This window comes from Grampus griseus (assembly GCF_964374135.1).
Source record: "Grampus griseus genome assembly, chromosome: 1".
In the NCBI taxonomy this organism is placed as follows: Eukaryota; Metazoa; Chordata; class Mammalia; order Artiodactyla; family Delphinidae; genus Grampus; species Grampus griseus.
Window position 1 is genome coordinate 80,347,126 of NC_139017.1, and position 117,929 is coordinate 80,465,054.

The 117,929-nt window shown below is 43.2% G+C and overlaps 3 protein-coding genes, 2 long non-coding RNA genes and 1 pseudogene across 6 annotated transcripts; 1 reads left to right on the forward strand and 5 right to left on the reverse strand.

Moving 5' to 3' along the window:
- Window positions 1–8,390: 8,390 nt before the first annotated feature.
- Window positions 8,391–13,555, reverse strand: LOC309826693. The gene is made up of 3 exons (XR_014297126.1): window positions 13,457–13,555; window positions 13,225–13,332; window positions 8,391–8,618 (listed from the first exon to the last, which is right to left on the reverse strand). It is a non-coding gene; the product is annotated as an uncharacterized lncRNA (long non-coding RNA).
- Window positions 13,556–17,095: 3,540 nt separating this feature from the next.
- Window positions 17,096–28,451, reverse strand: LOC309826700. Its single transcript, XR_014297127.1, has 3 exons — window positions 28,106–28,451; window positions 18,911–19,044; window positions 17,096–17,161 (listed from the first exon to the last, which is right to left on the reverse strand). It is a non-coding gene; the product is annotated as an uncharacterized lncRNA (long non-coding RNA).
- A 776-nt stretch (window positions 28,452–29,227) lies between these two features.
- TRIM45 (tripartite motif containing 45) lies at window positions 29,228–38,279 on the forward strand. The gene is made up of 6 exons (XM_082660327.1): window positions 29,228–30,009; window positions 31,659–32,392; window positions 33,612–33,741; window positions 34,572–34,686; window positions 36,993–37,119; window positions 38,006–38,279. The coding sequence occupies exons 1-6, from the start codon at window positions 29,522–29,524 to the stop codon at window positions 38,152–38,154; spliced, it is 1,743 nt and encodes a 580-aa protein (XP_082516453.1). The 5' UTR covers window positions 29,228–29,521; the 3' UTR covers window positions 38,155–38,279.
- A 9,140-nt stretch (window positions 38,280–47,419) lies between these two features.
- Window positions 47,420–89,997, reverse strand: TTF2 (transcription termination factor 2). Its single transcript, XM_082660315.1, has 23 exons — window positions 89,925–89,997; window positions 89,743–89,845; window positions 87,298–87,384; window positions 77,695–77,761; window positions 75,879–76,880; window positions 75,452–75,566; window positions 74,930–75,112; window positions 72,973–73,100; window positions 71,640–71,721; window positions 69,487–69,606; window positions 67,748–67,898; window positions 66,733–66,838; window positions 63,186–63,367; window positions 62,336–62,489; window positions 61,917–62,008; window positions 61,005–61,087; window positions 60,461–60,594; window positions 57,378–57,548; window positions 54,980–55,038; window positions 53,985–54,135; window positions 53,210–53,292; window positions 51,322–51,396; window positions 47,420–48,239 (listed from the first exon to the last, which is right to left on the reverse strand). The coding sequence occupies exons 1-23, from the start codon at window positions 89,950–89,952 to the stop codon at window positions 48,095–48,097; spliced, it is 3,501 nt and encodes a 1,166-aa protein (XP_082516441.1). The 5' UTR covers window positions 89,953–89,997; the 3' UTR covers window positions 47,420–48,094.
- An 8,966-nt stretch (window positions 89,998–98,963) lies between these two features.
- Window positions 98,964–100,052, reverse strand: LOC309822424 (WW domain binding protein 1-like; annotated as a pseudogene). Its single transcript has one exon. The product of its transcript is annotated as a WW domain binding protein 1-like (transcript).
- Window positions 100,053–102,572: 2,520 nt separating this feature from the next.
- LOC309829397 (PR domain zinc finger protein 4-like) lies at window positions 102,573–105,280 on the reverse strand (the record flags this gene model as incomplete). The annotated part of the gene is given in 3 exon segments (XM_082665271.1): window positions 102,573–103,410; window positions 103,413–105,214; window positions 105,216–105,280. Coding segments are annotated over 3 exon segments (2,457 nt in total). The 3' UTR covers window positions 102,573–102,820.
- Window positions 105,281–117,929: the final 12,649 nt, after the last annotated feature.

Sequence of the window (117,929 nt, forward strand, 5' to 3'; positions counted from 1 at the left end):
TGTCTTGGTGTATTCCTCTTTGGGTTAATCCTGGATGGGACTCCCTGCACTTTCTGGACTTGGATGTCTATTTCCTTTCCCAGGGTAGTGAAGTTTTCAGCTATTATGTCTTCAGATATGTTTTCAGTTCCTTTCTCTCTCTCTTTGCCTTGTGGGACCCCTATAATGTGAATATTAGTACACTTGATGTTGTCCCAGAGGTTTGTGTCCTCTTTTCATTCCTTTTTCTTGTGTTCAGCGTCAGTGATTTCCACTACTGTCTTCCAGTTCACTGATCCATCATTTAGTCTACTGTTGATTCCTTCTAGTATATTTTTCATTTCAGTTATTGTATTCTTCACCTCTGTTTGGTTGTTCTATCAATATGTATTTTCTAACTCTTTGTTAAAAACTTTTAACTTCTCACTCTTTGGATCCATTCTTCTCCCTAGTTCTCTGATCATGTTTACAATCACTACCCTGAAATCCTTCTCAGGTAGATTGCCTATCTCCACTTAGTTGTTCTTCTGGGGTTTTATCTTGTTCCTTCGTCTGGAACACGTTCCTCTGTCACCTCATTTTGCTACCTTGCTGTTTGTATTTTTATGTATCTGGTAGGTTGGTTACATTTTACGACCTTGGAGAAGTGATATTTTGTGGGAGACCTCCTATGCGTCCCAACAGCACACTCCTCTCTCGTCACTCAAGCTGTATGCCCTAGTTCTTCATATGAGGATTGCATGGGTCCTCCTGTTGTCGCAGGCTGACTATGTGGGAGGTCTAGTAAGCTTGGTTAGCCCTTGGTCCAACGTTGCCAGGCCCTGTCTCATGTGGAGGCTGCTGGCTGCAGAGGCAGCTGACTGCGGAACCCCACGGGGACCCAGGGATAGTGCTGGGTCATGAGTGGATGGAGTCAGGGTCCAGAAAACTCTGGTAATATTGTCCACTGACTGATGGGTGAAGCAAGGGTGTTAGTGCTGGTCTACTGGTGGGCAAAACCATGTCCTAGAGTCCAACTGCAGGGCCCAGGGGTCCCAGGGCTGGTCTTGGATTGCTGCGGGTCGGGGTGGGGGGGGGAGTGGGCGCGGTTCCTGACACAGTTGGGTCTGGGGTGTCTCAAAGTTTGCGTTGGCCTGCTAGTGGTTAGGGCTGGGGCCCAGCTGCTCCCCAGGGCAGGGTCTGGCCTACTGGTGGCAGGCTAGGTCTTCAGGCTCTGGGATTGTGGTTTTCTTGCATCTAGTGTCTGCCCCCCTTGTGGATGAAGCTGGCCCAGAGGCTAGAATAGGCTTCCTGGAGGGCAGCATCAGGGTCCAGGGGATTCTGGGGCTGGTACCTGCCCACTGGTGGGTGGAGCTGGGTCCTGGGCCATGTCCAGAGGCAGCTATGGGCTCAGGTGGTCTTAAGGCAGCCAGTCTGCTGATGGGTGGGGCTGTGTCCCTGCCCAGATAGCTGCTTGGCCTGAGGCATCCCAGCACTGTTGACTATAGGCTGTTGGGTGGGGCCAGGTGTTGGTGCTGATGAGCTAGAAGGAGAGTTTCACAATGGCATTTGCCAGTACCAGTGTCCACATGGTAGGAGCTCCCCAAAATGGCTGCCATCAGTGCTTGTGTTCCTAGGGTGATATGCAGTTGCCTCCTGCCTCTCTGGGAGACGTTCCAGGATCAGCAGGTATGTCTGACCCAGGCTCCTATCAGATTACTGCTTCTGCCCTGGGTTCCAGAGCATGTGAGATTTCGTGTGCACCCTTTAAGAGTGAAGTCTCTCTTCCTCCCGCCCTTTGGCTCTCCTAAAAGTAAGCCCCACTGGCCTTCAAAGCCAAATGTTCTGGGGGCTTGTCTTCCTGGTGCAGGACTCCTGGGCTGGGGAGCCTGATATGGGGCTCAGATCTCTCACTCCCTTGGGAGAACCTCTGCAATGTAATTATCCTCCAGTTTGTGGGTCACCCACCTGGGAGTATGAGACTTGACTCTATTGTTGAGTCTGCCTCTCCTACCTGTCTCACTGTAGTTCCTTCTTTATGTCTTTAGTTGTAGAAGATCTTTTCTGGTAGGCTCCGGTCTTTTTCATTGATGGTTTTTCTGCAAATGGTTGTGATTTTGGTGTGCCTGTGAAAGGTTAGCTCAGGGTATTTCTACTCCACCATCTTGGCTGGGGGTCTCTTCATCTGCTTTTCATTCTTTCTCCTGTTCTCCAAACACTATGGTGAAGTGCACAAAACAGATTCTTTGTAAGGAAATCTGCCAGTTTCCATCATTTCCGACCTCCATGGTTATCACTGGAGGGAGATTTCCCTAAGGAAACTATCCTTTGAGTATCTCATTAGTAGAAGGAGCCCTTTCTTCTTTCCTTGATTCCCACAAGGAAATGAGTTTTTAATATACTGTGACTAGATAATCTGACCTATAAATTATAGCTTATTCATCTTTATCTTGTATTCCCTTAGAGCAGTAAAATTTGCAGTCTTTTTTTTTTTAAATAAACCAAGACATACATGTTCACATGCAGTACACAAAGGGTTATATACTGTTACCTGGTTAGCTGCAGCTCCATCTCTTTCTCTCTAGAATTACAGAGGGATAACCTTAAATCAATTTTTAAAAAATAAATGAAGAGATCATTACTTGAGATACACATTATAACTGATCATGACACTTTAGGTCACACACATTGCCTGGTTGAGAACTCAGATAGAAGCCACCTTTCCACTTCTATCTAGGAGCCTGCCCATAGTTCCTCTCTCAGTTCCTGTTTGCTCTGAGGATGATCCCTTTCCTTAAGGGAAGATTCAAGCCATCTCCTTTCCCCTAGCAACCCATGATACCATGTGGCCTCAATAGAATATCATCAGAATACAGAAAAACAAGTGGAAGGGAGACTTTCCGTTCTTGATAAATGTTTGTTGAATGGCTATAATGGTATCCTATTGCTGTTATTTTCAGAATTACAGGAATCTGCAGAACTATTTCACCACAAGATATGACCTAGTTTTATAGTTCTGGGGAGAAATGAATTTATGTCTAAAACTCAGGAGTGAACAAATAACATCAAGAAGAAGAAGCCAAAAGCAACCCACAGAAGACTTCAATATGAAGAAGATAAATTTATCTTCAAAGACATATATGAAAAGTTGGGAAACAATTCATCTGAACTAGAGTAGTGTATTAGACTCTGAAGTAAAGTGAATGTAGAGACAAGTATATCCCCATATCTCAGGGACCTCCCCATCCCCATCCAGGGAGTGAGAGAATGGGCTACTGCATCTCATTTGTCTCAGAATCTTTAGCTATACTGCTGTAATGTTGCTCTGAGGAAGTTTCTAGGAAGTTTTGATTGCAATATATCCATATTTTATAATCCACAAATTACACTGGTGGATTCAGTAAGAAGCTGCTAATCAGCTGCCATTTCACAATTCAGAGGTAGCTGTATTTTAGTGATGGGTCAAATGATTCACTTTTCATTTACAGTGCGAAAGTGCCCTGGCATCTCCTCCCACCTGACACATGCTTAAGATATGTGGAAAATCATCGTAATTTTAACATAAAAAATGTAGTTGGGCAACACTGATTTTCTAAACTATGTGAACACCTGATTTTTAAAACAAACTAATGCTATTTTACTTCTCAGATGATGTTCATCCTTGAATGGTCCAGGAAAAGAAGACCTCTCATCTTCACTGTGTGTGATATCCTGCCATCACAGGGTTTGAGGCTTCTACTTCATATCCTGCATGGACAGTGACGACCTCAGCTTTCACCAGCATCTACAGCAGTGGGACACAACCAGGTGACTTTGCACCACCTCAGGGGACACTTGGAAATTCTGGAGACAATTTTATTGTCACAACTTGGAGGTGCTACTGGCATCTGGTGGATAGAACCCAGGGATGCTGCTCAACATCCTACAACATACAGGCCAGCCACCCACAACAAAGAATTATCCAGCCCCAAATGTCAATCGTGCTGAGATTAAGAAACCCTCATGTAGAGTAGAAAAGGATCTAGAAAACAGGGGAGCAAACAAACCTGTTTGCTTCCTAAAATTAGGCATTAGTTTCTCTCTTTGGCTGCTGCCTCAGCACAGAGAGCCAGAACTCAGTTTCAGGCAACCAGGAATTCCTGATGGATTATCTTCAGCTGGTTGAGCTTCTACGTTCCTTTCCTTTCTTTCTACTCTACAAATCAAGTCCTGTGAGAGAGCGGCCTGAGTTCCATCACAAGTTCTCTCAGTCTGAATTTAGATCTCAGCACTCTGCCTAGTCAAAATTCAAATTAAGGCAGCAAAAACATGTAACTTCCTTGAAACAGATTTCTGAAAGCAGGGGCAATGAACCTTTGAAATGAGGCCCTGAGGAATGAAACTTTGATGGAAAAGAATGTTTTCTTGCCAGGCCCCTTCCCACACTTTTTGCATGTTGACCACTGCCTCCCTGACACTTTGGACCTACTGTGCCTGTATTACATTTTGTTATAGAAAACTTGATTTTAGAGTTCTGACCATTCAAAAGAATGACTGAATATACATTTCCTATGCTGTTGTCTGCCTAGTTTGCCAAAGAATGCGAGTATAAGGGAAAATGGATAAAAAGCCATACATCAGGTTTTAAAGATTAGTACATAGCACATGACGGGCCTTCAATAAATGTTTGCTGAATGAACGGATGAATGAATGGATGAATGAATGGGAGGGAACGGCAGGAGCCTGTGGGTATGGGCAAGGTGGCTGGGTCTAGTTTCTTAAGGGAACTACATTAGGCTTTACCAGCCTGCCAAGTCTCCATCTGGGAAAATAAGTGGTGACAGTAGACTTGAGGCAGATGAATGTGGGAGAATACACACGGGTGGACAAACCCATTGCTCTAGTATCAAAACAATCTGATTCTTACTAGTCAGGAATTATCAAATTCTCAAAATCTTAGAGGTGGAAGGACCTCAAAATCCTCTTTCCTAGTCCTTTCACTTTTCAGGTGAAGACCCAGAGGCCCAGGGTGAAGTGTGGGTAACTGGCTATCCTCAGGCTATATAACTTGCTCAAAATCACACTGGTAGTTGGAATAAAGCCTGAAGATAATTTAATTGCTAAAGAGCAAATTCCCAGGGGACTTCTGAAATAACTGCTGCATTCCCAGCTTGTTCCCAAACGGCCTTTTGCAAGAAGAGAATAATGCTGAACCAAACTGAGAAAGTAAACTGTGACAGCATAACGACTCCCAACCCAGGTTAATTCTTTGGCCTTGTCCATGACCACACAGTGATACGTGCAGAGGCATTAGACACCAGATGCTATTAACTGAAGTACAAAGACGAGAATATGATGTACACCACAAACATCTAGGGAAGCTCAAATCCAGATGCCAAAAGCTAAAACATTTCAGAAGTATTAACAATTTGAGGGAACAAGTCAAACTTCAAGGAGAAGTACTGGCTACCAGCTATACCCAGATTTATTGGAAGTGTACAGTGACCGCAATCTGTGCATTGTCAATTGGGGGATGGGGCGTGCAGGGGGTCATTACTGCATAATAAGGCTTCTGCCTGATGGCATCTGTGATGTGCTTTGGTTCTATTAATGAAATTTGTAATTCCTAATCTCCCTCCTGCTGGTAAAGTCTCCATACATCCAACCAGCTGCTCTAATTCAGACTGTCTTACTACACGCCTGAGCACCTTGCTCCTTCTAACACTGTCTTATTTCCTCTTTCACATCAATCATCTCCAGGAGTTTCAGTATGGGAGCCATGAGTAAAAATTAACAGTCACAAAAACAGAACCTTAGAGATGCTCTCTTGTCTTTCTTTAAATTCTATCTCTCTCGAGCATAAATTCTTCTTTCCCATGAAGCTGTCTTGGAGTGGTCCTGTGCACTATGATTTTACTCTTCTCTAGTCTATACATAATTTAACACAAAATCGCACGTTGTTTTTGTCTATTGCTCCTCATTGCTGAGCACTTGGACAGTTTGAAGATGACGACAAAATAAGGACGGGGGCCTAGGCAGTCTTTGGAAACTTGCTCTTAAGAGGATCAAGCAGACATTCCCAGGAAGCTTTGTTTACTGATAGCATCTTCTGGGCCAAAGCAGTTAAGTCACAACTTAGAAGGGGGGTATCTGTAGTTACCACTATAGGAGCCTCTGTGTCTAATGAACGGCAAGGCTCCCCCAGATAATGATATGCCTCTCTCTTCTCAAAGTCATAATTTCACCTGCAGCATTATCTTATCTCTTCAGTTCAAATCTAATTGCCTGGCCTAAGAAGTATCCTTAGCATTTTCAATTATAAGGTCCCTTACCCAAAACTCTAAAGGATACTTCGAATAAGAACTTTATGGATAGCTTAGTCCTATATCCCTTCTTTACAATAAGCCAAAAGTGATGCTCACTTAATCTAGCCTGTAAGCAGTTCATAGCAAACTGAAACCATTTCCTTTCTCTCTTTGCCTTCCATATTTGCAGTTCCCAAAATTTATTTGTAACCATTATGTATCATTATAAGGAGAACTATTAGGCTTTGACAGATAAAATTCCAGGACCTTATGGTACTTAATATGACTTTGATGAGTCAGATAACCGTATACGACCCAAGTGGTAGGTCCAGGTCTCATACCTAGGGTAGGTGAGGCTGGAAATGTGACAAGTTTACAGCATAAAGACAGCAGTTCCTATTTAGAGGCAGTAGGTACCCCAGAAGAAGCCAAGTCACAGACTGCTAAATGAGGATCTATGAGAAAAATGACAACTGTCTTCAGTTCCTCTCACCTTCCCTTTTATCCATTTTCTCCCATACAGCCCAATCAACGGTCCTCTAGACCCTGAGTATTCTGTCTTTCCACCATTCTTTCCATCACAACTTCCCCACAGGCACCCCCTCACCCCAAGAAAACAATGCTCCCTGGCATCTAGCCACACATGAGAAGGTAATTTCTCGACTACCTTTTTCATTAGCTTAATGTACTGTCTTCCCACAGAGGTAAATAATCCTCACTTCACTGAAGTAAAGCAGGAGTAAAAATATCCAACTAGTGAGAGATCCTTGGGGTGTCAAGTGTAGACCAAGGACTCTCACTGAGGGTGCGGGGGTGCTCTTTAACAATACAGGCATCACCACGTCCACCCCCATTGCGGGAGTTAAGAATCACTGTGTAACGTGAGACATATTTGAATATGTTACCTTCATAAACATATAACTACTGTGGAAATGTGAGGTCTACTGACGCAAATAACCATCTTTAGAGAAAGGAAATCAAGTGCTTCCTAGGTCTCAAACATCATACTAGGTATTTGTCTCATTCAGTCCTTATCTTATAAGGTGGGTATCACCTTGACCCTAGTACCATCACCATCACCATTTTACAGAGGGGAAAACAGGTCCTGAGAGGTTAAGTAACTTACCAAAGATCATATAAGCCAACAGGTTGAAAAAGCATTCAAACTCAAATCTCTCATGACAACCCATACTATTTCTGAAAAAGTATGGTCATGTGTAAAAGTGCTATAAATATCTGTAACATTATATAAATATTGGCTATTGTGTTATTATATATATTAAACTATGAGGACTCATTGGGAGCTTTCAGCTTCATTGCTCATGAAGATCTGAAGCCATCTGTAAGGAAGACGGCCCTTCTCCCTGGAGGAGACTGCAATGATTCCTAAATTATACTTAGGCATTTCCACCAAAGCCCTTCCCTAACTCACAAAGGGGCTGGCAGTGAAATTGTAAGCCTCCTCCTAACTCACTCTAACGTCACCTTCATGTGTTCCCAAAAGTTCCTTGGGGACTGTCTCCAAGACTTCAGAAGATGGTTGTAATCTGCTATAATTATCTTTACCAGATGATCCAAAATGTCTCTTGAGACCAGTTTATATGTTCCATGTTGTTTGGCCTCCAATATACCTGGAAAGAACATGTTTAATTATTATAAGTTCTTCCTTGAATTCACAAATGTTGAGCACTGGACCACAAATGGTCCTGTCCACTCTGCCAGGACCAACCACACTTTTTATGCAATCAAATCTATCAATTTTTTCCATTTTTAAAAGTTTCTTCTTTTAGTACTTATGTTTACATATGTTTAAACATGGCTTCTGTACCCTGGATTACATTAAAATATTAATCTTTATATTTTAGTATTTCCATGTTTCTTTTTCAACATTTAAATCTTTATTCCATCCATTAATTTTTTGTCTAATCTGTGAGGTAAGGGAGTTAAATGTTGTTTTTTCAAGTGATTCTCCAATACTATTTCTTAATTAACTCATCCTTACCCCTACTGACTTTTTAAATATTTTACTATATTGCATGTTCTTATATGTATACTTATATCTGTTTCTGAACTTTTGATAACCTGTGAGACCTACAATTTTAACCAGTATATACAGGAAAGGAAAAAGAATAGATACTTGCAAATACATTCACCCAGCTATTCCCTGGAGATGGCGGTGGGTGGCTCAGACAACAGAAATTTATTTTCTCATAGTTCTAGGTGCTAGAAATCCAAGATCAAAGTGTCAGCAGGTTTGGTTCCTCCTAAGGCCTCTTTTCTTGGCCTGCAGATGGCCACCTTTTCAATGTGTCCTTACATGGTCTCTTCTCTGTGTACATGCATCCTTGGCGTCTGTTCCTCTTCTTATAAGGACACCTGTAATATCAGATTAAGGTCCACCCATATTACTCCATTTAACCTTAATCACCTCTTTAAAGGCCCTATCTCCAAATACAGTCACATTCTGAGGTACTGGGGGTAGGACTTCAACATATGAATGTGGGGGAACACAGTTCAGTCCGTAACACTGGCACAGAAGAAGCAACTAATAAAATTAGCTATTATTAAGTATTAAATATGGGTTGGGAAGGGCAACTGAATATCAAGGCAACCATAATAGGAAAGATGTGACCAACTTAGCTTTTTTCTCCCTGTTTGACCAAGAATAGATGTTTAATATTTGAACAGTTGGGACACAAGAGAAAGCCTTGTCCAAAGAGCTACTGCTTCAAACCAGGTCAGAGGACACTTGAAGACTAGAGCACAATGGCTCAGCAGGTGGATGCTGTTAAGGGAACTGAATTGGCTAATGGCCTCCGCAAACCACAGGTTACTATTTTAAATGTCACAAAAGACCACGGAGCATGAAAAGATGAAAAATAAAACCAGTGTGGGTCCAATCTTCAAACAAGTAGAATTGAGTGACAGGGCAGTTTGGCTCCATGTGACTAAACTAAATTGCTGAGAACTAAGGCTGTCTTTGGTCTAGATGTAGACTACAATCTTTTCTGTCCTGGGGCTCTGAGGATAGAAAACAGCTTTTTTCTTTTTTCTATCCTTCTCACTAAAATCCTTTTTGCAGTCCTTGTAGAGTGAAACATCTGTGTGTTGGTCAAAGTCATGCAAAAGGGACACTAACTCTAGCGCTACAGAATGTAAATATAAGAGGGCTTATTTGACACCACATACAAAAATAAACTCAAAATGGATTAAAGACCTAAATGTACTACCAAATATTATAAAGCTCCTAGAGGGAAACAGAGGCAGAACACTCTTTGACATAAATCACAGCAATATCTTTTTGGATCCATTTCCTAACGTAAAGGAAACAAAAGCAAAAATAAACAAATGGAACCTAATTAAACTAAAAAGCTTTTTTTTCTTTTTTTTCTTTTTTTGTGGTACTCGGGCCTCTCACTGTTGTGGCCTCTCCCGTTGCAGAGCACAGGCTCCGGACGCACAGGCTCAGCTGCCGTGGCCCACGGGCCCAGCCACTCCGCGGCATGTGGGATCTTCCCGGACCGGGGCACGAACCTGTGTCCCCTGCATTGGCAGGCGGACTCTCAACCACTGCGCCACCAGGGAACTTTTTGCACATCAAAGGAAACCATCAACAAAATGAAGCCAACCTACTGAATGGGAGAAAATATTTGCAAATGATATGACCAGTAAGGGATTAATATTAAACATATATAAACAGCTCATACGACTCAACATCAAAACACAAACCCAATTAAAAAATGCGCAGAAGAATTTGCAGCAACATGGATGGACCTAGAGATTATCATACTAAGTGAAGTAAGTCAGAAAGAGAAAGACAAATACCATATGATATCACTCATACATGGAATCTAAAACATGACACAAATGAACTTATTTACGAAACAATAGCAGACTCACAGACATAGAAAACAAACTTATGGTTACCAAAGGGGAAAGGGAGATGGGGGGAGAGGGATAAATTAGGAGTTTGGGATTAGCAGATACGAACTGCTATATATAAAATAGATAAACAACAAGGTCTTACTGTATAGCACAAGGTACTATATTCAATATCCTGTAATAAACCATCAGGGAAAAGAATATGAAAAAGAATATGTATATATATGTATAACTGAATCACTTTTCTGTACAGCAGAAACTAACAAAACATTGTAAATCAACTATACTTCAATTGAAAAAATGGTCAGAAGAACTAAATAGACATTCTTCCAAAAAGGAAATGCAGACGACCAACAAGCACATGAAAAGATGCTCAACATCGCTAATCATCAGGGAAATGCAAGTCAAAACCACAATGTGATATCACCTCACACCTGTCAGAGTGGCTATCAACAAAAAGAACACAAATAACAAACGTTGGAGAAGATGTGGAGAAAAGGCAACCCGTGTACACTGTTGGTGGGAAGGTAAATTGGTGCAGCCACTGTGGAAAACAGTATGGAGGTTTCTGAAAAAAACTAAAAATAGAACTACCATATGATCCGGCAATTCCACTCCTGGGTATGTACCCCAAAAAAACAAAAACACTAATTTGAAAAGATACATGCACCCCAATGTTCACAGCAGCATTATTTATAATTGCCAAGATATGGAAGTAACCTAAGTGTCCATCAATGGATGACTGGATAAAGAAGATGTGGTGTATATATATACAATAGAATGCTACTCAGTCATAAAAAAGAATAAAATTTTGCCATTTGCAGCAACATGGATGGACTTAGAGGACATTATGCTAAGTGAAATAAGTTGGAGAAAGACAAATACTATCACTTATATATGGAATCTAAAAAATACAACAAACTAGTGAATATATCATAAAAAGCAGCAGACTTACAGATATAAAGAACAAACTAGTGGGTACCAGTGGGGAGGGGGGAGGGGCAATATAAGGGTGGGGAAGTGGGAGGTACAAACAACTGGGTATAAGATAGGCTCAAGGATGTATTGTACATAAGGAACGTAGCCAATATTTTGCAATAACTGTAAATGCAAAGTAACCTTTAAAAATTGTATTAAATTTTTTTTAAATTTTTTGAATTAAGAAAAAAAGAGGGCTTATTTGGGGAACAAACTTCCAAGCAGATTTGAAGGAGCAGAGCAATCCTCTGAGCTGTTATTAGAGTAGAATGCTTAGGCTGGGCATAGCTGCACTGGACTCATCAGGGCCAAGCATTCAAGTAGAGAGTAGTCACCCAACTCCCATTACAGTACAGAGTGACACTTCTGCACACTAATGCTCTATATATTTGTAGGAAAAGAAAGAGCAGGCAACTATGATGCTATGGAAGACCCCTGAGGAAATGGCTTTGTTAGAAAGGGTATCCTCCAAAGCTCAGACGCTTATACTAGGTCATTCTCCTGTCAAGGGCTTCCAGGGCCCTCCAGAGGTACAGCCTGCTCAGTCAAGGAAAAAGAATAATCACATTACCTATCTATCAGCCATTGTTGGGAGGGTCAGGCAATCCTCAGTACGTATAAATGTCATTGGACTATTGGTCAGTTGAAATGGCAGCACAAAGGGTGACCAACTTTGTTTAAGAGCTTTCACACGGGTGTGGCCACACTGAGCCAGCTCCCTGCCAGGGGTGGAAAGAAGAGGCCTACAGGACTCTGCTCAGGTTTGTATTAGGACCCAAGCTGTGATTTAAAAACAAAAACAAAACAAACAAACAAAAAAAACCCCTCTGGAGTTAGACTGCCAGAAAGGGCCATGAAAGTGGATCTCTAAGTTCTCTTGTCATTTGAAGACCACCCACAGTCTCTTATTCCCAGAGCACAGATAGCTTCTGAGTTCACTAAATGATCAATTCCTTCCCTTTGACTTTCCTCTCTGCTTCAGATACTCAATTGCTCTCTGGGCAAATGATGGTCCAGAATCCTACCATTAACAGTATGAAAATAGTAAAGATGTCTCAAACATATATTATGGAGCAGATGTAATTTACACCAAAGGAAGAGGGTCATTTTAACTGAAAGATCACATACATTTTTGGTAGTTACCAAAAAAATCTGATAATTCTCAAAATTTTTTTTTTTTTAATTCTCAAATTTTTATCTCCAGTTTTCATCACCTTCTTTTGATACAGACATGTTCCAACTACTGACTGAGTACCTCCATCTGAAGTTATTTCATTCTAAACATATCCAAAACAAACTCATTTTTGTGAGTTGCAGTATCTACTTAAGTCATCCAAGCTAGAGGTCTCAGAGTCATCTCTGATCCCTAACACATCCTTATTAATTGGTCATCAATTCTTGTCAATTACACTCCCCAAATGCCTCTATAATCCATCTACTCCTCTTCATCCTTATTGTTCATGCCTAATTCAGCATCTTCTCTTACGTGAACAACTGCCCAGCCTCTAAACTAATCCTCTTGCCTCCAGTTTCATTTTAATTTTTGATTTTTGAACCACCCCTTTGAGGCATGGTAGAATTTAAGACTGACTTCTTCTGAACAAAGTAATTTGCTTCAGGAGGAGAAAAGCAAGAATTCATTAGGCCTGATTTGCAACAGAGGAACGACAGAGTTAAGAAATAGAGGAACAAGTCTTTCCGGGTCAATGTGGCATGATGCTGTGGTTTGATCCAATGATTCTGGCAGAGTACTATGCATGTTATTGAGAGGAGAGGGAGGGAGATTTCTTAATGGGAGATGGAAAGACAGAGGGAAAATGGCTGCTCAACGAGTGAGTTAAATTAGCTAAGAATCTAATAAGATTCAAAATGGGTGGCTATTAGCTTCCCTTAATGTGCAAAATAACTTGGGTACGTACCTACTCTAAATATTATATACAATTTTTAACTTATAGAGAAAAAATTACTCCTAAATCCACCACCCTAATAATGATTCCTATGTCTGTGCATGCCCTTTCCAGCCTCTGTCCACTGCACACAGAGCTGCAATCACAGCCTTCATCTTGGGTAAATATATAAAATTATATACCAAAAGATTTGATAAGTTAGAAAAACAACTGACCTTACTTAATCTCAAGCATTTCACTTGAGGAATTTTCAATCTGGAGTACATCATACATTAGAGAGTAGTTCCTGCTGCTGAAGAGTGAAGTTGCAGCTTGGGTTGTACCTACACAATGTTATACAAAAGAGAAGTGCAGAATTTGGTAAGGTGCTGTAGATCTAAAATTAGTGGACCCCAGATTTGGGGGAAATGCCTAAAGTCAAGAAAATAAAAAAAGAGACTCTCTTACCTTCATAACACATTCTGGCTTTTATTAGCAGCATCCTTAAAAAGGAGTTAATAATGTCTACTTCACAGGGCTTTTGTGAGGAGTAAGTGTACTGTAAACTATAAAAAATGATACAAATGTCAGGAAAAATGCTTAATATCATTCATAAGTCTCTCACCAAACTCCAAACTTCCTATCTTGGTATCTCCCCACCCCACCCCACCCCCAGAATGCTATAATACAGAGGCAGAAAGACAGTTCTGTTGAAGCTGAGAGAAATAACAAACCAATTTCTCCTGGGATTGTCAGGGACATTTCACCAAGAGTTTTACACGGGTAATAATGGGGATCTGGGAGCTACATTTAATATTTATAAAAATCTAACCTGAAATTATACTGTTATCAGCAGTAAAGCTTTACAAGATAAATAAAACATCAAGATTTTATTTCTTGTTTTTTTTCCTTTTAAATGGAATTATATAAAACAAGTATGCATCTCATAGAAAAATTAACTGTTGCTTTATTTAATAAATATTGTGTGAGGACAGAGGACAAAAAGATGAATAAAATAAGTCATAATCCTTGCCTTTAAGGAACTCACAGTGCAATGAAGACAGATTAAGTTTAATGCACAGGTATAATAATACATGGCAAGGGCAATAATAAGGACAATCACAACAAAGGGAATAAATGCAGGACTCTTAACCTAGGCTTGAGTGGTGCTGAGTAGTCAGGGAGGGCTTCCTGGAGGAAGTTAAACCTTAGAAGACTTCTGGGAGTTATCCAGGGAAAGGCTGTGTGTGAAGGAAGATGGGGAGGCCAGATGATATCTCCAAGCAGAGGGAGCAATGCATGCAAAAGACCAAAGGTGAGAGAAAACATGTTACCAAGAAACTGTGGTTCAATAGGGCCCCAATGTAGAATTAGGGTACAGGAGTGACAGAGATAGGATGTGGAGATGATAGCATTTAACCCCAACTTTTATTTCAAAAATGTTCACACCTAGAAAACACTTGAGAAAATAGTGCAATGTAGTGCAATGAGTGTCTATGTTCTGTTCACCTAGATAATATGGGTTGGGGTAGGGGAAGAGAGAATGAATGAATGAACTAATTAATTTGGCAAAATGTTAATAATCAATTAGTGGTAGAGAATTCTAACATTCTTGAGATGCTCCTTTTCCCCCAACCTATAAATGTACATCTTTCAGTTATCTTTCCTCTATTTTTTCCTCCTCTCCACTCTTTGGAAACTTTGGAGATTAATTGGTTATAAAAACATTCTGTTATGCATACTCTAGGAATACCTAGTCCAGTAAACCAGTGTGTCTCAAACTGTTTTTTGTGACCAACCCCCTAAGGAACATTTTCAGACATTTATTTTCTAATTGCCTCCCTCAGGAAATTTTAATATACAGATATACTATATATCTGGTCCCTCTTTCTCTCTCTCTCTTTATACATTAAAGAGTAAGTTTTTTTATACCCCAAGAATGAAAAAACCGCCCACTTACAGGCAATGTCACTACCACTGAGAACACAAAAGAGGAATAAATCAGATTATAAACTCCTATTTCAATTAGTTTTTAGAAACAATATTATCATATGAATCACTTATATAAATTACAGTAAGATAAACCCTAAGATTTCTAACAAAAAAGTTGTTAACTCCTAATGTTTTATTTCAGTTCTTCTAAGAAAATGTTTTTTTATTGTAAGCCACTTGGCCATAGACCCCGTATTTATATGCTCCAGAGAACCTAGTATGGTGGTAAAAGACCTAATAAGTCAATTATCATCTGGTCCTGACAAAATGAATTAAATAACATAAGTCCCTGTTGGGAGGGGTTAGGGGAGGAGCATTGCAATCCCAAGTCGTTTGGGGGCAACAGAAGGACCTAATCAAGGCAGGTGCTGGAGAAGGAGAATGCTCTTCGTAGGAGGCAGAGAAACTTAGGTGTTTGAATGAGAATGTTGTATTGAAGAAAAACTCTACCAGTAACACTGTTTTACCACAGTCTAGAGCAGTGCTGTCCAGCAGAAATTTAATGTGAGCAGTCTATGTAATTTTATTTTAGAAGGCAGATTTAAAAAGTGAAAAAGAAACAAGTGAAAATAAATTTAATAAAAGATTTTATTTAATGGATTTTAATTAAAATATTATCACTTTTAGATAAATGAACTATAGTACATTTCATACACTGGAATGGTATTCGGTGCTAAAAAGAAACGAGCTATCAAGCCATGAAGACATGGAAGAATCTTAAATGAATATTATTAAGTGAAAGAAGCCAATCTGAAAAGGCTATTCACTGTATGACTTTCTGGAAAGGGCAAGACTATAGACAAAAGTTGTCAGTGGTTTGGGGAGAAGAGATAAACAAGTGAAGCACAGTGAAACTATTCTGTACGATACTATAATAGTGGATACATGGCATTATACATTTGTCAAAACCTATAGAATGTACAACACCAAGAGTAAACCCTAATGTAAATATGGACTTTGGGTGATAATTTGTATCGATTATAACTAATCAGTTATAACAAGTGTAACTCCCTAGTGCACAGTGTTGATGGTGAGGGAGGCTGGCGGTGGGGGGGACATACAGAACTCTCCACATTTTTTGCTCAATTTTTCTGTGAATCTAAAACTGCTCTAAAAAATAGTCTATATTTAAAATATATATTATATAACATTTTAATGTGCAATCAAGATAAAATATTATTAAATGAGATATTTTACATTTTTTTCATAATAAATCTTTGAAAACCAGCACGTATTTTACACATACACCATTTCTAATTCATACTAACAACATTTCAAGTGCTCAAAAGCCACTTATAGTGAGTGGCTCCCATACTGGATAGCGTTAAGTCTAAAGCAGTGGCAGCACCAAGCCACACTGGATACATATATAAAGAAAAAGTGTTCTGCTCTGCAACTGCAGCTTCCAAACAACCCTTTGAATCTTCTTTCCACCCAGATTGCTGGCTCTCAGCTCCTCTCACATAGATATTCAGGAGCGTCTTGCCAGAGAGTCCCCTCCCCAGTCCAGCCCTCCAGACAGTATCACTCCAAAGACTTTCTCTTATGGGACTCTGTCTAAAAGAGAGGCACGGAACACTGACGAATAGAAGGAATTTATCACACCAGAGTTTCCTGAAAATACCTCATTAATATTAGGTGTACTCCTCATTAATAATGGGAGAAAAACTTTCAAGTCCTGTACACTGTGCAAGAAAATGTAGAATTTATTAAAATGCACAGCAGATTTAAATGCTACCTAGAAAATAGGTACGTAAAAAAAAGTAGTTTTTTTCATTATGGAAATAAATAACTAGGCTTTGCCTCAGTGGGGATTATTTGTATTTCCTTGCAACTAGAAACATTATTTATTTATATTTCCTAGCAACATTCCTGGAACTAATGTACAGACCTCTCTGTATGCCATGAAACATTATAATCTACTCATGCTCTACATGCTATTGCCAAGATGCGGTGCACTTTAGCTCAGAAAAGTTAGCTGTCATTTGAATTAGAAAAGGCACTATGTTAATCAGTCTGCCTTTTCATATTCATCATTTTCAAGTTCTATCACTCACAGAAATGAGGAAAAAAAAGCATTTATTTGCTTACCATTTCTAACAGCTCTTCCAAATGAAGGGAAAGGAAAAAACCAGAAAGTGGACCAATTATAACAAAATAAAAGGGCAGTCCCACAGAATCCTGCAAAGAAAAAAGAGCATGACATAAAGCAGAATGCACACATAGCATGTAAGCTTTATTTATACTTACAAAAATCATTATTAAATGTCTAACTCCCATCTGAGTCCTCTTTGAAATAAAGGAAGAAATTTAAAAATATATAAAATTGGTATTTAACTGTATATGGCATTTTTAAAACTAAAAAGTCTACATGAAAAGTCAAAAATTTTCCATCTGTATATCTAAATCTTTTCAAATAAGTATCTTAATTTAATAAAATGACATGATTACCTGGGATTTGATTTAAAATACTCCAACAAAGAAAAATGATAATAAAATTTGGAGAAATATGTAAGAATGACAGAATGCCATTAACTGATGAAGTTGAATGATGGTTACTTGGGGCTGTGTTATACTTTTCTCTCCACTTGTACACAGCTTATATCTAAAGTTGCCCAGATAAAAAAAGTTCAAAAATTGTTGGTGGTAAGTTTTAAAATATATGAGTATCTTTAACAACAGCAACAACAGAAAAGTTAATTGGTCGTCTCTGACTCAAGGCATGGCATGGGAGATTTACTATTTACTTACGCTTTCTTAATTGTTCACCTGTTTTTATCAAACATTATTTTATCAATGAAAAAAAGTCTATATACATACAATGCATATATGTATGTATGTAACACACATACACCCCCAGACAAGTACATACACGTGCATATATATGATACATATACATTTTTATATAATATATATGTAAAATATATAATTATATATATAATCACATTATATACACATGCGTGTGTGTGTCTTGTTAAGTATAGAGCATTGACCTCTTCCTGAAGATACTGCTATGCATTTAGCTCTGCACCTAGTCAGCTGTGGGTCCTTAGGCAAGTCACTTCTGAGTCTTCCTAAGGGCAACACATAAAAGAGAAAATACATTTGAAAATGCCTAGTGCAGCGTCTGGCACAATACAGGTATTCACTTAGTGCTGGTTTAAATGACATTTAATATGTGGGGAGAACCAGATTTATTATGGAGGTAGGCCTGCCCCTAACATTTGAGGGACCATGAGCAAGAGGAGAAACAGACGCAAACAGCCCATGATCTGTTCTTCTCCTTCCACCCAACAGAGGGGCCTCACACACATTTGTGTGGCTATCCCAACAAACTTGATCAAGCTCCACCACCCACAACAGCTGGCCTTTACCACTCCTGAGGCCTAGGTGTGGGCACACTTATCCTGTCTATAACCGAAGAAGAGCCAGCACAGGCCCTGGAAGTGGGCTTCCAGCTATCTGTCAGGGAATTTCAAGAATCCCTGGTAGCTAGAGTATCTTCTGGAATGTGTGTGTGTCAATGGGCGGTGGGGTGGAGTGGAGAGTAGTGGGGAGACGTACTCTTAGAATATCTTGGCCCCTGGGAAGGGATGTAACTGGAGAAGGGCCACAGTGGGTCCTTTCAAAGCAAAGGACCCAGGGCAGGGGACCCAGGGGCCTGGTTTAAAAGCAGCACCGATTAGAGAGGAGGTGTTGTATTGAATCACTCAACAGAATAGAGTCAGAAAACATGGATTCTTGCCCAGTTCTACCACTAACGTCTTGTGTGACCTTAAACCAATGTCTTTACCTAGCCATGCCTCAATTTTCTCATACATCCATTCAATAAATAATTATTGGGCTCCAACTATGGGACAGGCATGCATCTAGATACTGTGGATAGACATAGAATTTAATAGACAATAGTCCTTGCCCTCAAAGACTTACCATTTTGGTAGAGAATAAGCCATGAAGATATCTGGGGCAAACATATTCCAAACAAAGGGTCTCTTCCAAATCAAAATTTTCATGATTAATCTTGGAAGTTGACACGTTCCTTAAATATAAATCACAAAAGAATCCTAAAAGGAAAAAAAATAGCATATGTTAAATTATAATGCAACATTATAAAGAGTGCAAAGCATGACTTTTATGATCCATTCTCTAATATAACAGAATGAGCACTCCACAACTGCTGCTCTAATTTGAATCACGAGAATCATCACCAATCTCCAAATATGCCATTTTCTTTATATTATTACTGATTTAATTTAATCATGTATATTTTATATAGAAGATAAATTTATGAGATATGATCACAAAGTATTTATCCACATTAATTTAATATAATGTATCAGATGCGTTTTAAAAGGTTAGTGAATTTTAGTACATAATAAATACAGCAAAGGAATTTACACAAAGATATGAATAGAGTGTGCAACAATGTATAAATAGTCTAAGAATAGTTAATATTTATGCCAAACCAATTAAGATTGGGTGCAGCTTCCTGACTACAACAACTATAGAATGTCTGGGGTCATGGCAGAGAATTTGGTCAGATGATTAGGAGTCAAGTGAGAAGAGCCAGAAGATCTTGGATAAGACAGCGAAAAATTTTTTTTCTGAAAAGGTAGGTAGTTAAGTAATAATGGAACTTAGTTCTTGTTTACTTCCAGTCTGACCTAAAAGCAGTTACACAAGGAGAGCCTCAAAGCTCAGATCATTCTAGCCATTGCATCGTACACCTCAAAGTTGAGGAGTTTCCCATTTATCAGAAAATATCCATTATAAGGGAGTATTTATACTTGCTAGATCTCACAATTAGAGTCATCTCAGGGTACAGTGAATTTCTAGATGTAAATCAAAGCGCCAATAATGCAATGAGACCAAGTTCTACCTTCTATGGCTCTGTTCAAAATAAACAAGATAGAACAGCGTGCACTGTCCAAGCTTTACCAGTAGCATAGCTTTTTATTGCAGCTACTTCCACTAGATGGCACTAAAGACTCAGGCTCTTGGAAAAAAAAAAATCAGAAAGCAAAAATGACCTACTGAAATAAACAATAAATTTCTCCAGTCATCTATCCTATCATTATGATCAGTTTCTTAGAAATTAAACATGAATCTAGGCCATTTATTCACGTATGGAACATTTATTAAACCATACTATGTTTGAGACATGTGCCCAATGTTGGGAATGCAGAAATAAAACACTGTTCCTTGTTCTTAGTGTGGGAGGGGTGGGGTGCAGTGAGGGCAGAAACAGACAAGCAAGTATAAAATTTAAATGCAGAATGTTAAAGACTTACTAGAGGTCATCACAGAGTACCAAGGGTAGCACATAGAGCAGCACGTAATGAAGACTTGATCAATGAAGGATTCCTAGAGAAGCTGACGTCTGAAAACTGAGCTTTGACCAATGGGTAGGAATTAACTAGGCAAGGAGAATGAGCAGGGTGTCCTAAGCAGAGCAAGTAGCTTGTACAATCATAAAAGAGGCAGAAGCTCAGGGTGCATGCTGAGGTCAGGGTGGGGCAGTGCGAGAAATGAACTTGGCTGGGTTGGCAGAGGTAGAGTCAAGCCCCTACTAGAAGATAATCTGCATGACAGCAGGGATTTTTGCTTGTTCTACACAATGATAAATCCTGGCACAGAGTCCAAAGTCCCTCCCTTCACAGAATTGATTATTCTAGTGGAGAGCAAGCCACGAAGGCATTTGGGGAAAACATTCCAGGTGCTTAAATGATATTTGATGAACAAATGAAGGTACTGAATAGCCACTGAAGATCATGATCAAAATGTAGTTTCAGAAAGATCTCTAACAGGATTATAGCGAATGGATTGGAAATAGGGACACATTCCTAATCCAAACAAAGTATGATAAGAATTTGAAGTAAAGCAGGAAGAGCAGGGAGGGAGCTGCTCCCTGCTGTGGGCTGGTGCTTTCACCTCCAATCCCACAACAACCAAGGGAGGATGAAACGTTTTTTGTTGTTTTTTAAAGGGTGGAGGGGGGCTAAAGGGCCCTGGGAAATAATAACGTTTAAAAGCCACATTGAGGAAGAAGTACACCGCAGGGAGAAAGAAAATGAGTGATTAGAGGGGCAGGAAGAGGAGAGAAGATCAAGAAGAGTGTTATAGCAACCGAACAGGGGAAAGTTTCAAGAAGAAATTGTCAATGTCAAAAGCTATAGCAAATTCTATAGATAATAACTGAAAAGTATCCACTGGATACAGCAAGTGGGAAGTTATCAGAGACTTTGGCAACAGCAATTTCAGGCAATGGTGAGAGGAAAAGCCAGACTGTACTCTGTTTAGGACTGAAATGTGAGGAGAAGAATTAGAGAAACAAGTGTAGACTATTCTTTTTAAGAGGCAGAGCAAAATCAGGAGCTCAAGACAGGTTGTAGGGTAGAAGAAGAGAGTGAAGCATGGGTATGAGCTGAAAGAAAAGCCACCAGAAAGTATGATAGCAATTACATGTGGAATCTGAAAAAGCCAAACTCATAGAAACAGACTAGAATGGTAGTTACTAGGGGTAGGTGGCAGGGGAAAATAGGAGATGGTGATCAAATGTACAAACTTCCAGTTATAAGAGGAATAAGTTCTGGGGATCTAATGTACAGCATGGTGATTACAGTTAACAATAGTGTGTTGTATACTTGAAAGTTGCTAAGAGAGTGGATCTCAAATGTTCTCACCACAAAAAGGAAATGGTAATTATGTGGTATGATGCAGGTGTTGGCTATGTTGGTGATCATTCTGTAATACATAAATGTATCAAATCAACAAGTTTGATTTGATAAGTTTGAATGAATAAGTTTGATACAAACGTATACAATATTATATGTCAAATATACCTCAATGAAGCTAGAAAATTAAATTTAATTAAAAAAAGAAAGTATGAAGAGAGAGGAGAAGGAGGAGGCAGATGAGACTGGGCTTCAGAACACAGATCTTAGGAGAAATGACTGTCCTTGCTCTGAAATAAGGAAGGAGGAAGGATGGTGAGTTGACAGAAACAGCTATAATGTTGAAAGATAAGCCTGACATGGCTCTCTGGTTCACTTTCTATACATTCACTCCATGGCTGGTGGTGATGATCAGGCATACTGTCTAATCCAGACCTGCCTGGTTTCCTGATGGGTCATCTTCCCTCCCTAGTCTTCTTGTCTTTCTTGGGCTACAGGAGTGGGCTGAAACTCCTTAGACACCTTGATGGACCTGGTCACTTACATCAGTCCTGTTCCTCTGATCCCATGACTCTGCACTTCCCTGTAACTATTTTCTGCCTGAGGTCCCCAGAAAGATGAAGCAGTATGTGAGCATGGAACAAAACACTAACTAATGCTGGGAAAGTAGAATCCTTAAATAATCCTCTCCCTGAATCTCACCTCATATCACTTATGGTCTGCATTATCCACAGAACTCTTAGTTGCAGGTCATCCCATTTGTTCTACTTTTTTTTTTTTAAATTAATTTATTTATGGCTGTGTTGGGTCTTCGTTTCTGTGCAAGGGCTTTCTCTAGTTGTGGCAAGTGGGGGCCATTCTTCATCGCTGTGCGCAGGCCTCTCACTATCGCTGCCTCTCTTGTTCTCTGTGGAGCACAGGCTCCAGACACACAGGCTCAGTAATTGCGGCTCACGGGCCCAGCTGCTCCGCGGCATGTGGGATCTTCCCAGACCAGGGCTCGAACCCGTGTCCCCTGCACTGGCAGGCAGATTCTCAACCACTGCACCACCAGGGAAGCCCTGTTCTACTTTGAGATCATTTATTTGCCTCATCACTAATAAGTCTATTAGATGTCTACTGTGTAGGCAAAGGATTGGTTGCCAAGGGTTTTTTATCTTAATAAACAAAGAATGTATGTGTGTATGTGTATATATATCATACATATATACATATATCAATACATGCATAATAAATAAAAACGTTTAATACCAGAATGAAGCAGTGAAAAGTATAGGCAGAAGAGCTATTGGAGTCAAATCTGGAGCTCTGAAATAACAGGGAAAGTTTCACAGAAGTAGTGTGAAACAGCATAACATAGAAGGAAGGGTATGTTTCAGAAATTGGTTGCATTTCTTTACACTAACAATGAAATATCAGAAAGGGAATGTAAAAAAACAATACCTTTTAAAATGGCACCAAAAACAAAATTAAATACTTAGGAATAAACCTGACCAAGGAAGTGAAAGACTTATATGCTGAGAACCATAAAATACTAATACAGGAAACTGAAAGATGATTCAAAGAAATGGAAAGATATCCCATGCTCTTGGATGGGAAGAATTAATATTGTTAAAACGGCCATACTAGCCAAAGCAGTCTACAGATTTAATGCAATCCCTATCAAATTACCCATGACATTTTTCACAGAACTAGAATAATCCTAAAATTTATGTGGAACCACAAAAGACCCAGAATTGCCAAAGCAATCCTAAGGAAAAAGAACAAAGCTGGAGGCATAACCCTCCCAGACTTCAGACCATACTACAAAGCTACAATAATCAAAACAGCATGGTACTGGCACAAAAACAGACATATGGATCAATGGAACAGAATAGAGAGCTCAGAAATAAACCCACACAACTACAGTCAATTAATCTTCAACAAAGGAGGCAAGAATACACAATGGAAAAAAGTCTCTTCAGCAAGTGGTGTTGGGAAAGTTGGACAGCCGCATGAAAATCAATGAAGTTAGAACATACTCACACCATATACAAAAATAAACTCAAAATGGCTTAAAGACTTAAAAATAAGATATGAAACCTTAAAACTCCTAGAAGAGATCATAGGCAAAATATTCTCCAACATAAATCATACCAACGTTTTCTTAGGTCAGTCTCCCAAGGCAATAGAAATAAAAACAAAAATAAACAAATGAGACCTAGTCAAACTTATAAGCTTCTGCACAGCAAAGGAAAACCATCAACAAAATGAAAAGACAACCTACGGAATGGGAGAAAATATTTGCAAATGATGCAACAGACAAGAGATTTCCAAATCTCTGTAATTTCCAAAGTATACAAACAGCTCATACAACTCAACAACAAAAAAAACCAAACAACCCAAACAAAAGATGGGCAGAAGACCTAAATAAACATTTCTCCAAAGAAGAAATACAAATGGCCAATAGGCACATGAAAAGATATTCAACACTGCTAATTATTAGAGAAATGCAAATCAAAACTACAATGAGGTACCACCTCACACTGGTCAGAATGGCCACTGTTAAAAAGTCTACAAATAACAAATGTTGAAGAGGGTGTGGAGAAAAGAGAATGCTCTTATACTGTTGGTGGAAATGTAAGTTGGTGCAGCCATTACAGAAAAACAGAATGGAGGTTCCTCAAAAAACTAAAAATAGAATTACCATATGATCCAGTAATCCTACTCCTGGGCATATATCCAGACAAAACTATAATGCAAAAAGATACACGCACCCCTATGTTCACAGCTGCACTATTCACAATAACCAAGCATGGAAACAACCTAAATGTCCACTGACAGATGAATGGATAAAGAAGATGCAGTACATATATATAATACAATGGAATACTACTCAGCCATAAAAAAGAATGAAATAATGCCATTTGCAGCAACACGGATGGAACTAGAGATTATCATACTAAGTGAAGTAAGTCAGAGAGAGAAAGACAAATACTATATGATATCACTTATATGTGTAATCTAAAATATGACACAAATGAAACCTATCTACGAAACACAAACAGACTCACAGACATAAAGAACAGACTTGTGGTTGCCAAGGGGGAGGATAGGTTGGGGAGGGATGGGGAGGGATGGAGTGGGAGGCTGAGGTTAGCAGATGTAAGCTATTATATATAGAATGGATAAACAACAAGGTCCTACTGTATAACACAGGGAACTATATTCAATATCCTGTGATAAACCATAATGGAAAAGAATGTATATACATGTATAACTGAATCACTTTGCTCTACAGCAGAAGTTAACACAACGTTGTAAAACAACTATACTTCAATAAAAAAAAAAAAAGTCAATTAAAAAAAAGAAGTGGGAGGAATTGGGAGATTGGGATTGACATATATACACTAATGATACTATGTATAAAATAGATAACTAATGAGAACCTACTGTATAGCACACGGAACTCTACTCGATGCTCCGTGGTGACCTAAATGGGAAAGCCGAAAAAGAGGGGACATACGTATAAGTATAGCTGATTCACTTTGCTGTACAGTAGAAACTAACACAACACTGTAAAGCAACTATACTCCAATAAAAATTAATTTAAAAAAAAGAAAAAGAGAAGGTGTGTTTAAATAATAAAGGTGGAAGAATTCTGAAGACAAAATTGGATAAGGCCAAGAAGTGTTCTTGGCAATGTTTAGGTAAACTAAAAGGCAAGTTTTATGGATCTATTCAGGAATCCAGATTTTATCCTATGGGGATTGGGAGCTACTGAAGCTTTTAGAATGAAGACTGATTTGTATCATATTTTTACAATTAATTTGGAAAAACTGTATAAATTCAACTGAGTAAAAGTGGAGGGCAGGAATAATTCAGAGACTAGTCTAATACTTGAAGTAAGGGTGATAATGTCCTTATCAGCAGAAAATTCTACACAGTAAGGTATTGGCAGTGGGGATGGAAAAGGTATCTGCCTGGATATGGAAAAAGAGAAAGGAGGCCAAGAGCACTATAAGGTTTCAAGCTGGAGGGAAGGGAGAAGGATGATATCCTTGAGAGAATAAAATAGGAAAATTCAAAGAGCACAGTTTGGTGAATAAAGAAGCTCAATGAAGTTTAAGCTATGCAGGGCTTAAGGTGATGGGGCCACATTTGAGCACAGGTTTATAACAGATGGCTGTGATCAAAGCTCAGGAGAGAGGTCAGTACTGAAAAGTGTGAATCTGAGGATCATCTGTATAAGAAGAAAAGGTAAAGTGGAGGAAGGGGAACTAGTGAGGAAGGAGAACGTGAGAAGCAGTCCAGGAGACAAGAAGGCCAGGAGAGTATTTCAGAAGGCAAGGGGGAAAGCAAGTTTTAAGGATGAAGAAGTACATAACAATGGTGAATACTAAAGAGACTGTAGTGAGAAAAGGCCAGTGACATGGTCACTTGTGATCCACAAGAGAAGTCTCAACAGGAAAGAGGAGTTAGCTTATTTGGGGGAGGAAAAAAATGGGTGGCGATGGTGATAATGAGAAGACCATGATGAAAGCAGAAAGTGAGATTACTCTTCTGAAATGTAGTGGTGAGAGTCACAAAGGTCAGTAAGTTGACAGGCAGCCTAGTCAAGGGAGGATTTGGTAGAAGAACACGCGAGTAAAGGACTGACTAAAAATGTAGGAATAGCAAGGTTTTGAGAAGGCAGGAAAGGTTGGAATCAAGAGCAAAAGTCCTGTGGGGTTAAACTTGGAAAAGAAGAAAAGCAGTCAGGAGAGGTCTGAAAAGAGGTGTGATGAATCATAGATTTTTTTAGTAAAAAGTGAGGGAAATGGAATATTACTCAGCCATAAAAAGAAACGAAATTGAGCTATTTGTAATGAGGTGGATAGACCTAGAGTCTGTCATACAGAGTGAAGTAAGTCAGAAAGAGAAAGACAAATACCGTATGCTAACACATATATATGGAATTTAAGAAAAAAAAATGTCATGAAGAACCTAGGGGTAAGACAGGAATAAAGACACAGACCTACTGGAGGATGGACTTGAGGATATGGGGAGGGGGAAGGGTGAGCTGTGACAAAGCGAGAGAGAGGCATGGACATATATACACTACCGAACGTAAGGTAGATAGCTGGTGGGAAGCAGCTGCATAGCACAGGGAGATCAGCTCGGTGCTTTGTGACCTCCTGGAGGGGTGGGATAGGGAGGGTGGGAGGGAGGGAGATGCAAGAGGGAAGAGATATGGGAACATATGTATATGTACAACTGATTCACTTTGTTATAAAGCAGAAACTAACACACCATTGTAAAGCAATTATACCCCAATAAAGATGTTAAAAAAAAGTGAGGGAGTTGCTTTTCTTACTCAATTAAAGGCAGTTACCTGCTGAGTATATAAAGGATTCAATGCTTAAAAAGCTGGGAAAGGGAAGGGTAAGAGAGGTGCTTGGGCTAGAATCTTAAACGTGGCGTCATGAGACAGAGTTCAAGTCTCAGATGTGTTACCGTGGGCTGGCCACCAAACTTGAGACTTTTCTCAGAGAGTCGTTAAAAGATTAAGTAAGATAATAAACATGTAAATTATAAAGCACTTCTTAAACAAGAGAAGCTTGGAACATCTACCATGGGAAATATGATAGAGCATAAATAAGAGATGAAGCAAAGCATGACCAGGCATCAGGGAGGGTTGAGATGGAGTTCAGAGCAAGAATATATAGCAAACCCAAGTCTGCACAGTTTTTGTGACTCACCCCAGCATACTGGAGAGGAGAAAGCAGATTCTGAGCCAGTAGGTATGGAGAAGGACAAGAAGCTGAAGAAATCTAGGTAAGGACTATTTTAAGACCTTTGTAGGCATGCGTACTTTGGGAAACAACATGTAATTTACATATAAAAGTGGCATTTGACTCACTGACATGTTATATTTTGGATATGGCCAAATATTTCAATTTTTATTTTATAGTTACTTTTCATATTTCAGAGACAAGTTTTTGTTCGTTTGTTTCAGATTCCATATTTCTTAAAGCTTAGGCTGCAGGCTCTGTGTCTACAGCACGAAATGGATAATGAAGACATCAATGAGACAGTTGCCCATTGGGTCCAAATCAAGTAGGGAAAGTCATTAACAAAGCAAGCAGTGAGACAGATAATCAGACATCCTACACGGGCTTAAGATAAGGAGAACAAGTGGAGGGTAAGGAGCCAGAGTGTTACCATTTCTGTAATTCTAGAGATACAGGTCCTAGATCCCAGGTGTTGCAAATCCCCCATAAGGCCAAATCAGGAGACTCCTCATAAGGACACTATAAGAAGACAAAGAAACTGTGAAGGAAAGAGTGCCTGGTGTGTTCATCTTCCCATTAGTTTGTGAGCCCACAAAGGACTTATCCCTCTTTGACATCTTCCGCTATCCCACTGTGACCGGTCACGGGCCGCCCCTGATTGATAAAAACAGCGGACAAACTTGCCCTGCTTCTCTTACACAAACTGTAGAATTCTGGACGAAAAACAACCCCTTAGTCATCTGCACCTCTGGCCCCGACGGACGAAACAACGGCTTCGCCAGCCCCAGGGAATCTGGAGTCGAGCTCCCGAGCGCTGGCCGAACGAAGGCAACGCTAGACCTGGGTCCAACGGTCTCCCTGACGCGTCCTCAGAACCAGTCTGGTCCGGAAAATGCCAGGAGCCGGCAAGCCGCTTCTAGAAGCTCTGGTAACCAGCACGCTAGGCCTCGAGGACTCCTTAACTAAAAGAAGCTGGGAGGCCCAGAGGGGAACTCGCAGGCTCTCAGCCGCGCCGAGGAAAAAACGCCAGTCTCGGGGCCCGAGGGCTCGGGAACCAGGAAATCTCCTCCTGCTTCAACTCCCAGCAAGCCCTAGGGCAGAGCTCGGGACCACCTGACAGCGCCACCCACCAATGAGAGGGCGCAGGCTGGGTTGGTGGGACCAATCCGAGGGCGCAAAGGAGGCCGTACCCATGGCACATCAGCGCGGCTTTTTAAGTGGTACTCTAGCCTCTCTGGTCGCCACAGCCGTAGAGAGGGAGACAGTCGCCGTGAAATGGTGACGCTGGCTATACTATGCCGCTCACTCTCAGCTTTACTCTTTTTCTCCTCCGAGCCCCAAGCCCTCAGGCCGCCCCGCCTCCCGCCCTTAGTTTGATCCCGCCCCTCCCCGGAGAGGACAGGCGAAGATGTGCAATTTCCAAAGCTTATTGGATGCAGATGGTGTTACTCTGGAGGGTGGCGGGGCCTGCAGCGGCAAGGGCCGCCCCTCTCGGACGGTGATTGGGCTCGCCTGAGTAGCCCCGGGCTGGGATTGGTGCGAGGAGGGGCCAGGGTCGTCGGGCAACTTGGACCTAGGGGTGGGGAGGCGGTGGCAACCGAGGAGCCGGTGGGGTCTTGTAGGTCCCTCGTCCGCCGCGTGCCTTCCGCGGAGGGCCCAGTCGAGGGAAGGAGTGGCAGGCGCCCCTCCCTCATCACGCGGGGGCGGGCGTGGCACTTGTCGTGGGGCGGGCGCGGGACCAGTGGGGCGGGCGGTGGGAGGGGGCTGGTAGTGGAGGGTGATGGAGGGGCAGGGGTTCAGGAGTCGACAGAAGGACTAGCTGGAGACCTAAATCTGTAAGCGCTTCCGGGGAGGAGGACTTGGGGAGACAGAGGAGGGCGTGGGCGTGTCTGGTATGGGATGCCTTGCAAAGGAGGGGGCCTTGCTGAGATCTGTGGGTGGTTCCTTTGAGGAATCCTTTTCTTCCTTTTTGCCCTTTGATTTGCCAAAGGGAGAGTCCCCGTGGTCTCTGTTCAAGTTTTGGAAACTTTCTCTTTGGGTGGGCCTAATCACATACTACTTCATTATAGAACTGCCCAGGGCCTTTTCTGATACTGAGCACAAACGTAGGGAATATGGCAGAAAAAAGGAAGCCGCTGCTGGGCTTCGTGAGCAAACTCCCCAGTGGGACCACACCTGGAAACTCAGGCAAGACTCGCTGCCCTTTGTGCATGGGGCTTTTCAAAGCCCCCAGGCTCTTGCCTTGTTTGCACACAGTTTGCACCACCTGTCTGGAGCAGCTGGAACCCTTCTCAGTAGTGGACATCCGAGGGGGAGACTCTGACACAAGCTCTGAGGGGTCAGTATTCCAGGAACTCAAGCCACGCACTCTGCAGCCGCAAATTGGCATCCTCTGTCCGGTATGTGATGCTCAGGTGGACCTGCCCATGGGTGGAGTGAAGGCTTTAACCATAGACCACCTGGCCATGAATGATGTGATGCTGGAGAGTCTGCGTGGGGAAGGCCAGGGCCTGGTGTGTGACCTGTGCAGCGACAGGGAAGTGGAGAAGAGGTGTCAGACCTGCAAAGCCAATCTCTGCCACTTCTGCTGCCAGGCTCATAGGTAAAGATGGGATACCCCACCTGGTGTGGCTTAAGAACGGAGTACAAAGAGGTGTCAAGACAGAGAAATAACCTTGGTGAGCAGATGGCAAGGAAAGCTTGAATTCCATGGAAGGTCAGAGAGCAATATACAGTGTGATTACAGATATTCCAGAACAGTAGTTAACTCCTGCAGCCTTTATATAATACCCATGATACTTATAGCATCAAAGGTTTGCAGAGTCCTTTTCAGTTTACAAAGCACATTTACACTTTCCTTGGATCATCAATCATTTGTATAGTGAATAATTGTACTGGGTGCTAGAGAAAGTGAATGAGTATAATGACAAAGCCCCTGCCCTTGATCTCATTGGATCCTTGCAACTCATAGAAAAGCAGGCAATGTTTTCATCCCTATTTATTATTTGAGGAAACTGAAGCTCAGTAGCATGTGATTTGCCAAGGTCCCATAGCTGGTAAGTAGTGTCTAACAGAACTGAATTTAAAATCCAGATCTTCTGACTGCCTTCTATGCTCTTGCTACTAATCTCTGCTGCCTTCCCAGTATAAGGTGCTGATTAGTGGGGCACAACCTCAGCCTTTGCCTTGTACCCTAGAGTTACTCTGGAACTTGGTGAGGTGGGCTGGTAGGTGCGTATTGGGGTGCAGATTATGTCTTTTAGGGTGTGTGGTGAACAGTTTGTCACATAAATCACTTTGTCCCCTTCAGACCGCCTTTCCCCATTCCAGAACATCACAGTGTAAGATGGCCAAGGTTTTAGGATTAGCCTACCGTGGTCTTTAAGTTCTGCCTTCCATGTGTTTTCTGGCCTCACCAACAGAACAAGTTAGTAGTCTTCGGTCTTTCTATTTTTAACTTGTATTTGGACTACTTTGCTGCCAGCTAAACAGCTGGCCCTATTTTGTCTACAACCACTCTTCTGGTGCCGGAATAGGCATGTAAGCTTGATGTTGCTATAATGCTAACGGGGAAAATCTGAACAGTTACCATGGTTTCTAGGGATTTCCCTGAATCTCTAGAGGGCTACAGAAAAGGGGAATTAGAGGTTTGATTTTACTGACCACTGACCACTCTCTCTAATAATGTTGATGACTCTTGTTAAGGAAAATTCTAGCTTGCTGCTTTGGGTGATGTAGGCGCTAGTCAAAGGAAATGCTTTACCAGAGTGTTAGGTGGAAGCTGAGGGAGACTGTCGTGGCCAGCCGGCTGCTTTTTAATTGCCTGAGGCTCATTTTGTGCCATCTGGCACAGGTCTGGTCTCTTGCTGCTGGGTCTCCACTGTGCTCTCCCCTCTAGCTTGCTGCAGGAGTAGGCTGAGGGTCTTGCCTAAACTTGACAAATTAATTCTTTGGGGAAAGTTCCAGGATGTAGCCTTAGCATTGCGACCTCTGGCAAAGTCAGGTGCCCAGTCAGAGAGCCCTAGCCTACTGTCATTTAATCCTATACAACAGCCCTTTCAGGTAGGTATTATCCCCACGGTACAGAAGAGGAACTGGAATCCTAGAGGGTCATGTGGTTAGTAAGAGGTTAGAATGAGGAACCGAACCCAGATTTGCTGGACTTCAGAGCCCGTGCTCTTAAAACTGCCGGACTGTTTCCCAAGTAGAGTTGTCCCCTCATTTCCTGTCCCCGACTCTGTTTGCCCCTAGGCGGCAGAAGAAGACGACTTACCACACCATGGTGGACCTGAAAGACTTGAAAGGCTACAGCCAGATTGGGAAGCCCATTCTGTGTCCCGCTCACCCTGTGGAGGAGCTGAGGCTGTTCTGTGAGCTCTGCGACCAGCCCGTGTGCCGGGAATGCATGGTAGGGGGGCACCGGGAGCACCCCTGCGACCTCGCCAGCAACGTTGTCCACAAGCACGGGGACTCCGTGCGGGAGCTCCTCAAAGGCACCCAGGCCCACGTGGAGGGCCTGGAGAAGGCGCTGGCACAGATCAACGGGACCAACCGCGCCCTGCAGGAACGGGTGGAGGCCGTGGCCGCCGACGTCCGCAGCTTCTCCGAGGGCTACATCAAGGCCATCGAGGAGCATCGGGACAAGCTGCTGAAGCAGCTGGAAGCCATCCGGATCCAGAAGGAGAACTCCCTGCAGCTGCAGAAGGCACAGCTGGAGCAGCTGCTGGCAGACATGCGGACCGGAGTGGAGTTCACCGAGCACTTGCTGACCAGTGGCTCTGACCTGGAGATCCTCATCACCAAAGGGGTGGTCCTGGAACGGCTCACAAAGTTGAACAAAGTGGCATACAGTGCCCGTCCTGGAGTGAACGAGAAGATCACCTTCTCTCCTAAGGAGAAAGCAGGCCTGTGCCGCGGCTATGAAGTTTATGGGGCCATCAATACCAAAGAGGTCGATCCAGCCAAATGTGTCCTTCAAGGGGAAGGTAGGAAGGCATTTCCCACTGGCGTTGAGAGGACAGTGCACAGGACATGGTGTTAAAGACATGTGGCTTTTCCAGCCATGGCCTTCATTTAGCTAGGGAGAGAGACATATGGATCCGATGGACGGTGACCCCACCCTTGTCCTTTTCTTTCTGATCTGTTCTGGTCAGGGTACAGTTAAGATCCCTACAGGGGTGAAGCTTGACCCTTTTCCAGTGGAGAAAAGTAGTAACTACCAAGGAACTCAAGGATCATGCTGTTTCTCTCAGATGACAGGACAGAGGCAGTGCCCATAGGAGATAACAGCATAGGCCTCAGGGCAGGGCAGAATCCTGCCTGTTCAGAGAGGATGGCTTGGACCAAGTTCTGAAGAGAGTTTCTGAGGAGTGAGGATGACAGGATTATGGTTTGCTTTCTTCTATGCCCTTTTTGGTTCATGTAAGCCACGTGTTGGCATTTGAAGGAAAACGGTAGGCATTTCAGTCAGCAGAGGGGAAAAACATTTTCTTTTGACCACATTGATCAAACATATATTTCACAGATCAGTCCTCACAGGAAGACTCTACTGTAGAGTCATCCTAACTGGCACAGGAATTCTTACCTGTTCGGGGGTCACAGATCCCTTTGAGAATGATCTCTCCCCAAGAAACACCCATTAATTTGGGCATACAATTTCAGGAGATTCTTAGACCCTTCATAAGGCCTCATAGTAGTTCACGAACCCCAGGTTAAGAAGCCTGTTTCATCTGACTTCCGGACCAGAGGCTGTAGCTATTGAATATGCCCCCAACACCATGGCACAGCTACCACGCTGTGGAGGACTTCACAGCATGAAGAGTCCCAGGTGGTCACCCTGTACCCCCTGCCTCTTCCAGCAGGATCTGCAGCTCAGAGAGGGTAGTTTGGGGTTACCAGCCTCTCTCACGGTGTCCAGAGGTTTTTTTCTCTGAATACATACATCAAACCTGAGTATTTTCAAAGCTTCCTTAAGGCTGAAATTAAGGTCCAGGATCCTATATGATCCAAGAGCAGCTGCTGGCTGAGACAGAAGCAGGCTCACCGGGAGCGACTCCCAAGAGGTATGCCTGGGAGAAAAGAAAGGGAGGAAACTGGAAACACAACCTTTTGTTCTAAAGAGAAAAGGCAAGATGGTGTCTGATCTGGGGATACAGTCACTGCAGTTGGCCTTTGAGGTGAGGATGGAGTGTTTATCTTCCGCAGATCTCCACAGAGCCCGCGAGAAACAGACAGTCTCTTTCACCGTCATTTGTAAGGATGCAGCAGGAGAGAGCATGGGCAGGGGAGGAGAGAACATTCAAGTCGCAGTAGTCCCTAAAGATAAGAAAGACAGGTTTGTATTATACACTCAGGCGTCACAGGTAATGAGCGGTGATGCGACTGGAAACCCGAGGTCCTTTGCAGTAGTGGGGCTGTAACTGCAGTAGTTCCAGCCTACCTCCCCATGATGCCATTGAAAAGTGCAATAGGACCAAGTGGACCAGATGTGTTTCCTTGTGTGGGTTTTAGGTCTGTATTCAATTCTCTCCCAAAGGTCTGATCTGCCCCTCAGACTGTCTTCATCCCAACCTTCAAATAGACTGAAAAATATTCCGTGTTAGACTGAATGGCGCCCTTCTCAAAATTCAGCCTCACTTTGCTACTAAACTGTTCTGGGAGCAAAGTTATACGTCTCTGGAATTAGAGGAGGGAGGAGGGAGGACGAAGGGCAGGAGGGTACAACAGAAGCTGAGGGGAGAGAACACAGTGACGCTTTCAAGGAATTCGTCAGAACATCAGATTAAATCAGCATTTATGTTGCTTACCTTCTGTTGTAAAATTAATTTCCGAGACAAGTAGAAGATACATCCTGCTTGGGGGACATTTAAAATTAATACTGGATTTATGGTGTAGAGCAGGGGTCTGCAGCCCTGTTAGGAACCGGGCCGCACAGCAGGAGGTGAGCGGCGGGTGAGCAAGTGAAGCTTCATCTGCTGCTCCCCAGCGCTCACATTACCGCCCGAACCATCCCCCCATCCGTGGAAAAATTGTCTTCCACGAAACCAGTCCCTGGTGCCAAAAAGGTTGGGGACCGCTGGTGCAGAGTTTACATCCTAAAATAGTGGGCAACTGAAGCAGGCTTGTGAGAATGAGTGATATTTTTGAACTCTCACCTCCATCCAGTCCAGTCAAAACGATGGTCCACGATAACAAGGATGGGACATACTACGTTTCCTATACCCCCAAGGAACCTGGCATCTATACTGTGTTCGTCTGTGTCAAGGAACAACACGTGCAGGTGAGTGAGACCTTACCTGTGCTTCCCTGACCTCCTTTCACCCTGGCCCCCCTGGGTTTTGTCATCTTAGGATGTGGAGACATTTCTCACAGGATCAGCTGTATAGAGGCCTTGAACAGGATTCTCTTCTTTCTTATTTCATCTCACTTTAGAAATGGCCCAGATTTTGCAGCTCTTATTCTTACGAGAGGATGCTGGTGACGATTAAGAACTCTCTATCCCTACTTTACCTCCTGGCTTGTATTTTATCATTCTCCCAGTGCTTGTATTCTATCATTCTCCCAGTTTGTTGGAATTCATAATTTGGGAAAGATGCCTTGATCAGAGGGGCCAATCTACCAGTGGGCAAGCATACACACGTTTGAGCAATATAATCTAGGTCAGGATATTCCAGCTTTTTCAGGCTATGACCAGACATGGACTTACTGGAACACCATTGGGAGAGTTATGCCTTCTCTTCTTGACTGACCAGTCATCTCCCTGCCTAACCATCTGCCCAGATAATTCTCTACTCTGTTTATACGTATATGCTTGTCTGTTACCTCCACAGATACATGTAACACTTTCTGGTGTAGAGATTATGAATTTTTAAAAAATGGGTAATACTCAACACGTCCAGCAGAATCTCTGCTGACATTCGAGCTGTCAGAGGTTTCCCCCAACCAGAAATCAACACTGACAAGGACAATAAAACACCATAGAGCATCATGATGTGTTAGGCTTGTGGTCTGTGCCACAGGAAGACTCATATTCAATAGCCACTTGCTGCTTTTGCCTAATTACAGGATGTCAGACGGGTTAGGTGGTTTTTTTTAATTTATTAATTATTTATTTGTAAATTTATTTATCTATTTATTTTGGCTGCATTGGGTCCTCATTGCTCCGCACGGTCTTTCTCTAGTTGTGGTGAGTGGGGGCTACTCCTCATGGTGGTACGCGGGCCTCTTATCGCAGTGGCTTCTCCCATTGCAGAGCATGGGCTCTAGGCACACGGGCTTTGATAGCCGTGGCGCGCAGGCTCAGTAGTTGTGGCGCATGGACTCAGTAGTTGCGGCACATGGGCCCAGCCGCTGCGCGGCATGTGAGATCCTCCCGGACCAGGGCTCGAACCCGTGTCACCTGCATTGGCAGGTAGACTTCCAACCACTGCGCCACCAGGGAAGCCTGGGTTAGGTGTTTTTACAAACATTATTTCACTTTTCCTCCAAATCACTGAGGCATAAGGATCATCATCCAACTGGACCGAGAAAACAAACTTGCCACAATACACAGTACCTGTGTGGAAAAATCATAATTTGAATCCATAGCTTTGAACTCCAGGTTGTTTTTAAAACAGATTGTAAACTCTTTAAAGGAAGAGAGATTTAACATTTGAAAGGCTTCTAAGGTGCCAGCCTCTCTGCTTTGTGCTTTTGCAGAACGTGTGGTTCTCATGCAGGGATAGGCACGTAACAACAGTTATTAAATATTTACTGTTTAACATAGGGTAGAAATTGGAGAATGGAAGTTATCCTTGAAGGAAAAGAGGCAGGAGAGTTTCTAATCTGAGATTTTTTTTTTTTTTTTTTTTTGCGGTATGCGGGCCTCTCACTGCCGTGGCCTCTCCTGTTGCGGAGCACAGGCTCTGGACGTGCAGGCCCAGCAGCCAGCCATGGCTCACGGGCCCAGCCGCTCCACGGCACGTGGGATCCTCCCGGACCGGGGCACAAACCCGCGTCCCCTGCATCAGCAGGCGGACTCCCAACCACTGTGCCACCAGGGAAGCCCAATCTGAGAATTATTAACCACAGGCTTTTAACCTTCCTCCCTTCCATCTATCGTCACCAACCCAGAGTAAAGGGGATGGATAAACAGTTGTGTCCAGGATGGAGGGATGGAAGGAGAGGAGCTGGCTCAGCATGTGAGGGGAGGGGGTGTGTGGCTGAGAAACTGGAGAAAGGACCACAGATGTCCTCACCTTGTGGTTGTGTGCTCTATAGTTACCCAAGCTTGCTCAGGAATGGAGGAGATAGAGACCAAGGTCAGTGACCTGAAAGCACAGTTGGGTTTCCTAGTGCATCAGGTGGTATGCATGCTGGGAGAGCAGCACGGATTCCTTAACTCCCCCCCTCACTGCATTTGTATCTGGCCCCATCCAGCTCAGCGCCCAGCTGGCTGCTGTCCCCCAGTCGCTGTTTCGCTCCTGCTGTCCTCGTCCCTCCAGGGACAGGCCCTGCGACTTACACTCCGTTTAGTATGTGTGACGCTCGGCACACCCCTGTTGACTCACAAGGTGCTGTTCTTTGCTCTTGGTCTGAACATTGAAGGGCTCACCATTCGCTGTGACCGTGAGGAAACGGCACCGCTCACACCCAGGCGTGTTTCACTGCTGCACGTTCTGCTCCAGCGGAGGCCAGAAGACTGCTCGCTGCGCATGTGGAGGCACCATGCCGGGTAAGGAGAACCAGTCGCTCCTGAAAGCCCTCGCTCTCCCTCTGCTGCTGTCTCCTGGCGGCGGGATCAACTACCACAGCGACCAGCTTCGGGGTGTTCAGACTTAGGCTTTGTTTCTAGGAATGCAGTCTGTGCGTATAAATATATCACAGTTCTAAAAGTTTCATTTAAAGCTTCTTGTTCTGGAAACTGAAATAGCAAGCTGCAAAGTTCTGAGTTTTTTAGTTTTGATACAGTTCACTAATCCTAGGAGCCCTGTGCTTCTCCCAGAATGCTCGATTTCAGCCTGTACCCTTTCCAACAACCTGAGCAGTGTCAAAGATGTAAACCCGCTCCGTTCCTTTTAAAACCTTAGAGAAATTTAAACAAGGCAGGGATGGGAGAACAGATGAATAAATTAACTGAACCAGGTCTGGCTCTTTTCTTGGGGGCAGGGTGGGTGGGCAAGAGGGTCAGCTCAGGCAAGAGATCTAATTATTTTCAGTATTCTGTGGTATCCTTACTCCAATGGTGGGCCTTAAGATAGGCTCTTGTAAACTCTCATATAAACACTTCAGGATCTATTTTGTTTATTTCCACCACTCTGCACTTCCCTTTCATCTAGATTATGTTACAGTTAAAATCCAAACCAGTTCTTCTCCTTGAGTTAGCAGTGTTAAAATAACACTCTTCTTAGAACTTCAGCTAACCTTAATTGATTTGCTGTCATCAGTCTTGAGAGTTCCCCTGACTACAGAGGCACCGAATAGCTTGTTCCTCTCTCTGGGTTTTTATTAGACATTTTCACGTCCATGAGTCTGAATGTCGCCAGAAGCATTAATTTCCGTGGTAACTGCTGGACTTTCCTCTAATGGTGGTTCTCCCCTCTTCTCTTTGAACCATGCAGGTGGGTACCTAGGCTGTGGCCACGGACACAAAGGCCACCCGGGGCGCCCCCACTGGTCGTGCTGTGGGAAGTTTACCGAGAAGTCAGAATGCGCATGGGCAGGTGGGCAGAGCGCAGCGAGGAGTGTACTGAGGACGGTGGCCCTCTGACGGCTTCCTGGGTCTGTGGTCGTAGCTGAGGCCAGCACGGCTTCAGATCACCAGAGAACCCCTGACCTTAATTCTGAAGAAACTGATGGAATTAAAAACAAAGTGCCTTATGTTATACCCTCGAGTCCAAGTACCTTTTTGTGAGTTACTCACTGATTGTACGTCCAGGTGGTCGAGCACCAGAGACCACGCTACGTTTCTCTTCTTTGTGGCCAAAGGTCTTTGGGGGAGGGGAGGCAGTCAGCTGTCTGGTTAAAGTTAATACCAGATGGTGCCCCTCATTAGTGTCCTTTTAAAACATATATACTGTAGTCCAGTAGGAGAGCGACTGTACAAAATGGCTAAAATAGATTCGAGAATCATACAGTGTCTATCTTAGTGCATCTTCAAAAGCAGACAGATCTTTGAAACTAGCAGTTGTTAATCAAAGCTGGCTTTATAGGAGGAGTATAATGTATGCATTACTGTTTTAAAACAGTGTCAGTGTGTGCATGTTTTTGTATGACTGAGCCCATTCATTGTAAGTCTAATAAACTTGTTAGAAAAACTGTACTCATGTAGACTAGCAATATAGTTTGTAGATGTGATCTCAGCTGTAAACAGAAAAATCTAATTGAATAAACTTTGTATCACCCCCTCAAAAAAAAAAAAAGTCCTTTCTGTACCAAGGAGGCTCCTTTCTGTTTTGTACAGACATGGAGGTACCCATGCCATTGGAATTTAGCGCTCACGGGGGTAATTTAGTTCCTCACTTTTTGATGTATAACGTTCTTATTTCTCCCTGAGCTACGTGTTAGATATTTCCCTCAGAGAATAAAAACCTCCTTTCCTCGTATCCACTTGTTGCTAGCACACTTTAAATGGATTATAATGTGATATTGCTGTTTAGGTGGAGGTCTGCCACTTCCCCTCTACACCACGTTCATCTCGTAACCCCAGAGCCTAGAAGATTACTGTGTGGTCAGGGGCAGACACGTAGTCAGTAAATAAAGGGGAATGCTGCTGAAATAGGACCTCATAAATTCCTTGCAGATGTACTCATGCCAGGCGATCCAGATACCTTCCTCGTCCTCACATCTCTCACCCTCTTTGTCTTTTAAAGAACCGTCTTCAGTTTTGTCTGTATACCTAGGAAGTTAACTAGAAGCTTTGACTCCTAGAGCATGCCTGCTTAACTGAAGAGGATTCTTGGGAGAGGAAGTACACAGCACTGGTGCCCCAGCCCTGCCGTGGTCTTCACTGTATATAGTTTGTGTGTTCTTCTGGGACACTTGGTTTCTTATATAGCAAAAACTCAGCATGTATTAAATATAATTATTGAAATCTGCAATGTAAGCTCCATTAAGAAGTAACTCATTGGAATGGTGAATTGGGTCAGGCAAAGGAAGTGAAATAATTAGACAAAACACACTGTCAGGTCATCCTGGAAACATTTCCTCCTTGAGGCTGATAGACGTGAGCTACATTGTAGCTGTAAATATGAAGATATTTACTTATATTTTCTGGAAAGATTCCCTTCAGCCCTCTCTCTGACCAAAATCTGATATTCCCAGAAGACCCTGATGGCCCTGTAACCCTCTGAAATTATTATTTGCTCTTCCTCACTCCTCATAATCACTGGGCCCAGAGGTCAGGTAGGAGTCCTTTAGCTCAGCACTGCTGCTTTAAGATCAGTGGTTATCAACTGATGTGAATTTGTCCCCCAAGATGTTTAGTAAAGTCTCAGGCATTTTTCCTTGCCACAGCTGGGGGCAGAGTGCCACTAGCATCTCTTGGGTAGAAGTCAGAAATGCTGCTTATGCTCAGTTCTGGCCAGCTTCCCACAATGAAGAATTATTCAGTGTGAAGTGTTAATAGCGCTGCTGTCGAGAAATCCCGTTCTAGACCATTATTCCGCCTCCTTTAAAAAAGGCCAGCCTTGAAGCTCAGGCCTTTATGCAAGCTGTTACCCCTACGTGGTTCAGCCGTCCACAGAGCCCCGAGTCATTCCCCCTTCTTCCTTGAAGATTTTAGCACCAAACTTGCTGCTACTCCAGTACTCCTCCTCATCAGTCTTAGAGTAATTCAATAGCCACGAAGACATCTTAACTCCATGACTCTAAGGTTCTTTTTTCCCTCACGCAGCAGTCAGACATACCCTAGACCTCGATTCCAGCTGATCCCTCTGCATAACCTCAATTTCAAGCATCCTGCAACCATGACCTCCCACCTTTCCAGCTCACCCACCTGACTCTACTAATTCTTCTACCTCCCTAGAATCCCCAGTGCAGTGACCACCTTCCCACTATTACCCTCCCCAGCCTCATGTCCTTTCCTTCATCCTCACTCAGTTTAGACTGTACAGAGCATCATCACACTCTTGCATGTAGTCTCTCCCTGTCCTTTTTGCTTGGCAAAACCCCAGATGAGATCCAGATCTCCATCTAACCCAACTGAATGATCCTGGAGAAGAACACGAATGTATGATGACTAGTCTCCCTTTAAATCTATGACCACTGATCTTGATGGGCTCTTAGCATTGCCCGGTAGTCTGACATGTCTCTAGTCCATTTATTCTCCACTCTTCTAGACAATTGTATTTCCTACTTTCTTCTCCTCAAATTGCAATTTGTACTGCACTTCCCCTCTCCACTTATGATCTTGCTTCCTATTTCACCAAGAAAACAGAAGAATTCAGAAGAGAATTTCCTGACCTTCCCACCATATCTACAAATCTACCTATATGCCTATCAAAAGCAAACTTTTATATGAGCTCTCATTCCATCTCTACAACCCAGGAACGTTGCTCCAGTAATTTCCCCCTCTACTGGATTGCTAATTTCAGAAAATAAACATGCTACAATATTCCCTATCTTAAAAAACAAATTTCCCTTGATTTTTATATGAGACTTCTAGGGCTGCCGTATAGAATACCACAGACTGGGTGGTTTGAACAACAGAAATTTCTTTTCTCACAGTTCTGGAGGCTGGAAGTCCAAGGTGCCAGCGGGGTTGGTTTCTCCTGAGGCCTCTCCCTGGCTTGCAGATGGCCACCTTCTCCTGTGTCATCACGTGGCCTTTTTTCTGCACATGCATCCCTGATGTCTCTCCCTCTTCTTATTGACACCAATCCTACTGAATTAGGGTTCACCCATATGATCTCATTTAACCTTAATTATCTCCTTAAAGGCCCTGTCTCCAAATACAGTCACAATGGGGGCTAGGACTTCAATCTATGAATTTGCAGGGAACACAGATCAGTCCATAAGAATTTTTTCATCCCCCTCTGACAGCTGCTCCGTTTTTCTGCTTCCCTTTAAAAAGACCTCAAAAAAAAAAAAAATTGTTTGCTATCTCTACTTCCCCTCCTTGAATTCCCTCTTGGATCTAACTCAGTCTTTAATCCTCACCACTCCACTGAAACAGCTCTTGTAAAGGTCACCTGTAATATCCATGTTACGGAATCCAATGGTCAGTTCTTGATCTTTATCCTCTTTGACCTATCAACAGCATTTAACACAGGTGATCACTTTCCCCTCCAAGAAAGATCTTCTTCACTTGGTTTATCTGGCATCACTCTTCTTCTTTTTAAAAAAATTTATTTATTTATCTATTTATTTATTTATTATTTATTTATGGCTGCCTTGGGTCTTTGTTGCTGTGCACGGGCTTTCTCTAGTTGTGCTGAGCGGGTCTACTCTTTGTTGCAGTGCGCGGGCTTCTCATTGCGGTGGCTTCTCTTGTTGTGGTTGTGGAGCACAGGTTCTAGGCGCGTGGGCTTCAGTAGTTGTGGCACAAGGGCTCAGTAGTTGTGGCTCGCGGGATCTAGAGCACATGCTCAGTAGTTGTGGTGCACGGGCTTAGTTGCTCCGTGGCATGTGGGATCTTCCCAGACCAGGGATTGAACCCGTGTCCGCTGCACTGGCAGGCAGATTCTTATGCACTGCATCACCAGGGAAGTCCCGCATCACTCTCCTTAATCACTTTTCTCATTGACTTCCTTTCTCTGGTTCCTCATCTCTCCAGTCTCTACACATTTAAGAGCTCCAAGGATTAGTTCCTGCATTTTTATCTTCCCCCCCACTTCCTAGGTGATTTCATCCTCTCATGAGTTTAAGTACCTTTTATATACCCATGACTCCTAGATTTATCTCCAGCTCCAAACTCCATATGGTTATATCCAAGAGCTTACTTAACATCTCCACTTGGATGTATCATAGGCACCTCATCTTTAAGATGTCCAAAACAGAACTCTCAATTTCTAATTCTCACTGCCCAACTGACCACCAGCACCAAAGTGTTTTTCCTGCAGTCTTCTCCATCTCTTTGAAAGGAATGTCCAAATCCACTCTTACAGGGGGTGGAGCCAGTCACCTTGGAAACATCCTTGACTCCCCTCTCAGGCATTACGTCCAATCCACTGGCAAATCCTATCTGCCATCCCTTCAAAATACATCTGCTGAGCACTGCTCTCTGCCTACACTGCTAACCACACCAGTCTGAGATACCATGATTTCTCACCTGGACTTTTGCAATGGCCTTCTAACTAGTCTCTCTGCTCTCACTCTCAACTGTCTACAGTCTATTCTCCACCCAACAGTCCTTTTAAAATACATCAGATCGTGTCACTCGTCTTGCTCAACAACCTCCAAAGGCCTCCCATCTTACTCAGAACAGCCTTTACATCAGCACGTAAGACCCTGCAGGACCTGGATCCTTGCTCTTCTCTTTCCTACCCATCCCCCCACCCCCATCACTCTATTCCAGCCAAACTGGACTGCCTGGGGCCCCTCAAACTCTGTCTTGAAGCCTTTACAATCACTGCCCCTCCACCTGGAATGCCCTTCTCACGGATACGTACATGATTCACTCTCATTTTCCTCAGGTTCCTGCTCCTTTGTCAAACACCATCTTATTGGAGAGGTCCCTAACTACCCTGTATAAAATAGCAACTCCCCACCCCAAGACTCCGTATCATCCTTAGTCTGCTTCATCACCATCTAACATATGTATATTCTATTTCTTTATTGTCTGTCCTCTTATCCTAGACCGTAAGGCCTATGAAGGCAGGGATTTGACATTTATTGACCACTATACTATCCCCATGGAAGACAGTTCCTGGCACATAGTAGAGGCTTAATCAATATTCTGTTGAATGAATAAAGATCTCATTGGTAGAATTTCGGGTTTGGATCTCCTTGGTATCTGTTTCTACAGGCCAGACTTCCCTTCCCTCAGACTGACATTTTTCCTTCAACCAAATACCACTTGGAAAAAAACCTCAGCCTTCTCTCAAAACTGTTGGATAAATTATATGCACCTTAGGGACCAGCCTTGAATTTTCCAGTTACCTCAGACATCTAGGGAATTGCTTGCCATGAAGAAGCTTGTTGTTTTACATCATTTTGCCCCATGTGTCTTTTAATGAATCAGATTTCGGAACTGAGGATAAAAAGCTTATCATTTATTTCAGTTGGAAAAAGCTTTTGGTAATTGGATAACTCTACTGTAGATGAAGTTCTAGTGCAACAGAAAATATCTATAAGATACCTAGGTTCTGGTAAATGCCCTAGTCTTTAAGCAATATTAATGGTAACAGTTCCACTACAGATATTTAAAGTTTGTGCGGGGGGTGGGGTGGGGCTGGTATTTGATCTGTGCTACAGTGGAGTGTAAACCTAGCTGAAAGACGTGGCAGAGCAAGACTGATCTGCAGAGCCCAATATTCCAAGGTGAGGACAAAAAGAAGTCTTAGGATTTAGGAACTGCCCCCAGCGTAACAAAGTGCTTCAGAAACCACCTTTGAGTTGTGAGCACTGAAGCATCAACAGGGTGCAGCAGCAGGACGTAAGCTATATCTCTGGTGTTACAGGGAGGAGAAAACGGGCCGCAAATTACAGCCTCCGTCCCCTGGGATGTTGTAACTGGATAAACACCTGGGCCGCCTTGGATAACAAACATACACACATACCTGCCAGCCCACCCATTCTCTAATCTCTAAAATGCAGCAGTCACTCAGCTTTACTCCAGAGGATGTATACCTATGTGTTAGGCTTTTCTCAATTAAGAGGTGGTTGGGTGAAGTGAATGCTAATTAAAAGCATAATATAGGAAGAGGTGTTTCACTCTTTGCCTTATTAGCTTCTACGTATTGATTTCAATTCCTTCAACACTTCCTCAGAGAAGTCCCCCTTAACTAGGTCAAATCCCTGTTCTAAGCCCTCCCAGCCACGCGGACACCCCCGCCACTGTAGCACTCATCACAATGGCCACTTCGCAGCCACACGTGATGATCTGATTAATGCCTGTCTCCCCTTCTAGGCTGGAAGCCTCAGGAGGACAGGGACTGTTTGGGGTTTTGCTTATCCTTACATTTTCAGTGCCCAGGAGTGCCCTGGCATGTTTAATATATGTTTTTAAATTAATGTATGAATAATTAAGCAGTAAAAGTATTCTTCCCATCCCTCCTTTCATATGTAATCTCTTCCTACACTCAGATTTAGCTAAGCATTCTGGTAAAAAGGACTCAAGCTAGCGAAGATATCATCTTCCCTGTTCCCTGCTAAGGGTTAGGCCGTTCTTTCATTTCCATCCCCGTCCCCTGGCTACTCACTCCAGTGGTACTTTGTACTATAACTGACACTAATTTCATTTTTACCTATGAAAACATTTTAATCGAGGTCATATGCCTACAAATTCTAAATTCTTATTGTAATTCTCTTTGTGCTTGAAGGAATGCCTTTTAATTCTTTCTGGCTTTCTCTAGGGCTAGATGCTACATAGCAAATAGCAGTACCATATCCCACTCTGTAAACCCAAATTCTCTCAAGGCATTATGGTAGATATCAAGATTTCAGAACACCAGAGGGGCCACACGGAGCACTGGCATTTCCATGACTATCTGTGCAGGATAATCTGGCCTCGTCTTTCAGCCCTGCAGAAGCTACTTCATTGCACAAGACAATCAGAGAGAGGAAAGAGCCCAGTATTTATACGTAGCCATTCCAGATCACATCCATGACTGCTAGAGGAAGGGGTCATGTCCCACAAAGACATCATTCTACCTACTGTGTTCATAATAATTGGATGGCAACAGGAGTCCTTGGTAAGGCTTTAAAGGGCCCAGGTTCCATCCAGCCATGGCACGCACGATGCCCTTTTTTGATTAACACTGACAAAGAGAAGTCAAACTATAAACCTTCCATGAAGGCAACTCTGTCACATAAGAAATACCTTGTAAACTGGGTGCTCAGCAATGTTGCACTTTGGTGACAGATGTTCACCATCTGGCTCTTTCAGCTGCACCCATGCTTCAATTTTATTCTCATATTCCGAGACCTGGTCCCACAGCAATAACACTAGCGTTCGGATGGCACTTCGTGGCTAACAAAGCATTTACTGTTCTCGCCTAAGTCTGCTGAGGTAGGCAGAGAGATGTAAAAAGAAAATCTGACCGTTACGGTGTCACATAAGGAAAGGCTGGTTGACACTGGCAGAATTCATAGGGCAGCACCTCAATTAGATCACTACATTGTGGGATGCTGCCCACTGCTAGAGGGTGCAGAGACCCACCTTGTCATGCCCTGACCTTAAGAAATGGACTCACGGTAACTAAAATGAACGTGAGCCTGAGACAGACACCAGAATGCTACGTATATTATAATTCATGAGACATTTCCACCCCAGGGCTAGGACTGAAGGATGCACGTCTGGTATGACAGTGGTTCCAATTTTTGCTGTATCCGCCTCACATCGATAGCATCTCCCTGTTACAGGAACACCTACCCAAGACAAGACTGAGTGGCTTTGCTAGCTTAGAATCAGAATGAGGAACACTAGAGAAACTATTTAAGATACGAGAAGGAATATCAGAGTAGATTACATTGGTCAGTGGGCTCTGAATATCTGAAGATTGTAGGTTATAATCCCTGCAACCATCTTCAGACTAAAAGCAAGAATACTTGAACCTCGAAGTTGACACTGCCTCTCTCCTAAACAGTACCTGGAAAGGACACTGACAGTGTTCACCTAACATGCCTTCTGACTGACATGACCCATCTGTCGATCTGGTCGCATGGGGTATGGTGTGTATGTGTGTTGCTAAATTGCCAGGGGAGCACAGTGAGCTGTATGCTAATCCTCACATCTTACAGATGAAAGAACTGAGGTGCCTGGGGAATCTGCAACTAGCTGAACACCAGACAGTCAGCAAACAGCAGAGGCAGGGTTTGTACGTTCTTGCTGGCCTGGGAGCCACTGCTTCTCAGGTGACACTCCCTTTGCCCTGGTGTGTTGATCCTACAGCGTAACTCCCGAAAGGTAATCTTACATCCTCCATTTCCCGATTTTCCCAGGGACTTCACTACAGCTGCCGAAGTTCTAAAAACAATGCCTACCACAAATGCGGAAACCAAAGTGTAGAGAAGTTAATGATTTTTTCAAGGCTACACCCCAGCTAAGGTGAACCTGGAAGTAGAGTTAAGTCAGAACTCTTCCTTCCAGGCCACCTGTCTTTGCCTCTGTGGGCCTTTAGACCATGTCCTCAGAGGGCACCTTTGCTTAAACAGGCCCCAGTGCCTCAGCCCATACTGTGACTGGCTTAACACAGGGCTTTGTCACCTAATCCTAACTCAAAGGAGGGCAACAGTTCTATCTAGGAAGAAATACAATTCTTTCTAGCAGAAATTAGCTGAGTAAGTGCCAACGGGAAGAAGGGAATCTGAATAGTTTCCCAAAGTAAGAAATTCTCAAGAGTTTGTATTAGTCAGGATACAAACTGCTATACAAACGAACACCCAAGTCTCATGGTTTTAAAAAAAATTATTTCTTGATCATGTCATAGTCCAATGTAGGTGAGCTAGGGTGAGAAGGGAGGCACACACAGGAAGCTTTGTTCCGATGTCGTTCAGGAACTGAGGCTTACCAGTCTGCCAAGGGGTCCGTGGCCAGCAGTAGGTTAAGAATCTCTGACCTAGTGGCTTCACAAGTCTCTAGGGCCCTGCAGTCATCCATCAGTTCCTTTGTATTCAGTGGGCCAACAAGAGAAGAAACAGCACAAAGAATCACTTGCAAGGTTTCAGAAAGGCAGATAAGAAATGACTTACATCACTTCTCTCCATATTCCACTGACTTAGAACTCAGTAATATGGACCCATGTAACTGCAGTGAAGACTAGGAAATGTAGTCTCTGGTGGCCAGGAGGAAAAGGAAATGGGGGTTAGTGAACACAAAGCATTATCTCTGCTACGCTGTCAAACACATGTTTATTGGATTATGCCAATGATAATACAAGTACTAAATGACACAATAATACTAAATGAAACAATGGTACTAAGTGCTACAAATACTGTAAATTTGTAAAAATACAAATACTAGAAAAATGACACAAAAATTAAAATTTATGACACAAATACCACATGATATGATAGCAATATAAAATAATACTAAATGATATGATACCAAATTCTAAATAATACGATGATACAAATACTAACCATCTACATATTACGCAGAGAGCTGCTTCTGCTCAGCCCATAAAGAGATGGTTATATGAGCAGCCTCATTGGCAGCAGATGAAGAGATGGGATGGAGCCTGTGTTAGAAAAGGCAGTAACATTGGGTCCCCACCAGCTGAGAAGAGAAAAGCAACAGAGGGCTTTTTGAGCTTTTACTGAAGCTTAGGTACAACCCTCCCAGGGCTGTTTTCCAAATTCTCTAACTCTAAAGCATTTTCTCTTATCTGAAGTAATTTATTGGTTTCTATGTCACACATTAAATACGCTGATTGATTAACATGACTGGTTAACCAAGTGGTTAACATGGTAACGGATCCTCACTTTGAGGAGGGCTTGAAGGTGAAACCGAATGCCAACGAGAGCTCAAAGGACCAGGGTTAGGTCATTCTCCCCAGATCCTAATACAAACCAACAATGGCACTATTCTGAGCTCCATAAACAGGAAGTTAGATGCCAAAAAGGACTTTGAGATCGGCCAAGGTGAGCTTGGTGACAACTTCTCCAGTTCCTGATAGAATCTGTTTGGCCAAATCTCTCTTTTTTTCTTGGAGCTGCAAGATCTTCTCTTCCACTGTTCCCTCACAAACAAATCTGAAAAAGATAAGCAAATAATCAAAAACCCAAAGCAGCATATCTAATGACATATTCAAACGTCTATTTATGCTTCCGTTTTTTGGGTTTTTTTTTTGCGGTACGCGGGCCTCTCACTGTTGTGGCCTCTCCCGCTGCAGAGCACAGGCTCCGGACGCGCAGGCCCAGCGGCCATGGCTCACGGGCCCAGCCGCTCGGTGGCATGTGGGATCCTCCCGGACCAAGGCACGAACCCGTGTCCCCAGCATCGGCAGGCAGACTCTCAACCACTGCGCTACAAAGGAAGCCCTATGCTTTAGTTTTTAAATGAGATTTCTTCCTTTATTTTTTCTTAGGTTTGATTAAGAACTCTATGTTTAGCAGATCTAAACAACTTAGACTAAATATATATCCATTTAAAGTGATCTGACCTTGGACTTCCCTGGTGGCGCAGTGGTTAAGAATCTGCCTGCCCATGCAGGAGACACGGGTTCGACCCCTGGTCCAGGAAGATCCCACATGTCGCCGAGCAACTAAGCCCATGTGCCACAACTACTGAGCCTGCGCTCTAGAGTCCGTGAGCCACAACTACCCGCGTGCCTAGAGCCCATGCTCCGCAACAAGAGAAGCCACCGCAATGAGAAGGCCGCGCCCTGCGACAAAGAGTAGCCCCCGCTTGCCGCAACTAGAGAAAGCCTGCGTGCAGCAACGAAGACCCAACATAGCCATAATAAATAAATAAAATAAAAATTTAAAAATAAAGTGATCTGACCTCAAATTGGCCTTTTCTTTCTTTCTGAAGCTGAGATAATTGAGAAGTGCCAAAATAAGCAAAAGATATCCTGATCCAAAAAAAAGTGTAGAGATCCAGCTTTTACACAAAACGCTCCATCCTGATAAGGTCAGAAGGCCTAAAGCTTATCAAGTTTCTGCCAGGAATATGTGTGCTGGTTTAAGTACAGAGTGTCTTATCTCTTGGCTAATTCACACTGAAAACAGGTTTTACAAACCAAGGAAATACCACTGTTGTCCTTTATTCACTCATTCAACAGGTGCTGATGAAGATTCCCTATATGCCATGCACTATGCTAGGTGTAGGAACGGAGATTTGAACATGGTCTTGCAGTCAAAGAGAACACAAAACAAAGACATGAAAATAAACAGCAACAATAATAATATGACCTGGAAAGCGCTATAACGGAAGTATGTCCAGCGTACAAAAGGAGTGAAAAGAAATCTGTCTGGGGTCTTCAGGGAAGGCTCCATTGACAACTTGACTCTTAGTGTGACTTGTAGGATGAGCAAGGGTTTGCCAGATAGAACAGTGGGGAGGGCATCCCAGGGAATGGGAACATGTGTAAAACCATGACTGAGTTTTGGAACACAGTCTGCTGCAGGGGTCGTAGAGTCTGGCCAGGGCAAAAGTCAAAAACTATGTTGTACTACAACAGCAGAAGCTCAAGAGGCTGGCGGGGGCTGGATCATGAGTGACTCTGCCTGTGATGCTAAGAAACTTGGTTTTGAAAGGAGGAAATGGCAGTGGGATGGGAAGAAAGGGATGGTTACAAGAAACACCTAGAAAATAAAATGAATGGATTTGGTTTGTGAAACGTGAGCAAGAAGGGGGAGTCTAGTTTTGGCTCCATGATTAGATAAACAGTGATTCTATTCACAAAGATGAGAAATTCAGAAGAATCAGTAGATATGAGGTAGCAGGGAGAAACAATCTCAGCTTGTGACATTGTGAGTCCCTGGAGCATGTAACAGTACTTGCTACATGGGGACTACTCAACAGGTATTCATTCGTTTTTTGAGTTGAATGAGACAAATACATGAGTGAATGAATAATGGGTGTGGATGTGGACACTCAGATTCAGATATTTCGTGGGGATTTGGATATCTGGGCCTGAAGTTTAGGAAACCTTGGAACAGAGGGTATAGATTTTGGACTTACTGGAGTGGACAGGATTATTAAGAGAGGTGCATATAAAGTGAGCTGAGAAGAGAGCTAAAGACAAAACAACTGACATAATCACTGTACTTGGTGAATTTGGGAATTCATTGGTGTCCCTTAGCAAGAGTAGCTTCAATGGAGCGGCGGGGGTAAAAGCCAGTTTGTATAGGTTGAGGAATGAATGGGAAGTAAGTAAAGATAGACAAGGATTTCTAATTATTCAGAAAACTTAGCCATGAAAAGGAAGGAGAAAAAGAGGTACATAACTAGACTGTATTGTACAATTAAGGCAGGTTCTGCTGTTGTTTTTAAAGAGAAGAGGGTCTCAAGGACAGGGGCATTCTACAAAATAACTGGCCTGTGCACTTCAAAAATGTCACTGTCATAAAACACAAAGAAAGACTGAGGTGTTGTTCCAGTTAAAGGGGACAAAAGAGTCATGACAATCAAATGCTACACAGGACCTAGAATTTTCTTTGGCTGGGAAGGACATCACTGGGACAAGTGGCAAAATTGAATAAGGTCCATAGATCAGATATGAGTATTGTATTACTGTTAACATCCTGGTTTTGATAACTTTATTATAGTTATGTAAGAGAATGTCATTTTTAGGAAATGCATATTTTACTATTTAGAGGTAAAGGAGCATCATGTCTGCAACTTACTGTCAAATGGTCCAGAAAAAATCTTACACACACACACACACACACACACACACACACACACACGTGTCACAGTGCACAGGGATGTTTTGGTATTATTCTTGCAATCAAGAACTTTGGGGTATTCTTGTAAGAATTCTTACATTCTTCTCTATATGTCTGGAATTATGTCAAAATAAAAGTTAAAAGAAAAAGAGAGAGAGAGAGAGGAAGAGAGGGAGGAGGGAGGAGAGTCCTTTCATGGGCGGCCTTGACTGCATTAAGGCTCAGCATTGTTCATAAGCTTTTCTTCTTCTGCAGGACCAACTCCAAGGTTATCCACAAATTGCTTGTGTTCCCTTCCTGACTGTGAGTACCAAAAAGGATGTGCCCCACAAGCACCATTAGTACAGTGATCATCAAATACTTTACACATTCTATTAAAACATTACCCGAGAAAAATTTTCATGAAAGCAGACCTTTGTCCTGGAGACCTTTACTTACTTACCTGTGTATGACAACATCTTTCTGCTGCCCTACTCGGTAAATTCGGTCACAAGCTTGATCTTCAAGTGACGGATTCCTGTTAGAAGACAAGTAAAGCTTAAAGGTAATGACATCCTAGACCAGGGGTGGGCAAATCCCATGGGCCAAATGCAGCCCACAGTCTGTTTCTGTATGGCTCTTGTGTTTAAAATGGTTGTTACATTTTTAAAGGTTTGCAAAACAAAACAAAACAAAAAAACCTACAACAAAGAATATGCAACAGAGACCTATGTAGCTGGAAAAGCCTAAAATATTTACTATCTGGCCTAAAATACTTATAGAAAAAATTTGTAGGTCTCTGTTCTAGTCTATGTGGGACTCAGAAAGCCCCAGATGTCTTCTTGTCCTCTCATGAGAAACCGGGATCAGATTGCTAATAGGAACTCTTAGCACCACCATCAGTTGGAAACTCTTAAGTAACAGAGGTTAAACCAATGCTCAAATCCTGTCACTAACTAGTCGAGTGACTTTGGGCAAGCCATCTAACCACAACCCTCCAGACTTCAGATGGCTACTTGGAAACCGGCGGGCTGGCAAATGATCTCTAATGCCTTTTTCAACTTTAATATTCTAGATTCAACTAAGGAGACTTAATTTGTTTCATTCTTTCTAGGTTCTCATTATCAATTCCAAACTAGTTTCTCATCTTACCTCTTTAAAATCTTGGATAACATTGCTCAATTCAGAAACCAGCATGATCCCCATTCTGCTTTCCTCACTCACGAGTATAGGGGAGTCCCAAGTAAGACCTAACCACGTTCTCCAGGAAGATAATAACAGGTTGGCCTGTTTGTACCCATCTGGGCTGCCTGGAGAATTAACAAATGACAATCTCTGGCACCAGTGCCTGGTGCAGCGATCCCTGACTGGCATCACTGAAAACTCAAAACAGGGACAAATTATGACGCTTTCTCCTAGCAATACATGAGTCATTCACTTCGTTTCTAGGAAGGATGCTGCCATACTCCCGGTGTTGACACTATGTGCAGTGAGTCCAAGGCTATGTGTTAAGTGTGTGTCTAACATAATTAAAAAATTCCTTTGCCTTTTCCCTTTGGAGTAACAGTTCTCCCTCTTCACCAAGGCTGAGATTTCCTTGGACGTCAACAAGTATGTCTGAAATACGGTGTTTTGAAGAGATAAAACTCTTCATTGAGTGAAGCAGCTCTTGGCCATAAGGAAAAGCACCCCCTACTCCGCTCTCAGTTTCCATGGAAACAGATGTTAGATTAACAATAAATAGTGAACAGACTATTTTAAATAGTCATTTGAAGCCTTGCTTGCTCAGGAATTCAGGGCCAGCAACTAACCCTACACCAATTTTTTTTCTCTCTCCTTTTTTTAAGTTATTTATTACTTTATTTATTCTGGGCTGTGTTGGGTCTTCACTGCTGTGCGCGGGCTTTCTCTCTAGTTGCGGCGAGAGGGGACTACTCTTTGTTGCGGTGCGCGGGCTTCTCGTTGCAGGGGCTTCTCCGGTTGCGGAGCACGGACTCCAGGCACGCAGGCTTCAGTAGTTGCGGCAGATGGGCTCAAGTAGTTGTGGCTCACGGGCTCTAGAGCGCAGGCTCAGTAGTTGTGGCACACGGCCTTAGTTGCTGGCATGTGGGATCTTCCCGGACCAGGGATCGAACTTGTGTCCCCTGCATTGGCAGGCGGATTCTTAACCACTGGGCCACCAGGAAAGTCCCTAGCCCTACACCATTTTGATCTGTATCTTATACACATGGATGCACAGAGGCAGCTCCATAATATGAAAGGAACACACTCAGTATAAGAAGTCAGGACTTACTGCCCCTCTGGTCTCCCTGCTATGCTGTGACAACTCAAGAAAAATCCAGAATCGTTACCAGTGCATGTCCAGAAGGAAAAGATGGTTTCCTCCAGTCAGGTTTAGACCAACACCTCCAGCCAAGAGAGAGATTAGCATAACCTTCAAAAGGAAGCACACCATTAACTTTACACAGACTTGGTCTCATAAATCACCTCTCCTTCTTAGCAACACGCTCTTATCAAATTCCCTTCTGCTGTCATAAAGGCACTGTTTCGAAACTCTGAGATCCTATCTCCCATGCCTCACCTTTGAGAAAATTCTCATTTAACCTTTTTTTGGTGAGTCATTCTCAAAACATTAATTGTGCACCTGTCGAAATATATGAATACTACCATTTAAAGCACCAGGGGTGGTTAGCTCAATAAACTTTCCATCAACCGGATTATGTCTGTTCCATCAGTCCTCCAACCACTGCCATGATTCTCCTGCCATCACTCAACTAATGCTTTCCAAATTTGCATTATCCATAATTAGATGCCTTTGTTCTCCCACTTCCCTCCATCTTTCCTCATATCAAGATCCCACCCATCCTTCCAGGCTTGTCTCCTCCACAAAGAGTCTCTTGAACCTAACCAGCTATGTTCTTACTCTCTTTTTAGCCCTCATAGTTTATTCTCTTAGAGTATTTGCACACTTTGATATGTACCCCCCAATAAATGTCAAAGGAATCAAAAACACCTGGAGGGGTCAAAGCTATGACTATTTTTGAATCGAGCTATGTTAAAATTTTCTCTGTATAATTGGGAACAATTTGCTCTTGATTACAGAGCTCTGCTCTGATCAGCTTGTACCTGAGGGCCCCTGGATTTGTTAAATGCCTCCACCAAGTCCATTCTCTGTTTGGGGTTAACAGAGCCATCGATGGTGGAATAAGTCAGTCCATGCCTCTTAAGGTGCAAGGTTACAACCTTCAGCATGCTGGTCCACTGAGAGACGATGACACTGGAAGGAAGGATAAAACAGAAAACCAATGCCCCCGAATAGATGAAACAAACTCATCCGCAGGGCTTTAACGCCTGCTATTCGTACAATTCAGCTATCAAATGTGGACGAGGAAAGGCCTTCTGCTACCTAAGCGTACACACTTCGGTGACATTATAAGATTACAATATTTCCAGCTATTTCTAGATCCAGTCTGCAACTTATTTTGTGCAAAATGAAGTCAGAATAAAGTGGTGGCTAAGCTGAAGTACTGGCTGCGGCCTCTGATTATCTGGGGCCTAGTGCTTACCCACAGGAGGTCTGTACTCCTGCAAAGGGGTAGAGGCCCCTCCCTTGGCCAGTCAGAACACAAGCTGCTAGGGCTTCTCTGTTCCCCCCATGCTGCGCTTTAATTAGAGTTTTATGTGTTTAGATCAAAATATTTCCGATCTACAAATGCATTGAATAGCACACAGTAAAGTCAAACAACGAATGAACCTCCCACATCCACGTCCCCAGCTTAGGAATGTCCCCAGCACCATGGGGGCTCCCGGTCTGACCCCACTCTTCTCCCTCCCTCGCCCACCTATTACTCTCTTGCTTTTCTTGAGATGCTTCTTCTCTGCTCTTACTCAGTTTACTCGGATGCTCAGTTTACTCGGATCCTCTAGGGATTGCCTTTTCGACCAGTGCCACAAACATTTTAATTAGAAATCAAAGGGAATCTGTGCTGTAACCTGAGTGCTTTCTACTAAGCATGACTCAAGGTCCTTGATATAAAAAGCGAAGATTTATAACTATCTGCAATATTAAATTTTCTAGCGTAATTACAAGCAATGCTTGGATAATGAAATAACACATTTACCTCTTTTGGGACCCTGAATTTCTTCGGATTGCCTCCAATTCTGCCAACAGAGATGAAATCTGGGAAAAGATGGAATTAACATATGGAGGTTTAAGCAAATTTGCTTTTCTCCATGTTCTGAATTAAAGAATCGGTCTCCTCCAGAGCCTCTCGGCTTCTGGTCTTACTCCTCTCTAGTTCCCTTTCCTCTCTGCAGCCAGAGTGCTATTTCCAAAATGTCAGTTTCTTATTTTCCTCCTCTGGCTGAAGCCCCTGCAGTGGCTTCCCGCTGAGAATAAAGCCCAAGCTCCGTACAGTGGCCTCCCAGGTCCTTGCTACCTTGCCTTCCGCTCACATCTCCAGCCTCAACCCTCACTACACGCTCTTCAAATGATGCTCGGGTGATACCAACATTCTCCCTCCACTAAGCCACGCTTTGTCTCATCTTTGTCCATTGTGTTCCCTCTGCCTAGGACAGCCTTACGTGCCAGCTTCTTGGACGTCCTCTCCAATCCTAGGAGCCCACTGCCTACATGCTACTATACCACCTTTTCTTTCTATTATCATGGTCTTTTTCATACTATATATTAATTGCTTATTAGTCATCTCTTGCTTTCATGGCCGAAGATGCTCCGAAGAGGCAGAGCCAGCGTATGTCTGGTTCATTTCTGCACCCCTAGCACTCGGCATGTTGCTGGACCAGAGAAGATACTATCCTAACATTTGCAGAAGGAGAAAGTGAAAGAGCTTGACCCAGTTTGAAGCCTGCTGCAAATGGTGTTGAAGAAGAGAACATGTCCAGACTGAGGAATACTTGCTCAAGCTTCACGACAAGCTCTCTTCACCAAAACTGCTCAGGGCATATTCAAGTCTATGAGGGAGCAGGCAATAAGAACACAGGGGCAGGACTCTGGAGAGCAGCTGGCCTCATTCTTCCTGACCGCTAATGTGAATGACCTTTCCAAAGGCTCTAAAGTTCATCCCAGAATGGAGGAAGAGGACGAAAATTAGACCAAGAATCAGGAGATGAAGAGAGTTCTTATTCTGCCATTACAGGGCTGGATCACCTTGGAACTCCCAGTTAAGGGCACAGCTTCCTCATCAGTAAAAAGGGGCTGAGCCAGAGGAACTGAGGTGCCCTTAGCTCTTCCATTCTACGCCGTTGTGGTGCTAGTGGCAACCTGTTGAGGCCCCCGCGTAAGGCAGCGCTCCCACCTGAACAAACCCGCTGATGCCTGGGCAGGAAGACAGTCACAGGACCGTACCATTTTGAATTAGTAGGAAGGAAAAAAGCAGGTACACGAAGTGCCTGGTGTCTTGGCAACTCAAGGTTGTGGAAAGTTCTCGAACTGCCTCATGAAAAACCTGGTGATAGGTATTTTGAAAAAATGCAGTGGAAGAGCAGGATTCATGGGCTGTGAGCTGGGGCCAAATTCTAATAACGTTCTGTATGAGTTTAGGTTTGTGCTACCAAACAAAACTCCCTTCCTCACATGAAACCACCTTAAGTGGTTTGAACTACGATTAATGGGTTCACATTAAGAACCTTGTGAATGATGACCTGAGTATCAGACAAGTTGTTAGGAACACAAATTATTAGGAACATGAATTTTAACCCAATAGCTAACTGAGGGTGCTAGGGCCTGAAGTCCGGCCACATGTGGTGCCCTTCTTATGTTTCTCTCGGTTACTGATGGTGAAGACCTAGGTAAATATTTTTAAAATCTAATTAAAAGTAATTCTTTGGTAAAACCATTCCCCTGGCAGTGACCTCCTTTCCAGTTACATCTTTTAAAGCCTTTGAAGAGAGGCTGAGGCAGCCTCAGAAAGCAGTAGAGAGGGAACCCAGCCCTCAGGGCAGGCGAGACCATGGGCAGGTTCCAAGTGAGCCAGTGGAGAGGCAGGACACACACCCCGGCCTTCCTCTGATAGAACCCTTCAGTTCTTAAAACATTCAATGAAAACAGAACAGAGTGACTAACGAGGAGAGGCTGGTAGGAAACAAACCCGGCAGATGGAAGCCTCTCAACAAAGCAAAGCAACTGGCGCTCAGACGTATTACACAGTCTGAGGCTCAGGCCTTCGTTGTTTTCCCAAAACAAACTGCTCACTTGCCTGGGCCTTGTGGCCGGCATACACCTGACAGGCTCCTTCCCGAGGAATCCATGCCAGAAATCTGCCCTGATGCCGGGTCGGTCCAAGCCACTCTCTGAAAGCCCACTATGTAGTAAGACTTCAGTTTTATTCATCAAATCAAACTAGAATTTAAGACTGGAGGGAGAATTTGACCAGCCAACATCTAACAGCTCCAGCTCTGCTGTCAAATGGCTGGGCTCGCTTGGACAAATGTGGCGCTCTCACTCAGGGAAATGTATAAGGAGGCAAAGTCTTTCTACTAGAATAGAGGTCATCATACTACCTTGGTGCTCTCTCTCCTGTCGTCAAAAAGCTCCACATTGAAGCATTTGCCATTAAGGGAAATGGAGGCAGACGGCTCTGAGTTATGGAATTCGGACAAGGTCAAGTCTCTGAGCTGCTCTTCCAGGGAAAGGACCAGGCCTTCACTCTTCAGCTCTTTCAGATCCAGGGCCTGAGCAGAATCAGACAGGGGAAAGAGCAGATGGGCGGTTGAGGCAGCAAGGCATGTGACCTGCCAAAGTGCTAACTGTTTAACACAGCACATGGCAAAATGTCTCGTAATTTACCATCAGTATCTCCTCGGGTAAACCCAGATTAAAATGTAATCTTGCAAGCTTTTTTCACCAGATCAAAAATAAATCAAAGGACTTCCCTGGTGGCGCAGTGGTTAAGAATCCGCCTGCCAATGCAGGGGACATGGGTTCAATCCCTGGTCCAGGAAGATCCCACATGCTGCGGAGCAACTAAGCCCGTGCGCCACAACTACTGAAGCCCGCGTGAGCCTAGAGCCCGTGCTCCGCAACAAGAGAAGCCACTGCAATGAGAAGCCCACGCACTGCAACAAAGAGTAGCCCCTGCTCGCCATAACTAGAGAAAGCCCATGCGCAGCAACGAAGACCCAACGCAATCAAAAATAATTAAAAACAAAAAAGGAATCCATTTAATAAATCAATCAATCAAATGATGGAACTTCTTAGATAATTGCCAGATTGCAAGATCTTTCTATTTTCCCCAGCTAGAACAGAACAGTTAATTAAGTTATTGATAATCAAGATGCAATTTGCTACCAAAAAAAGATACATTACTATAGCACCTCAAAAGAATAACATACTTCAATAAAAATTTTTTTAATAAAAGAAAAAATTTTCAAGTACCAGGAGTAGTTCTTTTTCTGTTCATAAAAATAACATATGCTCATTTTAGAAAATCTGGAAAAGTTCAGAAGAGTATAAAGAAAGTACGAATCCTTGATAACCAAGGAGAAAATAAATTTTAACTGCCAAGAGAAAAAAAAAAAAAGAATAACATATGCCCCTTTTTTTTTTAAATTGAAGTATATTTACAATATTGTGTTAGTTTCTGGTGTACAGCAAAGTGATCCCCTTATACATACATACTCACACACACCTATATATTCTCTTTCAGATTCTTTTCCATTAAAGGTTATTACAAGATTTTTTAATTTTAGCTGCACCACGTGGCTTGCAGGATCTTGGTTTCCCGACCAGAGATCGAACCCACGCCCTGGAAGTGAAAGCACCAAGTCCTAACCACTGGAGCGCCAGGGAATTCCCAGGTTATTACAAGATATTGAGTTTAGTTCCCTGTGCTATACAGTAGGTCCTTGTTGTTTACCTATTCAATATGTAGTAGTGTGTATATGTTAATCCCAAACTCCTATTTATCCCTTCCTCACCACCCTCTGCTATCCCGTTTGGTAACCATAAGTTTGCTTTCTATGTTTGTGAGTCTATTTTTGTTTTGTAAATAAGTTCATCTGTATCATTTTTTTTAGATTCTACAAATAAGTGATAGCATATGATATTTGCCTTTGACTACTTAATATGATAATCTCTAGTCCCATCCATGTTGCTGCAAATGGCATCATTTCATTCTCTTTTTATGGCTGAGTAATATTCCATTATATGTATATGTGTGTGTATACACACACACACAAGCACCACATCTTCTTTATCCATCCATCTGTTGATAGACATTTAGATTGCTTCCATGTCTTGGCTATTGTAGATAATGCTGTAATGAGTATGAACACTGGAGTGCATGTATCTTTTTGAATTAGTTTTCTCCAGATATGTGCCCAGGAGTGGGACTGCTGGATTATATGGTAACTCTATTTTTAGTTTTTTAAGGGTCCTCCATACTGTTCTCCAGAGTGGCTGCACCCATTTAGACTCCCACGAACAGTGTAGGAGGGTTCCTTTTTCTCCACACCCTCTCCAGCATTTATTGTTTGTCAACTTTTTAATGATGGCCATTCTGACTGGTGTGAGGTGAGGACCTCATTATGGTTGTGATTTGCATTTCTCTAATAATTAGTGACACTGAGCATCTTTTCACGTGCCTCTTGGCCATCTATATGTCTTTGGTGAAATATCTATTTAGGTCTTCTGCCCATTTTTTGATTGGGTTGTTTGTTTTTTTGCTATTAAGCTGTATGAGCTGTTTGTGTATTTCGGAAATTAATCCCTTGTTGGTAGCATTGTTTGCAAATATTTTCTTCCGCTCTGTGGGTTGTCTTTCCATTTTGTTTATGATTTCCTTTGCTGTGCAAAAGCTTTTAAGTTTAATTAGGTCCCATTTGTTTATTTTTGCTTTTATTTCCATTTCTCTAGGAGAGAAATACAAAAAAATATTCCTGCAATTTATGTCAGAGTGTTCTGCCTATGACATATTCCTCTTAATTACAGATGTGCCTCTATCCAATATCAAGACAACTTTAAATACTTGAGTTTTCATACCTAGACTTAACACTAGTAGTTAAATAAGCTTTATGACATCCTAAAATACCGAAGTATTCATATATGGCTTCCTTTTTAACAAGACGCCATTTTCTATTCTAAAATAAAGCTTATTTAAACAAACCAGGGACTTCCCTGGTGGTCCAGTGGTTAAGACTCCATGCTCCTAATGCAGGCGGCCCGGGTTTGATCCCTGGTCAGGGAACTAGATCTCGCATGCCGCAACTAAAGATCCCAAATGCTGCAACTATAGATCCCCGCATGCCACAACTAAGAAGATCCCACACCCTGCAACAAAGATCCCACATGCCGCAAATAAGACCCAGTGCAGCCAATTAATTAATTAATTAGTTAATTAAAGAAAAATAATAAACAAAACAAATAATAAAAACTGTTCTCAACATCATGGGAATTATCTCAAGGTCAATAAAGATTAATATAAAATAAAGTAAAATAAAGGGTCTTCTCTTTCCTATCCCACCAGAAAACAAAATACACTCAAACCCCATTTTCCTTGATCCAGCAGACTGGATCCCAGTTTCAGGAGACTGAGGTGGACTTCTCCACAGCCCCTCTGGGGTCCCACACAGGTGACTTTGCTTACCGACTTCAGTAGAGAAAGATGACAACAACACTGGCGGAGTCTCAGCAACTGTGACAGTATATGGGCGGTGCTAGATGTCTGCGAGTCTGCTGCCACGGAGAGCCCAGGCCCACTGGACCCAAACTCCTGGGCCACTTCCAAGAAGGAAAACAGACACAGGAAACAGTACAGGGTTTAAAACAGAAATATGGGGAAGAACCATGAACTAAATGAGGAGATTTTAAACTTCTTTGATCTGAGGTTCAATCATATAGTTTTAGCTTACTTCTCTCTACCAATTAGAGAAGTACGAAATACTGGTTTTCTTTATAGACCGACTTGTATTTTAATCAAACAGATTTTGAAAATAACTAAAAAGAAGTTTAGATCACCAGGTCTGGTGCCTGCACGTCAGTAGATTTTACTTTGGTTTGAGGTTCCAAGCTAAGGTCAAGTCTCTGCAATCAAGAATGCATGACCCCTCCCCCCCCATTTCTGTAAGTTTACCAAATCTGCATCCACATTGTCATGAGTTTTCTGTATTTGTAAGTGTCCCACTGCTTACCTCTACTGAATGCATTATCAGAGCTTCTTCCAGATTGGCTGCCCCCACTTTCATGTCTTTTTAGATAGGATTGCAGAGCTGACCTGCCTCAGATAGAAAACGAAAATGCACATAAAATGGTCGTTAAGACCAAACAGGTTTACAATGGTCAGTGTTTAACTGTGGTTGCGGTAGGACCTTGAAAAATTGTAAAAGCGAACTTGTTAAATGAAGGTAGGCTCACAGCAAGCATTGGGCAAAGGTAATAAAAAATAATTACTTTAAAAGCCAAACCACTTAAAAATGATTAATAAATATTAACAAAGATTAATATCAAATATTAGTATTATATTTAATATCAATTTAATATTAACATGTAATACAGTAACATATTATTAATTAGTATAAGTTAATATACTATTATAATATTTATTAATAAGTATAAGGTATACAAAGAGAAAAAACGTATTTACATTGGAAGTGAGAGGTACCAAATAAATAGGAGAGTAGAAATCTGGAATTCAGGGAAGGATAAGAGCTTTAGAGCAAGTGCAAAGGACAGATGACAAGAAGGATTACTGGGCAGTTTTTTAAAAGTTCCAATGAGAGGCTGGGTAACAGGTCAAAGGTCAAAGAGATATACTTTCCTAATACAGCCCCATGAGGAACAGAAAGACCTGGTGTACAGTGTGCACACCCTAGAGCTTCTATGCAAGGAAGCCAATGGAGAACAGGTTCAATGTGTATGTGAGACAAAGGTGAGCTGAGGAGAGGTGAGGAGAGAGAAAGGGAGGTTTTTTAAAAAAGGAACACAGATATCCAACTTGTCAATAATACCGTAATTACAGTTAGAGGAACCTTGACCCTCGACTCACTCCCAAGCAAGAACAAGAATAAAATAGATGTGAGAAGGTGCTTCTTCACGGCACACACCTTGATCTTGCAAAAAGGACACTATAAACATTTTCTTCATCTTCAGAAAGCTTTAAATGGTGCAACTGAAATTTACGCTGGGGGAGCACCACCTGGAAGAGTAAAAGAAAAAAGCAGCTGGGATGAAGTTATACAAATTAACTGAACATTAGGGAGGACACTTCCCAGAGTTGGCACCAGAAATCTAGTCAGGCTCTGGACAGCAGCTCCCACCCTTCCCTGAAAACAGGACTGCTCTAACACACTGCACACGGGACTGCTGTGACACGAGGGGCAGGACAGCAACCCGAGGGCCTCCTCCTAGGAAAATGGGAGACTCAGAGGCTCCTGAAGCAACGCAGATGGCGGTTCAAGCCGAGTCAAGGACATGGTGGCCCTCCCTCCTGGCCTCCCCCAGGCACATGTGTCAATGGGATTACCAAGGGCTTGCCGGTGGGGTCCAGCTGGTCTTTTGTTCTTCTCAGCAAAAGGCTCTTGGTTAAAATATTTAACCGTTCTTCTCCTTTCTTTGAACCATTGTCAACCTGACTCCTCCACAGACTGAGTTCATCAAATGGAGAACAACGGAGAAATCTTTTTCATTGGAGAAGGAGGACAGAGAACAGGAAAGAAGCATGGGAGGATGGAGGAAAGGTTCAAAGACAGACATAAGGTGAAAAGCAAATCAGATTTTACATGCCATCCAATCATTTGTAAACGTCAATTTCATAGCAAAACTCTGCTAGACAGAGCAAAAGGATCCAAGTCAATAACCACATTATAAAAATGTGAATTTTCCCATTAACAACGTCTATATCGTCACAACAGGACATATAACCAATAGCTAGCATTCATTCCTAAAACTTCAAAGGCTAGTAAAGAAATTCTGTATCCTCTTATGAGCTGACTTGAATTAAAATAAGTATTTTAAAATCAGCCTTTCTTTCTGTTTGCTTCAAATAAATTGTAGTCCTGTCCCCAGGCCATATGTTTTAAAGCAGAAGTAGCCCCAAAGATTCCTGGGACTGAAGAAAGTTGACTGTTGTTTCCTTTAGTTTAATTGGTCCCTTATTTTTCCATATATAGGGGCTGGATGTCATCAAAGTCCTATATCAGCCAATCAACAGATTATATCTCATAAATATTAATTCTTCTTCCCTTTAAAGGTTGACAGGCTTGCCACCTGCTACACAAGATAGTCTGGTACACACTGGAGATATGAGATATGAAATAATTATGAAGCGTTACCGACAGGGTTCACATCTACATAATCCAAAGAGTTTTACTCACTTCAGCAGTGAATACATGTCCAACAAGTTGTTCTGAATGGGGGTTCCAGTGACAGCCCAACGGGCTTGGGCCTGGAGCTTACACACAGCCAAGGAAGTCTGCACTCGGGGATTCTTAACATTGTGAGCTTCATCCAATATGATTCGAGCCCAGACTACTCGAAGCAAAGGTGATGAGACACCCTGGAAGAAACACAGGTGAAATCCAATAAGAGTATGGGAAAACATGCATGTCATCAAGAAGATAAGGGAAAATAACAAGCAGGTATCGAAGACCCGCTCTTACCTTCAAGTCTGAGGGCTTAGATCAGGTACACTGAAATAAGAAATAAGCTTAAGAAACCAAGAGTGGTTGGACAGCTACATATAAAAGAATGAAATTAGAACACTTTCTAACACCATACACAAAAATAAACTCAAAATGGATTAAAGTCATAAATGTAAGACTGAACACTATCAAACTCTTAGAGGAAAACTAGGCAGAACATTCTCTGACATAAATCTCAGCAAGCTCTTTTTTGACCCACCTCCTAGAGTAATGAAAATAAAAACAAAAATAAACAAATGGGACCTAACGACACTTAAAAAAGCTTTTGCACAGCAAAGGAAACCATAGACAAAATGAAAAGACAACCCACAGAATGGGAGAAAATATTTACAAAGCAACTGACAAGGGATTAATCTCCAAAATATACAAACAGCTCAGGCAGCTCAATATCAAGAAAACAAACCACCCAATCAAACAATGGCTGGAAGATCTAAATAGACATTTCTCCAAAGAAGACATACAGATGGCCAAGAGGCACATGAAAAGATGCTCAACATCACTAATTATCAGAGAAATGCAAATCAAAATTACAATGAGGTATCACCTCACACCCGTCAGAATGGCCATCATCAAAAAGTCTACGAACAACAAATGCTGCAGAGGGTGTGGAGAAAAGGGAACCCTCCTACACTCTTGGTGGGAATGTAAATTGATACAGCTACTATGGAGAACAGTATGGAGGTTCCTTAAAAACTAAAAATAGAGTTGCCATGATCCAGCAATCCTACTCCTGGGCATTTATCTGGAGAAAACCATAATTCAAAAAGATACATGCACCACAATGTCCAGTGCAGCACTATTTACAATAGCCAGGACATGGAAGCAGCCTAAATGTCCATCAACAGGGGAATGGATAAAGAAGATGTGGTACATACATAAGTCTACTTTTATATATAAAATACTAAGCCAGACACAAAGAACATTTCCTACTCTCAAGGAGCTCACAATCTAGCAGGGGAGAAAAAATAAAACAAGCATAAAGATCATTACACACAATGTATATATAGTAAATCCCACTGGATAATTCAATACAGGACAGTAGGAATCCAGTTGGTCTTGTTCACTGCAGTATCCCTAATACCTGAAATAGCATCTGGCATGGGGCAGTGTTACAACAAAAATAGAAATGAGGTTTTTCCTCTCCTGATAACAAGGAAAATAAAGGGAACAATGAACAGGGTGGAGAAGGAGCATAAACTGGCCTGAAAGAGTTAACCAATCCTAGTTTTATTTTAACTGTTACTAATCTGTAGTGTCTGTAACTAGACTTGTCCTTCACAAAGCTAACCCCTAACACTCTCTGACTGTGTGAATTACATCCTGCACCTAACACTCTCCATCTCCATGTGAATTACATCCTGTACCTGGTGTTCACACTCCCTACACTCCCTTGTAGCAAATCACCCCTTGTAGCGTTCTGCATTTCAGAAAGAAGGTTGCGGGTGGATAACCCGGAGACGAAGAATGGACCCAATTACCAGGTTGCCTGATGCCAGCTGTGACTGTTTTGAAATAATGCAGGAAGAAGAAAAATGCAAGACCTTCACTACTTTGATCCTTATCACCTACCCCAGACTGTGAGCCCCACCTATAAGACTTTTCCTGATTCCCCAGGGATTGGGGGGGGCGTTTTTGAGGTGCTGGCCTGCTGTGTTCCCTCTTTGCCTGGCAAAGAATAAGACTACCCTTTCTTTTCTCCTCCAAACTCTGTCTCCGTACTTCTATTCGACATCGGTGCACAGAGAGCCAAGATTCTGGCATCAGCAGATATTCAATATTTGGGGAATTAAAGGGGTGCGCGGTGACATAAGCAAGCACAAGGTGCTAGGAGATGCATTTAACCAGAGGCGGAGGCAAAGCATTCCATTCAGAGGGAGAACAAAGGCACAAGAGCAGGACAGATCTTTGGTACAGCTGAGCATGGGGTGCCACTGGGAGGGCTGGGGTGTGGGGGGAGAAGGCCACACAGGCAGGGCAAGACCGTAAAAGGCCTAATATATCATTTAAAGGGATGAGGGTTTTAGCCTCAAAGCTAAGAGGAATTACTGAGGAATCTGAAAAGTTAATCATCAAAGAGAAGGCAGAGTCGGTCATGAGATAGAGAAGCGTTCTAGAGATCTCCCCAAATACAGAAAGCTGTGAATATCCTATTGTACTAAGAATAAAAGCATATGCAAAAGAGTAGTTCTTGGGACAACACTGTATTTTCAGAGGGAAAAAGCCCACAATATCTATGCAATAAAGCCTCTACTCTATGTAACTGAGACTACCCTGGACACAGCAACAAACATTCAGGTTTTTTCCCCTGGTTATCATTTAGCTTCTGGCCCACTGTAGCCTTATTATTTGCAACCCTTTTCCTAGAAAGTGGAGGAAGGCAGGGAATAATGGCTTCATATAAAAATACTAGTCCTAACAAGAAATATAAAACACATCCTGGGGCTTCCCTGGTGGCGCAGTGGTTGAGAGTCCGCCTGCCGATGCAGGGGACACGGGTTCGTGCCCCGGTCCAGGAAGATCCCACATGCCGCGGAGCGGCTGGGCCCGTGAGCCATGGCCGCTGGGCCTGCGCGTCCGGAGCCTGTGCTCCGCAGCGGGAGAGGCCACAACGGTGAGAGGCCCGCGTACCGCAAAGAAAAAAAAAAAGAGGAATCCTTGACCTTTTTGGGCTTCCCTGGTGGCGCAGTGGTTGAGAGTCTGCCTGCCGATGCAGGGGACACGGGTTCGTGCCCCGGTCCGGGAAGATCCCACATGCCGTGGAGTGGCTGGGCCCGTGAGCCCTGGCCACTGGGCCTGCACGTCCGGAGCCTGTGCTCAGCAACGGGAGAGGCCACAACAGTGAGAGGCCTGCGTACCGCAAAAAAAAAAAAAAAAAAAAAACACATCCTGAGAATATACCCCCAGAACTCTCAAATAAACACTGTAACAAGTGAAGCTTTCCTTTATTCATGAGATATGACCACCACCGCAACTGCAATGTAGTTATTGTTTCTAAAACACAGCAAACTACTGTACCATCTCCACCTTTATTGCTGAGGAGGTTGTCTAGAGTTAAAAGAGAAGGGACAGAGGAAAGAACTCTCTGTTTCCACAGATGGAACAGTTCGAATGTTCATGACCTTACGGGAGGGTACCTTTGCCATCTCTAATGCTGTGAAAAGACTCCTATTAAACGATCTGTGGTTCCAACCCTACTTCCCTGGCAGCACCCACGCCTCACCTTCACACTGAGGTTTGCACCTGGCATCTCTCCCTCTTCCTTCTTTGTGGGAATCTCCTTGGCCAGAAGGCTGTAGGTAGTGACCACGATGTCATATGTGGAGAGGCTGCAGAGATATAACACAGAGCAAAAGTTAAACCATCCCGCCACGACTCTGACAATGTGAGACAGAATTGGTTCCTTCACAAAAATGCCTACGGCTGGAAGGATAGACAGCAGAACTCATTAATTTATGTCCTTAATTCACACACACATGACTCTGGAGAGGTAAATTTTATACACCTGACTTCCTTATTGCTTACCACTGGTCATTTTTACAGATTATTCGCTATAACTAGAACAGCCTCCCTCTTCCCAGCCAAGTCAGAAAAGATCATCTCTGGTGGGGTCATATTAAGCTTGAAGTGATCTGGCAAGAACAGAAAGCCGGGCAGGGTTGGAAGTTAATATTTAGTTAATTTGACATAGATGACACTAAAGTCCCAATGAAGTAAGAAACCCTCGAAGTACTGTTCATCTTACAGCAATGGTGTTTTCTCCTCCTCATTCTATAATGGATTTGTGAAAACCCATTCATCTAGCTTTGACATTTGGGCATAAAGATACATGTTGTACACTTTCAGTTTACCTCACCTATACTCTTTACATGTAAAGATTCTTGATGAAAAGCGCAATTCTTTTTCCGAGGAAGCTTAATATTGTGTACCTGAGAGAACTTCAATAAATACTTTTGATAAAAATCTATTTGGGGGCTTCCCTGGTGGCACAGTGGTTGAGAGTCCGCCTGCCGATGCAGGGGACGCGGGTTCGTGCCCCGGTCCGGGAAGATCCCACATGCCGCCGAGCGGCTGGGCCCGTGAGCCATGGCCACTAAGACTGCGCGTCCGGAGCCCGTGCTCCGCAACAGGAGAGGCCACAACAGTGAGAGGACTGCGTACCGCAAAAAAAAAAAAAAAAGGCCCCCTGAGCCAAGATGCTGAGCACCTCATACTGACTGCAATATTTCTGCACTTACACTTTTGCATGTTGATCCCGGTTTGGCCCATGATACAGATAGACTCTTAGTTTGTTGCTGCTCACACGTTTCTCCACCTCACTTTTCCAATGATGGATCAGGGAAGCAGGACAGATGACTAGTGTTCCATGGGAAGTGAACTCAGAGGAGTCTTGAGAGGGGAAAAGAAAATCAACACCTCGTTACATTCATTAAATAGTTTTAACTTCTTAAAGGCATTACCTCTTTCCCTTGACTGACATTTATTCCTTCAATCAATATTTTTAACAACTGCTGCTTCTATTTCTACACATAGCTTATACCTTGGAGATATTGCGGGTCTGGATCTAGACCACAGCAATAAAGTGAGTATCACAATAAAGTGAGTCACACGAACTTTCTCGTTTCCCAGTGCATATAAAAGGTATGTTTGCACTACACTATAGTCTGTTAAGTGTGCAATAGCATTACGTTTTTTAAAAAAGGTGCATAGCTTAATTTGAAAATACTTCATTGCTTAAAAATGCTAACATCATCTGAGCCTCCAGCAAGTCGTAATCTTTTCACTGGTGGATGGTTTGAAGTATTGCAAGAATTACCAAAATGTGACATGGAGACGCGAAGTGAGCAAATGCTGTTGGAACAATGGCGCCAAAAGACTTGCTCAACACAGGGTTGACACAAACCCTCAATTTGTAAAAAACAGTATCTGTGAAGTGCAATAAAATGAAGTATGCATGAAGTAGAATAGAAAACGGAAGAAATAATCTTTTAACTCAAAACCATTATTTATTTTCCCCTACAAAAGTGGAAGAGAGAGAGGCTAAAGGGCGAGGAAAGTGGGTAGCACATGACTTCACTTTAAAAACCCAAAAAACCCCAATGTGCTTTCACAGTGGCCAGAATGTAGAAGCTGGATCATTTCCTAACTCATCCTGAGTTGATTCATTACAAGGGAGTATTATTACTTTTCTCTGAAAAGCATAACTTAATTACATTCACATTAAAGTATAAGTACAAAATTCCCTAGGTCAAGCGAACATTACTTTGGAACCAGTTAGTGCTGGAGTATGTGTACCACTGCCCCCCATCCCTTGTGTGTGTGAAGGTGCGCACATGCTGCTACTACACACAGGGACACAGGGTCCAGCTGCAACAGTGGTCACTAGAGGCCCTGAGAGCAGATGGCCACAGATTCCTTAACTATCTAACCAACTGAGAAATGTACATGTGTACATGGCAATTTACGTGGTGTTGGCTCTACATAATATACAGGACCTTTAAGGTACTTATACAGTTACTACATTTTAAAAACAGAGGTTGAAATAAGAGAAATTGTCTAGAATCTGGAAACTTCTGGAAGTTCAGAAACATGGAAAACAGTGTCTGCTATGGTGGCTAAAATCTGAATTTGTCACAGATCTTCTTTCAAAAAATAATATATTAACTAATTTGGATCTATCCTATAGTTATATCCTCAACATTAACAAAAATAATCATTAGGTTTAAACTAAGTTTTCTGGAGCCTTAGCTTTCTCCATGAAATTGTTCCTAATCACAGGTCAAGCTAACCTTATAGTAAAAGGAAAAAATGATTACTTCTAGTTAGTGTATTTGGTGTCAGAAATGATACTATAGGAAAGTAGTCTAATGCTAGTTTTCCAATAAATTAAATATGACCAAAGGCATCCTTTCATGGCTGAAAAATTTCCACTCTCCGCTGCCTCACATGATTTAGGAAACAGCAGGTTTTTGAATACCATTTTTGGAAAGCCAAGCCAAAGCCGTGGTTTTGTCCTTTTCTTTGTTTTTCTCTTGGTTCTTCTGGGTCAGGATGAGTGCAATCATTGTGAGGGTTTTTCCTAACCCCATATCATCCGCTGGAAAATAAAAACACAAATAGGAGAGGTAACTATTTAGGGCAAAGAATCAGCTCAGCTTCAAGAGAAGCAGCCCCGGGCAGACACCAGCCCTGGTCCTCTGCTGTCAGTGCCATTCCAGTCACCATGCTTTGCCTCCTCTATTGAAGCCTTTGTCTTTCTTATTAAAATGAACACTAACTCTTGCTATTTATTTTGCGACCTAGGTCAAAGACATTTACTAGGACTTTCATAAAATTTAAAACTTATTATTTAGATCTTATTCGAGTCTCCGTGTTATATTGTTACTTATCCAGTACACTCATTGATATCTCCCTCAGTTTGATGATGTTGCCTAGTCTTATTTATTTCCCTGCAAAAGCAAAAAGGTCCAGTAGATATAGCCTACCACCCACTTTACTACCACACTTTTGGAGTTAAGAGTTAACTCAAGGGCTTCCCTGGTGGCGCAGTGGTTTAGAGTCCGCCTGCCGATGCAGGGGACACGGGTTCGTGCCCCGGTCCGGGAAGATCCCACATGCCGCGGAGTGGCTGGGCCCGTGAGCCATGGCCGATGAGCCTGTGCGTCCGGAGCACAACGGGAGAGGCCACAACAGTGAGAGGCCCGCGTACAGCAAAAAAAAAAAAAAAGAGTTAACTCAAGACAGTCCTCCATCCCCTTAACTTATTCATCAAAGAAGGTCATAAACTAGCAGTTCTTGGGTACCATCATTGTGCCGGTTACCGAGCTTATCCAATTTACTATTTATACCCTATAAAATATTATTATCCCCTTTTTAACAGTTTAAATACTCATTCTGACGTAAGCAGAAGTAAAATGTCACAGCATGGGCTCTGGTTCTGCCACTGTGCAGAGCTAACACAGCAGCTGACTACTCTCCTTTGGAAGGTCAGCTTACAAGGCTGGCCCTTGGCTGGCATCTGGGAACTTGGATTTCAGGAGGGGTCCCCCCATTCCCAGACTGGGTAAGAGTGGCTCACTGTGCCTAAACTGCTTGTACCAATAGTACAGTTTATGCTGAACACCTGCTTTCCTTCTGGAATCTGAAATTTCAGTACCTGCCAGACTGAAGCTGCCTATGTGACCAGCCCCCAGTAAACACCCTGGGTACCGAATCACTAACAAGCTTTCCTGGTTGGCAACATTTTACATGTGGAAGACTTAAGCACACACTGAGTGACTCCACTGGGACAGGCCTCTGGAACTTGAACCTGGTTTCCCTTGGACTTTGCCCCAAGTGCCTTCTTCCTTTGCTAATTTTGACCTATATCAAATCAAATTGCTCAATTATTACTCAATTTATTTGACTGTAATAAATTACACCCACGAATATGACTATATGCTGTGCATCCTAGCAAATCATCCAACCTGGAGGTGGTCTTGGAGACCCAGACACAGCCACTTACTAGCCATAGTGGACATCTGTCATGCTTTCTGGAAGTTGAGCACCTTGGAAAACTTTAGCGTGACGAGTCTGCAAAGCAGAGCCTGGAAAACTTACTTCCTGCCTCTTCTGCAGCTAAGACACCGGCAGCATGACCTGGCTCTACAGAGCACTTACACTCACACCAGACTTCGATTCAGATGTGAGTAACTTTAGAAAAGAGGCTCCCTGTAGAACGCTTTCTACAGGAAAGGTTGGAGACGGCAGAGTTTGATTTGGGGGCGGCAGTGCTTTCTCCTGCTGCTCGATGGCACAGAGCAGCCATGACGGTTCTTACAGGACACTCCGTTGGTGACTTGGCTTCGGCCATTGCTCCTAGAAGTCCAGCCCGGCCCTCCACATCTCCCAGAGGTTCTGTGGGCCACCACAGAATAAACCTTCCCTCTGCTTCGTCAGCCACAGCCAATCTCTACTGCGGGCAACCAAGACCTGACTGATCCTATGGCTGTGTACTCTGGAGCACGTGGCTTAAACTCCCACACTGCAGTCTCCTCATCTGTCAGATGGGGCATTAAAGTACCTACCCAGAGTTGAGAGGACTGAACGAAGCACTGCATTTGTTGGCTCTTAGCCCAACACCAGACTCACCCAGGATTCCTCCTCGTGGCTTCTGACCTTCCCGCCATAGCAGCCAGGCTAATGCCTGCTTCTGGTGCGGCAACAAAGGGATCTGACAAAGGTAATAATTGAAAGTTAAGTACCAGTTCCTGATGAGAGGCTATGCAGCAGCCTGGCCACATGGACTCCATACTCTACTTGTTTATTTTCTCTAAGTGACCCTCCTGATATTCTAGTTGTCAGATCAGCCGCTCGTTTCGCCTTGAAGTCCTGGACTCCTCCCTCTCACCACACGTCCTGGTCTGCCCCGGACAGTTGTCATTGATGCCAGTTGTCCAGCACGTCTATCAAGAGCCGCCTCTCTCGCTCTCAAGTGAGAGTCCTGCTTTGTCTGCTTAATCAGCCCAAGTCAGTTTCTACTGTTTGCAGCCAAGACCTCTGATTGGCCACCCGACTTTTACCAGCCATTCCACTGGCTCTTCCTCATTATCTCTTAAATGTGCCTCTCCTCTCTGTGGGCAATGTCCCAGTCCACACTGCTAGTCATAAATTGATAGCCCTCTAACTGGGGGCCCACCTTCTAGTCTTTCCTTCCTCCAGTTTATCTTGAACTCTGTGACATAAAAAACCTTCACAAAACATCCCTGCTCAAAATTCTACAGTGATTCCATAATATCTCTTGAGCCATTCCAGTCTAAGTTCCTTCACCAATGCCAGGCTCCACAGCAAGGGACTCTTCCTGCTTAGTTACATCACCTGCTGCTCCCAGCTCAGGCACTGATGTCACCTGATCATCACTTATTAATACCAATCTCTGTATCTTCCCTCTGAGCACCACTCCCTCTAACTGGAGTATTTGGTTTCTATCCTGTCTCTAGGCTTGCGGTTTCTTTAAGGCACAAATAATAGTGCTGACCTAGAGTAACTTTTCCTTTATTTCGAATCCCTTTGTACTTTGCATACAGTCCACAGTACACGACAATGCACGTTTTCTGTCTTACAGTCATTGTCTAGTTGTCTTACATAGGTTGTACATGCACTTTCACCCCAACTAGTCCACTAAGAGCAGCAATTCCTTTGCAACCTTGTGGCGCCTATTGAAGCTCAATAAATGGATCTGTTACTGCTACAGACATATATAACTGTATGACTTTAAGAAAAAAAAAAAACTGTTGTTTTTTTCTTCTCACTGCTAAACAGAAAAAAAGAAAATACTGCAAGGGAAGCCACTTGAGCATTATTTGTAGAAAAGATATGTCAGAATGGCACTCTGATGGGCACGTTCACAGTAGTTGGTCCCCCTCCTCGTGGGCGCTGGGATACTGTTATGAGACACTCTGCCCTGTGGGCCTTCCTGGCTCACCTTCAACCCAGCTGGATCCTCTGCTACAGCTGTCTCGCCAGGACGTGACTCAAGTGATCGATGCAGCTCATCAATGGCTTCACTTGTGATTTGCCACACTGCGCGAAGGCGACCTTGGCTCATAGGGCCTGCGTACAAATCGAGGTTACCTAAAAGTGCTGCGAGTATTATGTTCTGGCCAGAGCTGCAAAAAGGCAATTCACTATTTGCCAGATGATGGATCTGTATGGACTAAAAATTCTTGCCTCCAGATTCTCCTAGACTCACAGGCTTCATTATCCCTAGTCTCTGTTTGTCTATTATTTTTTAAAATCACATTATCAAGTGTTCTAATAGAGGACAAAATAAAGTATAATACAAAATAAGATAACCCATAATATTTTTTTCTCTTTCAGCTTTGAAGAGGTGGCAGGGAAGAAGGTAATACCATGAGAATTTTCAGAAAAACAAAGACCCCTGAGGCTGGATGCAAAGAAGAAAAGCCAGCAATAGAAGAGGTTGAGCAACAGGGAGTCTGCAGAAGTTTAGGCAGACAGGGAGAGACAGTCCCTACAGTGTGCGTCCCAGGCTGCCTGCACAGCACCGAGAATATAATACTTGAGTGCTGGAGCCCGCTCATTCTACACAGACAACTTCTACTGAAGTTCATTAATAAACACAAGCACCTTAGCAGGTTGCAGGTTTAGGGATGAAGTATCCAAATAAGAGATTTCTAAGACAAATAAAAATTAATTATTCACTTAAAAGTTAAAATGTTTTTAAATGAAAAGGTATTTTAATGGAATTCTTTCCTAAACATATTACATAACTTCTTACCTTAATAATCCACCATAACTTAATTTCTCTAGGCAACTCCATCACCATGGTGATTACTGAATGACGCTGTCACACAGCAATGTTCTTCAAACAGTCTGGAGCACAGCTATGCTGTGCCACTGGACCAAGTACTTTTTCTTTTTTTTTTAATGGAAGTATAGTTAATTTACAATGTTGTGTTAGTTTCAAGTGTACAGCAAAGTGATTCAGTTACATACACACATATTCTTTATATATTATTCTTTTTCGGATTCTTTTCCATTATAGGTTATTACAAGATATTGAGTATAGTTTCCTGTGCTATACAGTAGGTCCCTGTTGTTTATCTATTTTATACACGTAAGTATGTTTTCTCTGTGCCCTTTTAGAGAGACCTTTGCTTCATCTGGCACCCCATCTATTCCTTACCCGCTTGTTGACTACTGCTCTCCAACCTTTCTCCCCTCCTTTCCTCCTGTTTTCTCTTTTCTCTCCTTTTCCCTCCCTATATCTCGAGCAGTTCTCAGTTGGAGGAAAACTGGCTTTAGCTTTTCTCCTCGCTGCCAGCCCACTAGAGGTCCTGTGTCCTGGTCAGCAAACCAACCAATCATATTACATAGTTGAGGCTCTACCTGGGATCTTCATTCTGCGGGTGCTTCTGAATTCATTGTTTTCTGCAGAGTTCGGGATGGAAACACTCATTTAAATTGGGTGGTGCTGCTCTCTGAGTCTACTGGTCATGGTCACATAGTCCCCTGCTCTGCCTCAGTGCACATGCGCGCGCGCGCACACACACACACACACACACACACACACACACACACACAGAAGGACTATAAACATATCTACTGGCCTGCCTCCCTCATCATGATATGAGTTCAAGTTTTCATTCACAAACATTTACTGGATGACTCCCATACGCCGACCACTGGGCCGACCGATCGAGGACCGTGAGCAAGGTCATTGAACAGGGCAGACACAGTCTCTGCCCTCACAAAGATCTAAATTACGCTGTGTATAAACTTAGCTGAGCATCACGAGCTTCATCACACAGGCAACTCAGAATGGTTTCTCCCTTTTCATGGTTACAAAGGTATCTACGAGGCAGCATTTAACTCGTACGTGTAGCGGTTCCCACCAGGGCCAGGGCCTCGGATCTCACCTCCACAGCACTGATCAGACCCTCCAGCAGCCTCCTGGCGGGCAGCCTTCAGTCCTAGACAACCCAGAGGCTGGAGATCCTGGCCCTGCAGGGGTTTGGGAGGCACCAAGTGGGGAGGATCAGTGGTCGTTTTGGTGAAGTTACTCTGCTGTGGTACTTGAGTGTTACTCTTCTCATTAGTGCCTGCTCAAAAAACAAGGGAAGAACAGATTACGCTTCAGAAAAGTGAAGGAATTCTACGCATGAGGTGAGGTCAAGAGAGGGTGGGATCGCCATGAGCTGGGGAACACTTCTGAGAGAACACAGCATTTAAACCATTTCTTAAACAATGGGAAAAAGACTTGAGTCCACGGGAAATAGGAGGAAGTTTTTATAAATCACAGGTATAACTTATAAAGGAAGCTCAGTAACAGATAACAAGATGAGCAAGTGAATGAGTCAACCTATTCTTTATTGAAACGCCTCTCGAACGTCTCCTGAAGTTCATGCAAACTGCGGGTTTGGGGGCAGAACCCCTTTTACCTTGCTCTGGGGAGAGGGCCAGGGCACTCAGCGCATCCTCCAGCTCCTGAAGTTGCTTGAACAACTTCTGACCCTTGTCTGGAAGAGCCTGGATGTTCACAGATGCCAGTGTGCTCTGGAAAACAGATCCTATAACATGGGTCGCTCCTCTCAAGTCATTAGAAAGATAGTTTCAGATTAAAATAGCCTAAAATGCTAAAACTCTGAAATCACGGTCTTTTAACTATATGTGTGAAAACCAGAAACTTTTTTCTTTCTAAACCCAGGTGACTTACCAAGCCTGAAAATATAAACATAGCAAAAGGCAGAAACTAAACATTCACCACTAAAACCCTTCTCACGTTAATATAGTTAACTTGTTTGTGGTGTCCCTTATCTGCCCACAGCAATGCTCCAAACTTACAAACAAAACACAGGTCAGTAGTACCTTCTTTTGTTTCAGCTGTGTTGTGAGGTACACACGTTGGGCTTCTGGGTCTGAAGGTTCTCCCTTCTTGGAAACGCCTGAGTCAGGAGAAATTTTTCTTTGCACACTCTGACCAGGGAATTTAAGGTTCTTCTTCTTCTGTGAGTCTAGAGTCAAGTCAAAGAGCAAGGGGCTCCCTGGCTTAGAGGAAACAAAATCAACATCACCTTCCTCACTGTCACCACTGCTTGTATCGGTGTCTCGCATCTCTCCCTGGGGGTGCCCTGCGGCCAGCGGTGCAGGCTGAGCAGCCGGTCCCTTTGGAGCAGGCGTGCCCCGGGTCTCCGGCTGTGCCCGCAAATGGCCCTGGAGCAGACTTTTCTGGAGGGTCTGCGTGCTTGTGTCCTTCTTTGCCTTTATTTCTCTAGCCTCCCAGCTCTTGGGGTGCTCCTTGCTGAGGTGTCCCCCTTTCAGGGACTGGCTTATTGGGTGTTGACTGTGAACAATTCGAGGCAAAGGCTTAGTTTCCTTTTCCCTTGGAGGTTCTGATTCTTTTTGGAGAGAATGCCTCTCACCATTTGACTTCTCCTGAGATGCAGATGGTTCTCTCAGCTCATTCCCACGGACCTGTTTGGATTTCATCTCAAATAGGTTTCTTTTGTGCACCCCTTCAACCTCCTTTGCAGCACTACGAAACTCTGTCTTCTCCCCTCGCTGCATCTCTTGAACAGCCGATTGTTTTTCCTTTACCACCAGGCCAGATGAGAGATCTTCCTCCATCCAGCACTTAGATTCAGGCTTCTGTTCCTTCTTTTGATCCAGGAGTGGATCTCTCTTTTCCCTTTGCTTCTTATCAGCTGTCTTTTCCTCATCTTCACCTTTGATGAACTGCTTCCAGAGGGATGGTTCTTGATTCTTGTCAATTACCTTGAACGGGTTTCTCTGCTGGCTGGAAGGATAACGAGATATCTCAGAGGCATGCTGAGACTTACTGGTTACAGAATGTTCTTCGGAATTAGGATCCTAAAAGACAAAGGAAATAATCTTACTATAAAATATTAAAGCAACCTTAACATCTAGAATACCTTTTTTCAGAGGAAATGGAAACACAGTAAAAGCAGTCCAATTTTTCTGAATGTTCCTAGGATCATTTCTCCCTCTAGAAAGGACTGCCAAACTCACAAAGAATTCGTTTCTTAACAGTACTTTCAATGCTTGCTTCCTTCTCTGTCCGTGATCACTGCTTTTCCAGGCCTCAAGGAACAGTAGTGACCAAGTCAAAGTGTTTTAATAATAGCAATAGCCACAATGTATACTTTTCATGAAAAACTACTCTCTCAAGATGAACTTTTCCCAAAACCTAAACAGTACCCTATACTTGCTTTGATTTTGGCTTTAGGAAGGTTTCACGGTACAAATCCAGAATCTTAAGTCCAAGCTATCTCCCTACAAAAACAAGTTTCATGACCTTGTACAGTCTAGCTCCTCATGTACTGGATTTCTGTAGGGTCTCTCCTAATTCTCACATTCTAAAAGCTTATGAATACACTGAGCTTATACCAACATCAAATAGATATCAGTCTATAAAAACATGCTGAAGTTAGTCAAGTAAATTTAACTTTTTCCTTAAATAGCAGGATACTAACTATATTTAAGACCCAAATGGTCCTTTGAATTAAGAGTCCCAACAAGGTCTACCATGCTTAAAGAAAAGAACTGTCTTTCAGAGACAGTACAATGAAAAGCAGTTTATACTGGACTTCAGGGTCTTTTCAGGTGATCCCACAGATTAAACAATCTTAATAGTCAGGTTTGAAAACAGATGAATAATTCCTACCTGCCATGGGATATTTCCACACCATTGCTTCCCCTCTGCCTTACTTCTAACACATCGGAAGAATAACCTAATGAAGTATAAAACAGAAATAATCAAATTTGTGAAAATACATTAAAACAAGAGATAAATTTGTTTTTAACCCAAGAAAACATCTTACAATTATTTGATACCAGCTTTCAAAGGTCACTTGAAACCAATTACTCTTATATGTACGACATTTAAAAATCTTTATCTCACAGGATATTTATAAGAGCTGAGAAGTAAAAGGATACAGATGTCATGGTAACCAGAGGGTATTCATAGATTTATTCTTTTAACTCTACAGAATAACTGACATGGGAACACTGATCAGCAAGGACTGCTAAAATCAGAAAAAAGGAGATAAACAGACATTATGTGTCCCTAATGGGAAGCCATAATACTTCCCATAAAGTAAAAACAAACAAACAAACAAAAAAACCAAGCCACGGACTTCCCTGGTGGCGCAGTGGTTAAGAATCTGCCTGCCAAGGCGGGGGACACAGTTTCGAGCCCTGGTCCGGGAAGATCCCACATGCCGTGGAGCAACGAAGCCTGTGCGCCACAACTACGGAGCCTGCGCTCTAGAGCCTGCAAGCCACAATTACTGAGCCCACGTGCCACAACTACTGAAGCCTGTGTGCCTAGATCCTGTGCTCCACAACAAGAGAAGCCACTACAATGAAGAGTAGCCCCCACTCTCCACAACTAGAGAAAGCCTGCACGCAGCAACAAAGACCCAACACAGCCAAAAATAAATTTAAAAACAAAAAAAAAACAAGCCAAACCAAAACAAACAAAAACTAACCTGAATCTGGTCAAACTTGAATCCAATTACCGATTTACAGGAAATACAAACAACAGAGGAACACATAAAACTAGACCAGGGGATGTAATCTGCAAACTCTTAACAGTGGGAAATGCTATTAAGATAAACAACTTGATTCCTTCAACAAATAAATCACAAGGGAGAAAAAAAGATTGGGGGGAACCTACTTAAGAGACTTAAAAAACCTATCAGTCAACTGCAATCTGTGGACCTTATTTAGATCTTGACCTAAGCAAATGAATAAAAACTACCAAAAAATAAACTATTTATAACATTTATGAATCTACTAGAAATCTGTAATACAACTGGTTAAAAAAAAAGAGTTCATATCTTGTAGAGCTACACACTGAAATATTTACAGAAGAAATGACATTATCTGGGATCTGTTTCCAAATATGGCAGGAGTTGGGGGGTAGAGTGGGTAGGGTATATATGGAACAAGATTAGCCATGAATTGGTGATTGTTGAAGCTCATGTGCTGTATTATTCTATCCTAATTTTGTATATATTTCCAATTTTCCACTAAGAAAAAAAAGACTGAATACAGACTTGCATCCCAGTGCAAGACAGTCCCTGCTCACACAAACACTACCTATACTCCAGCTATCCAGAAATGGCTACCCTGTCCCATCCTCAAACTAAGCCATGCACTCTCCATCCTACTGGACTTTGCATGTGTACCATCTTCCATCCAAAGGATGTCCTCCTTATCCCTATTTGCCCACCATTACCCCATCACCAGCTGTCAAAGTCCTACAGGTCCCTCCACACCTAGTTCAAGACATACCTCCTTTGCAAGGTTTTCGCACATCCCCTGCCCTGTTCATTCATTGTACTGCGTCTCTATTTTTGTTGTATATAGTTGTCGTACACTTGTATCTGCCTGTCTGCCCAACTATATTTTCAGCAACCAGAAGGCTATAACCATATATGATCTCTTCATTCGTAACTAAGCTTCGCCTTTTGTACATAATAGTTAAGTATTGCTGAATTAAACAGAACCTACTGATTTTTTCCTTACCCCAAACGACTTCTCAAAAACATGTAATCAGTTAAATAAGAGCTTTTAAAATAACATATTTTAATTGTTTAAATAGGTAATATACTCAATCAAAAAGTGTAAAATGGCACTGAAAAGCACCCCCTCCTCATATGTTCTGTTCACATCCCTCCCAAGTAACCATTTTCACTAATTTTTTGTTTGCCTTTCCAGAGATGGTTTTAATGCATATTCAGATCAATATAATATTTTATTTCTTCCTTCTCTACTCAAGGTACTAAATACCTTGCTTGCTTTTTTTTTTTAAACTTAACAATGTCTTGGAGATTCTTCTATAAAAACATATACATAAAGGACTTCCATATATATATATATATATATTTTTTTTTTTTTCCCCCTACAGCTGCACAGTTTTTTACACAGCTGCAGTTTTCCACTATAAGGATGTTCCATTATTTATTTAACCAGACCCTCTTGATGGGGCCAGTTTGGTTGTTTCCAATTCTTTCCTATTAAAAGCAATATCACAACGAACAACCTTTTGTATATGTCATTTCACATGTGTTTTAATATATCCGTAGGCAACTATCTATATCTCATACTGTGGATTACAGCCTTCATTGTTTTTCTTCATCAATTAGCTTCTAGGTTTTATTTATTAGTTCTCTTTTTGCTGCTTTCTAACTCATTAAATTTGTTTTACCTGCACTAATTCCTTCTTTCTGCTTTCTTTCCGTTTAATTTCTTGTTCTTTTTCAAACTTCTTAAATTAGTACTGTGATATACAACAGTCATCACAACAGTCTGAGTCCTAACTCAAAAACAAACCCTGAGCAGGTCATGACCCCTCAACGCCATGCTTCACTTGGACATAGAAGCAAAGATAACAAGCCCCAAATGGACAAGTATTCCATAAACGTCAAGTTAAAAAGAAAACAGGACCAGCCCCTCTCATACAAACTCACAGTTTTCCCATTCAAGCTCACAATTTTAAAAAACATGTATTGGTTTCTAATTTTTCTTACTGCAGTAGGATACTATATTGAACATATAGTTCTGAAAATTTCTGAAATGCCTTGAATACATGAAAATTCAAGGTACTGGCTACCATTAAGGAGTACTACTACTTACGAAAATAAGTCAAGAACAAATTCCTGCTGTTGTTGAAAGTGTATCAAGTACTTGAAACATTTACTGAAAGAATATTTTATAGTATCTGTTTTAAAGCCCACGCCTCAAAGACTTTCAGGAGAAGGGCAAGATTTGGAGAAACAGGGAAGAAAACAACACACACTGAGCATCAACTATGTGCTAGGCACAGTGCAAAAATGCTTCTACTTACATTTTTATTAAAATCAATCTGGGTGGGCTTCTCTGCTTTTAGGATAAAAAGTTTGTTACATTTATTAAATTGTAAATCAACAGAGAAAGCAGTGGAAATATATTCTCATAGAGAAAGCAAATACTGATTCCACTATGAAAAAAGAGCATAATTTCTACAGTATATTCATTAATTATTTTCCAGGACATAGGTTATGAACAATAATGATGAAGAAACCAGCAAGAGGTCATTCAAGGCCAAATCCAAGTCTCAGTTCCTCCACTTTCTCAGTAACCTTCATCAGCCTTAATCTCCTACTGTTAGTCTTACAGTCACAGAAGCATCTGGCATTTGAACACATCCAACATAGCACTCTAATGTGCAGATCGGACTGCTCGCCAACCTCTGTGTGTCTCTTATCCCAATTGTGTCACAGGGACTTTAGAAATATGGGTTCACATCTATATATGCAGCAATGGGGAAACATAAAGCTGGATTTCTACCTCATTCTTTTACACAAAAATTCAAGATGGAACAAAAAATGTAAAGAATGAAACTGTAGGACTTCCCTGGTGGCACAATAGTTAAGAATTCACCTGCCAATGCAGGGGACACAGGTTCGAGCCCTGGTCATGGAAGATCCCACATGCCGCGGAGCAACTAAGCCCGTGTGCCACAACTACAGAGCCTGTGCTCTAGAGCCCGTAAGCCACAACTACTGAGCCCGTGTGCCACAACTACTGAATCCCGAGCGCCTAGAGCCTGTGCTCTGCGACGAGAAGCTACCACAATGAGAAGCCTGAGCACGAAGAGTAGCCCCCGCTCACCACAACTAGAGAAAGCCCGCACGCAGCAACAAAAACCCAACGCAGCCAAAAATAAATAAGTAGACAAATGTATTTAAAAAAAAAAAGAATGAAACTGTAAATGTTCTAGGGAAAAAATGGAGATGAATATTTTTGTAATCCTAAAGTGAAAAGGGAATGACAAAATCCTGCAGCTGAGAAAGGATTTAGTAATTTGACTACATAAAAGTATTAAACTTCCATATAGTAAAAATACTATAGGTGAAATTACAAGACAAAAGGCAAACTGGGGGGGCTTCCCTGGTGGCGCAGTGGTTGAGAGTCCGCCTGCCGATGCAGGGGACACGGGTTCGTGCCCTGGTCCTGGAGGATCCCACGTGCCGCGGAGCGGCTGGCCCCGTGAGCCATGGCCGCTGAGACTGCGCATCCGGAGCCTGTGCTCCGCAACGGGAGAGGCCACAACAGTGAGAGGCCCGTGTACCGCAAAAAAAAAAGGCAAACTGGCGAAAGTAATTTCTACACATATTACAAAGGGTTAATATCCTCTCCACACAAGGATTACTTCTATGATACAGCGCAGTGCACGACACTCTACAGCACCTAGTAAAAGTCCTGGCTTTATTGAGTGGCGTTCTTCATGGGTTGCTGGGCCTGAGGTCCTTCTGCATGCGTCTGGTTCATGCCCAAATGCCTCTCCGTCATCAGCCTAAGTAATCATCACTGGGTTAAATAACCTGCATGTCAATTCTACCCAGTAACCAACCATACAAGGAGTTTCCTAGACATGCAAAGATTCAAGTGGTATGAAAAATGAAGTATTTTGAACATCCCACTACAACCAGTTATTTAAAGAACTAAAATAACTGGTTGGTTTTACCCAACTACGGACAAAAGAATATTACCATCTATTTTGACCCCATATCCTTGAGAATGAAAGCTAAAAGAGAGAGAGAGAGGGGAGAGAACATGAACTCAGGAGCTGGATGACAATGTCCAACATCTGTATATCAACGTGTGCCACATCATTAACGTCAAAGCAAGGGTTGTTCCCTCTGGTTCTACCGAGGGACTATCATAGTTTTCTTTAATGCCCATAAACTGGGCATTAAAAATGCTCATGGCTGAGGGTCAGTCAAACGCTGGTGAGTGGTACCATCTGGTGTTTAGTTAGAGAACTACACAAAAAAGCGGCTTTACTCCAAGGTAACAAAAATGCGCATCTTAGTCCTACTTTGGTTTATACCTCCCCTGCATTACTCTGCTACACCTGTCTCCTAGCTAGGTTAAGCGTTAAACATAATGGTATTAATTCAAGCATGTAAAGTACTTTAAGTTCCTGAAAAGAAAACCCAGTTTTGGGGAAGGAAAGGCTGTACTCCCTGACATCGTTCTCCAGAGTATAGGGGTTCTGGCTAAATGCCTTGCTGTCTGCTAAGGAAGTCATCATCCATAGACACATCACCTATTTCTTTTTAAATTTCCAGCCTGTACCACCTATCAGGGTACTTGTTGGATTTTTTGCTTTGTTTTTAATTTGTTGAGTGTTGTAGAACTGTATTTTATTTGTCCTAAAACAAGCTTTTTAAAGCTCTAGTAAGTACCTCCTAATAAGTGTTCTAGATCTGGACTAAAAGAAATACATTCAAGCATTCTTTTTCTATTTTTAAAATAATGATCACCTCTCAGCCTCATCTACCTAGTGTGAAGAATATTAGAGACAAGTTCTCAAACTTCTGTCTTCAGCTTAGACCTTTCTTCGGAGCTGCCCACTCACTTTGCTAGCTGGTTTCATACATACGTAAGACACAATGAGTCCAAAGCTGTATGTGTTAGCCATCCTCTACTGATGTTACCTTTCCTTCCTTGTCTTGCTTAATGGTAAACTCATCATCCATACACCCAACTAGGCAACCATTTCCTGAGCACTGACCACGTGCCGAATGCCAGACTAAGTGCACCACACACACGGCCTCAGTGAACCCTCACAACTGAGTGAAATCGGGGCTCCCATGACCACTGTCCCAGCTGAGTAAATGGAGGAAAGAACATGCTTAAACATGCTTAAACACCCTACCAGGAAACGTGCCGTATCCATTTCAGCAAGTGTTCTCCAGTCTAAGTGCACCCAACTCCACTGCCAGGGCTTCAATCCAAACCCATCTTTCACTTAGAGAAGGTGGGTGTGCCTGGAGTTGGTTAGACCCAGGCTCAAATCCCAGTGATGCCACATCATAACCATGGTACCTCAGATTTCTTCTCTAACCTCTCTAAATGTTTCCTCACCTGTCTATACAACAGGGATATTGAAACCTCTCACAGAAGATTCTATGAAGATAAGAGGTAAAGAATATGCCACGTAGAAGGCATTCAATAGCAACTATTAGTTCAGTGGGCTCCGTGCCTCCACTGCCTTCACTTCCTAATCTAACTTCCATAGTGCTTCTTTTAATGTAAATTGAATAAAGTTCTTTGGCGTCTTCCTACCACATAGAACAATATCTCTGTATGATTCAGGGCCCCCAGTAGTGTGTAAAGGAGAACATCCTAACTTCACGTACTAGAGGCTTACTGGCACCACTGTACTAGCAAAAAACAACAGAAAAGTGAATTTTTAAAAATTCCATTTATAGGGAATTCCATGGCGGTCGAGTGGTTAGGACTCTGCAGTTTCACTGCCAATGGCCAGGGTTCAATCTCTGGTTGGGGAACTAAGATCCCACAAACCGCATGGTACAGCCAAAAAAAAAATTCCACTTACAACAGTGTCAAAAAACATTAACACTGAGGACTAAATTTAACCAAAAGGGTATAGTACTCTATAATGAGAACTATTCCGTAATGCTGAAATTTTAAAAGTCATAAATAAATAATATACCATGCTCATGAACTGGAAGATCAATATTGATGTCAGTTCTCCCCAAACTCATCTATATAGGTTCAATGAAATCCCAACTGAGTTTTCTGAGGAAATTTTAAAAGTCGATTCTACATTTTATATGGAAATGTAAAGGACCTAGAATAGCCAATCTTGAAAAGGAAAGTTGGATTCACACGACCTTATCTGATCTTGTCAGGCAGGATAGGCAAATAGATCAATGGAAGAGCTTAGCAAGTCCAAAAACAGACCCACACGTGGTGGTCAACCGATTTTTCAACAAAGGTGACAAGCGTTTCCACGGGGAAAGGAAAGTCTTCAAAAAATGGTGCTGAAACAATTGAATAACATTCATTCATTACTATATGAAAAATTAAATGAACCTCAGTTTGAATCTCATGAGGTACCCCAAATTATTGATAATATGAGGTAGAGCATAGACTAAACAAAAAAGCCATTAAAAAAAAAACTATAAAACTTCTAGAAGAAACCACTGGAGAACTTTATGATCTTGAGGTAGGCAAAGATTTCTCAGAGAACACAAAAAGCACAAACCATAACAAAATGATAAATTGGACTTCATAAAATGAAAAGCTTCTGCTCCTCAAAAGATAGTCAAGAAAGTGAAAGCCACAGATTGGGAGAAAACATTCACAATCCATATATCCACCAAAGGACTTCTACAGAGAATACATAAAGAACTCTCTCAACTCAATAACAAAAGACAACTCAATTTTAAAAATAGGCAAAAATCCCCCAAAGTCATGCTGTATGATTCCATGTATGTAACATTCTGAAATGACAAAATTTTAGAGCTGTAGATCAGGTTCATGATTGGCAGGGGTGAACAGGGGGAAACGAGGAAGGTGGATGTGGTTATAAAAGGGCAACAAGAAGGATCCTCCGGTAATGGAACCACTCAATATCTTGACTGTTGTAGTGAATACACAAAACTACACTTGATAAAGTTGTATAGAACTAAATGTATGTGTACACACACAAATTAGTACAAGTAAAACTATCTTTACAAATGAGATCAGTGAATTATCAATATAAATATCAATATCCTAGTTATGATATTATACTAAATTTTGCAAAATGTTACCATTAGGTAAAGTCTACAGAGGATCTCTCTGTACTGTCAATATTTCTTTTAATTGCTTGTGACTCTACAATTATGTCATTTAAAAATTTCAATTTAAAAAATGGGCAAAAATTTTAAACAGATACTCCATCAAAGAAGATATACAGAAATGGCAAAAAACCACATGAAACAAAATGGTCTTCATAAATGGTATTCAAAATGGTATTCATAAAATGGAATTCAACTGGGCAATAATAAAGAATGAATTACTGGGGACTTCCCTGGTGGCGCAGTGGTTAAGAATCCGCCTGCCAATGCAGGACACATGGGTTCGATCCCTGGTCTAGGAAGATCCCACATGCCGCAGAGCAACTAAGCCCATGCGCCACAACTGCTGAGCCTGTGCTGTAGCGCCCGCGAGCCACAACTACTGAGCCTGCACGCCACAACTACTGAAGCCTGCATGCCCTAGAGCCCGTGCTTTGCAACAAAGAGAAGCCACCGCAATGAGAAGCCCGCGCGCCGCAACGAAGAGCAGCCTCCGCTCGCCACAAGTAGAGAAAGCCCGTGCGCAGCAACGAAGACCCAACGCAGCCAAAAAGTAAATAAATTTATTTTAAAAAAATGAATTACTGATACACACAACCACATGGATGAATCTCACAGATACTGTTACATAAAAGCCAGATACAAAAGAATACATACACTATGAATCAAAACAATGACTGGCTACAGTGGGTGGGGGGATTAACTAGAAGGGATCCAATGGCACTTAATGGGGTAATGGAAAAAAATATTCTATATTTTGACTGGGATCTTGGTTATAAGGATGGGTATATACCTTTCTCAAAACTCAACCGGTTGAACACTTAAAAGAACTGTGCATCTTACTGCATGCATAACTCAGTTAAGAAATACAGTAGTACAGGCAGTTTTCAGTTATGTAAAAGTTGTAAAGATGGTACTTGAATGCCTATACTTGGGGGGAAATATTGATCTAGAATATATAAATTCCAAACTGCACAGAATATCATATAAAAACATTACATCTGGCCCCTGCCTTCCTGGCCAGCCTTATCTTCTGAAGTCTCCACTCAAATATATGCTAACTACTGAACCAAATGCTTGCAATTACTTCATGCCCCTGTACACTAATGCAGGATACTGATCTGTTAAATATGACCTCTTTTTTGCCCCTAGCGAATTCCTACTTATTTTTCAATACTCATGACAAATATCTGCCACCTATATAGACTTCTCTGCCCTTTCTCTGAGTTCCCATAAAAGGGAAACTAGCATTTATTGAGTACTTAACATACATTAGACATTTTTACACATTACCTCGTTGTACTACCAGAATGAGAAAGTTGACGAGTTAGTACAAGTTAATGACCATTGGTGGGCTGATGTTAAATTCGCTACTTGAGAGCTGGAGAGGGAGGGAGGGAGAGCAGTTTATCCAGAAATTAACCGGAAGTCAGGCTTCTCACATTAACCAGTAGCTCAGAAGTCAGGAAGTGACAGCCCAAAAGGTATTCAATATATATAGAAATACCGTTTGTTTTTTAATGACTTTTAAAGAATAGTCAATCCTAGGAAAACACCTGACTGTAACCCCACCAGGCCAAGCAAAACAAAAATACACTTAGCTGTTCCTTTTAGACACTTACCTGTATTCTTTCTTGCCCTGTGATAGAAACAGACCCTGAAGCTCTACCGCAAAGTCCTCATGCAATAAACAATGAGAAACAGGAATGCTAGAGGGAAAAAAAATTGAAATTTTGTTTTAGGAGGCAAAGAATAGAGGTCAATATCCTAAAATTAAATCCAGAATATGGGTTTTAAACTTAAGGGTCCATGTATGACCTCTACTGGGTTTGTAAATCCCCCACACTTTTATGTCTATGTGCATTCCTCTGGGGAAAGGGCCCACAGCTTTCATCTCTTCTCATGCCCCCAAATAAAATATGACAGTAAATATACCTATCTTTTTCCTGAGGACTCAAGTTTAAAATGATACTGTGCTATGTGACCACTATACTGCGATACCTCCAAGCTGTGAATTTTCCCCAGGTTCTTCCATCATCCTTCTTCCTGATAACCTGTTACCTGTCACTCAGTGTTGTTCACATGCCAACTCTGCAAACACACTCTACTAATTTGCTTCATGCTTGGTTGGCATAAGTTCAACTCCTCCCTTCCAACTTCTTACTATGAAAGAATTTATGTATAACATTTGAGAGTGAAGATCTAAAGTAGTCTCACATGACCTGTGGCATTTTCTTTGTCTTTTTGCTTATATTCTGGTTACTAGACATTCCAAAGAGGTCGAATTTATCAAATAACCGTCTTCATATCAAATATTATTGTACTAGTTTGTATAGCAATATGTTCTTATAAATGGTAAGCTATATAAGGACATTTTTCTCTTCACTTAAAACCAAATCTTATGCTTCTATTAATGTTTAACTCCTACAAATCTGAATGTGCTTTCATGTCTCATGAAACTTGAGCTAGGTACTGAACCTAAGAAGCTCCATATAGATATCAGAAATTAAACAGTAAACTCTGCCATAATGATATGGTGTTGATAGCTTGAGTATTTTTGTTTGGTCCCTTCTAAAGATTTAACACTGATTTAAACAGAGTCACTTTGTATTTAATTAAATTGGATCCCAGTAATTTCTTTCAAATGTAAAAACTTATTAGAAGGCTAAGAAAATATTTTCTCTAAAAATTTATTTTCTAAATCTGAAAAAGGGTAAAAATCTTCAACTTAGTTTCAAAGCATAACAAAAACACAAATCATCTAAATCATTTGGGGGAAACATGAGAAGTTAATGTATGTGTTGAAAAAATACTTTATTTTCTAGTATTGATATCCATTATGTGCCTTACATATGTAGAAAAATACCTTTTCTAAACCAAGTTAAGTAGAAAGCAGGAAAAATGCATAATGATGTGACAGTTTAAAATTTCACATAGAAACTGTGGACACTTGGTACTGTGAAAACATTAACAACACTTTATGAGAACAGTATTAACTTTCCTCACTTCAAAGAAGATGCTTAATATTTCTGGGTCTCAGCTTTCACCTTCGTAAAAAATTAGACTGCTGAATCAGATTTCTGATGTTTATTTCAGGATTTCTGATGTTTCTTTCAGCTTTAAGCCCTAAAGTAATTTGTTTCTTTGGAATATCAATCTCACCACTTAAATGCAGAGAATACTATTTTTAAAGGGGGCTGTTAATCTGACTACCAGAGTGTTCTAACTTCAAACATTTAAAAACCAGTTGGAGGGCCTCCCTGGTGGCGCAGTGGTTAAGAATCTGTCTGCCAATGCAGGGGACACCGGTTCGAGCCCTAGTCCGCCAAGATCCCACATCCTGCGGAGCAACTAAGCCCATGCACCCCAAGTACTGAGCCTGTGCTCTAGAGCCCACGAGCCACAACTACTGAGCCTATGCGCCACAGCTACGGAGACTATGCACCACAACTACTGAAGCCCGCGTGCCTAGAGCCTGTGCTCCACAACAAGAGAAGCCACCGCAATGAGAAGCCTGCGCACCGCAACGAAGAGTAGCCCCCGTTCTCCCCAACTAGAGAAAGCCAGCGTGCAGCAACGAGGACCCAATGCAAACAAAAATAAATAAATAAATAAAATTTTTAAAATAAATAAATAAAAACCAGTTCGGCCTAAAACTAGTGCAAAGCTGGCACCAGTTGATTTCTGCTATGCCTGTATGCCTCACTTAAATGGGAAGGGGGTAATGTTCAAGCAGGAGAAGGGAGGGTCAAGGCCTGACTGGTGAACAGAAACCCAGAACTGAAAAGGACCAGAAGGATCCAGACGTAGCCAATCCTCCATGTTATAAGTGAGGGAATTGGCGGCCCAGAGAGGGAAAGTAACCAGCCTTGGGTCACACAGGAAGCAGTGGCGGAGCGTGTCCCTAACATGCCACGCTTTCCTGGGATTACCAACTACTTAAAGGGCCCTGGCTCCGCAGACCAGGGGTCCCAGCTCTCCTAGTCCTTGTGGGAAGCGGAGAGCCGGAGACTCCTCCTGGGAGGCCACGCGCAGTCGCAGGGAACCGTGCCCAGCTCGAGACCTACTCGGTGGCCCCCACGAAGCTGCATGTGTCCGCCGGGCACACGTAGAAGCTCTTTCCTTTATTCGGGCCATCTCGGACGCCGGTCTTCAGAAAACATAAGGTCCCTGAGGAGAGAAGGTCGACAATGATTACGCCACGCTAGGCTGACAGACCCCGAAGGACCCTACCACCCTGACCTCCTACCGTGCTGTGGACACCCAATCACTTCCATCCCACTACTTCTTTCCTCTTCCCCGAAATCACCCCCACTCCCAACGCCTGCTTCCGCCTTTTACTCCGCCCTCCTCATTCAGGAACCAATTGTCACCCACCTCCTGTAGTCTTAACCCCCATAATTCACCGCCGCGGCCTTAGCCCCACCCACCCTAGCTACAATCAGTCAATCAGACGGGGAGTGTGCTCACCTCCAACCTATGCTCGCGGCGCGCCGAAATCAAAACTGAGGCGAGGGGGCGGAGTGGGGAACCTGGTCTGGTTGGTGGGGCGTGGCTGGTGCTAGAGGGAGGCTTGGGGGCTGGCAGGGCTTCCGGGCCGAGGGAAGCTTTGTTTTGCAGGTCTTGGAAGACGAAAGAACGGGACAGTGAGCGGGACGACTCTAGCGTATATTCATTTAAGATCTAGAGGCGGCCCTAGAGGAAGCAGACGTTACAAACTCCTCTGCAAAGAAAGCTGCCTTCTCCCGGAGGCCAAGAGCGCCTGGAGCTTCGCGGTCATCTGCGAGCCGGGGCCTGGCGCTAGTGGGCGCTCTGCCTCCGCGAGGGGTCACTGGGGAGGGGAGGAGTCCCTGAGAAGCGGCCACCGCAGGAGGAGGCACTGGATTTGCAATTTAGGGGCGAGGGGCGGGGCGCGAGTGAGGGCTGATGGGGCGTCCTTTAAAGCTGCAGGGTGAACTGGCAAATCTATCGTAAAGCAGGCATAAAGACTAGGGCTACACAACACAAAGCGCTAACCCATACATATCTCTCTGGACAACCTGGTGACATGCGCAGCATTTTAAGGACCCCCGACACTCATAGACGTTTGAGTGACTCACCCGAGGTCAGAGAATTAGCGAGTGGGCCGTCTGCCGACGGGTGCCCAGGGGACAGCGCAGCTGCCTCCTCTGTGTACTCAATGTTCTCTAGGCGCTCGGTGTAGGAGACCTGAGTTAGAAATGTTTCAAAGTGGAAACAACAGGAGAAATAGATTGTCTTTGGTGAAAGGGAGTTTTATTTTGCACACTTTGTATTGTCAGACTTTTTCTACTAGTATGCTTTTTGTAATATTAAAAATAGAGGGTGAAGTTAAAAGAAAGGGGACTATTTGAAATCGTAATCAGATCTCTTAGTCAACAAAAAGGGAGAAATAGAAATCAGAGACTTACTGCAAGAAAGATGGCTTCGTCTTACAACTACTGAGGACCATATGTCCAGACATATGGTGTGTGCAACTGTACTTATGGAGACCGTAGGACAGGAAATTGCAAATTCTAGGAAATCTGGGCTAAATGATAAATGTAAATGTCCTAGGGGTTCCAGAGGAGGGGAGACAAACCTGAGGTATCATTTATTTATTTTTTTAATAGATTTTGTTTATGTATCTATTTATGGCTGCGTTGGGTCTTCGTTGCTGCACGCGGGCTTTCTCTAGTTTCGGCGAGCGGGGGTTACTCTTCGTTGTGGTGAGCCGGCTTCTCTTGTTGCGGAGCACGGGCTCTAGAAGCGCAGGCTCAGTAGTTGTGGCGCACGGGCTTAGTTGCTCCGTGGCATGTGGAATGTTCTCGGACCAGGGATCGAACCCATGTCACCTGCACTGGCAGGCGGATTCTTAACCACTGTGCCACCAGGGAAGCCCCAAGTTATCATTTATTAATTAAATGAGCCCTTATTAGCATTTTTTGTCACGTGCTTGAGAAATATACAATTCATTTATTCATACACAAAGTTTAAGATGACTTTTTTCTTTTTTCTTTTTTTTTTTTTTTTGCGGTACGCGGGCCTCTCACTGTTGTGGCCTCTCCCGTTGCGGAGCACAAGCTCCGGACGCGCAGGCTCAGCGGCCATGGCTCACGGGCCCAGCCGCTCCGCGGCATGTGGTATCCTCCCGGACCGGGGCACGAACCCGCGTCCTCTGCATCGGCAGGCGGACTCTCAACCACTGTGCCACCAGGAAAGCCCTAAGATGACTATTCTAACCACAAAGAGCTTGCTCAGTATTTGGAGGAGACAGAACTAGCACATACTGAACACTTAAATAACAATGTAAAATAGTATTTAAATGTCAAGATGAGTGGAGTTAGCAGTAAACTCTGTAGGACTAGATAAAGATGTGTCTGGAAGCAAAGTGGAGTTAGTTTATACATAACTATCCCTTCTGAAACACCTATAGATAAACGTAGAGACAGGAAAGGAGCAAAAAACAAATAAATAAATAGAGGCATTTTCATTATTCCCAGATTGTAATTCTTGCATTGAGAGTTTTTTATGCACATTTTTAATGCTGTATTAAGAGAAGAGGACCATGAATACTGGATTTGCAGGAAAAGGGGCATGATAATTTAATTATTTATTGAATAATGTCTTTTTGAAACAAATAAGACAAAATTGGGGCCTCTTAAATATCCCATTGAGGAAGAAGCTCTTCCTCTGCAAGTATTCAAGCCAGTATCAGGTCCAACCCCATGAAAGTGTGCACAGCCAAATCACAGAAAGGGGAAATATTTCTCCCATAAATTTGGGATATGCTAGAACAAAATGTTTAAGCTCTGGACAGTTTGTCCCACTTAATCATATTTATAAGAGTGAAAATACAAACAAATTTTTTTGTGAAAGGTGGCCATAAACTATAGTGAATTATACAATATACACTTTTCAAAATACATACATTAGTGTGTATATATTAACTTATTTTTTTTTTTTTTTACGGTACGCCGGCCTCTCACCGCTGTGGCCTCTCCCGCCGCGGAGCACAGGCTCCGGACGCGCAGGCGCAGCGGCCATGGCTCACGGGCACAGCCGCTCCGCGGCATGTGGGATCCTCCCGGACCAGGGCACGAACCCGTGTCCCCTGCATCGGCAGGCAGACTCTCAACCACTGCGCCACCAGGGAAGCCCTATTTTTAATTTATATCCGTAATTAGCCTGTAGACTCTTGGAGAGCCCTTTGGACACGATGTGCTTTATGGACCCCTATTTTGAGTAAAGTTGAGACTTTGAGTTTGTTTTTCTTTAAAACTTGATTGATTCAGAATGAATGGCTAGGCTAGGTCCTAGAGCTAGATAGTTTAAATCCACAGGTTAATGAGCCAGTAAATTCTTTCTGTATGGGGCTGGTCAAACGTAAAGCATGTGATGGAACTGTTCTAAAACTGGATCGTAGTAATGGCTGCACCACTATATACATTTCCCAAGACTCAGGGCACTGTACACTTTAAATAGGTGAATTCGATGGTGTCTAAACTATCCTTCAATAAAGCTGTTAAAGACAAAGATACACTGTATAAGCAATGCCAAAACATCTGCATGGAAAATAAAACCTAAGATCAATCACCTAGATGTTCTGACATCCTAAGGAAATTAACGGATGAAGGAGTAAATAGTAGAAACCCTTTAGTTTTAGATGGTATTCATCCTTAAGCAGAATGGTTCACTGACTTGTGGAATAAAATCCAGAGGGGAGCAAACGCTCATTTTAATTCTTGCGGAAATGAAACAGTTGTATTTTATCTGGTCAGAATTGTGCTGGCTGGCATATATTAAACGTGACAGGCATCCATAAGATACTGGTGGTGAGAGTACCAGCTAGAAGTCACCCCTTGACATCCCTGTCACTGTCTGGATTGTTTTAAAATAATCAGCAAGTCCAAATTTCAAGTTATTTGTAAAATTCCAAGTTCTATGCAGCCTTTACCTTTACTCATTATTTTAAAAAATGAAATTGTCCGAATATGTTTTTCCAATTAGCTGATAATCTAAGTATATTTCGAATTTATATCCTTCTGGGTTTTTGTTAATTGCTTTGGGGTGGCGAGTGGTAACTAATTTTAAACAGTAGATAAAGGATTTTTTGAGCCACATTATTACTATAGGGAAACATCACTGTAGCCTAACTTCTGAGGTATATTTTGAGATAAGTGCTTTTACACGCATTCTTACATGTAGTTCTCACAGGTACCCTGGAAGTGGGTATTCTTCTATCCCCATTTTAAAAAATAGGACACCAAAGTTTAGTTAAGGAGCTTGCCCCAAGGCCATGCTATTAGCCACTTCCTTACAGAGCCTCTCCTTGAACTTTGGAACCAGAAGATGAATCTATTCCTGGCTCAAAGTCAGAAAGCTGACACTGGACAGATCAGGGACTGGAAGCCATTTTGGGGGGACTCCCAATCCAGTTCTCGCCACTACAGTATTTTTAGGAAGCATAAATTATTCAGTGATTCATTTAGATATTTAACCTACGCATAGCCAAGCATTCAGATATTTCTGTTATATAGACGTGGCTCAACAAATCCAAGCCAAAAAAAAAAAAACCAAGTCCTGCCATTTTATAAATGATCACTAGGTAGCAGCATATTAACACAAAAGCCAAACACAAGGTCCACCTTTTCTGCTGTTTTCATTCTTTTTATTTAACGATATGTAATGGTAATTCGATTTCATTTTATTTTGTGCCTTTCAAATATATGACCATTTTAAACTTTGATAAAGGCACAGTCAGGATGAGAATATAGTAAAGACAAATCTGGTTATAATTGGAAAATTGAAAAGATTTTACAAATTCTTTTGTTGTACCATATTTTATATTACGTTCCAAATGTCACTGGTCTTAAAATATTATCCCCAAAATGGTTCAAATCAGGCCCTCCTTCATCCACTTTTCTTTTCTGGTAAGTGTACGATTCAATACTTTTTTAGTAAATTTATAAAGTTGTGCAACCATCACCCCAATCTAGTTTTAGAACATTTCCATCACCCCCCAAAACTTCCCTCAAATCTGTATGTAGTCAGTTCCCACTAACACCCCCAGCACCAAGGCCACCACCGATCTGCCTTCTGTATTTATAAGTATGCCTTTTGGGACATATCTTATAAATGGAGTATACAATATGTAGTCCATTGCCTCTGTCCCCTTTCATTTAACATAATGTTTTGAGGTTCATCCGTGTTGTAGTGTATATCAGTGTTTCAACCATTTTATCGCTGAATGGTATTCCATTATACTTGGATTGTTTTCCCTTGGGGTTTATTAGGAATCATGTTGTTACGAACATTAACAAGTCTTTATATAGACTTTTTTTTTTCATTTCTCTTGGATAGATACCTTAAGAGGAATTGCTGGTCAGGTGGTAAGATTATGTGTCAATTTTTAAGGAGTTTCCGGCTGTTTTCCAAAGTGACTGTACCATTTTACATTCCCAACAGCAACATATAAAGGTTCCAGGTTCTCCACATCCTTACCAACACTTGTTATTGTCTGTCTTTTTTATTATAGTCATTGTAGCAGCTGTGAAGTGTTATCTCAGCTTGGTTTTAATGTGCATTTCCTAATGACTATTGATGTTGAGCTCCTCTTCATGAGCTTATTAGCCACCATCTTCCTCTTTCATAATGGTCTTGAAAGCCTTTTTCCTTTAAAGGTTTGTATGAAACTTAAACTAAAACCTAAGCAAAATTGACATTAATTGTTATTAACTCAAGGAGATCAAAGAAATATTAATGTATAATGTTAATGTTTGTAGAATGTTAAGTAATAGAATTGCATATATAATTATAGTCTTTTGAAAAATTTTTTTTTTTTTTGTAGTACGCGGGCCTCTCACTGTTGTGGCCTCTCCCATTGTGGAGCACAGGCTCCGGACGCGCAGGCTCAGCGGCCATGGCTCACGGGCCCAGCTGCTCCGCGGCATGTGGGATCTTCTCGGACCGGGGCACGAACCCGTGTCCCCTGCATCGGCAGGCAGACTCTCAACCACTGCGCCACCAGGGAAGCCCTGAAAAATGTTTTTAACAACAAACTATTAACTCTTTTTAATTGAAGTATAGTTGATGTATAATAATATTATACAAATTACAGGTGTACAATATAGTGATTCACAATTTTTAAAGGTTATACTCTATTTATAGTAATTATAAAATATTGGCTATATTCCCCGTGTTGTACAATATATCCTTGTAGCTTATTTTATACCTAATAGTTTGTACCTCTTACTCCCCTACCCCTATATTGCCCCTGCCCCCTTCCCTCTTTCCACTGGTAACTCCTAGTTTGTTCTCTATATCTGTGAGTCTGCTTCTGTTTTCTTTTTTTCGGGGATCGATTTTATTTGGGCTTCTCACAGTGGTTAGAGCCACCCTGTGTTCAGAACAATCACAGCACAGGAAATGCATCACGGAGACTGCCCAGAAAAGTCTGACCAGCTGAATCTTATTGCTTAAAATACATATTCGCAATAACTTGACAAAGGGTGATGTGCCTCACAGGGGAATGTGTTAGCATTTGCAAATCTTCCGACTGTAGCACCAAACCCTCGACCAACCCCTTTCTTCTCGTTCACCTGGAACACCAGACTCCCTCAAATCTCCCCGGCCCCCTCCTGAGTCCTTCAGCTCCCTACTTCCGTCTTTCATCACGCAGGGCAGCCTCATGTAGCAGAGACCAGACTGTGACGCTGGACTCGAGCCCAGCTCCAACGGCTGCGTTTTCTTCTTCTCGTGCCTTTCGCATTGGATGCTGCAGTAAACCCAGCAGTAAACACGTGGACCAGTTCCCCACTCTGACGAGAAGGAATCCTGAGAGGGCCAGAATCCATCCCTTCAACCAGTTAACTCAAGCAGGGTTCATTCTGGTAAAACTTGATCTCCTTTGAGACACTTCAGTGAGTTATTTGGGATAAAAACAAACAAAAAAAATTGGCAGGAAAGGCATCTGAGGGCTGCTGGCACACTCCTGCCCACTCTCGCCACATACCAGCCACGCGCTGAACCTCAGCAGAGGGAGGTAAGCCCTACGACACTATGGTGGCCGCCAAACCCTCCTGGCAATTCTGGGCAGGGCTGACGTCTGAGCCACAGCCAGTCCGAGCTGGACACTGAAGATCCAGTCCAGCTTCTGTCGGAGGTTCCACCTTGGCCTTCTGTCCCGAGCTGTTGTGGACACCCCCGGGGGCTGAGGCCGAGGGCCAGGAGCAGCTGAGGGAGGCAGATAGGCTCAGAGCACGTTTCTGTTTACAGGGAGCAGAACACAGGCCTCTGAGTGTCCACGGAGCAATGTGCAAATTGCAGTGATGGGTAAAGTAAAACCTCTACTTGGAGCACAGTATCTCTGGCAAACGTGGGGACTGCCGCTGACAGCGCTGCTGAGTACACCCAAGTGCACAGACATTTGCTCAGCAAACAGTAAATGCGTAAAACAAATTACCTTGAGAGGGCTGCGCCTGCTCCAAACGCGTGGGTAACGTGAGCAGAGAGGCTGCCGTTCAAAGTGTAATCACAGGAAAACAGGGCTGCGGGCTCACACACAACAGACACACACAGGTTATCCAAAATGTCGCTGTATACAGACTGCACTTTATTCAACGTGGATTTTGGTTTTGTGGACTCCAAACTCAGACACTCGTTCACCTCACAGCCTTGGATTTGTCTATATTATGTGTAAGTGTATATATACATATATATACACACATATATACATGTGTATTCATATATATACATATATATATATATACACACACACACACATATATATATATATATACCTTCCTTTCTTACCATAACATCAATGCCTAGTCTGAATATCATCGTTCAAGAGTGGGGGAAGAACCAAACTCTTCATATGAACAGGGCTGGATGGGGAATGTTAGTTTCAGCAGTTTGCTTTCTCCATTCAGATTATTCCTGTCAAAGCTCAACTGGTTTTTGAAGCCAAACTACAACAATAAGGATCCTGTGGTCCTTCAGGATGGCTGCCTTCGCCCTCCTACCTGGGCCACTTAGACACTTTACATAGGCTACAAAAATTAGTTACCCCACTCAAGGCGGGGCGGAGCAGGGAAAGGACACGAAAACCACAGATAACCAAGGCATTTTTTCCAAATGGTCAGTTTGAAAAAACAAACAAATAAACAAAACAACTTACTCAGACTCAAGAGAAAATACTGTGTGAGAGTCAGGCTGCGGAACTGCCCTTTCTCAGGACCCACAGCTTCCTCATTTGTTCGTAGAGAACAGTGAGACGTGAAGGCCAGCAGATGTGTTCTTGGGATGGGGGAGGGTACTGGTCACCTGTGGACACAGATCAAAGGGCAGAGATGCGGTAAGCTGCACCTCTATCCACTGCCACAGTGCAGGGCCTTCTGCTCACCCGCAGAAGTTCCAGAGATAGCCCCCAGCCAAGCCTGCACACAAAACATCTCCTTCTGGCTCAACTGTAGTCAGGACTCTTTGAAGGCCAAGTTGGGAAAAAGCCACAAATTTTCCTTTTCTAAAACAGAATTCTTGCCTGCCCACTGGTCAAGTTCTTATTTTCAGCTCGCTTTTGTTGTTGTTGTTTTTTTAAAAAAAGAAAAAAAACAAAGAGAAGGCAGGTGTAATCTTCCACACTGAACCAGTCCGCGGACAGCCAGGACCTGCTGGGAAGGGGCCCCTCCAGGATGCATCGTGCCACTTTGATCTCATCACCTGGAATTTGAGAGCAAAAGCCCTTTACCAACCCACCACGCAACCGCCGGTCAGCTCTCATCCTCCCACAGGAGGAGCCCAATTCCGGCTGTGGAGACACTGGCAGCGAGGGGCGACAATCCCCAGACCACTGGGGCTTCACCCAGGGCTGAGACCTGCCCCCTCTCTCAGACTGAGACGCGGCGAGGTTCTCATCAACTCACACCAGAACATGAATCCACTCCATCACCAAGAGTCACCTCAGGGCACAGTCTCATCCCCTCCTTGGGGGCCTCTGAAACGCACATCTCTCTGACCCAAGCAGGTAGTGACACGTGACTTGAAAAGAGGTAAAGGGGGACGGGGTGGGGTATGAGGAATGAGTCACAGGACAACTTCTCGGCCCTCCGTGACACTGTATCTAGGGGGGGCGAGGCACCCACACCCCAAACTGTACCTGGAGATGCAGGAAAACGCAGGAGCAGAGGGGAAAAAAAAAAAAAAGGAACACAGTCACTTAATGCTCCTCTCATGGTTCTCCCCTACCCTGGTTGCGTCGCCAAGTTCTCGGGCGCAGGCAGGGCCTGCTCTAGCTTGGGGAGCTGCTGCTCCGGGAGTTTGGGGAGTCCTGCTCGTTGATGGTGTTCAGCAGCAGGCAGGCAGGCAACCGCGGCAGGTGAGGGTGCCCGGGCTCCCGGGCCTGCTCCTCGGAGGGCTGGCAGAGCCCTTCCTCCTCATCGCCAGGGGGCCGCACGTGGCAGCTGTCGCAGAAGTCCAGGGGCCCGTCCAGAGCATCGTCGATGAGCGCGTTGAACTCTTTGAGGTCGTCATCATGGTGGCCCCAGTTGCACACACACCTCGATGCCCGAGTCACCTGTGAAGCGGCGATGTCTGCCAGGCGTCTTGTCTTTGCTGTCAGGGAGGGCGCCGCCCTGCTCGGAGCTGTATTCTTTCAGCAGCTCCTCCTTACATTCGAAATCCTTGTCCAGGAAGGCCCCAGGGTCCACCTCCCCCAGGCCGGCCACAGAGCCGCTGGGCTCCATCCTGGGGGCTTTGGTGGCTGCTGGGTCTGCTGGCATGTTGGAGGGCTCAGGGTCAGCGATGCTCGGGGGTCGCGTGCTGCTTCTGCTGGGCCCGGGCGAGGGGCTGCTCTGAGCCCCTGGGAGCCCCTGGTGGGGTCGGCGCCCCGGGGGCTGCCGCCCGTAGGGCCACACTGTGCAGGCAGCTGCTGCTGGAGCTGGAAGGCACTGTATGGTGCGGCAGGAGTCGGAGGTCGGTTCACCACTTCCTCATAAGGAGGTAGTAAATAGTTTGGCAAAAACCTGAAATGAAATGGCAGCGCTGAGTAATGGTGGGCTTCCCGGTAGGCGATCAGGTGGATTTCATGTTGCCGCTGTCGGACCTGACGGCGGTGCTTGGCTCGGCGGTGGTGGCACACGCAGCAGCAGCTCAGGAGGATGATGATGGTCCACACGAGCCAGAACCACCAGAATTCATAGTAGTAGCTGCAGCACTGAGACCGTCCACAGCAGTGTCCTGTGTCACAGATGTAGCTTTGATTGTTGGGACCCACGCAGGTTTCCTTATCCTGCGGGGGTTCAGCCCTGGCTGACAGGGGGCTGGGCAGCGCCTGGAGGAGCAGGTGCACCACGCCACCCAGGAGCCTTCTCCTCTCCATCCCCCTCCCCCGCCTCCTCTTCCCTCTTCTTCCTGCTTCTTATTTGTTATATTTCTTATATTCCATATAAGTGAGATCAGGCAGTGTTTGCCTTTCTCTGACTTATTTCACTTAGCATAATGCCCTCCAAGTCCATCTATGATGCTGCAGATGGCAAAATTTCATTCTTTTTCATGGCTGAGTAGTATTCCATTGTGTGTGTGCGTGTGCGTGTGTGTGTGTGTATAGATATATCTCATCTTCTTTTAACAGACTATTAACTTTTAAGGCTATATTCCATTTGTATACCTCTGAGAGGTTGGGTTGGGAGACCAGAGCAGGTTTCATTTTCTGCAATTCACATGTATTGCTCTTACGACTTAAACAAAAATCTAATAAAGATATTAAAAGCGGATGCAAGGGAAAATAACAGAAGACATGCACAAAATTAATAATAATCCCAATTAAGGTGGAAGGCTTATTGGTAGCTTTTTTCTCTTTTTCCCCATTTTTCTATATGGCCTGCAATGTTATTATTCTACCAGTTGTAGGACCCACATCTCCACACCTGACCACAGCACCTCTTAAACTTGCTTAGTTCTCAATCTAGCTATTTAATGCTGACCTTCCTGTAATTAATCCTTTTTTGTACTTTCTCAATTCATCCCATTTCCTTTCTGGTATCGAATTTCAATTTTATAGCAAGATCTATTTTCCCTTAACTCTATTCTAGCTAGTTTGCTTAATTCTAACCTTATCCTCAACTCCAATTCCAAATATTACTAGAAAGAAGGGACACTTCTCACTTGTTTTGTAAGACGCTTGCCTCTTGAGAAATTAGATCACGTAGAGTCTTAAGGCCACTTGTGGCCCTATACTTGTTTTCTGGCAGTCACTCTGAGTTGCATTTCTTCTGGAAGGCCACAGATGACAGTAGGGTAGATTCCAGGTTCTCAAGCTGAGAATGAATACACTGCCCAGTGCTTCAAAGCCCTCTACCATGATGTTTTGAGCCTCCCTAGAGGCTGGGCTCTTAAGAGCTGAGGAAACTCTGGCAGAGTTCTAGCTAGTTCTCCCTACCTTTCCCTTCTGAGTTAACCTACGTGCTGGAACAGAACAGCCTCTGTTTTCTGCTATTTTTCAGTACTAAAACAGTCTTAAAGAACGCATCAACATTTTTTTTTAAAAAAGTTTTTATTTTAATCCTTCCTAGAGGAATACAGATTTGAATGAAATACATTCATTCCATAAATACATTAGCAGCAAAACCTTCCCACCAAGGTTCTCTCTAGTCCAGCCCAGAGGTCGCGCCTTAGAGCAGGAGAGCATGTTCCATCAACCGTCAACTTCAAGATGTGTTTGCTTCTTGCTGAAAGCAGAAGATGCATGAGAGACAAGGTGAAAAGATCAGATGGGTAGATAATTAAGCTGGGACCCTGAAAACACACCCACATGGTGACCATTTAACCTTCTGCACTTCCCAAATCCTTTGGCATCCACCATGCTTAACTGATGAGGTCCTTCATTGTAGACAACTGGGAGGGCCTAATCTTGCAAATGCACCAATATGTCATCTGTCATTCTGAGTTGGCAACATTTTAATGGTGTCTTGATCCTTTTCATAGGGTAAGCCAGATAGGAAGGATCATTCCCTCCTTCCTTCCCTGGGCCAAGGTACCACTTTGCCAGCTGAGTCCACATGTCCTTGTTATCAGGAGACGATGCAGCAGGCATTACTTGGCTTGCTACACCCCCAGATCCCCTTTGTCTGGGTGCTGGAGGCTTCACTGGAGACAGAGACATGTCTAAACCTACAAAGACCTCTAAGGAACAACCACCAGATCTCTTACCCCAGCTTCAATCAAAGCTAGCTTCTTGGACAGTGGCCCAGGCATCTCTCCTTTTCTTCTCTCCATCAGTGCCTACTGCCTGGCTGCTCCCTTTTTTATCTGTCCTCTAGGTACCTGCTGAAATTTTGGGAAGCAAGACCTACCCTAAACTCCCAAGCAGCCAGGAGAGATTAAGGTAGGTGGTGCTTTAAACTTGTTAGCTGTAGTCAAGAGTAACAAGCTTACGTTGTTATATTCCAGTCCATTCTGGGATGAGCTTAAGTCACAAGTCTGCATAAAACAAAACACCAGAACCATAATCAGGACGACTGTAAGGCAGGGACCAAGTTTAGAGTGCTACCAAATCAGTGGCTTGGGAGAAAAATGGAATAATGAAAGAATTTAAAATAAATCTGATTTGTTTGGGCAGAGAGCAGCTCTGACTCAGGCATAAACGTATCACCCAATTATGTAAATAAAGAATAAATCTCAGGGCTTCCCTGCTGGCGCAGTGGTTGGGAGTCCGCCTGCCGATGCAGGGGACACGGGCTCGCGCCCCGGTCCAGGAGGATCCCACATGCCGCGGAGCAGCTAGGTCCATGAGCCATGGCCCCTGAGCCTGCACATCCGGAACCCGTGCTCCGCAACGGGAGAGGCCACAACAGTGAGAGGCCCGCGTACAGCAAAAAAAAAAAAAAAAAAAAATCTCAAAAGTTGACACTTTCCTCCCCATACGCCACTTAAAAATAGGATACATGCTCTTTTCTCAATCTTTCTTAAAGTGTTTTCATTAGGATACTCTTCTATAGGTGCTTTATCCGTTCCCATTTAGTCTGTTTTGACTGTTGGCTGGAAGGAAATCAGAAATTATTTTATATAAAAAGCACGGTAGTGGATAACTGGTCATGTGTGTTTTTCCCTTTTGTATTTTCCATCCGAAACAGCTGGCTCCTTTTCCTTTCATTTATGTGTAGACAGAGCCTCGTCCGCGGGATACACAGCACTGCTAACCCGGCAGCCTTCTGCCCCCACAGGGTCCGCGAGCTCCTCCTCCTCCGAGTCGTCTTCCTCCTCCTCCTCCTGCGCTGATGAACTGGACGTGGGCCCTTTGCAGGTTTTCAGGTGTCGGGTGAGATGATATTTGGTTAGATAAGCCTTTGTACACTTTTCACAGACATAATCCCGTTTTCCTTCATGTGAATTGAGATGTTTCTTTAAGTGATTTGTTCTCAAGAACAGCTTATCACACTTGGGGCACTTGATCTGGCGTTCTTGTGTATGGATGAGCACGTGCTGCTTGAGGTTCTGCCTCCGCATGAACAGCTTGTCACAGTAATCACACTTGAGGTTCTTCTCACCCGTGTGGATAACCATGTGGGACTCCAGCTGAGCCTTCTGGGTGAAAGACTTGTCACACAAAGTGCACCTGTAGTTCTTCTGACCTGTATGTATCTTGAGGTGGGTCCGCAGGTTGCTGGGATCACTAAAAGCCTTGCTACAGAAATCACACTTGTGGGGCTTCATACCCATGTGACCCATAAAGTGAACTGAAGTTTGGAAGGAGAGATAAAAGCTTGGGGGCACATGGAGCACTTCCACTTCCTTTCTTTGCTGTGGCTTGGCCCATGGCTGCTGCTGTGGCCCTGGCTAGGAAGATGGTTATGGATGTGGCTGGTCGGGTGGGCTTTGAACTCTGTATAGGAACTGCACTCCTTGCCACAGTTACAGAGGTGCACATCTGGGTGTTCAGGAACACCAATCTGCTGAGCATAATCCCGGCTGTAATAAAAAAGCAGTTCATTTTCGGGAGGGATATCTTGTGAGGTGCAGAAATAGATTTTTCCATCATGGGGATAAGCCACCAAATTCTGCTCTTCCCGATTCCTGGCTTTGCGCACAAACATCATCCAATTACATTCATTTTCGTCAGTTGTAATGATGCAGAATTCTAGGACACCACTGTGGTATATCTTCCAGATATGATTAACTGCCTTGTCTGTCCATTCTGCTACTTCCATGGAGTGACTTTGCTGGCCAATAAGAGGCCCAAAGCAAGTCCGCACAGGAATGGTTTCTCCAGTCCATACACCAACATCTGCTCCCACAATTGACTGGCGGAGAACAAGCTGCTTTGGGAGAGAAAGCCTCGCTCTGCTCTCTATTGGAGTGTCAGGAACAAAAGTCACCGGTCCGTGATCTGGGCAGTCTGAGGGATAGGCTCGGTCACAGAGAGTGCACCAAATTGTAAACAAGGTTGCCATATTTTCCTTGTTTGAATTGGAGTCTTCCATTTGCAGTGAAGGTGGTACAAAAGAAAGACTGTCTGAAGACACATCTACATGACCTGTCCCCATAGCAACCTCCTGGGTGATGGAGGAGACAGCCACAGGTTCTAGGCTTAGGCCAACTTCATGGAGGGAAACAGATTCTAGGGAGGCGAGGTTGTGTGAGGTAGAGAGTGCCACGCTTACAGAGTTGGTGCTCATGGCCACGGTGTGGATGGAGTCACTGAGGGCACTGTCAGACATTCCGTTGACCCGACTTGCAATGTGGTCTGTCTCCATGACCACAGGGAGCTCCAGGCAATTCCCATGAATGGGTATCACACCACCATGTCCTACAGTTTCTGCTGCAAGGTTGTTGCTCACAGAATCCACAGACAGAGGTTCATGACTTCTGGAGCCATTTGGGATTTGGGTATGCTCGCCTGCAACACCATCCATGGTAAGCTCTTCTGCCATTCCATCTGTAGAGATTGGGCTGGTGACCCTAGAGACGTTCTCCATAGTGATTGTTGTGTCCAAGGCCACCTCATGGCCATCAGTGGGATGAAGACTTTGGGCACCATGTGTGTTCACAGAACGAGAGTCTATTGAAACAATGCCTGGTTCTAATCCAACATTTCCATTGGACTGATAGGGATCTAGCGCCGAAGGGTTATTGGTGATAGATAATGCTGTATTACCATCAACATTTATAGAGTTAGGGTGGATATACTGAGGAGGTGGTCTGTCAGCTAAATAAGATAAAATGCCAGGTAGAATGGTTCTGAAGTAACTGCTCTCAAGGTGGGGGTAAGGTGGTGGAGGTAGGGTGTAGTTTCTTTCAGGTAACACACACATCACCTCTCGATCCCCAATACCCATTGGGAGCATGAGAGACAAAGCAGAAGGCAGAGAGCTCAGGGAGGGACCCAGGTTTGGAATCGCCACTGGCAGCCCTGGGGCTGGGATGGCATTGTGAGTGGGTGAGGCAGCCAACCCCAGGTGACTCCCTGAGACTGGCAAGGCATTGCTCACAGAGGATGAAGTCAGCTGCTCCATCCCCACTGGGCTCAGATTCATTACATTCATCCTGTGATGCATCTGCTGGGGGCCAAGTGTCAGAGGAACGCGCACACAGGTGGTGGAGAACCGGCATCAGGGTTTGCGTTCCAGGGTCACGTGCTACCGCAGCTTGCTTACAACCGCTGCACAAACGCGGCCATTCTTCCCCGGGGCCGCCCGGGGCAGCCCAACTTCTCCCGAGGGCCGGCGGCCGCGCACCCCGCCGCGAGATAAGGCATGCCGGGGGACACCCGGGGCCTTTCCTCCAGAAGCTTCGGGAGGGGGGCTACCTAACCTGCCGGCCGCGCGGGGGTCGCGCACGCCTGCCCCACCGCTTTGTTCCTCATCCGGGCAAAGCTCGCCTCGGGGCCCTCCCCGCCAGCACGACCCCCCGCCCCGGGGCCCGCTCGCCTAACGTTTCCCGCCCGGCCCGGCCCAGCCCCCGCATCAACATTTTTATAACGTGAATCAGATTCTGTCTCTCCTTGCCTAAAACTCTTTAGTGGCTTTCCATTGAACTTAGGAGAAAAGTGTAAAGCCTCATCTTTGTTCGCACAGGGCGCCATGTGACCTGGCTCTGCCTATTTCTCCCTCTCACCCCTGCCATCCCGTTCCTCGCCGCCCGTGTTCCAGCTACGCTGACCTGCTCTCCCTTCCTCAGTGTGCCCAGCTTTGTCTTACCAAGGAGGCCTTTGTTCATGTTGTGCTTTCTACTGGGAGTGTTTCTCCTAGTCCTTTAAAAAGCCTATCCCCTCACCCTTTAGGTCTCACTTAAGTATCCCTTCAGTGAGACTTTCCCTGACCATTTTATCTATGGAGGGCCTTCCTAACCTTTCTCTATCTCAGCACCCTGTTTGCTTTCTACAGAGCATTGAGCTTATAGTAAGTTGTCGCTTACCCCGTTGATTGTCTCCTCCATCGATTATATATGTAGGTGAAGAGAGCAGCTTATGTTTTGCTCACCACTCACTATATACACGGTGCGTAGAAATTCAATACATACATTTTAAGTGAAATAAATTGAACCATAGAGTGGAAGGGACCCTAAAGTCACCTCGTGTGTCCTCTCAAACCACTCCACATCAGCCCTAATGGGTCTAAGTTAGAAAATTCCTGTCACAGCAAATTCTCTATTTGGGTATCTCAAAATGTCAATTAATTCTAATGTATATTGAGCAGAAATCTATCTTTCTGTCTGAAACTTCCCTTTATGGGTCATCTGGAGTTACACATAAGACACTTAATTCTTTTCAATGTCACTTTCAAATATTTGAATATGACTATCTCATCCTCCCCACACTCTACACATATTCTCAAATTCCTCAGAGAAACTGCTCCAACTGCTTCAATTACTTCTCTCCTCGCCAGACCCCATCGCGGGCATTTTTCAATGAATGTTTGCTTAATTTGAGTCATCTCAAATAGAATTCAGTATGAAGAATACTGTGAGATAATTATCTCCTTTTTTTTTTTTTGGATATGACCACTTTACGTATGCAATATAAATCTGCAAAAATGTTTTCTCTCTCTCTTTTCTAACAAATGTTACGCTACATAATATGTAATTTGGAATATGTAAATATATGGAATATATGGAATATGTAATATACGTAATTTGTAATACATGTATATGTAATATGTAATATATGTAAATATATGTAATTTATATCAAGGGTGCAATCAACCAAAACCACTGCTTTCATTACTCATGCATGAACTCGTCTCCCTTACCTGGTGCATCTAATTGCTTGAACTTAACTATAGCTTCTATCTTCCATCTTGTTAGTTTTGATCCGTCATTCTAACCTGTCTAGATCTCTTTGCATCTTGTTCCTGTCAGCTGACTTATTAGTGCTATCTCCTGGCTCTGTGTCAACTGAACACTTGACAAGCTTGCTCACTTTGACTTCATCCAAGTTGCCAGTAAAAGTGCTGAACAAGGCAGACACATTAGCACAACCCAGAGAGCTCTCTTCCAGGTAAACATGGCGCCTTGGTCATCGCGCTTTGGGCATTGTCATTCAGTCACACATGGAGTCTCATTAATGCCACGTTGCTCCTTTTTGCTCAAATGCCTCACTGCAGGTCATGCATGCTCTCTCTATAGCTGTCCCTTGACGTCCCAGCCTGCAAAGCATGGCAGAAAAGGAAGTGAGGTGAACCTGGGTGATGTTTTTTCTTGGTGAGCAGCACAGGCTGCAGCCTAGAGGCCTCAGGCGGATGTAGTTCTTTAGGATGAAGGCTCCCATTCAGTCACATCATCTCCCGTCTCATTGATTTGCCTCACAGCACCTGTCACCTCTCACATCTTATCTAATCTGCCACACCCTTCTCCCTCTTGGTCCTCTCTCAAGGTTTACATGCATTTGGATGAAGCCTAGGAAGTTTCCAAGGGAACGATTTGCTACAGTCCAACGATGAGAAGAAGAGTTAATAATTCTTTTGATGAAGATCTGAGGCAGCCTTCCTGGGCAGCCCAGGACATCCCCTTCAAGAGATCTAGCTCTTCCTAGCTCTTCAGTTCTTCTTTAGTACTCTCTCACCCTCTCTTTCCTGGACTTACTTCCACCTTACTCTGAGCAGAAGTTGACAGACGTGTTTCCACACACAGTAGACAGAACTTGCTCTCTACTGTTCCGGAGAGATGACGAGCCTTGCCCCAGTGCTGTGGGGCTGCTGCCTCTCCTGGCATCTGAAGCATTTCTTCCTGAAAGCTTGTGGTCTTCTTCCTTCAGAAGCCACTGGCACCTGGTGCAGGGTATCAGAGAGACCCACCTAAGCCCAAGAGAAGAGTCTGGGGGCTTCCCTGGTGGCGCAGTGGTTGAGAGTCCGCCTGCCGATGCAGGGGACACGGGTTCGTGCCCCGGTCCGGGAAGATCCCACATGCCGAGGAGCGGCTGGGCCCGTGAGCCATGGCTGCTGGGCCTGCGTGTCTGGAGCCTGTGCTCCGTCCGCAACGGGAGAGGCCACAACAGTGAGAGGCCCGCGTACCGCAAAAAAAAAAAAAAAAAAATGAGAAGAACTTGGGTGGGGCCGGGGCTGTGAGAATCTTCTTTCTGTAGTTTGTGGCTTCAGTTTCTGCTTTCTCACTCTTATGTGCTAATTGACCATTTCTTCTCTCCCATTCCTCTTTTTCTCCTGTTTTCCCCACTACCCCCCCCCCAAACCCTCAACACTTCTCCTTTGGTCCAGAAGAGACAAACACAACATTAATGATTGGCTATGAAAGAGAATCTTACAGGTTCTTTGTATTCTCACCCAGAGCTCTGCAATAAGCAATCCCTTTTCATCCTGAAACATTTTCTTGATGACACCATTCCTGCCACTTTAGTAATCACCTGTGTCTGATGGAAGAGCTGAAGCATGGCTAAGTGGTAGGTGGGGAAATTCTGCATGCTTGAATGGTTTTGCTTTTAAGTTGTACACATTACCCATGTGTGTGCGCATACAACAGAAAATACCAAACATGTAGCACTCAAATAACTTACTCCATCTGACCCATGTAAACAGGCATGAAGGGCACAAGTACAGGGAAAACCACAGTTCAATTCATTCATTACACTGTCAATGCTGCTGTGGACAGAATTGTGTCCCCCCAGGTTCATATGATGAAGCCTCCTCCCCAAGGTGATGGTATGTGGAGGCAGGGCCATTGTGAGATAATTAGGTTTAGATGAGGTTGTGAGGTTGGGGCCCTCATGATGGCATTAGTGTCCTTATAAGAAGAGACACCAGAGAGGCGCCCTCCTTCCCTCTCCCTCCCTCCCTCCCTCCCTCCCTTTCTCCTTCTCTCTCCCTCTATATGTCTCTCTATCTCTGTCTCTCTCTGTCATGTGAGGACACAGTGAGAAGTTGGCAGTCTACAACCCGGGAAGAGGACCCTAGCCAGTGAGCTGGCATCTTGATCTGGGACTTCCCAGTCTCCAGTCTGTAAGAAAATAAATTTCCATTATTTAAGCCACCCAGTTTATGGTATTTTGTTATGGCAGCCGAGCAGACTAATACAAATTCTCAAGCTAATTATTTGCTATCTGCCATAACATTTGTTTCCCAAATGTGCCATTTGCGCTCAAATCTACATGTAAATTGAATTAGCTAATTAATACAGGTATAAAGTACCTCAGGATAGGAGTCTCTGCTTACTTCATTTTCCATTAATTCCTATATATTTATATATCTGCCCTTGGAACTCCTGGATTAAACTACACAGCCCTCTCACTTAACTGTAAAGCACTCAGACAATTTTATCTAAACGTTCCCCTGTCCATGCTACCTTGATATCCTGACTCTTTCCTGAAACTTTACACTTACCTTTCCCTAAATTAGCCTCTTGCACTGTGGACCCAAGCAATGATCCTATTCTGTGGCAAAGCCCATGCTTGCATTTCATTTCCATACCCTGTCTCTCTGCTATTGCGTTAAAAATTAGTTTAAATGCAGGTAACTGGTTTCCTTTTCGGGAGTAAAAAGGATTAAAATGGCCAGTTTGTTGATGATGATAAAGATGATGTCTAACATTTATGAGTTTTAATTTCTTTACGCACCTATCTCATTTAATCCTTACAAAAAATGATGTGAAGGAATGGCTATTCCCTCCATAGTTATGGATGAGGAAAGTGAGGCAAAGAGATTAACCGCCAGGGATTTCACAGCCAGGGACTGATGTCATCAAGATTTGAACCTAGGCACCTAAATCCAGATCTCACATTCCTGACTATTAAATTAAGTATTCATTGGGCATGCCACCTAAAACGACCAAAAAGTCAAACTGGAAGACCCTAAGAGGGAGTAGTTAGCAGCCTTGCTACAGCTGACTTCTTAGGAGGATTCATATGTTGACTATTTCTTCTGTGTGGAAGGGTTACTAAATATCACAGCTGCCATTTAGCTCTCTGTTGCCAGGTGGGAAGCCTCCTGGTTTACTGCCTTTGAATGATTCATACTTCATGCCACACTGAATACCTTCCTTCAATCAAGAAAAAGGTTTCACAGACTCGCAGACATAGAGAACAGACTTGTGGTTGCCAAGGGGGAGGGGGAGGTGGAGGGGGAGGGGGGAGGGATGGATTGGGAGGTTGGGATTAGCAGATGCAAACTAGTATGTAGAGAATGGATAAACAACAAGGTCCTGCTGTCTAGCACAGGGAACTGTATTCAGTATCCTGTGATAAACCATAATGGAAAAGAATATGAAAAAGAATATATTTGTGTATAACTGAATCACTTTCCTGTATAGCAGAAATTAACACAATACTGTAAATCAACTATACTTCAATAAAATTTTTTAAATAAAAGGAAAATTAAAACAAAGAAAAAGGTTTCAAGTGAGGAATTTAGATGTATGTGTTAGGAGCTGACACTACACAGAGCCAGTAGCCCTTACTCAATCTGGAAGCTAAGGCCAGCCCACAACCTCTTCAGACTCCTGTAACATGCTCAGTTTTTTGCTTCAATAGTGATGTTTTTGCACAAGCAGCTCTATTTGTCAATTTTAGGGCTAGAAGATATTTGGCCCACACATGGGGAAGAAAGGCCATTCTAACACTTGGGTCCTTTTATTGGGCTGGTCCTATCTTGGGTATTGAGAACAGGAGAATCTTCAAACAATTTCCTGCTGCCAGTAGGTGGTACAAGTAGCTGCTGTTGGACAGACCATTAAACAATACAAAGATTCCCTAAAGACAGACTGAAGAACTCATAACATCTGCCTTTAGTCATGGGAGACTATAACAAAACATACTCTCGTGGGTCTATTTGAACTGCATCGTAAGGCAGCACAGAGTAGCCATTCAATCAACATGCGCTGAGCTGAATGGAAATCTGTGGGAACCAGGGCAAAAAGTGCAAAGGTTGAATGAATTTGGATTGGAGGAGTGCTCCTCCAATCCAAATTCATCTCCCCTTTCTAGAGCCAACCAGCAGTTAGAGAGCGTGTGACAAAACAAGCACCTGTCATTGTTTTCTGTCCCAATGATCCTCTCATTACCTTGGATGTGTAGAGATCTTTGCTCATGATGAGATGGCAGAATCTCTACAGCTAGAGGAAGCATACTGTGACAGAGCGTTGCTTTTGGAGTCCATGCACACACTCTGCCCCTTAATGCTAGGTGACCTTAGGCATGACACTTTAACTGCTTTTTCCTGGTTTGTGGTTTAATCTCAGTTTCTTCACAGGTTTGTCATAAAGATTCAGTCCTCATAACTCATTAATCTCTTTCCCCTTTCCTCTTTGTGGAAATGGATGATGTCAGTTATTTCTGCATGCCTAGCTCTTAGTGTATGTCTTGGTACACGTTAGAGATCAGAAAAATGCTTATGGAATAAATAAAACTATTTCTCTTTTATTTACAATCCCTTTTTCTGTGTTGGTCATCTAGTTGGTTCTCAAATACTTTTTGAAAGAAAGGTATTTTTTAATTTACTTTTTTATTTTTTTAATATTCATTTGGCTGCACTGGGTCTTAGTTGCAGCACGTGGGATCTTTCTTAATTGCGGCATGCAGGCTCTTAGTTGTGGCATGCGGGATCTAGTTCCCTGACCAGGGATCAAACCCGGGCCTCCTGCATTGGCAGCACAGAGTGTTAATTACTGGACTGCCAGGGAAGTCCCAAAAGATGCCTTTTTAAAAACTCGGGTTTAAGTTATTTACATATAGTAAACTATTGTTATGTATTATTATAATATTTATATTAATATGTATTAAACTATATATTATTAAGTTCAGTTATTTACGTACAGTAAAGTACTCAATCTTAAGACAGCTCAGTGACTTTTTACATATGCATGCACTCAGGAAACCCCCACCTGGATAAAGATAAAAAACATTTCAGTTGCTTCAGAAGTGTCCTGCATGCTACCTCACAGTCAACGCTCCCCTTGCCAGAGGAAATCATTATTCTGACTTCTGTCACCATGGATTCATTTTGCTCATTCTTGGACTACATACCCTCTTGTGTCTGGATTCTTTCACTCAACAATGCTGTGAGATTCTTCCATATTGTCGTGTAAGTTGGTAGTTTGCTCATTTTTTAAAAAATTAATTAATTAATTAATTTATTTTTGGCTGAGTTGGGTCTCTGTTGCTGCACGCGGGCTTTCTCTAGTTGCGGCGAGCCGGGGCTACTCTTCGTTGCGGTGCGCGGGCTTCTCATTGCAGTGGCTTCTCTTGTTGTGGAGCATGGGCTCTAGGTGCGTGGGCTCCTGTAGTTGTGGCTCGTGGGCTCTATAGCTCAGGCTTAGTAGTTGTGGCTCACGAGCTTAGCTGCTCTGCGGCATGTGTGATCTTCCTGGACCAGGGCTCGAACCCGTGTGCCCTGCATTGGCAGGTGGATTCTTAACCACTGTGCCACAAGGGAAGCCCTGTTCATTTTTTTTTTTAATGTGCAGTATTCTGTGGTATATATAGACTATAACCAATCCATTCGACTACTGATGGACAATAGGTTTGTTTCCAGTTTTTAGCAATGATGAATAGAGCTATAAATATTCTTGTGTATGTCTTTTGGTACACATAGGCATTCATTTCTCTTGGGTAAATGAAAGGAATGGAATTGCTAGGTCATAGGGTGAATGTATGTTTAATTTAATTAGAAACTACCGAACTATTTTACAAAATAGTTGAACAGATTTACACTCCCATCAGTAGTGTATTGAATTCCAGTTCCTCCAAATTCTTATGAGCATTTGATATTGTCAGTCTTTTCAACTTCAGCCATCCTGATGTAACGAACTTGAGTTTTCATTTGCTGGTTATTTACAATGTATGAACTTATTAATAATTCCTTATCCAATGTGGTCCTCCATCTCAGCAAATTGTTCAATGTGATAAATATGCTTCTAGTCAAAACCTCTCTATTAGGCAGTCAGAACTGGTGCAGAAGGAGCCTTGGATTCAGAGATGACATGGTAGAAACTCCAAATTTCTAGCAAGTAAATTAAACATAAATGCAAGTATCAAAAAGATAAAGTAAATAGAAAGCCAGTTAAAATAATGAACAATGTGGGCTTCCCTGGTGGCGCAGTGGTTAAGAGTCCACCTGCCGATGCAGGGGACACGGGTTAGTGCCCTGGTCCGGGAGGATCCTACATGCCGCAGAGCGGCTGGGCCCGTGAGCCATGGCCGCTGAGCCTGCGCATCCAGAGCCTGTGCTTTGCAACGGGAGAGGCCACAACAGTGAGAGGCCCGCGCGCCGCAAAAAACAAACAAACAAAAATAATGAACAATGTAACTCTGTCTTATCCCTACACTTTTAAGTAGAAAATTCGGTTAACAAATATTCTTTAAACAGAAGAAGAATCTGATAACATATGTCGTATTTAACAGATATATATTAGCTACCTCTGTGAGCTTGATATAATACCAGAAACTTTTCGATAATTTTGTTCAGTTCTCAAAACCCTCATAAAATTGGTATTATCTCCATTATACAACTTGGGAAAGTAGAAGAGATTGCTGAGGATGCTATCCTGCTTCACCTTGGTTCTGCCACAGCCCTTGCCCACAACCCTCATCCATCGCCTGAGCTGCTGCTTTTTCAATTCTCTTAAAGAACAGCTATTCTTTCCCTACTAGATAACATCCAATGGCTCACCCTGTCCACCAAATGAAGTCCAAGTTCTTACCCATGCTCATGATTTCTTTTCCTGCCCTTCCCCGACCGCAGTTAGAGTTTGCCCTAACTACGTTTCCATGTTTATCTCCCATTGCTCCCCTCCATAAATCTGACACTTAAATCAAGACAAAGCTATTCTATACACGATGCTTTGCTTGAAGCTAACTCTGCCCCCAGACCACTGTTTACTCCAACTTCTGCTGTCATAATATCTTTTGACAGTTTAAAGTTCAAATGATACCTCCTTTGTGAAGTTGTCTCTGATTTGTCATTGCCCATAGAACTTTACTGCATTAGGGGATAAAAATTAAAAGCCAGCATAACAGAAGTCTGAGCTGAGCCTACTGGGAATGCCAACTTCTCTGGACCTGTCTGATGAGTGGGGAGCCTCCCACAAGCTCAATTTGCATGACTCACGTTGCAGGAGAAAGGGGGCCTGTGATGAAGACGTTTCAGAGGTTCCTAGGAGCCGAGAATAAGAAATGGAGAGCATAGCGTGAGGCCTGTCTCGCAGACTGGTTCCAGACAGGCTGGTGTCTAGACCCTATGGAGAAAGGAGATGTTAAACGAAAGCTAAAAGGAACTGTTTTCACAAGAAAATCTTTATAGAGACATGGGGGCACAAACAATCTTGGACCTGTTTGCAATCCAAACAGAGTGTCATGCAAAGACAAAATGAGGGTTAGGCACTCTTCCTTGCTTACCACCGTCTAGCTTTGGCATCTCACATGCTCCAGCATCCTTGCTGCAATGGGAGCTCATAGATTTGAACAGAACAGCAGGAAGCCCTGTGGGAGGGGACTTGTTTGTGAACTCATATGAATTCCCAGAATCCAAGGGAAGCCCTAGAAATGCTTGAAGAACACTTTATAGATGGCCAAGACTCTGGGGCAAAAGTATGTAGAACTTGGATTATTGTTGATTCAATTTCATTCATGTGCATGGATGGGTAAGACCTGGAAAAACCTGGGTTATGCCTACTTTCATTTATGACTTGAAATGGTTTAAAACTTATCTTCATGTAAGTATCTGATTTGATCCTCATATGAGGTGGATACTATGATCACCAGATTTTTCTGATATCAATGTACTGAGCACAGTGTTGATTGTGGAAAGAGTCCAGAACTTTTTGTCAGTGGGCCTCATTTTGAGCTCTTACTCTTTTGCCTATGGTGGAGTGATCCTGGATAAACCTAACCTCTCTGAGCTTCAATTTCTTACCTGCAGGAAAGGAATACCAGCCCCTTTTGCACGGAGATGCCGTGAAACTCTGGGATGAATAGTAACTCCCGTACCATTGTGAGAAACTATTAGGGCACGTGACCTTCTACCAACTGCATTCATCTTCTGCCATAAAACAGTTGTTCCTATCCATGCATCTCAATAGACTGAAAATAATGAAAGGAGTGTAGTCATGTCTTACTCTTCTTTGTGTCATCTTGTCCTGCAACTCAACCTGATGGTGTGGAATGCCTTGGGGTGATGAGTTTCTCATCGTTAGTGGGAGTGTGGTAGAGAGGATTCATGCGTCAGAACTGCTTGGACGAGACACCAATCCGGACAGCCTAAGATCATTTATTAAAGTCGTCAGATATACAACAGATACAGATATAACACCTCAAATCAAGTTTCCCAGGAACATAATTCATGGCTAAAACTGACAGAACATTAGCCACTGAAAGAGAGCAGGGAGTGGCAAACTTTTTCCATGAAGGGCCAGATAGTAAACATTTTAGGTTTTGCAGGTCATAGAGTCTATCGTGACAACTACTCAACTCAGCCATTATATCATGACAGTAGCCATAGATAATATCTAGACAAACGGGAGTGCCTGCATTCCAACAAATTGCATTTTAAAAAACAGGTAGTGGGCCACATTTGGCCTGTGGGCTACAGGTAGCCGACTCCTGAGACAGAGGTTTGTCCTGTTGCCAGGGAGGAGTTACTAACACAAGAAGCTGAAAATAAAACCAGGTGGTGACATAGAATAGAAAAGCTGAAATCAATGAGTAAAAGTAAACTTCTCTGTTAAGACTGAAAAACTAAAATGACCAAGGGCATAACTGGAGAGAGAAGAGGTTTCACGTAAAAAATGCCTGCTGAATTGGATGAGAACAAATTTTATTCTAAAGAAGTTCAGAAAAGTAGAAAGAAGACGCTGGGGTTTCTGTTACCTGAAAACTACTATAAGCCAAATGGTGTGGTGTGACTTCCTAGAAAATCCAACGTGCTCTATCTAGTTCCCATTAATGAAAACAGAACATCCAGAAAAAACTAGGTGATAGTCCCAGGGGAGCAGGGTGGAGTCTGCTTGAGTCACCACTGGATCCCACGCACCTACCCCAGTGCTCGATACCCAGGAGGTGCTCACTGGGCAGTAATCATTCCCATGCTCTGCTCTGGGTGGGGCAGTCGGATATTTGAGTGTCTGGTCTGTGCAGTCTCTGTGCTGAATTCAAATGTGACAAACTGGTGTTTGAGCTGAGAGCTGAAAGGCAGTATCCAGGCAAGGAGGGAGAACAGTGGTTGGGGGTAAGAGTACCTGAAATGGGGGCAGCACCAGGATCTATTCCGATTCTCTGATGGGGCTCAATCCCATTCTCTTTCCTTTCAATATTCAATTAAAATACGGGTTTCTGGAAATAACGGCGGGGGTGGGGGGAGCATCACACTTCAATGTTAAGAAATCTTAACATTAGCTTTGCTTTTGGAAAAATTTGCTCCCTTACCTGAGAGAGAAGAAATAAATGCTCTGACCTGTTTAAAAAGACATTTGGAGTATTTCAAATGAGGCTACAAAGGGAGATGAAATCAAGGAACCCATAGGCCTGCGGTGCGAGTTCTCATAGCCACCAAAAATCCCCTTGCAAAGGAACTAATTATGTTTGGAGAGGACGTGTGTGCCTGATAAAATAATTAAAAATAAATTGCTAGCCTTGGAAATGCAAATTAATGAGTGTTAAAGCAACCCTGTTGATCACATAGATAATAAATAGATGTGTTTTCTCAAGTCTGTTAGGTGGCACTGATTGATTTCCAATTCTGGCTACAACAGGGCCTAAGCTGCTTTTGAAACAAAGGTGAGGGGACCCCAGGCCCAGTGGGGACAGTTGTTATCTCCTAGGGGACAGTGGTTGGAAGCCTTCGGCCATGACACTCCCCATCCCCCTCCTCCTGACTTTTCCTGGCTGAGAATAGAGGATGCTAAATTACTATTCCCCCTGAACTCCTAGCCCCTGCCGGAGCAGGACAGGACAGTGGCACTGTTAACTCCTCTGCCCTCAGATAACTGACGCAGCCACCTTTCCTGCTACCTGGTGCTGTCAGGTCAAGGCTTTGGCTAAGAAGAGCCAGGAGCCAGATGGAACTTTGGGTGTGGGGAGGAAAGGGAGATATGAGGCCTTGGGGAGCTGACTGGAGCACTGTTGCAAAATTTTTTAAAAAAGTTTTTCCTGGGCTTCCCTGGTGGTGCAGTGGTTGAGAGTCCGCCTGCCGATGCAGGGGACACGGGTTCGTGCCCCGGTCTGGGAAGATCCCACATGCCGTGGAGCGGCTGGGCCCGTGAGCCACGGCCGCTGAGCCTGCGCGTCTGGAGCCTGTGCTCCGCAACGGGAGAGGCCACAACAGTGAGAGGCCCGTGTACTGCAAAAAAAAAAAAAAAAGTTTTTCCTTAGCAATGACTTAATAAGTCTTATGGAGAAAAGAAAGAAAAAAAAAAAAGGAAAGAAAGTCTGGCTACAAAATACCTTATCCTTTCACTAAAGAACCAATACTGATGAAGCACCTACTATGCAGAGCTTGCTCGTCAGTGGCATTTATAGATGGGATGGAGATGGAGTGGAGGAGAACATGGGATTTCTGCCTTGAAGGAAGCCACAGTCTGATTGGGAGGCAGATTTGATGTGAATGAAGGGCATAGTCCCAACCCCTTTTCCTTGCTGGCATCAGGTCCTTTCCTACGTGTCTTATCTGGAGGCAAAAGGTTACCTGGAGCCAGTGTGTGGCTCCAACACTGAGTGTTGTCCAGGGAATCAGTGACATAAGAGAGGGGAGCATCGCCCTGGGCTCTGCCGTGGGATCTCATTTAATCCCCAGCAGCTGCGTGAGGGAGGTACTCCTCTCCTTACAGA

Excerpts from the sequence above, each read along its gene's own strand:
- TRIM45 (XM_082660327.1), top strand. The coding sequence starts at position 29,522 with ATGGCAGAAAAAAGGAAGCCGCTGCTGGGCTTCGTGAGCAAACTCCCC. Across the intron at positions 30,010-31,658 it reads TTCTGCTGCCAGGCTCATAG|GCGGCAGAAGAAGACGACTT; the intron begins GTAAAGATGGGA and ends GTTTGCCCCTAG. Across the intron at positions 33,742-34,571 it reads CCTAAAGATAAGAAAGACAG|TCCAGTCAAAACGATGGTCC; the intron begins GTTTGTATTATA and ends ACCTCCATCCAG.
- TTF2 (XM_082660315.1), bottom strand. The coding sequence starts at position 89,952 with ATGGAAGTGATTGGGTGTCCACAGCACG. Across the intron at positions 76,881-77,694 it reads GTGGAAATATCCCATGGCAG|GATCCTAATTCCGAAGAACA; the intron begins GTAGGAATTATT and ends TTTGTCTTTTAG. Across the intron at positions 57,549-60,460 it reads ATCTTTCTCTACTGAAGTCG|GCCCTGGATCTGAAAGAGCT; the intron begins GTAAGCAAAGTC and ends GATTCTGCTCAG.